Source organism: Candoia aspera, chromosome 1, assembly GCF_035149785.1.
Source record: "Candoia aspera isolate rCanAsp1 chromosome 1, rCanAsp1.hap2, whole genome shotgun sequence".
NCBI lineage: Eukaryota > Metazoa > Chordata > Lepidosauria > Squamata > Boidae > Candoia > Candoia aspera.
This window is the reverse complement of record NC_086153.1, coordinates 208,185,946-208,330,124: the sequence shown is the minus strand read 5'-3', so window position 1 is coordinate 208,330,124 and position 144,179 is coordinate 208,185,946. Positions and strand designations below refer to the sequence as shown.

The window sequence follows — 144,179 nt, the reverse complement described above, 5'->3', positions numbered from 1 at the left end:
AATAGAAACAAATATATTTGCAAGGATAGAAAATAGAGCACCTAGGAATGTGTTACCCTGACACCCTGACTAGGAATCTCTGCATCCAAGAAACTTTCTCATGGCAAGCCCCTCTTTTTAACATTACTATCTCACAAAGAAATGGGTTTCTTAATTCATTCTTAATGCTTTGACTGAAGAAAGACAGATGCTAAAATATTCCAATAATTATTGCAGTCCCTATGGGTGGAGTTTATGTTGACAGATCTCGAAGCTACTCCCACTGAAATCTGTACCCAAACCATCCAATTGGTTTCTGGTTTGCATGTAGTAGAATCTGGAAATGCAAACTGCAGAAAGCCAACCTTTCTTAGAAATTGCCTTTCTGTGCATCAGTGTCCAATGTTCTGGAAGACCTTAAAGACCATCTGATATACTTGACATATGTTGCATGTGTTTTGAGGTTGGTTGTCCAGATTTTCTATCTTGTTTATTTCTTTATTGCATTTTTATTTAGCTGACTGTATTTTTATCTTATTTTCTTTACATTGTGGGCTGTCCAGAGTTGTTTTGGAGTCAGGTGGCGTGGAAACTGAATAAAGTACAGTAAAGTAAATTAAATTAAATTTTTGGCTGAGATCATGACAGTCACAACTTCATTTGAATGACTGGTAGGCAGAGGATATTCTAAACCCATGTTCCCTCTTAGGAATTCTTTTGTGAGCATGTTCCAGAATATTCTTCCTGTTGAGAAGTGGTTGTTCTCTTTTTGCTGCTGGTTTCTCATGGCACAGTATGCCATACTCCCATACTCTCCAGCATCCAATTATAATACTTCCCTTCTCTCTCTATTTCCTCTCAATACCCATTGGTGGTTTTACCTAGGAACCATACCTTTGGCCACGGCTGATACTACTTTCTGACCAACATTCTCTTTTTATATTAATTGGTTTTTCAGTAGTCTGTCTTGTACTGGTTCAGCAGAGCGGAAATATCAACCAGTAAATATGGACTGGCTGCAGAAAAACAGGCTACAGGAGCAATGATTCTGTAATTTGTACAAACTGATTGCACCCTGCAATTATCAAAAAACCTTCACTTGTCATTCAGTAGAAATGCTACTGAGGACAGTCACAATGTCACTCTGACAGAGTAATTTTGTGGGAGAAAGTAGATGTGTATTTTAGCTTAGCAATTCACAATTTCACTGGGCTCTTAGATTCTCTCTCCCTGAAAGGGCAATTTGGGAGAATAGCAGTATTATTCTAAGTTCGGCTTAAATGCTGCTTTATGAAACAGGTAATATGACAACTGATCTCTTAGTGTAGTGAGATCATATCCCCAAATATCAAGCAGCTAATGATAACAAAGGTAATGCATAACTATGACAAGTAAGGTGAGTAACACAACTGGGAAAGATGGAATCTGGAGTTTGGGGCAAAATCAACATACAAGAGGAGCTGGAACAGTCTCAGATCCACCCTTACTGCCCTTGACATAGTTATGGAAGTCTTCATGCATACAATGGTAAAGTAGAAGGTTCTTTGCATACAGATATTGGCACCGTAAAAAGTAAAAGTATATCATCTACATCATCTTGGAAAACAGAGCTGTTTGATATAGCCATAACAACTGTGGTTGCATTGCATCTTTCCATTTTGCTCAAGTAGGGAGGAGTTATAGGGCAATGGGTATCTGGATTTATCGTTGTTTCATTTAAAGGAAAAAACATAGGAAATTCAGAGGCCTTTATAATGTGTTTATTTATAAAACTGCAAGCACAGCATAAAGAGGCAAATGGATACACCTATAGGCCTATAGATCACTTCCCAATGCAAATCTCTAGAAAGAGGTCCCATCACATTTCTAAATGCTGCATCTCTTTCTCTCTCTACCTATTTGAAATGCAAAACTGCTGTTTTTCTCATGCAATCTATCAAGTACTCCTCCTAGATCCTTTCCTGCAAATGAATAGGTCACTCAGAAACTAGACACAGCTATTACATAGCATTAAATTCTTTTGTATTAAATTCCTGACTGCTTTAGGCCAAACCATACTGATAAAGTTGTGCACAGTAATGAAAGAGAAAGAGAAACAGCATTAATTTATGAATTACTATTCATTCATATTTAAAACAAAAGTTGGCAGTCCATAGCTCATCAGCCACATACAGCTTTAGACCTCTTTTTTGCATCTCCCCCAGTTCTGGGGGGGGGGAGTTCTGACTGTAAAAAGAATACCGACCCATCTTTAAGCCATAAATCACAAAACAAATCATATGACAGATTCTGTTGTCTTTTGGCCTGTGGCATGTAATCAATATATCCACTCCAAAATTTAGGATCAACAGCATATCCAGAACCAGTGTTCCCATCCTTTGTAGAGTCCTGAATGAGGAACGTATGCATGCACAGAAGACATTTCCATTGCAGAAAAGCAGCTAAAATGTTTCTTTCACTTGCTAAGATGCTGCACTTTGGGGTCAAAATGGGAAGCTTCAAGAGTGGTCATGGTGATGTATTGTGTACCAGTAAAGGTTGGCACATTTCTATGAACACAGTAGAGCTTCAGCAACAGAGCTGGAGAGGTTGTGAGAGGCTGGCAGTAAACCTGCAGATTGTCGTCTTTTCTTAAACAGACTTTAAGAACCACTGGTGGGCTTCTGGTGGGAATGGCAGACTGAATGGCTGCGCCCGCTGGATCAGCAGGCGAAGTGGACACCACGGTGGATTTTTTCAGGCTCAGGCAGGCTTTCCTGAAGCCCAGAAACATTCTCCAGATTAAGGAGAATACTTGGAATCATCCCATTTGCCCTCAGGATGGTTATTTGCAGCCAGAAAATTGCAACGTTTTGCAGTCGACAGGTAGGAGCAGCCCGGAGGTGGGGATTTTATCACTTTCCAAGCTGCACTGTAGCCTTAAAGGGACACTAAGACCAGCCACCCCATTTCTCAATCACCAATTTGCATTTTTTTTTAAAGTATATGTACCCCAAGAGAGGCTTTTTACAGCAAGGCAAAGCCGGCTCTCTTGGTACTGAATGTTATTTTTGGGACTAAAATTCTTTTAAGTTTTGGATTTCATTTTCCTTCCAAAGGAAATTCCAAAGATTGAGAGTAAACAATTTTCTTCCTGTTATTATTTTTCTGTTAAATTTGAAGACATTAGCATTTTCCTACACATTGTATCAGCTGATTTGAATCCTCAGCTTTCTGTTCACTTTCCCTTGAGAACAGTCAGCTATTCACTCTCACTTTAAGTAAACAACTTTTGAATATCTTTGACTATTGTTGATTAAGCTCTTAGGGGGCGCCATAATCTACTGCATGAGACATGGAGGATTTCAAACAGATACTTTCGGACCTTCACCAGGATCTTAAACAGATTTCTTCCGACTTCTATCAAACTTTTATGCCAGACATCCAGGACATTGTGGAAAATAGGGGAACTAAAATGTGCCATCAGGTTGAGGATGTGGTGGATGAAACTGAGGAATTTAAGAGTGATAAAAAGTTTTTTGTTTTTTTTTAAGACTGAGATTGGGATTTTTATTGAGATGCTGGGTGAAGATTGGATAATGGAGTTGGAGAAATCCAAGGGAGAGAGTGATCTGCAAGATATAAGTATTGATCTCCTGGTAGAACGCCATGAAAAGAACCTGGAATTTTTGAAGGGGGCAGTTGGGCTGTTTTATTTTTTTAATACATTGTGGGGATATGTAACTGCTGTGGTTTATTTTGAAGTGGGATAAGGGTTGAAGAATGTTCATCTGGTTTGCTTTAAGGATTTGACTGATGCTATTTGCCTTTAAACATTTGGATTCACTGTTTTGAATATTGAGATTATTATAAATGTTGTATTATTAAGTATAATTGCAGACAATTTATGTGCTTTTTAATTTGATTCTTATAATAGACAGAAATGCATAGAATAGTGGTAGGAAGGGAATAATTAAATATGTTTTATCTTTTGGAGGGGAGAAAGATGTTCAGGAGGTTTATATAAATTTTCTTTTTTCTTCATTTTAATATAAGGGGGAGGAGTAACTGTACTTAGTGATTTTTATTATGTGTTAAAGTAGAATGACTTATAGAAATGATGTGGTGTTTTGGTTTAATATAGAGTAAGAGATTGATTATGGAATTTTTTTTTCTCTTGTGTTTCTGCACTTTTTAGTTTTTTTTTTCTTTCTTTGTATTTTTTTTTTGTAGTTTTTATTCTTTTGTTGAAATTTAATAAAATTTATTATTAAAGAAAAAAAGCACTGGCTTAGAATATAAACCAAAGGCCTTGATGGGTTGGGATTATGTCTATGCTGCTGGCTCTTCTGCATTCCTGTATACATTTCCTAAATGAATCTTTGACTACACAACCATGGATGCATAAGGAATGGGAAGGCAGTAGGGACTCGGTCCCGCTTTCCACTTAGTAAAGGTAATGTCCAAAGTTGTAATCTCAGCAAATGAAAGCCGGCTGGGTGACCTTGGGCCAGTCTCTCTCTCTAAGCCCAACTTACCTCACAGGGTTGCTGTTGTGGGGAAAAGAGGAGGAGGAAGGAGCATTAGGTATGTTAGCTGCCTTGAGTTATTTATAAAAATAATAAAGGTGAGATAGAAAATTAAATCATCATCATCATCATCATCATCATCACACAATCTTACTTTCTGGGTCTGTTTGCCCTCTTGCTCTTCAGCAACAAGAGAAATAGGGAAAGCCAACCCCACAAGCCGAATTCTCTCCATTTTATATCTTTGGAAAACTTCAAGAAGATATTTTTCCTCCCAGACTTTGGAATTTGCCAAGGCTGCCTGGAGCTTTAGCTCTTTCTTGCATGATTTTTATAGTTTATTTATTTATTTTTCAAATTTTGCCATCTTCCCCCCACCAGAGGAGGGAGTTCCTATTGCAACCCTCCCCAAAGGGTCCTTATGAGGCTTCTTTGAATAAAACAGCATAAAGGATAGAACCCCCTAGCAAGCGGTTGTTTCTGGGCAACCCAGTCCAAATATCACTACAGGCTAGTTTCTTCTCTGGTTTAGTGAGTGTTGCCTGCCAGGTACTGCTTTTCCAGATCAATTGTACAATTCACTTGGGTTTTTGTCAGTAAAATTAAAAGTCACCTTTGCCTGTTAGTCACTGCTTTCATTCTTTTGGATGGGTGGTTCTTACTGCATTGACTGCTGCATTCAAGTTCCATATTGCTACAAATTAGTTGCCGGACAAAACGATTTACCATAGCCTTTAGCAAAGGACCCCCTTGCTTTTCTTTTCAAGTGAGTTGCCTGGATTTCACAAACCAGCTGCCATTTCTGACCCCCACTGCAGATAGATTCAGTGGTTTTATTATACAAAATAGCAGCAGAAGGAGAAAAGCTGCTTCTAGGCCGAACCATTTGAGGCTGCAGGTGGGAGGATGTGACATCAACTTTTCCTGTGACAAATGATTCCTGTGCAAGAAAACTGGAGTGCCAGGGAAAGGCTAATGCCGCTGCAGCTGTTATTTCTAAGAAATGAGCAATGGAGTTTATGCAATATTTATTAAGAAGGTATCCACACTGATTTAAATAAATCTGTTTGAGCTGGTGCCACATTTAGAATTTGAAGAGCATTTTATGAGTACCCACATAAAATGGCTGCATGACAGGCCTGCTATTCACAAAGAGAAGGGAAAACATTTCTCAGGATCCTTTTCCCTGTTGCACCTCAGCTTCTCCTGTTCTATTCCTGGGCAGGTGGACACATTCGCGTGTGATCACTGAGTGGCAAGCCCATTTTTTAAACATTATTTCCTAAGAACGCTTCCAGGGTTGAAGCAAGATCCAGAAGCATTCATGGGGGGGGAAAAAAAAAGATTATGTTTGAAGCTGGTACAGTGCTTCAAAGCATGCCAATTTTTCCTTTCCAAAAACAGGTAAAAGAATATAATGAACAAACAGACCAATATAACCAGCACTGGGCAGGAGGTTGAATGAGATCAGAGGTCCCCAAACCCTTCAGCTGATTGACCCCTTCGTGAAGTTTCAGATTATTCATTGACCCCCAAACATTTACTATATGAAAATAATTTAATGAATACTACTTTAACTAATAGTACTATGAATAATAATAATAATAATAATAATAATAGTGATAATAGCAATATAAACCCTTTGGATAATCCCATCGACCCTTGGGGGTCAATATTGCCCATTTTGGAGAATCCTGAACTAGATGATCATTAAAATACCTTCCAACCCTTCCATTGTGTAATTCTATAATGAGGTGGGGCATTAAACCTGGCAGGTGTCATAGGAGGGTCTTGCTGTCAAACAGATGCTAGCTAACAGCAGCACAATTCTATGCACTTCTACTTGCTAAGGTAGTGGCACACATCTGAAGGGGCCCAGAGTGCATCTTACTGGAAGCATGGAGATGGCTGCAACTTCAGGAAGATTTCCTGTGGCTGCTTTCAGGCTTTTTCCAGGCTGTCTGTGTACATGCAGGCACACCCAGATGACACTTCTGTTGGGGCTTCTGGGGATGTGCATGTGCATGCCTACAGAGACAGTCTGCCAAAGCCTTTGAAGCAGCTGAGCCAAGTGTCATGTTCCCCGTTGCAAGGCATATGTGCATCACAACGGGGAACATGCACATTAGGTAAGAGGAAGGGATAAGCATAATCCCTAAAGCAACCATATCCAGAAGGGAACCCCCAACACAATAGATAAGCCCTTCAGACCAAACTTAGCACCCATAAAGAGGTAAGGGGAACGCCTTCCCATTCCCCCCGGGGATGCATTCACACCTCCCTCAGGCACGCATGTCCACAGAGGGATATCCAACATAATGGGAGCACCCATCAGACAGAAGTTAACACCTATCAGAAGATCGGGGAAACACCTTCAGGGGACGCACCCGGTCCGGACAAAGACAGAGAGACAAAGGAGATCGCCGGGATCGCCCATCAGCTGACGCATCGCGGTCTCAAGCACCCATCCGGTCCTGGCCCGAGGGTAGAGAAGCACAACGTCCGCCAGCAAAGTATAAACAGGGCACCCTGTCACCACATAAGGATTCCCATCTTTCTCTTTGCACGCACACCGTTCAAATAAAACCAGAAATCCTTAGACCTTCTAAGTGAGTCTGAGTCTTATTCTGAGCATGGCTGCCCTGACATAAAGACGGGAATCCAAAAAATTTTTTCGCTAGCACCTTTCCAGACTTGTCTGTGAGGGATCAACGCAGCGATGAAGCGGCACCCGGGAACCGGCGATAGCACCCGCAACCTCGCGGCAAGGACCAGCGGATGCCCAGTGGGGGAGGAACCCAGCCGCAACGTGACCGGGGCGACCACCGGTGAGTCGCAGGCGGAATGGGTCACCCTCGACACAACGGGGGAATCCCTACCTGTGATGGTCGAAGCGGCATGGGAGCAATGGAACGCACCCACAGTGAGAGGCGGAGATTGCCAGCAGAGCGGGCAAGCCGTGGGAGGCGCCACGGAGAACTCATGCTGCGGAGCCACGGAAGCACGCCTGGCACGGAGGCAGCGACCGGGGTGAGCACCAGAAGCTCGTCCCCACCCCCGCTTGACCCCAAAGCATGGCAGCTGCAGCGGCAGGGCCCAGCACAGGAGGAGGGAGCTGACCACGCCGGAGCACACCATACTGGGTTGCCTGGGAGAGGGTTTCCCCCCCTCTTCCGCAGGGCGTCAGCTGGGAAGAGGCTGGAGGCGAGTGGATGCTGAGCTGACACCACCTGGAGCCTGGTTGAGGGAATCCCCACATCGGGATGACAGCTTCCTAACGGAGGAGGGAGGACCACGCGTCCGGAGGTGCCCTGGAGATGGGAGTGAGAGACCTCGCGGCAAGATTCAATGGCGACCCAGCCACGTTGTCGTTCTTCCTCATCAACGCGAGGAACTACATGGCTGAATACGGACCCTGCTTCCGGACAGAACAGGGAAAGATCAACGCCATTGCCAACAGACTCAGGGGGAGGGCGGCTTACTGGTACATCCATCTATGCCAGGCAGACGCCCCAGAGCTCAAGCATGTGGACGCATTCCTGGTTGCTCTGGACTCCCATTTCAGAGACCCCCTCGAGACCGAAATGGCGAAGAGAGCACTACGGCAAATCAGGCAAGGGCAGCGCTCCGTGGCTGCTTACGCAAGCGGGTCCCAAGCGCTTGCGGGCAAAGTGCGGGACTGGTCACAATCCACCCTCATGGAAAAATTCAAGGAGGGGCTTAATTTAAACGTTTTAAATGGGCGGTAAACCAGGATGACCCCGCCACCCTCCGCGAATGGATTTGGCTGGCGGGAAAGGCGGAAAACGCTCAAGAAACCTTTCGGCACGTCCAGAGGTCCCTACAAACCGAAGCAACAGCAAGAGGACCCCGATCCGGCAGTGCTCCAGTGACACCGGCGCCCCGACCCTGGGGGGAGGAACAAGAGCGCAGGTTTGCCCAGGGGCAGTGCTTCAAGTGTGGAGAGGCGAACCACAAGGCGGCGGCTTGCCCCAAAGCAAAGACAAGAGACAGCCAGGGAAAGGTTCCCAACAAACCAGTCCCAACGCCAAAGAAAAGGCCAGCCGCGAAGGGGGAAACCTCAGCAAGGGAATTCCCTGACGTCACCGATGACGAGGAAAGCGGAAGCGACGAACCGGCGGGAAACGCCAGCCACCTGCCTTGAAGAGCGCCAAAAGACAGGTGGACGATAACAAAGGGCGCAACGACTTTAGGGTGAGTGACAACTGTCCTACGCTATATGTGAGAGTCACCCTGGCCCACGGGGGGAAAACAGAGAAGGTTTGGGCGCTGATCGACTCGGGTTGTTCGAAATGCCTCATGCACCCAGACCTGGTGGCCGCGCTTAACCTCCGCTGCTATCCACTTCAGCACCAACTGGTGTTCACGCAGTTGGATGGATCAGCAGCGGGAGGGGGCCCGGTCACCCAATACACAGAGAGAGTTGCGATGAGGCTCGGCAACCACAAGGAAAGCCTCCCCTTCATCGTGGCACCGGTGGGGCAACCTCTACTCATACTAGGGATCCCGTGGCTGGGGCATCACAACCCCCAAATAAATTGGGCGACAAGAGGGATCACCTTTTCAGACGGGCGTTACAAAGTACCCACAGGAGATCGGGTTCCCCGCGCCGCAATGGGGAGGGCAACAACGACCTCAATGCACCTGGAGGCGGAAACCCCGGAGGGCCTGCCTGCCAGATACAAACTCTTTGCCGACGTTTTCGTGGAAAAGGAGGCTGACAAACTCCCCCCCCCCATAGAAAAACAGACTGCACCATTGAACTGATCCCGGGGGCAACCTTACCAAAGCCGAAAATATATGCTATGACTCAAAGGGAGTTGGCGGCATTAAGGGACTTTATTGACAAGAATTTGGCGCGGGGGTTTATCGAACCGGCTAACTTGCCAGTCGGAGCCCCGGTCCTTTTTAGGGAAAAGAAGGACGGGTCCCTCAGGCTCTGTACAGATTACCGCGGGCTCAATGCCGTGTCCATTTCAAATAATATCCCCTCCCCATAATAAAGGACATTCTAGCCCACCTCGCAAAGGGCAAAATATTCACAAAATTAGACCTCAGGAAAGCCTACTTCCGGATTCGAATAAAGGAGGGGGACGAATGGAAAACGGCTTTCAATTGCCCGCTGGGGTCGTTCCAATACCGGGTTCTGCCGTTTGGGTTAGCTGGGGCACCGGGCGTGTTCATGCAGCTAATCAATGAGGTCTTGCACAACCACTTGTTTAAGGGGGTGCTTGTTTACCTTGACGATGTTTTAATTTATTCTGAGAACGAAGCCGAGCACGAACGCCTCGTAAAGTCAGTGCTCATGAAACTCCGCAAGGCAGAGCTATACACAAAGCTCTCCAAGTGTGAATTTCACAAGGAGCAAATTGACTACCTCGGCTACTGGATCTCGGCAAGGGGGATTGAAATGGACCCCAGTAAGGTTCAGGCTATACTAGCGTGGGAACGCCCGCGCACGAGGAGACAACTTCAAAGTTTCCTGGGGTTCACGAATTTCTACAGGGGTTTCATCCAGGGGCTAGCAGAAATTGTGCTGCCGCTGACCAACCTCCTCCGGACAAAGGGCCTGGGAGACACCCGTAAATCATGAAACCCGGAGGCGCTGTTAAACTGGACAGCTGATTGTCAAATGGCTTTCGAACACCTAAAAAGCCTCTTCACGGCAGAGCCAGTATTACAGCATCCCGACCCCGCCAGACCCTTTATCGTACAGGTAGATGCCTCAGACTTTTCTATCGGAGCGCTCCTCCTTCAGCACGATTTTGACAATCAGCTGAAGCCCTGCGCGTACCTCTCCCACAAGTTCTCGGAAACGGAAAGGAGATGGCACGTGTGGGAGAAGGAGGCGTTCGCGGTCAAGGCAGCCCTGGAAACGTGGAGGCACCTCCTAGAAGGGGCCTCCTGCCCTTTCGAGGTCTGGACTGACCACAAAAACCTGGAGGCTTTCAGCACCCCGAAACGCCTCAGTCCAAAGCAAGTACGCTGGGCACAATTCTTCAGCAGATTCAATTTTAAACTTAAGTTCATCCCGGGGAGAAAAAACTTCCTGGCAGATGCCCTTTCCCGACGACCTCAAGATGCTGGCCAAGCACCGGACATTGTGGGGACTGTATGGACAGACACACAGCTGGGCTGCCCTGCTGTCACACACAGCCAGACTAAAACCCGACGCGCCTCTGAGCAACCACCGGCAAACGGGGGAAGGTGCAGGTCAATTTCACAGGACTGGCAACAAAGACTCGCCCAAGCCCTCGAAAAAGATACATGGTTGCAAAACAACCAACACCATGTATCTATTATGAATGGGCTCGCATGGAAACAAAAAGCCCTATACGTACCAGAACCATTGAGAGCAGAGGTGTTAAACCGCTCCCACGATGATAAAACGGCTGGACATTTTGGGTTTGTAAAAACTTTACACTTAATCAGGAGGCAATTCTGGTGGCCCACCCTAAGAAAAGACGTCAAGGACTACGTAACATCCTGCCCCACATGTGCAAGGTCTAAAGGTGGGGAAACCCCAAGGACTGCTGCAGAAAGTAGCAAGCCCCTCCCATCCCTGGGAGGAGATTTCCATGGACTTCATAGTCGACCTGCCACCCAGCCAAAGGAAAACTGTAATCTGGGTGGTAAAAGACTATTTTTCCAAGCAGGCACACTTCATACCCTGTGCATCCATCCCCTCTGCACAGCAGCTGGCACACCTGTTCCTCACCCATATCTACAAAATCCACGGCACCCCCTACCGTTTGGTGACAGAGAGGGGCACACAATTTACCTCCAGGTTCTGGAAAGAGTTCATAAACCTCATTGGCACGAAGCAAGCACTGTCAACGGCTTGGCACCCCCACACAGATGGCTCTACAGAGATCCTCAACTCTACCCTGGAGCAGTTCCTGTGGGCGTTTATTAATTACCAACAGGACAATTGGGTGGACCTGCTTCCTTTTGCAGAGGTGGCCTACAACAACGCAGTACACCAAAGCACAGGTCACACACCCTTCAAGGTGGTTTATGGCAGAGACTTTGTGCCAATCCCGGAACTGCCCCAACCAGACACCCCACCCTGTTCTCCAGATGACTGGGCAGCTCAACTGGGTGCGGTTTGGCCCATCATCCAGCTAGTCCTGGCCGATGCACAAGCTACATACAAGAAGTTTGCAGACAATCACAGGGCGGCGCAACCGAACTACAAAGTGGGAGATAGGGTCTACCTCTCCACTAAGTTCATCAAATCCCCACAGCCCTCCAAGAAACTGGCACCCAAATTTATCGGACCATTCCCCATCACAGAAATTATTAACCCAGTCACTTTCAAACTGGACTTACCCCACAATCTAAGGCGCATACACCCAGTTTTCCACTGTGCCCTCCTGAAACCAGCCACCCCTTCGAAATGGCACACAGAAACCCCCCCGCCCCCACCCATCATGACAGACGGGCAACAACATTTTGAAATCCAAGAAATACTTGACTCCAGAAGGCAAAGGGGCACACTACAATACCTTGTCAAATGGAGGCATTTCCCACACCCAGAGTGGGTCCAAGCCCAACATGTCTCAGCTAAACGGTTGGTAAAGAACTTCCATGAAGCATACCCATCCAAACCAGCACCCTAAGATCTTCTTTGGGGGGCAGCATGTCATGTTCCCCGTTGCAAGGCATATATGCATCACAACAGGGAACATGCACATTAGGTAAGAGGAAGGGATAAGCATAATCCCTAAAGCATCCATATCCAGAAGGGAACCCCCAACACAATAGATAAGCCCTTCAGACCAAACTTAGCACCCATAAAGAGGTAAGGGGAATGCCTTCCCATTCCCCCCGGGGATGCATTCACACCTCCCTCAGGCACGCATGTCCACAGAGGGATATCCAACATAATGGGAGCACCCATCAGACAGAAGTTAACGCCTATCAGAAGATCGGGGAAACACCTTCAGGGGACGCACCCGGTCCGGACGAAGACAGGGAGACAAAGGAGATCGCCGGGATCACCCATCAGCTGACGCATCGCGGTCTCAAGCACCCATCCGGTCCTGGCCTGAGGGTAGAGAAGCACAACGTCCGCCAGCAAAGTATAAACAGGGCACCCTGTCACCACATAAGGATTCCCGTCTTTCTCTTTGCACGCACACCGTTCAAATAAAACCAGAAATCCTTAGACCTTCTAAGTGAGTCTGAGTCTTATTCTGAGCATGGCTGCCCTGACACCAAGCCTTTGGAAAAGCTCAGTCTTCTGGAGGGCTTGGCTGCTCAGGGCTTCAAGGAAGGCAGTTCTGCGCAGGCTGACATCCTTTGTGAGGGATCTCTTTAAATACTTATACCAGCTGAATGAATGTAACTAATATCCAGCCCCCACCATAAAACTGGTACCACTGACCTAGGGTTTGGGATAAGGGATCCTCAGAATTTGGAAGAAGATTCAGTCTGAGTGCTGCCGACTAAATTCCCCAATTATCACAGAATTTTGGTTCACTTACACCTTATTACCCCAGGCAATAATATACATGTGCAGAGAAAAACAGCTTCTGGGTATGTAGTCAAACCTGAGGACATAAAGTGTCTACGGTTTATTAAGGTAAGGGGATGGAGACCAAGGAAGATTGAACAAGGCCAGAGGAAGATAAAGGATTTATTTATCTATACATAGTGTCGGAATATTTTCTTTATATGTTTACAATAAGTTTAAATTAAGGATTGATGAAAGATTATATAGGCAGTAGTAATGCCATTTTATAAAAGGAAAAGGCTGGCTCCTGACATTATAAACAAATGAGCACATCACATAGCAAAACCCATGTAAACGAAGTCATATATTTTATGTATAGAAAAACACATTTATAGGAAAGATAAAGTGCCCATTTAAGGATACATCTGTTTTAACTCTAGATAAGGAAAACATTGTTTGTAATAAGCTAATGCATTCCATTCTATTGATAATGATTGGGTAAATCTTTAAACTAAAAAAACCTATAAAAAGGGAGTTGGAGAAGCAGTCAATCACAGCCACCACCCAATGTTACTTGACAACCTTGGGTTGAATAAGCACATTTTCTTTGACTTCCACTGATTGTCTGGTGTGTTTTATTGGATTCCTGGCTTGGGCATGAACTGTTGGAAAAGAAGGTATCTGATCCTTCTGACATTAAAGAGTTCTAAAGCAACATACTACATTTACAGAAATATTTCATGGCCTCATTTTACCTCCATACAATTGATAGAGAAAACTCAGAAGGGAGGGGGAATCTTGCACTGAGGAAGGATGAAGTATGTTTGAAGAAATGTTTGCAATTAATGCCTGTCAAGGTGAGCAAAGAAAGCCATGTGGCAGGTCCGCTTAGCTCCTTAGAAGGGGAGGGAATACCTTACTCATAAAGTACATTTGAAGCAAAGCATCCTTCTGAAGCTTTGCACAGCCCTAGTTTGTAATTCTGTGGAGAAATGCAAATTTTTAAAAAATCCATATCCGGTATTTCTACTGAAAGGGTTATTTCTGTAAATATAATGGATTCTTAATGGGATGAGAATTTTAGAACAAAACCTTCTTCAAACTTGCCTTATAGAAAAGCCATCATATTACAAACATAAATAACTCCTTTGGGGGGGAGATGGGCAGTGATAAAAGTTTGATAAATAATAAGCAAACAAACAAACAAACTTGCATGCAGGGAGAAAAAGGGAGATAGAAGCACATGTGAAGCATTGTGTGGACCAGCTTTTAGAACTAATCATGTTTTTTTGGTGAACTTCTGCTTCTCTGGCTGATAAAAATTGATATCCATGGTGTCTTAGTGCTTGAGTGAATAAGTGAGGGAAGAATAGATTAATGGAATTAATTAAGGAAAGAAAATTAATATAGCAGCAAATGATTTGTGGAATCTTCCCCAGCTGCTAGAGAACAAATATACATGTGGGTGCAGATTATGAGGGAGGCAGAGGCTTGGCAAAATTAGAGGTGATTCTGTTGTCCCATAAATTGCAAGTGTAACCCAGAAGATTGCAGAGGAGTTGAGAAATAGAGCAAACTGGGATAGATGAGAAGTGAGGAACTGAGAAATGGTGCAATGAGAGGTCACAAAAGATAAATAGATCACAGGAGGAGATAGGCGGGCCTCTGACAGACAGCATGGAGCCTGCAAGGAAATCAGAATTGGGGACCTCTGGAAGGGAGGGGACAGTTGTGCCAAAGAGTTGAGAATGCAGAAAGAAAACTCAAGACTTTGAGAAAAGTATAAAAAAGTAGTGCGAAGGACACCTGACCCAGGCAGACACAAACCCAGGGAGAAAGGAGACAATTAGGTTCACCCTGAAGGCAGAGGTAAGGGGAAAAAAGAGAAAAAGGGGGAAGTAGTTAATTAGTAGTAAAAGGCATGTTCAGGAGATAAAGGGAATGAAAGTCAACACTTACTCTCAAGATAGACAAGGCTGCAGAAGCTTTAGTCCTGGAAGTCCTGTGCCCTACAAAGAGACTCAAATTTTTTTTGGCAAAAAATTCACCAAATTCATTGCTTAAAACTTGGAGTCACCTCTGTCTCCTGAAGGTCTAGCACCATGGCCTTAAGCTCGTTCATTGGAGGAGCAAATCATATCAGAAATTCCTATATCTCTGCACTATGGAGTGGGTGGGTAGTAGCCTGTCAAAGATTTGTCTGCGAAATCTGGATTTATACATAGAACTAGACACCCTGGAAAGAGCCTGACTATCAGGTTAACCCATAAAAATACACCGAGGCAAGATTTTCACCATATCTCTGAATTATTAATAAGCTATTCAGGATTAGTTCTTAGCCCAGGGGAACCACACATAGTTGGGGGTGTGGTGTGGTGGGAAGCAATGTGACAAAGTGGATGGGTCTATGTCACAGAGATTAATAAGGGTGGATGTTCTGCAGGGTGTGGACTTTATTTGGCTTTTTAAATTGTGTTAATCCTATTGTAACTCTTTTAACATTTTATTTGTGAGTATGTATATGTGTTTCCTCAAAGTGACAGGAAACAGTACTAACAATTTTCAGGAACCATGTCCATGAAATTCAGTGGTGTGGATTCCAGGGACTGCCAAAATGAGGTCCAGAATCTGCCTGAGACCCTGAGACTACAGGTCTATCTACCTCATAGGTGTCAGTACCAAGTCATGACAATGTCATATGTCACAACCTCATTGGGTAAATTCAATGATTTGAATTATGTATGTAACACAAACTGTATTATTCATATGATGACATCAAGAAGCACTCAACACAGATTATGTAATTTGAATCATATGCACAATAATGTCATGACACATATTATGTCACTCCCCCCTCCACCCCCCCCCATGGATACTTATGGTCTAACCTTGCCTTATCTGTGCTTCACTTTTCTTTCGTGCATGTGTGTGCCTTCAAGTCAGTTTTTGACTGGACACTACCTGGACTAGTCCCTGCAGTTTTCTTGCCAAGGTTTTTGGAAGTGGTTTGCCCTGGCCTGCTTCCCAGGGCTAAGAGAAAATGACTGGCCCAAGGTCACCTGGCTGGCTTTGTGCCTAAGGCAGGACTAGAACTCTAGGTTTCCTGGTTTCTAGCCTGGTGGGCTAGAAATCACTACCCCAAACTGGCTCTCTTGTCACTTTTCCTAGCTATGGCTTTATCTCATGGCAATGGGGACAGCTTGAGCTAGTGTAATGTGCCATAATGGAGTAACTTCCAGTGTTATAGAAGCTGACCTGCTTGCAGATGTAGTGGGACTGCAGCAAATAGAAAGGGAGGAGGAAGTTACACTGATTCTGCTGGTGGATTCCATTTTATAATGGGTGGACAACATTATTACAGTCCATGGTTTAGGTCTCAACCCAGCTTTCCCTGAGATGTGGAGCAAATCTATTTATTCACAGGGTCTGAATTATCACTTGATTGGACGATTGGGAAAAAATGTTCACCCAAGTCTCGGTTTCCTCCCACTCCTGACTCATCCCTTATGTGACCTCCAAAACTGGAAAACATATTACTCTAATATGCTCTTAACATATTATATTACTCTTCATCTGTTTTTTATTTTTGTTTTGTAACACAGCTTGGCCTATTGTCTTTTCCACTTCATGTTTCTAATAGATATCTCACGTATTATAAACAAAAGTAGAAGAAATGAATATTGTTGATTATTAATATTGTACACTAACTTGCCCAAAAGACCCTTGCCCAAATTATCTGCATTTTGCTATCTAATTATCCAATTTACTTACATTCATATTGTTTCTTCCTGGTGCCTGTTTGAAATGAAAAACCTGGGTCAGATTTAGAGACAGATGTTCCAGGAAAATGCCTGGAGCATAGCTGAGAAAGCAAAGATGGTTATGTAGTCAATTGCCTATTGAACAGTTGAAACAGCACAGTTCTCTTTCACTTTAAAGTTGGGCACATTTGCTTATACATCAACATTGCGCTCGTGTTATTTTCCCCATTTTCTCTCTTAATTCATAAACTTCTTTCCCATTCAACAAATGGTGAGTATGTTAATCACCAATCAGATCCATGCACACATGTAAAATGCCTCTGTATTTTACAAAAATACAAAATGTAAAATGTTCAAGTAAGAATGTTAAGTTTTATTGCTTGTATCATTTTAATTCTCCTTAGTTCTTCCACAGATGGACTACAAAGAGAAAAGTAATGTTTTCCTGCAATTTTCACCAGCAGAGTCACACATTTTTCACTGGCTGTTGAAATTCAGTAGAAACATACATTAATTTGATGTATTTATACCCTACCTTTCTTCCATCAAAGAACTCCTTTGACATACTGATTGGCTTCAAATATCCTTCTAACCTATAATGGTGGTTTCCTTGGTTTTGGCCAGGTTTTGTGAAAATTCAGCATTGTGGTTTGCAGCCTTAATTGTTTATGACAGCAAACCCAGTCAATGATAGTTCAGTCAACAAATTTGTGTGAGAAGAGAAACAGCTTGCTGCAATGGTTCAAGTCCAGCTGTTTTCTTACTGATGCTCGCAAGTTTTATATTACACATTTATTGTCACATAAGCTTATGTGGCAATTATATTCTGTTTCCTCAAATATCATTATCATTATTATTATGGTTTACACATTTCATTTTCCCATGTGACCTTGTACATTGCACCACTGAGAGGGACTGAATCCAGACAAGAATATAGTAAAATATATCTCTTCATAAGAACATTATATCTTAATGGCTACATAGTGTGCCACAAATCACATTGATGGGCTTCATAATAAATACTTGGCCTAAGAGTCTTCACTCTCTGCCAGGAGTGAGATAGATCTCTGACAGAGTACCTTCATTTTCAGAAAAAACTAATACTGCATCTTTCCATCCCTATGTGCACCATGGAGAAAGCCTGAATTCTGCAGTCCTATGTGAGCTACCAAGAGTTGTTATATCTAAAGCTGTATCACACTTTCCTTAAAATACCTGGCTTTGTGGGTATTTTAAAGGAAACCATAAAATTTATAATGGACAGCAATACCACATCTTACCTATCAGCTTAAAAGCACACAGTGGACTTTCCTAGTCTCTTCTTCCATAAGAACCATTCTGGGGACTGACAGGAATACGCCTGCAGCAGCAGTAAGAGCTGAAACAGGCACCCATTCCATTTATAGTCTAGCAGTAATTGAAGTCTTCAACTACTGGTGGAGGATTCTCCCAATGGAATCTGATAGACTACCAAAAATGTGCCTTGAAGAACAGATGGGCACCCTTCAACCCACCACATGGATCAATCAACTTTTCTAAACCATCGCAGACCTCAGCTTTTCAACACAATATTTACTCTCAGCTGGACATCAGGCCAAGGCAATATTTAAACAAAGAGTTTTGGATGTTAATGCCCAAACCGATATTGAGTCACTTGCAAACATTACATAGTTGCAATGGCTGGCCAAGAATAAAAAGTCTTTTCAAATAAGAAAATACTTGACAGTGGGTCTGGCTCAATACCATAGGATAGCTCTTACCAGAGCAAGGTTCGAGTAGCTAGCTTCTATGGTCAAATACGGATGATTCCACCAAGTGCCTTATTTTGAGAGAACATGTGTTTGCGGAGCATCTGAAATAGAAGATATTGCTCATGTCCTATTTAACTGCCAATTATATGCCCCAGCAAGGGTTCAGTACCTTCAGACACTACTTGACAGAACCACATATTGGGACTGTAACAAATGACTATGTTACTTCCTTCAGGGCACAAACACATATGTAGTTAATAGAACTGTTAAGTTTATAGTTAGGGCTGTCCAGCTGAGAACACATTTTATAGAACACATTGGGGGGCCATGTAAAGGTGATGAATTCACCTAAACCATATTGGTTTTGTATTTTATTATTCATCTTATTATAAGCCTTTGCATTATCTTATACTTTTTTATCTTACTCTTTTACCTCTACTGTATTTTATCGTATTTTATCTCACCTTAGTATATTTTAACTTATCTTATTGCATTTTATCTGTCTTATGTTACTATATTTTATTGTGGCTGATGCCCAAGGTTTGATATGGTCAATTGACTAATCAATAAAGTTATATTACTACTATATATTACTTCCCTCATAGGTCAGTTGCTATGTTATCAATGGCATCCTACTTTTCAGAAGAAATTTGCCATCAGCTGGTGAAATTAATACACCAACAAAGTGAAGACTGCATCTGTGGAATAACACCTACATACATGGAACTGGTCAGGGATGACTGGATTCTCTTCTGTTTCATTCTTGTACCTCCATTCTGCTATCTGCCATGGGGAATTTATACAATTTGTTTTAGAAAGAGTTTGCAATTGCTGCAATATTCTGGTTGTGTCTTACACTCACCTAGTATGCTCCATGATGAACAAACACAGATTAAACTATGGAGTGAAACAGGAATCTTAATGTGATCCCATAATAGGTCACATTTCTTTCTCACATTGAGTTTGAGTTAATGGTCATGTAAGTGCACTGGCAATGAATAAACTAAGATAGATACGGGAATCTTGGTCAACAAACTTTTGTATCTATAAGAATTAATTAACTTCTTTCCTAGCCGGATTCTTCATTATTAGAGCTGTACAGAATGTTAGAAATAATTTAGAAAAAAGTGTTTTGAGCATGCAGCAGTGTGAATGTAGCACTTGTCTGCAACTCTTTAAAGATGCAATGTCTTATCCCAGGATTATGAGGCAGTTGCAGAGGACAGCTGCACAATTCTGAGAACAGACTGAGCTGCTTTAAAGAGTTGTAAACAGTTTTTCTGATCATACCCCGGCAAGCTCTGAAACATCTTTTGGGAATTGAATCCAAAAACTGCATTCACATAAGTAGAGGCCTCATATACACAGCTGGTTTGCCGTGCTTTCCTTCCATTCTGGAACTGGGAGAAAATCATGTCTGCATAAATTTACACATATCTAAAATACTCTGCTGCTGTTGGTGTGGTTCTGCATACAACATTGTGAGGGTAATGCCTGATTGAAATTTGAACATTACCAACTGCAGCAAAAGTTGCCATCAATCGACATACAGAATGTGTGCCAGGGTGATGCTTATAAGTTCTGGGAGCTCGGTCCAGTCAATTTTCCCCCCCTATTGTTTTCCCCAAAGGGCTATCAACCTATTGATTTAACAACCGCTAGATGGCAAATACAACATAGTGGTTCCCTGGATTTGTGTAACCCAGATGCAGCTGATGCCTAAGTATTCTTGAACAGCTGGAGTTTAAGAAATCACTTTAGTAATTCTTGTGCCAAATCACAACATGCATACAGCTCTGATTATCCATAGGAGAAAGTATATGGCTATGGGTTAAAGCCATTATCTATATCAGGATATATTGTAAAATTTAGTCAACTTCTTAAAAGAATATTCTGTCAGGAGAGGAAATGGACAGCCAGCCTTCCCCATGAGCAGTGGCTGCTGGGTAGAGAATTACTTGCCATGCAGGCTACAGAAGCACAAGGGCTAAATCCTTTCAATTGTTTATGTTAAGCTGTCAGGCTTTGCACTCTGTATGTCAACCAGTTGACCAAGGTACAGAGAGCAGCCACAGAAGCTGGGTTCGGATTTGTTTGCAGCCAAACAGCACTATAGAACATGCACTAAGTCCAGGAACTGAATGAAAGGGAGTGGTCCCATGAAAGACCTGCTGAGAAAATTGTAGCCAAGCAGACTGCATCACCCTTTACTGCATCACTTCAAGTCTCTTCCTCCATGCATCCTTGATTGTCCAGATGTCCTCAGCAAATGGTAAGTGGGATGTTTTCATGCTGCACTAAGCAGACTGTGTGGATGAGCCTTGAGTTAGTGCATTTGTAATGACTGAACTAAGGCACAAAAAGGAATCCTGATGTGATTATGCTGAGACTTACCTTTGCTTTGTGATTTAATTAAAACACAATTGTGTTAAGCACATCAGAAATCTGAAAATACTCTAAAATTGTATAAATGCACATGGTCTATTTTGCGTTGTTTATTATATATTTGTTTATTTAAAACTGTATTGACTACCTCAGTCTCAAGGAACTCAAGTTGCTGTTCTGCTTGTGTTAGGCTTGAAAGATGCCAGGAAAGGTGCTAACAAATCCAAACAACTGCCCATAAAAGTCTTCCACAATCCCATTATATGTGGATTATAATGCATATGGGTATAACAAGCAGAATAAAGCAATGATAAACTATAAACGGACTCCACCATTAGCCTTTACAAATGAGTTTTCAAAATGTATGTAGGAAAAAGCTCTTCCTGTTCATAATAAAATACCCTCTTCATTTAAATTCAAGAGAAGTGGAACATCCTGCTCTACATGAAAAAAGATTATTAGCTGTTGTGATAGAATGAAATTTACCCACTGGCTTTCTTCAAACCATCCTGTTCCTTTTTCAGGCCTTCTAATATTGAGATTTCTTAATATCGTAACTGTCTATCACAGAGACTGGCTAGAAGGCTGGATTTCCTTCTTTGAAGCTAAAACCCTGAATCATCAACCCAAACTAAAAACACTCTTGCTAGATCAAGAAAGCATTATTTATCAATCATCCTCTACTGCAGCAGCACCAATAACCTTGGTGGATCTTTAAAAAATAAGTAGGGCCAGACCCAATTAATGCTTGGATCAGAAATTACCAGGAGCTCCCAGGGCTGAAGTTTAGATTTTAGAATTTTATAAAAAGCATCACCATCTAGAAGTGGGCAATGCTAAGCCACTTCCTCATGTTGCCAAGAAAACAACATGGATGCACCCATGAAGTCACCATATGCCAGACTGGTCTTGAAGGAGACTCATTTTTAACTCTACTATAGAACTTGCCATCTTGCTTCATCATGTCACAATTCCCAAACAGGAATATATTCCTCTGTGTTCAACTACTTTGCTATACACAGTCTTCAAACAGGGAATTAAGCTTTTTCTTCCTCTCTCCTTAGGTGAGTTCAGTAATAGCTCAGTCACAGATATCAACTAACTCATGTTCTTATTGTGAGATATAGAGCAATATATACATGGGAAGACGCTGACTAAGACTAAGACTACTCTTTCTGTTAGGTCTGCATATCTTTGCACCACATTTTTTTCAACCCTATGACTCTTTGCAGCATTCCTTTTGCTTAAAGGAATGCTGAGAATTCCCTATATTTTCTGTTTGGCAATCATAACAATACAGTACCAACCTCACAGAACCAGGCAGTCATAGAAATATATGAATCAACTCTACAATTCCAAAGACATGCACTTGTCTCCAGGGTCACTACGGCCAACGTGACGGCACCAACTTGTTTTTGTTGTTACTTCTGTAAAGATCTTACAAAGCTTTCTTAAGCTGCTACCTGTTTCCTGGTGATATAATCTGTTGAGCATCCAGGACTTTCCATGTGATATTGGTAAAACATTTAAATAAGCAGCAGCTGTCTTCTTCCTGCTGGGAATGAACTGAAAAGTTTAAGGAAACTATGGGAAATATAAAAAGGTTTTTCCCCTCAAGCATAATGGGGAAAAATGGGCAGAGAAGACTCAAAAATTGACCTTAACTACAATAAACTGCTCACAGCATGACTAGCAATCCATCAATTTGCTCCATTTTTGGCAGAATGCCACACTGGAAAGCTGTAATAATACTCAGAATGTCATAAACCAGAACAAAATAATTACTGGGCTACTGAAGTGACCAAAAAGACAACTTGCTACTTTGTAAGAATGGCAAGATAGCTTTAAACAACTTGTCTTCAGGTTGTAATCTTACCACATTTACTTGGTAATAAGTTCCACTGACTGAATAGGACTTATTTCTGAATCAAAATGCATAGGCATAGATTTAGGCTACTTTTATAAATGGATCTTGGAATCTCCTTAATTCTTCTCTTTCTTCTGCCTGAAAAAGCTGTCCCAGTTTGGTGTCATGTGATTTGACTACCCACATTCCCTAAGTGCCATCACTAGTAAGGTGGAAAAAAAATGCTCATCTTACTGTTGATCTACTGAGCATGGAAAAAAATCCTTTCCAACCCCCAGTAAGACTAGTTATGTTCCTAGGATAAGCCTGATTTTAACAGGCTGGGTAGGTAAGTCACTCTGCTAGCTCAGGCTAAAATGGAAACAAACAACGTATTTAGGAATTTATAATGCAAGTATGTAAGTTGCAGCATTTCTGTGGTGATATCATCATGCACATATTGTCATCACACACACACACACACAAGGCTCTTTATGGAAACCCATAGATCTGGCCTGAAATGCTGGAGGCTAGATTCAGCCCCTGGGCTAGATTGTGTTAAACACACATTATAAAACATGATTGCCTAGATAAATGTGCCCTAATAAAAAGGCTATATGTTAAGAGATAGGGAAACAATCTGTTTTACTATACTTATTAATGTATTGGCCAAACATTAGAGATTCAGCTAATATTTAGAATAAAAAAAAATACGAAGCTGCAAAGCCCTTCTATCAGTAGAATCCACCCCCACCCCCCATTTTGTTCAGATAGATAGACAGACAGACAGACAGACAGATAGATGATAGTGTGGAACTAATCTAGGCTATATAAAAGATCTTGCTATTCCACACAGCTGCATTTAGGGAAGATTTTAATATACTTAAAATAGATTGTACCATAATGTAAGTAAAATGAGGAGAATAGTAACAGTATGTTCAGTAATAGGTTGAGTGACATTTTAAAAATTCTCTTGAGCGTTTAGAGTTGCTGGAGGGAAATACACTTCATAAAGATCACAGGCACTCCCTATGGAGACCTATAACCTTCCTTGAAGCTACTCACCAGCAACCAGTAGTTTTGTGTTCTCTGCAAGAGAGACAATTGCAATTGGCTTAAATATATGCTAGCACAGCCTCAGGGAATACTGATAAAGGGCCCTTTAAAAGATTATTCAAGTATAGTTCAATATTCAGGTATAGTTCAAATAGGGAAGATATCAAAGCACTGTTACCTGTATGTATAAAGTCAAATACTGAAAACTGTTAATCTAGGTTAGTCCCATATGTTTTACTGTATCATTGTTTTTTTCTTTCCCCTCCCTTAGAAATTCCACTTAAAGCATACGTGCATTTACAAACAATTTAATTTTCACCACTGTTATTGGTGCGGAATTTGCCACAAGAAAAAGCTAAGTATCCTGTGAGAAGAATTCAAGACCTCCCCTCTTTTCTGCCATATCGTCTTCCTCAAACTCTGTTTCCTGCTATTGCTTCTCCTCCTTGACCAAGGTAAAAGGTAAAAAGTTGCATAATATAATGGGTACATACAGAGGATGCAAGAGATTTAAAATGTGTCAGGAAGCCTGTTTAGACAAAAGATTCCCTTCAGATTTAATCAGATACCTTTTAAGACAAAATTAGCAATGCCCATCTAGGTAAACATTTTCCCCCAGCCAAACAGATCTCCATAATCAAATCACAAAAGGTTCCTTCCAAGGTGAACATTCCAAGCTACTATTTTTTATTTGTTTATTTTATTTTCTATCCTGCCTTTATTATTTTTATAAATAACTCAAGGCAGTGAACATACCTAATAATCCTTCCTCCTCCTCTTTTCCCCACAACAGCAACCATGTGAGGTGAGTTGGGCTGAGAAATAGTGACTGGCCCAAGGTCACCCAGCCGGCTTTCATGCCTAAGGCAGGACTAGAAGTCTCAGTTGCCTGGTTTCTGGCTCCTTGCCTTCACTACTAGACCAAACAAGCCACAGCCCAGCAGGGAACCCAGACTATCAGAACAGGAAACACAAACAGCAAGGGGCCTGATCACAGAGTGCCTCCTCTCTGAACCCCGGTAAACTGCACTTTCCTAGAATTCCTAGAGAGCACTCCCTGCCAAGAAACCATTTCAGTGTGCCCTCTCAGAAGTTCCTAGAGGGCAGGAACACCTTTGCATAACAACAGCCAAGCTTTCCTATATAAAGACCTTGTGGGGGAGAATACAAGGGTGGCCGCCTCCAACCAGCAGACTCTGTACATGCTCTTGGAAAATAAAATTATCTCTGTTCAAGCAATTGCCTAAGAACTTTCATTCCCTGCTCGGAACGGACCTGGTAAGATTTCCTTCCAATAATTCAAATACTAATATTGGTAAAATTAATTAGCATCAGAATGAGTGAGGCAGTTGTGATGTCTGAAGATGTCGTGTGCTTTCTGTGTTATACAAAAGATCATAATTAAAATGAAAAGGAAGAACTATCAGTGGGGTGGAGAAAATACAAACCAGGAAGTCTAAAATGCTAAATTTGGTTTGAAATGGTATTAAAATTCAGAATGGGCCATCCGGATACTTCAGACAAGTGTCCAGAAATATGAAGGACAACAAATGTAAAGCAACTGAGGCACAATACACAAGAAGTCTCTGTCTGAATGTTTTCCTGCCCATATGTTGGACTAAAACTCTCCTGATTTCTACTTATCAGGTGGGCTGACAATTTTGAGAGTTCTGGTCCAACACCTCTCAAAGGCTGGGGTAATACATTGCATGGCCAACCAGGAACAATACTAACATACATTTTAAAATGAAGAAAATGAAAATGTGCAGCTTAGTCACACACTGGACAGCTGTTATTTGAATTTGATAGAAAATTATGTTTCTGTGTATGTACACAGTATGTGCATTTGTAAAGCAAATGTAAACTAGCAGTGCACAAGTCTGTCAACAGCTGATGAAGTCTCTGCATTTACTAACCTACCCCCCCTCCCCTTATGAGTTCTAGACATTTGTTTGTTCTGTAGCCCAGCTTTTTTTTCACAGCACAAGGTGATGGACAGAGTGCTTCCCTTCCAATTTAATTTCACAACAACCCTGTGAGGCAGATTTAAGTAGAGGTGGAAATTGGGCCAAAGCGATTTTGATTTGAACGGAGTCTCCACGGTCCCTTCCAAGACTCTTTTCATTGTATTTCAAAGGTTTCCAAGAAATCAAAGCTAATAAAACAGTTGTTTAAAAAACCCATACCAGCTTTAATTCAAATTGCAATAACTCAGATCTTCAGCCCAGTTTCTATAATTGCAGCTCAGATATGCAATTGTACAGATTCAGTAGCATTTACCAGCTTTCCTCCTCGTGCAATTACTTGTTTACTCTCTTACACACATGACAGACCAGAACGTCCTCCGCTGGCAAAATGGACTGTACTACTTCAGAAGGTAGGGGTCTGCTTCCCCGATTGCTTCTCTAAATAAAGCTTTATTTACAAGTAGGAAAGCGACAGAGCCAGGGGAGAGGAGAGAGATTGTATCCAAGCCTTTTGCTTCTCGTGCTGGTTTCCTAAATGGAGTTTTTAATGTCGTGGAAAAGAAGTAAATGACACAACTTCGCTGCAGTTTGAAGTGGTACAGTCCATTCTATGACCTCAGAACTCTCTTTTTTTGTCACGTTTGCACTTTTAAACTTGGCATTTTAGATGCAGCCTTGTTGTTTTTCCCGCGTTTTGCAGGCCTGATTTTTTTTACTTATTTATTCCTTGATACCTACCCTCTTTCTTCTTGCTAAGAAGAACTAACTCTTCCTCCTTTTAGGTTGCACTGTAGAACCAGGGACTGATTAGTTGACAAGTTTTGCATTCAAAGCTTTCTGTCTCTGGCTTAATCTCTCCAGACTTCATTCCCAACCCCAAACTGCAATCAAGCGTAAGTACAAGAAACTATAATTCATACTTTTTTATTTCATTTATACCGGAAACTCAAAATAGTGAACACTGTTTTTCCCTTCTAATTTTAATACCAAGATAACCAAATGGTATGAGATATGCTACCTGATAGTGGCTGGGTTGTTATAACATGTTAAAGTATTACATGTTTTGTAAACTATAGCTTGTGGCCTTACATGTCATACGATGCCACTGACCTTGTTTCCACATCATGCAAAACCATGGATTTAGCATATTTATTAAGCACATCACAGTGGCTGGATTCACACTGCGCACTAAATCAGAACATATCAAAGTACTTTATTGCATAGTTCAGTTTGTGAAACTACCTAATGTAGGAATATAGGAACATCTATTTGTGTCAATGAATGATATTCTTGAATATGTGCAAGAGAAGTCACGGACGTATGTATCTCGTTGTGTAAAAATGAGTGGGCAGTTGAGTGAGCATCAGGGGAGTTGGCTCCGTGTTTGTGAAGTGAGATTAGTTGTCTAACTTACGTGAGAGGTTTGTTTGTGGCCTAGCAGGCCTACCTCCAAAGTCCAGATGTAGTAGCAGGTGCATCCTTATTCTGAAAAGCTTGTTTATTCCGATTCTAGTCAGCAGAGAGGGTTGTGGTATTGCTGTAATTTTTAGACAAATGGAAATTAGAAATCCTTACTAATCTACTTCAGATAATCCATATCCCAATCTACTGGCATCTTCACAACCTTTGTTAAATTGATATCCTCCTTCTCCTTATGAAATCTGTGTTTATGTTTATATAACACTATTTACAAAGATTCAGTAAAAGTGAAAGAATTCAATTTAATTTCAACAGGATTGTTTGAGTTGAATTTTACATTACCCAGCTGGGGATTCTTCTAGATGGAGAATTGGTAGGGCTGCCAATCATTGCTCTTTTACTGACAATGAAAAGTCTACCACCCTACCATTTGCTGTAATTTAGAATTATGTGAGCAAAACTGTGAGTGGTTTTTCATACTATGAATTCCCATGGGTGCTTGGATGAAACTACGCTTATTTCCTCTTAGGGATCTCCCTCATGGCCTCATTAATGAATTTTCCTCACATCCCTGAGTTGGTAGAAAAGTATATTGACATAAACTGTGCTGCCCCACATCCTGCCTTTACGATGCCTTAGCACTGTAAACAACAGTGTTGCTCCCCTGAAACCATTTGTGGGGTAGTTTTACAGCAGAAATTGGTAGAATCCCTACTGTCCTTCCCCATCCTGCCCAGTGTCACCTCTTGGCAGGAAAACCAATCACCAGTTGCACTTCTGAATATGTGATGGGGTCAGAAGTTAAAGTTTTACTTTTTATTATTTATTTAGCCTTAATTTTCACCATTTCCTGCATGCTTCTGCATGATAGGACTGTTGATCTTCCAGGAAAATTAGAAGATCGATAAATCTATATCAAACAACCCATAGCTGCAAAGCCTGCCTGAGAGATTGGAGGACCTGATTTGAAATACAAAGCAAAGAAAACTGAACCAGAGATCTCTCAGTATTTTTGTGTCTCTGGATCTTTCTTTCCTGAAGCTAGTTTGCTCCCCAAATTGTTTTTGATCAAGTAAAAACCTTCTTCTCTCTCTTATCCCCAATTTCATATATGTGTCTGTTTGTGTACATGTATGTACTTATGCATTTCCCCTACTTTACAGTCCCCCTAACATTCAAGCACATAGAACAGATATATGCTCCAAATAGAAGGATTTCTGGCTGATAAAGTTATTGGTTCCTGCGAGTTCAATATTCCAGGCTAAAGACAATATGATCCAAGAGTCTGATCTCTATCATAGTGAAAGCCAAAATGCCCATGGATGTTCTGTCCCCAGTGACTGGATGAGGAGGGCCATTGCGGATTGTTATTCCTGACTGCAGTGTCCCCAAGGTACTCTACGTCACCTGCCTGGGAAATTTTATGTTGGGAGAAGAAGGAAAGCACCACTTCCAAAGTGGAACAGCTCAAGGCAATTCTAGGCTGTCTCAGCAGCACGGTCAGGATTTATTTTTATTTATTTATTTACTGAATTTATATAGCCACCCATCTCACTCAATTAAAAGAAACCAGAAACAATCAAAACAAAACCATTAAAAAAAACTAGAACAATTAAAAACTATAAATATAAAACAAAGAACAGAGGATAGCGCATTCAGAATCTTACATACAATACAAAAAATTAAATTGAGATGACATCATGAATATGACTGACCATTTTGGCTGAGTTGAAGTTTCCCTAATTTTAGCTTGTTTCTTGGAGAGAGTGGAAGCTGAAACCTCGGAACAGGCTAGGGGCAAGGGGATGTATCTCTCTCTCTGTCAGGGCAGCCATGCTCTGAATAAGACACAGACTCACTTAGAAGGTCTAAGGATTTCTGGTTTTATTAGAACGGAGTGCGTGCAAAGAGAGAGACGGGAATCCTTATGTGGTGACAGGGTGCCCCGTTTATACTTTGCTGGCGGACATTGAGCTTCTCTACCCTCGGGCCAGGACCGGATGGGTGCTTGGGACTACGATGCGTCAGCTGATGGGCGATCCCGGCGATCTCCTTTGTCTCCCTGTCTTCATCCAGACCGGGTGCGTCCCCTGGGGGGGAATGGGAAGGTGTTTCCCCGACCTTTCGATAGGCGTTAAGTCCTGTCTGATGGGCGCTCCCATTATGTTGGATATTCCTCTGTGGACATGCATGCCTGAGGGAGGTGTGAATGCATCCTCGGGGGGAATGGGAAGGCGTTCCCCCTATCTCTTTATGGGTGCCCATCTGGTCTGAGGGGCTTATCTATTGTGTTGGAGATTCCCTTCTGGATATGGGTGCTTGGGGGATGTATGAGTGATTTAGGGATTATGCTTATCCCTTCCTCTTACCTAATGTGCATGTTCCCTGTTGTGATGCACATATGCCTTGCAACAGGGAACATGACACTCTCTCTTTTTTTAATCCAGTCCTGTCTTACCTATATGGGTTTGTCATCCTCATTGGTGTTCTCCATCCTGTCTTATTTATAGCCCAAGAATGGCAGAAATAGTTCTAATCAAACCCCTTGTCCTTCTGGTCACATGTTTGTCTGGAATATTTAATTTGATGTATAAAGTTACTATACAGTAATCTTACAAATAAGAATAAGGAAAAAGCAGCAGCCCACACATTGATAGCAGTTGGATGAGGCCAGTTGCTTGTCCTCATTGAGTATTAATTGCAAACCTAATTGCAACTAAATGTATTGATTTACTACAGTTGTCAGAAATCTGAGTTTTCATCTGCCCTTGCATCTCCAACTGTTTATCTAGAGTAACTTATTCTAGTTTGTCAAACAAATTGAGATGGGATAGTTATGTGCACTAAATATGCCACTTTTAATGCTATATTTTAATAATAGGTCAGTTAGGGTGCAGAAATTATTCTCAGTAACACATCTGTTTCTCAGTCCAGTGGGCCACAGCCAGTTATTCCTGATGCAGGGACCATATTGCAAATTTTGTTTACTTGCACAACTGCACAACTGACTGCTTGCTGATTAGTTAATGTTGCAATCAATAACCAGTAACCTAAGAATTACCATAAACAATGCTCCTAGGTTGTCTGATCATGCTGTACATCTTTTTAGAAAAAAAACTCTGTTGGAGGGTGGTCAGGATAGGAGCCGATACAGACCCGCACACAGCTGATACAGATTTCCCCACACTTAAATGAGGGGTTTTATTCTGCACGCTAAGATATTTATGCTAATTAAGTAGTGTGATCTAATAATATATACAAGTGAAATTATTATTTACAAAACCCAGTATGTACAGCACAGTATATATAGACATAAGATATAAGAAATAACCTACAGTAATTAATTTTCCTCCCTCTCTAGTCTCTTTCCCTAACTTTCCACTTGTTCTTTACTACAGCTTCTTCATCTTCCTTCCTTATCTCAATTACTGATACTGGAACGTCTGTGAGTTTTCTCCTGGCTGTCTTGATGCCCAACAAAGCTTCAACTCACAAAGTTCCACTGTCCAGTATCTGAATCTCCTTACCTAACACAGCCCATCCTCCTAGACCAGTGTTTCTCAACCTTGGGAACTTTAAGGTTTGTGAACTTCAACTCCCGGAATTCCCATGCTGGCTGAAGAATTCTGGGAGTTGAAGACGACACATCTTAAAGTTCCCAAGGTTGAGAAACACTGTCCTAGACTTTCCACATTTTCACAAGTGCTCCAGGATTTTCTTCCCAGCCTTCTTCCTCATCCTAGGGCCAGAATCCCTGGACTTGACAGGCCCCACTTCACATTACCCAGGTGATATCCTCTCCAGCAGTGTGTCCTGCAGCATCTGCAGTGCACCCCCCCTACACACACACACACACTTTTTTCCTGGCTCTTTTTATATTCATTACAGGTGCAGTCTAGCATTTTCCCCTTTCAGCCTCTGTGCTCTTGGTCTTGAGCTAAGTCATTTGCCTTCCCTTTAAAAAAAAAAAAAATCCTTGACCTTGGCCCAGATCCAACCACTTTCCTTCAGCCAGGCACTTAATCCTGTCACAAACTCACAGAGGATATTTAAATGGAAAGCTAGGAAATGTTAGTTCTGTCTAGATTAGCATCTTACTTCTGAGCAAGTACGTTTAAGAAGCATTCTTCCTTCTTTTCTTAAATATGGGAAAGCACAGCTCTGTGTCTTTAGACAATGGCCTTTCATGAATATGCAGTTCTCACCTGTCTTGGCTGTAGATATTTATTGTAGAACCCATCAAGCCCTTTTTGATATAAAGGTTCATTCTCAAGTGTGATATATGTCATCATCTATTAACCATACTTAAGTAGATACAAATGTCATATCATTACCACTTAATTATTTCATGTTTCTAAAATAGCATTTATATATAGAATGACAGATACTTTGAGAAGATTCTTGCCCTTAAAGGCAGCTTAGAAACATTTAAATATTAATGCCCCCCCTTCTCTCTCACACACACTTATAGAATACATAAAATATTTTGTTTCTTGGCTTGTTTAATTTAGACTGCATCTGTTGTGTTAAAAATGGAGACTGCTGTAAAAATAATATGGAAAGCAAAAGCAAGAAGATGGCAAAAAAAAATAGTATGACATTAAAAAAAAACACAGGGAGACACAGCAGAATGGGGTCACTGGATGGGTGAAAACATTGGTTTCTCCTCCCCAATCCCAAAAGTGAGAAAAAGGCAATTGCTATCTTAAGGATAGACTTTTGTGGTGCTTTGATATAGAAGGAGGATGACTAGCAAATATTCTGGTGGATTCTAGAACCTTTGGAAATGTAGAGGGCAGAGGGAATGGCCTTGAAGGATAGGAGAAACAGCCACTACCAAGGCAATGGTCAGATAAAAGGGGCCTGAATCAAGAATGTAACATGAGTAAACATCTCAGACGAGCCCCCCCTAGTTCATGAAAGTGAAAGGTCCCCTGTGCAAGCCCTGAGTCACGTCTGACCCTTCGTGGGGATGCCGTTTTTGCAATGTTTTCTTGGCAGACTATAGCAGGGTGGTTTGCCATTGCCTTCCCCAGTCATCACCTTCCTCAGCAAGCTGGGTATTCATTTTACCGACCTCAGAAGGATGAACGGCTGAGTCGACCTGAGCCGGCTACCCGAGAACCCAGCTTCTGCTGGGATCAAACTTGGGTTGTGGGGAGAGTTTCGGTTGCAATACTGCCGCCTACCACTCTGCGCCACACGAGGCTCCCTCCCTAGTTTACATGAAGATAAAAGGAGGGAGGGGGAAACACATTTAGACTTGCAAGATTCTGTTACTATTGCTTTACAATAAAAATAGTACTGGCCTACATGGCCTTAGTTTCCTAGTCTGTTCTAACTTGAAGAGGTGACACACAAAAATTACACAACTGAGTAAATAAATAAGGTGATGAAAAGTTGGGGGTGGAAAACCAGAGTACAAACAGTGAAATAACAAACAAGATGTTGCAAGGGGAGAAAAGGATAAACTGGACTTTGATACTAAGGGAGTGAGAGAATGAATCAGAAACAGCAATACTTGCAAGTTGAAGGTAAGAAAAACAGTCTTTCCTTTCTTCTTAGAAATAAGGCTGCAGGGTGCAGAAAAGCAAAAGATAAAAGTTGCAAAGCAAAAATAATATAAAATGCTTTGTTTCCCTGTTCTCCCAGAGAACTCTTACATGAGCAGTGTCAGACTTTCTGAGCTGTGCTTATATGATTAGTGCACTGGCATCTTGGTTTCAGAGGGACACATGCACATAATAGTTTTCAATTAAATTAAGATTACCTAATGAATCAATATTTAGGAAAGATGCTTTGTTTATTTTTATTTATTATTCACATTTCTATCACCTCCCATCTCCCCCTAAAAGGTATATTTGATGTACCTCACAAGAAATTTAAATCAGTGTTGTTAGAGGGTTTATTAATGTGGGGGTGGGAGAGGAGATACTGTAATATCGGTCAGTAAGATTCAAGTCCAAAAGAAAAATAAAAACACATCCAGTTTTACAATCACATGTGTGTTCAAATGTAAAAAAGTTAAGTGGAAATGGAAAAGAGAAAGTAGTAAAAGGAAACGATACTTCCACTAATAATTATTTAATATTCAAATAGTATTTTACTTTTCCCTTTCCCCTTAGTGCCAGTTGCCTAAATCTTGTTTACTTTAATTATTTATCCATATGAACTGTTTATTTTGGGATGTTGCAAGGTGCCGAGTAAAATCTAGAAACCCAATTTATGATGTTTGCATCTTGATTTGAGAGTAGCAGGAAGGTATAAAACTCATTGGACACACTTGGTAATTCTTTAATATAGGCAACGCTAACTTCTTATAATAGTTCATTGTTACCATTCTAGTTAAGCATTTTAAAATATTACTGAATGTAGATAATTAACTATTTTGTTGAAATGAAAGGACTTTAAAGTTCTTTAATACTCTAATTCTTCTTTTGAAAAAAAAATCTTAAAATGTATGTGTTAAAAAATTGGGTTGATCTTTACATTGGATATTTTCCCTTATTTTGTAAGGGTAAATTTTATTCAATAGTTAGCATTTCAGCCCTCATAATTGCAAGATTTGTGCTTTTAACAGTGCATTTATCTCAGAAATTAATATAACTACAAATTTAGATGTAATGAAATTCACTGTTCAGTTGTATAAAATGCAATACTGATAGCAAATGAAGTAAACAGTGAGACTGTGGTTCTGCATAATGACAGTTTTGGGGGAAAAAATCAGTAGTCAATCATTTGTTCCAGAGTTTTTACATATATATCCATCAGGCTGTTCCCTTCTGAAATTAGTAGTGTTATGCAGAATACAGAAAAAATAAGAAACAGTAAGCCCAAGAAATCAAAGGCATGAGATAAAGAAAAGGAAGCATAGCTAAAACAACGTTATACCAATACCATTCAGTATTTCTCTCTGTAATTTTTTATCCTTGCAAACTATTCTCACACCACTTTATACATCGATTTTGGTTGTTTAAACTTCTCTTTCTGAGAATCTCATCAAATCCATCCAACCACAACTGTTTTGGTCTTCCCTTTCCTTTTGACCCATTCTCTCTTCTTTCATGTTTTTGTTTTGCAATTTGTTCTTCTTTCTCTCTGTGTGATCAAACCATCTCAATATATTGCTTTTCTGCTGGTCACTCATTTTTGTATACAAACCATTTTCACTGAGAATCTATTCATTCTTGAATTTAATCTTAAACCCATATTTTCACTCTGCTCCTTGACTTTCCTTACTAGAGCTTGCAGATCATTTGCATTTTCAGCTGAGTAGTGTCATCAGCACTCTGGTGACACATTCTCCTTTTTAACCAAAACTGGTATGTTCCAAACTTTTTTCTTATAGAAGGTTTGTGTGACATTACCAATAATCTCAGCCCCTCTCCTCCAGTTACTAAAGAAATAGTAATTAAACTATTCTCAGAGTCATTGTGTCCCTCAGATTCTTTTGTCTCCTGTGCATCTATTTTTTCTTTTCCTTTTCTGATGTCCTTGACTAGGTTGAGTAATTATCCTTTGATGGCAGGTATTTTTTTCTGAAACATGCTTATCTTCACACCAATCTAAAAAGCAACCAAACAAACTTCTTTGATTGATTCAGTTTGTTCTAGTTATGACCTAGTATCTTCTTTTTTGTTTCTGTATTTGTCAGCAAATAATTGTCTTGACATATTTTGTATGAATAATTTTACTGAGTTGACATTGACTCTGGTTGTCCATGTTTGTTTGTTTATGCAATTTTTGGCTGCCCATCTATCTGAGAAACTCTAGGTGGCGAACAACATAAAAAATGAGAAATTCATTAAAAGAAAAAAATCAACTAAAACTACATTGAGGCTCAATAAAAAGGTGAAACCACTAGATACATCCAGTCCAGAGCTCCCATGCTAACAGCCCATCCCCAGCACCTAGGGGAAAAGCCAGGTCTTCATGGTCTTGCAAAAGGCCAATAGTTTTGCTGGTGGCTAAGACAAATAACTGCTGCTAAATTTGTCTACAGCATTTGACACTCTTGATCATAACATTCAGTTGTTGTCTGAGTCCATTATATATCAATGATAAAGTTTCTCATTGGTTTTAATCTGTATTTCTCATCACACATTTTCAGTTAAGTGTAAGGGTCTCTACTCTCAGCTCTTCCAGTTATTTGGTGGGTTGTTGCTCAGAGTCTGGTATTAGATCTGCTCTTCTTTACTTGTACACACTGTTGTTGAGTTCTTTGATTTATTTCATTTTCAGATCTATGTTGATATTCAGGCTTATTCTGACTTGGTCTTAGATGATGCAGCATGGTCTTCACTCTTTCAAATACCTAACTTGGAATTCAACTTGGATGAGTTTTCACCATTTTAAATTAAGTCTGGAAAAGACTAAGCTTAGAGCTTTTTCATGCTTTTTCATGCTTATTCTCTTTCTCTCTTTTACCTTACTTTATTTCTTTCCTCTTCAGGACTGTCAGTTGTAGGTATTTTGTATGGTATGTACTTTTGGAGTTTTTATTTATGAAAAACTGGCTTTAAAACCTTTCATCTATAAAACTACAGTAACCTGGAAATTTTTGCTTTCTGAATACTTAGAGAATTTGTTCATCTCTTAATTTGGAAACAGCTAAGCAGTTAGTTCTCACCTTGGTGATGTCCCACCTAGGTGGCTGCAGTAGTTTAGCAGGCCTTCCTAATTTTCCTCTCCTCCTCCTGCTCTGTGTCCAAAAGTTGCATCTGGTGTGGTTCTAGAGCTCTCCTAATATATTCCTGTCTCTTCTTTTCTTTGTCATTCGGTACATTGGTTGGGACTTCAGGAGAACTAATCAGTTTAAATTGCTGGTAAATGGCTGACCTTCTGGGTCATACATATAGGGACACCCAGTTATTAGAATAACTTGATTACAGTTCATGTTCCTGTATACTCAGCTTGATAATGCAACCAAGGTCTATTAGTTTTTCTGGAACCAACCCTCTCTTTATGTCTGGAGCTCCTTATAAAACATTTTGCAGGACCATTCTAAGCCCAGACAAACCTTTTCTCTCATACTTCACCACAGATGTATACTAAAAACAAATTATCATGCTGATTTATTGTGGTATTGGTTTTTCTGGTATATATTTTTATTTACTGGTACTGCACAAGCACACACTAAATTAAGCTTCATCTTTTCCTTCTGACATTCTGAACTGTCACTTTCCTCAAATTTTCTCCTTGCTCTTTCATAAGAGAGAAAGGATAATTGTTGAAGCGTGACTTTGGGCATGGATGCTGAATTTGATGGTGCCATTTGTTTGGAAACATTTTTCTCAGGGTTAGAAACCGCTTAACTTGGTTAGTAAACATGGGCCCTATTATTCTTGGAGTTGAGAGCTTTTAGCAATTAATACGTGTAAGCTATAAGCTATCCTTGATGTAATTAATACTCAGTGGTTTGCATGCTGAACTTAAAGAAATGAATTCTTCTGTAAAGTTTATGTTAAATGTCATCAGCTATTCAACAACAACCATGAATAAAAAATTGGTGGATTAGGTGCTTACTACTTCATTATTTGTATATAATAATAATTTAAAAAAATAGAAAGCCATTATGCTTTCACTTTTCTCATTTATTGGGCATTTTGGCAAGATCTCAAATTTGATATCTATCATTGTTGCTATGGTTATAGTTAACAGTAGATTTTCAGATTCATATGTACATTTTGCTTGACTTTTTTATGAGCAGAAAGCATGAGAACTAAGGTACGGAATATGCCATGAAGGCATATTATTTTGCTCCATTTAAATTCCTCCAGTTGCTAGAATTTTGGTTGATCAAGGGCAAAGCGAATCAAAAGATTAGAGAGATAGAGAGGAAATGCAGGAAGTCTTGTCAATGTCCCCAGCCTTGAGAGAGGTTAAATGTTAAAATAGTAAATGAATTGCTAGAAGAACAATTCATGATTGCAATATTTCATACCCAGGAAGTATTATTTATGTATTTGTTATATTTATATTCTGTTTTTCTCCAGGAGCTCAATTCTGCATCCACAGGGATCTCCTCCCTCCTTCTCCTGCCCATAACAGTCTTGGGAGGAAAGCTGAGCTGAGTGTTTGGCCCAAAATCAGTGGTTGAGTTTCTATGGCTTAGGGTAGACTTGAATGTTGGGTTTTACAGTCCTTGTCCAACACTTTTACACAATAGTATCTTTTTTTTTTTGCATTGGGCTGCTGCTTCCTGTCATAGATAGCAAGTACAGTAGTTGAGCAAATGTTAGCTTAATATAGAGCTTTGTGCTGGCTTTGGACCATGCTGAACATATTTTGGAAGATAAGCAGTGAAGTGAGCAGGCCAACAAGACAAAGTGAATAGAGGCATGACACTCAAATAGATGGATACTCTTCCCTCTTGGTTTGGGAGTAATGTTTATGTGTATCTATGTATATGTGTTTCATTGTTTTTTTTAAAAAATACGTTAAGCCTACAGAACAATTTTCAGATGTTTCTTGCCTCACAATGACATGAAACTATCTCAACAATTTTTAGCTGTTGTCAGAGGTATATGGTGGAGGGAAAGCAGGCAATTTTTATTAATGCTAAAGTTGATCCTAGTCAGTTCCATAGATGTTCTTTCCATCATGGAGAAGAAATTTCATAACCCACTGCTTAGGTTCGCCATTGTCCTGTTTTATGAAGGAGCGAGGATGTCTGTTGAGGCCTGTGGTACACCGGATCTGAAAAGCGAAACTTCTCTAAGAGTTGTTTATGGAAGCCTGACATTGCCCATTTCTAGTTATTCCTTCTAGTCTATAAATTTGTGTATTTTTAGTTAGTTTCTGTGAATTAAGATGCCAAGGAGCATAAAGAAGGCTTAGGCTTGAAAACGTCAGTTTAAATGTGGTGATACACCTGCTATTTTCAGGAGCACAGATTGTGGAAGCAATCATACTGCCGGCAGCTTTCAGATTCTTCAAGTGTGAATGACACTATAGAATTTGTTACTGCTGTTGAAGCAGTGGTAGAACAGAGAAGTTGCTGATATAGCTTTATGGGGAAAAGATTATATTTAAAACTAATAGCTTCAGGGCTACAGCAGTCTGCTGCCTTGAAAAATGCTGGAATTGAGATTTCTCACTTTTCTCTCACACTGCCAAGCATTTCATTTTTAAAAGCTTGTAGTTGGCTGCTCATACATAACTACAATCTTCACATCAGACACTAGCCCATATACAGGGCATAGTATCTAAATGGAGATTTTTTTCTCTCTCTCTCTCTCTCCCTCCCCCCCACCCTTTAGAATGAGAAATGAGTTCCTTGAAAATGGATCTGTCCTCTCATGGCTCACCAGCAAGCATTATAGAAACAATTGCTTTACAACTAGCATGCAGTCCAGTAGATAAGAAAGTTGCTCTGCACTTAGATGAAGAAGATGAGCTAAAACACCTTCGTGAATGTTTCCACATTCCCAAATTGACGGATCTGCCTCCAAGTAAGAACTACAATTATACTAAGGTGGCTTTGCATTTTGTTGCATGTGTCTATTGTAAATCTGTGGGAATCGTTGCCACTTAGCAGATAAATGGAGCACTGGCAACCACCTCTCTGAACACAGTGTGTTTCCTGCATTGCTAAATCAGTACCTCAGGTTGAATGCTTTATGTTCTCATTCCTGCCCTGAACAAAACGGCAGAATACAATACAGCACTTACATAGTGCTTATGCTGTCACTCAGCCTCCTTGAACAATATAGTGACTGATTGAAAATTATAGGCAAGGGTATATCTTAATAGGTTTGAGATGCTTGCTTTTAGGTATTTATTGCACCAAAAAATAAATAAAATAAAAGCCTCAAGCATACAGGTTTTGCTTGTTGTTGTTAATTGGTAGAATCCATCAAGATCTTCTATGTAAACAACGTCTGGAATGAGGGCAATCTAAGAGGAATAATTATGCTAGGATAGTTGGTTTTAATGGTTAATTAAATAATTGTACAGTTTGATCAATTAAAACAATGTTCTTGATTAATTTTATGAGACCTCTGCAGCACTTACTGTGTTAGAAGTATATATTCCACCTGTCTATATGAGAATAGGCCGCCCTTTGGAGATGGTGTGCATACTATTTTTATTAACTTATATATTATACATACATATACATACATAGCCCCTTTTTATTGTACAGCTGAGAATGTTTCTTCTGATATGATGTGTCCTATAACTGGTACATATCATCGAAAATTCAGGAGTAATAGTATTAAAGTGCAGAGAGAGAGAGAGAATAAGTTGATTAGTAAAATACTTGATTAAAATCAATCCAACCAACTGAATAAGATTTCTTAAATCAGGTGACAGACCTATTTGTTACTCTCGGGTATTAAACATTTCTAATGGCTTCCATTCCATTCATTTGGAAAATATCTGATATCTGGGATGGAGGCCGGGGAGGGGGTTGGGGGAAGAGGATTCTCAAACAATTTCTCTAGACCAAGCTGAGGCCTAGAAAATGAACTGCCTCTCAATCAATATTCAGTGTAATTGGAGCAATATCATTCCATTACTTGAGAATGCAGGGACATGTCTGAATAGATTCTGATTAGGGGTATGAAGGGTAACCTTAAACGGGTTTATATATTATATAATCTATGAAAATCATATGTGTGTGTGTGTGTTTCATATATTATTTCATTCTATTAGGTTTTTGTGATTCTTTTTTTTAAGGAAAAAACTTTCTGAAAATTCCATGTTTGCTTCCATTTATAACTTTTCCTAATATGCAAAGTATCGTGAACAACACTTACTAAATTATACTTTTAAAACATGTACTACCTTAATAGGCACATTTTACAAACAATCTATGTATAGGAACACAAGACACATACATAGCTAACTTTTCCACATTTTGGGTTACATGTTTCCCAAATAATCCATATGTTGTGGTCAGGGGCAGTCATAGGTAGATTCTCTTCTTTGCAGCCTATGACTCCATGGAAGCTGTTACAATAAGTCATGTCATTTTGTTCCCATGGAAATCTGTACTGGATCTCTTGTACACCCCTAGTTTTGAGCAGGGGATATGCTTTTCCCCCAAGTTTTGTTTGTGTTACTGTAGTCCTCGGGGATAAGATGAGGTGACTCCAGTGCCGTGTTGCAACAGAACACCCGGTCCTGAGAGTGATCCCTCAGGAATCTCTGAGGCAGAGATGGGTGAGGCCTGGTAGACCTTACGGAGAAGAAAACTCTCATGTGGTCCTGGAACACATTTGTGAACGAGGGACGTAAGCCGTTCTTCTATATATAACTTTTATCTTTTGAGAAGGAATCAGGCTCACCTTCTTTAGAGGTAGGCTTTAACAAGTCTGAATTTCTGAGTCTCTCAAAGGAAAATATGACAGTCTCTATTAAAATGTAATGAATGTAACAATGGCAAAAACATTTAAGGTATCTGTTCTTCAGGGCAAAAGCTCCATTTAGGCAATGAGTTTGTCGCTATTGCCCCTTCTCTGTTTTTATACAGTTTTTTAATTTTCCCATTTATGAATTTGCAAATTAACATTTCCTTAGTTGTAATTGCAGGTAAAGATCTTATTTTCATTTTGGCTGTGAAAAATCTTTTGACTAATTCTGAGTAATGATTTTGGCAATCTGTCCGGTTGGGAATGGATAATTGTTCCAAATGTAAATGCATCTATAATATGCAAAGTCACATGGTATTTCTCTGCTACCCTAATTCAAAGTTCATACTTGGTTTTATTTTTTTGTTCTCTCAAATAAACTTCTGTAATCCATTCCTTATAAGCACTTTACCATGTCAATTTCAAAATTAAGCAAGCAGCCTAACTAAGTCAGGAGAGGCACTTTTTCCTCCCCTTGCCTCTCTCAGCAACTTCCATAGTATACTTTACAAAGAGATAATTACTTATTAACAGAATACTGATCATGATAGTAAATGCTGAAGAAGAGAAAGGCAAGAGCAAGCTTAGATGCTTCTGGATTGTATGTGTGGTCCTTCTCTGTGTTCAGCATACAAATAATGCTGTTATGGTGAAGGTTTCGGAGCAAAGGCAATTTTTCCCTATAATTCAGCATTGCCTTCCCATATTTGCACAAGGGAAGGAACATTGCAGAAATTGCTCATATTTACCTGCATGAACACAGTATATGTAACATGGACATAGAACACTTTTAACAATGCTTCCATGGTAAGAAAAAAAGTAAGAATTTTTTTACAAAAAAATGTAGAAATAATGGCATAGTTCTTCTGTGGTTCTTAGATTACTTATACTGGGGTCTCAACAAATTAATTGCAAATGTCATAAGCCTGGTTTATTAGCCTGAGGGCTACAGTACTGAAGCTTTCCATTCATTGATACAAAAGAGTCGAGTGATTAAAAATAAGAGGATCATAGTATGCCATTACGCATAATTGTGAATAATTCTACCTAACACACCTGTATTACTTTCTTCTGCTCCACTGTTTGTGTGCTAAAGGGAGATGCTTTCTGCTTAGTTAATTGACATGGATGACTTCTTCCAAGCATGCCTGCTGCTAATGTCTGCTCTCTTCTCTTTTTCTATGACCTGTCCTTCTGCTCTCTTCCTCTGCTGCTTCCCTTTTTTTAAAAGTGGAATTGAGAAATCAGGGCTTCATTGTTAAAAAGGAGTAGCACCATAGCTGACAATAATACCTAAGCAGGGCTGTTATTACTAAGAGAGATCCCCAGGAAATCTCAAGGACTGTAAACTAGACCGAGAAAAAAAAATCTCCAAAGAAGGCAATGCCAAGCCACTTCTATTATTCTTATATCCTTAAAGTGGTTAAAATGAGGCCATCATTTATAGAAATCAATTCTTCAGCAAGGCTGTTGCTGTTGGTCTAACAGAAATTAAACAATTTGACTGATGGATGTTTTTTATGGTTTTGTGTTGGTTTAATTTTTAGCATTTAACAAAACCCCAGGCTAAGGGTCCCAGTCATTTATTAGCTACGTGAAGCTCAGATTAATATAGGAAAGGACAATATATATTAATGAAAGATAATTAATGAAAGATAATAGATGTATTATCCTGTCCTGTTCAGACTATGAGGCGGCCAGACAGAATTATTATCAAACTCTTTATTTAAAGCAACTATTTACAGTAGTAAAGTCCTGGTGAATAAAAGCAAAGCAATTCCAATCAGGACCACCCAGACAATGACGGATAAACAGGCAAGGCTGCAGGATCAGGCTGCGGCAGAAGAGCAAGGCAGAATTCGGCTAACTCTCTGACTGAAGCTGTCAGGCTTGGTGGAGCTAGGGTACGTGGCAAGGCAGAAGCTGGAGGCAAGGATCTCTGAACTGGCACTCAGATAGGACTGGGCTGAAATGTGGAGGCTAGGCAAGACTGGACTGGCAAGACTGGACTGGAACCTCTGGGCAAGGCTTGGCTCTGGAGGCTAAGCTGGGCTGGACTGGATATTCTAGGCAAGGCTGAGAACTGGAAGCAAGACTGGACTGGACTGGAGAGTAGACAAGGCTGAGGACTAGAAACAAGACTGGCCTGGACTGGAGAGTCTAAGCAATCCTTGAATCTGGGAGCACACCTGGATCATGCTGAAGTTATGCAACGAGGCTTGGAGCTGGACACCAGACTGTGCTCAGCAGGGACAGCAAGGAGAGGCTCGACTGGAGTAGTTTGTGCAGAAAATGGGTCCACAATGGCAGAAGGAGCTGGAGCTGGTTCCACACTGGCTACAGGCAAGGCTTCTGACGCTGGTAAGGACTCTTCCGCAAGTGCTGTAAGCTTGAAGGATCAGTTGTCTCCAGCAGGTTGCTCCTCACGCACCTGCCTTTTAAAGCGATCTCTTCTGCACTTTTTCTCTCCTGCAGCCAATTGAGCTGCCTTCTGATTCACGCATTTCTCTGCTCTCCTGTCTCGAGTGCTGCTTGGAGGATTCAAATACCCCTCCGGAGTTTGTCCAATCCTCATTTGCAATTTCTCCTGCTCTGCTAAGTCACTTCCTGGTTCAGCTTCTCCAAGTCCCTCCTGATGAGTTTTGTTTTCCCCTTTTGACTCCAGATAAGTTTCGTTTTCAGAGTCCGAAGCGGGCTCAAACCTCACATATCCATGGAACTAATTAATAAGGATTAGAAACTTATAGGAATAGTAAATTTAAAATGGGAAGGAAATGATGAAGATTTCTGAGAAGACAGCAGGCTAGAACTTTACATACTTCCCATAGTGTAAACTGATTACCTATTAACATTTGCAAAACAATTTACTTTCTGATTCTCTTCCAAGATTCCATGCCATGAAAAATAGTTTGGAATTTAGATTGAATCAACATACATTCTACAGAGGGTCTGTGTAATGGTTGCCTATCCTAATAGACTCAGACTCACAAGCAGGTACTTAATGATATCTGATTTATTAAAAGAATAGTATGCAAATACAGAGAAAGCTGAGAATGAGTAAAAGCGCGCCAAATACAAACTAAAAACCCTCACCTCAAACGTAATCCCTCCCCTCGCCCTGCCGTTGCAAACTCCCCCCCCCCCCAGGTGCTGGTAACCGTTTCAACTGCTATCCTGGGAAAGTAACCTTGAACACATGAGATAACCCAAACACATTCCAACCCAGCAGCCAACAGATAACAACTCCCCGAGATGGAATCCTCCGCCCTCCCCAGATGAAACACGTATCAGTGAAATGACATGCGAAATGTTACGATGTACCAGCAACATTGGAACGGTGAACATGACAGTCTGGTCTTTTCCATATACAGGTAGTCCTCAACTTACGACCATTTGTTTAGCAACCATTCAAAGTTATGATGGTGCTGAAAAAAGTGACTTATGACTGGTCCTCACACTTACGAACACAGCAGTGTCCCTGTGGTCATGTGATCAAAATTCAGGCACTTGGCAACTGGCATGTATTTACGACAGTTGAGTGTCCTGGGGTCCCGTGATTGCCATTTGCGACCTTCCCAGCCAGCTTCCAACAGGCAAAATCAATGGGGGAAGCCAGATTCGCTTAACGGCTATATGTTTCACTTAACGACTGCAGTGATTTGCTTAATGATCACAGCAAAAAAGGTAGTAAAATTGGGCAAGACTCACTTAATGACCGCCTCTCTTAGTGATGGAAGTTCTGATCCCAATTGAGGTTGTAAGTCGAGGACTATATGTACACAACGTATATGTTTATTTTTCTCCAGTCCCTTCCCATCCATGAAATTTATTTGTAGCAAAAGAAGGGCTTAAGGTAGACAGCAAATCCCATCTGCTCCAACCTCATGCTTTGGCAAGTAGTAGCCAAATACAGTTAAATCTTTGGGGAAATAAATCCCACAAACATCTCTCCTTTTATCTGAAAATAAAGATACAATCCTCCCACAGATTAATTGCCTAAGGAGATTGCTTAATTTTGTCTAATGGCTGGGAAAGGCTGACTTAGAGAAGTAGGAGGCTGTTTGCGATCTTCTGGCTACAAACAGCCGTCTGGAGGACAGATGGGGTGATTCTAGGTCTTTTCCTTTATCCAGAGAACATTTCTGGGCTTCAGGAGAACCTGCCTGAGTCCGAAAAAAGTTACCACATTGTCAGCTCTGCTCGCTAAGCCCGCGGGCACAGCTGCTCAGTCCACCATTCCCCACCAGAAGCCCCAATTGGTGTTTCCAAAGCTTGCAAAACACTAAAGTATATAGCAGGCTTTTCTTTGGAGCAATTTGCTCAGTCAGTGGTGGAGTCATCTCTTTTTCACCATGTGGCTCATGTTGTCTTCTCTGCTTTATATGCTCTTTCATCACCTCAGCAATTTCAATGGAGGGATTGTCCTAATAGTCACTAGTGCTGCCTGAAGATGGTCCACAGCTATTAGGTCTGGTTAGCAATGTCTGTAACAAACCACAAGAATGTCAAAATGATGACACATGTGTCATGATATCATTCTACATCCTGATTATGTAGTAGTGAGTCCTAACCTTTATAATTTATGAATTTCATAATTTGTTTAATCTCCTACAATGATTAAATTTGTGGTCCCTTCTTCAGGATGAATATCAAGAAACCGAGTGGCATTAGGAAAGTGAGAGTCTAATAATGTAGCCTTATTGGAACTTTTGGTACATGTACATGGGATTCCAAGGGTTTGTGGTATGTGTGCATTTACACAAGTTCTTCTCTCATTGCACTAGCTGCAAGAGGTTTTGCATGTAAGTTTGGAAGATACACAATGAAAATTCAAAGGAATTTGTTTAACAGCCTTATCCATGACTGGGAACAGATTAAACTCACTTATAATCTCTTATTTGTACTCTGCCTGTGAACATTTGAAAGAGGTAGACACATGAATACCTGAAAGGATATTACCCAGAATAAGGTCAAAATATCTACTTTATCATTCCAGAGTAGTGAACAAAGAATAATGGTTTTAAGTTAAAAGAAGGCAGATCCAACGCTATATTGGGGAGGGGGGGAACCTTCACAACAGTAAGAACTGTTTGATAGTGGAACCAAGTATTCAGACAGGTGGAGGTTCCTGCTTCAGTGGGTCAGTAGCTAAACAGTTTTTGTTGGAGATGTTTTAATTAGGATTCTCTGTGATCGGGGCAATGAACTCAGTGTCTGCTTCCTACACACTGCTAATCAGAATTGAGTTTAAGCCTTGTCTTGATTAGGGATGATGCTGATAGCAGTAGATCTGTAAGCATGTTCACCCTAATTCTTCTACAACCAAATATCTTGAATTGCACCTGGAAGGTCGCTGGTAACCAATGCAGCTCATGGATCAATGGTGCTAAGTGGGTGAAATGGAAAGCACCCCTAAGTACTTGACAGCTGTATCCTGGACTGGTTGTAGCTTGCAAAGTGTTCTTCAATGGTAGCCCCATGTAGAGCATGTTGGAGTTGTCCAAATGGAAGATGACTAGGATGTGAGTTATGTGAGAAGAGCATTCCAATACAGGTAGGAATGCAATTAACTCACAAGATGGATTTGTGCAAACACTCTCCTGGCCATTGCTGCTAAGTGCTCACTGAGCAGGAGCTGAGAGTCTCTGTATCAGTTGTACCTAGGGCAGTGCCACCCTTTGAGAACTAAAGATGTAAAACACTGTGACCAAGGGGTCCTTGGAACCAAAGTCACTAAGTCTTCCTAGGATTGAGCCTAACCAGATCCTCCCTATCCAGACCCTCACAGCCTCCAGGCACCAGGATAGTACCTCAACAGAGTTACTTTGTTCAGTCAGAGGTCAAGTTATGGAACAGCACCCTGTTAGATTGTAAAGCTAAATATATAAAGGTGTTCTTCCATTAGCCAAAGGTGGAATGCACAAACCAGTAGCCAGAGGTCAGTGCATGCACACACATCCCTTGTGCACTGCATATATGCAAGTAAATGCCTACATTTGAAGAAGACTGAGCAATTCTATCAATTTAATTTCTGCCAGATTTTTGTGTGGCTCTACTATTGGTTAATTTGGCAGAAAGATGCATGCACATTTCAGATATCTCTCAGATACCTGCACTGGGTAGATTCTTTTTAAGATTTACCTTAGGCAATGCATTATTTTTCTTTAATAGATACATTTGTGTTTATATTCTTCCTTAAAATTGGGGGGAGGTTAGACCTCAGTTGTGTGAAGACATGTTTGAAGTTTGGATTTTGACATCTGCAGTACAGGTACTTCTACCTATGAATTTTTTAAAAATACGTAAAAAGCAAGGAGCTGGTTAATTTAAGTGACTCATGGTCTGTGTCAGTGACTGATGTACCATGATGTCTTCTAAGCATCTTTCTTGCAGAGGTACAGAAGACACAAATTAATTAACACCGGAATGGAATGGACATGGACATAGATTATGATGATTGTTCAAGTTTCTAAGAAAAGGGCAATAAGTAGTATTATATGAAGAGACATTGTTCTAAGTTGGGTCTGTCAATTATTTAGTCAGGAGCATAAGAAAGGAAAAATGCATGTTAGGTATTTTATACTGTATATGTTTTAATACTCACCTGGTGTTTTATGCCCTGAGATGGAGCAAATGAGAATCAGCTTTTAACTCATTACCTGCTCTAATGCTTGGCTGAGATTTACAGAGTCCTGATGAAATCTATTGTTCTGAGTCTCAAATAAAAGATTTGCTTCTTCTAATCTCCATAGAGTTCATTATTATCCTCTAAATAACAAAGGACGTGGACATAACCAATTTATAAGTGTGAATAATATTTACCCCTATTTTTCATTTTTATAAAGATGTTGATTAAAAAAAAACAGAAAAAAAGCTGGTATTGTAGATTAGATTGAAATGGTTGTTGTGTTTTTAAGTTTTTTAAAGCCTTTAAAGCTTTAATTAAGAAGTTAGTTGTCTCTTACTTGTGGCAAATGCATTAGCAGTTGAGTTAAAAGCAGTATCACAAAAACCCACTTTGAAAAGCTTTGTAATTATTTAATCTGTTTTCCTACAGCCCTAAAATGAAATTGCTTTAGGATTCCATCGTATTTATATAATAAGGTTTTAATGTAAATTTTAATAGATTTGTTCAAGCTGTCTACTTCTACACATTCTGGTACAAGCTATCAGTGGCTGATACATGCAAAAACATGCACTTCTAATAAATGGAGCACTGTCCCTTATGACCCATATATAGAAAATAGCAGGGTAAGGAATGAAACAAGATGGAACAGGCTAATTGCCTCTTCTCATGTTTAATTAAGGGACATGACGTCATGGCTCCATCCCTTCCTTCTCATAACAGAACAGACTCAGCCAGCAGACTGCATTTTTCCTTCCTCACAGCCTCTCAACGAATCTATTCCTGAGAAACATTCGGAAGAGATTCGAAAGGTGCATACTAAGAGGAAGAGAGAGTAGAAACATGTATGCATGGAAGTCTGCTTAGCTAACATGGGATTCCAACCCTTATTTTGTGCTCTCGTTCTTTTTTTTTTCTCCTATTGAGTGGAAATTCTTCACAACCTGTCTCCTTACTCATATAGTATCATGGCAAGATGAGGAAAGTATTCAGAAATATATTTCATTTCAATATATTTTTGTCAGTGGAGTCCTAATATTTTCTAGTATCCATCAAATAATTGTACAAAATGTATTAGTTACATTTATGGAAGACTGAAAATACATTCTAGAGAGGAATCTTATCTGAGTATTTTTTAATTTGCTTCTTAGATTATATTTCTGCTTAACATAACCAAAATACGTGGCTGCTCATAGCTTCCTTCAAGAGTAAAGACTGGGGCTGACCTTTTATTGTTGGTAGGATAGCCGACTTAGATATCCGTATTTGGGGGTGGGGGCATGTTGATGGGAAGGTACTACTGGCTGAACATGGAGCATCATGTAACTTTTTCTTGTTTTCTTGTGTTTTTTTTTTATGTCGTAAATATTATTAAATTGTATTTTTTACAATACAGTGATATTTGTACAGTATTGACTGAAGATTATTAACAATCTAATGCTTAGATAACAGACTGTTCAGGATAAAAAGAAAATCATGTAACTTGTAAGCTCTCCATTCCTAAATGATAGCATTGATTCCCTGCAAATATATATTCAAATATACTTAAAATTGGGGAGGGAAAAAGAAACTTCAATAAATAAAACTAACTTTAATAAATAAAACTTTTATTTTAGTTTACTGAAAGCAGTAAACATGCTTTCAAAATCAATTAGCATGCTGGATGCTCCTCTGATAAATAAAATGCATAAAATAATATGAACATACATTCTGTGTTAATAAATATATTGTTACAGCTTCGTATACACAATATCTGACCCTATTGGCCTTCAGGAAATCTCTTAAAACATGGTTTTTCCAGCAGGCTTGGGGATCCCATGGAAATAGGGAGCTTGCAAGATGGTTACACTGTGTGTAGGACACTAGTCCATTCTCCCACAGTCTTATTCATATTTGTGTTTAATTGTTTTTAATTGCTGTTTTGGACTTTTTAAAAACTTTTATTGTATGCCGCCCAGAGCCATGTTTGTGAGATGGGTGGCTATATAATTTATATATATATATATATATATACACATACATACATACACACACATACATACATACACACACACACACACACACACACACACACACATATGGATATTTGAGTTACATTCCATTTTATCTGAACCCACTTCTGTCACAATCGTTTAGTATCTAAAATGCTATGAGGATATTTCTCTATGTGTCCATATAGCAGAATAGATATCAAGCCCCATTATACAAAAATTATTTTCTTCTACAGATAAAGAGACCAGGACAGGAATACATTCTCTGAACAATGATTTCCTCTTATTCATTGCAGAAGTACCAGAAATACCTCTAAAATTTATTAACCCTTGAGCAAGTTAGCTACATTAATGGAGGTGCTTGACATTCTCCGAAGGGCAGTAGCATCTGATGCATTCTAATGATGCTTAGTAATGTCTATACATCAATTTAAAAATGGATTCTTTGAATTGAAGTAGCATATTGCTTATAACACAGACTATCTCACTGAGAATCTGAAGTAAGTATAAAGAGGTCTAATTCCTAAACAGATTTGAATATAAAATTTACCAAATTGGGCATTTAATAATCAGTCATAGATAACTAATACAAAGTGATTCATGAGCAGTTCTCTCTGATAATAAATAGCATGTTTTGTATAGTTTGATGTTCAAATTTAGGGACCTTATCTTCTATGTTGTTCACATTCTGAACATTCAATTCAATTCAATTTATTACGATCGTAGAGCAGTACAAGCAAAGTGCTCAGTGAATATATGTAAATCTATCTTAATAGATAATAAACAAAATAAAATCCAAGACAAAGTTAAAATACATTTATAAAACAACCTAATTAATATCTATGAGTGAGGTCCAGGGTGCAGTCTATATTTAAATTATAAAATAGACACTAAAATTATATAAAGTATAATGACATCTAAAATCACAATCTAAAATTACAAAAAAAGTGATAATACAGTATCTAAAATTTAAATGAATTACAGTTACACAGAATGTGTTTGGCTAGTGGAAAATTGGCCCATTATAGACTGGCAGTTCTTCCATGCTGCTGCACAAAGCCTAGCCACATGCGCTATAACAAAAGGCAGTTCATCTGTAAGCAGCATCTGAGCATAGGCTGAGTCTGAGCAACCAGGATATCTACTAATCAGAGGTAGGATGAATCTGGTTCGAATGTCTCCATAAAAGCGGCAACGAAGAAGAACATGTTCTGGAGTTTCCACCTCTCCAGGATCACGGGGCAAAGGCTTTCAGCCAATGGCACTTTTTTATATTTACCATCCAATACTGCAGAGGGGAGTGCATGGCAAGAGAGAAAGCTTTCTGATGTCTGGGTGTTTCTAGCTGTGTAAGGTGGCTGGCAGCAATGACAATGTATGTGTTGTGTACTGGTGACAGGAAGGCCAAGGCCTTCCCTAGATCTGCTTTCTGCTCTGTATCCTTTATCCTTTGCTTCAGCGTTTGTTTCGCCTGATCATATTTCATCATAAGAACCGAGGAGGGACAGTAGCCTACATCTGAAAGTTTAGATTCTACAGCCTTGATCCATGTGGATTGGAAATTGTCCTGGAGAATTAATGGTGCCAGGCCTTGAGGATAAAAGTTAAGCTTTAACCAAAGCTTTATAGAAGCTAGGCACACTCTTGACTCAACTTTTATGATACCTGTCTCCAGTCGTAAATGCGTGTTAGAGGCACAGTGAGGTACCTGGAGAGGTGCTCTGATGAATTTAGATTGTACTCTCTCCAAGGAGGTGAAACAAGAAGCTGGGGAGTCAACTGAAGTCCCATAAAGGAGCCGGGCTAGTGGCTTCGCCTGAAAGAGCTTAAGTGAGGATGAACATAATATCCTCCCTTGGAGTGGAAAACTTTGAGGATGGCATTGGCAGATTTGTTCAGTAGCAGCAGCATATTCACAGTGGGCTCTCCTTGAGCCAGTGGCATGCGTGACCACTCCTGAATACTTAAAACAAGTCACTTGTTCTATTCTATGGCCGTTAATGCTCCGTGAACAGAGCTTCAGCCTTTTTGGCAGATGCTATAATCCTGGGTTTATCTCCAGGTGATCGTTGTTGCAGTATCGGACCAGAGTTCTCAGAGCACTTTCAAGGCCTGTTGGTGTTCTGGAAGAGCTATAGTGTCATCTGCATAAAGCAGCAGGGCAATATTCTGAAAATGATTTGGAAGAAAAAGAGACACTGTTTTCATTATTCAATTCATTATAGCAGTGGAATCTTTTTTGAAGCCTGAAAAAACACAGATATACTTAAACAAATATTGGACTGGAGTTGTTCTTCTGCAATCTCCAAAGCACTTCTTACAAATAATTTTTGAAGCAGGCACAACACTCTAATGCATCTAGTATACTGTAGATGCAGATGAAAATTCTTGCATAATGATTACTATTAGTAACAGAAGGAATCTGTTTCACAAAAGGAACTCCTTCATAGAATTAGGGAGTTGGAAAGGACCTCAGGAGTCATTCAGTTCAATACTCTTCCCCCAGAGTGAGGCAAGCCCCCACTCCCTCGGCTTTCTGGAAAGGAGTGAAGACCTGGCTGTGCCATCTCGTGGGGCGTGAAGAGGGGTAACCAATCCTGGGGGTGGTTAGCACCCTGAAGACGCTCCTTGGAAATTAAATTAAGATTTCTTTACCATCCACCTCTTGGAATATATTATTAATTAAGAAGATTGTTTTTATTGTATTGTTTTATTGTATTTTAACTAATATTTTATTCCTGTTTTATGTAAACTGCCCAGAGTTGCTTGCTGAGTGACATGGGCAGTAGCTAAATTTGACATATAAATAAATAAATAAATAAATAATATCCTACTCAGTGTGGAATCTGCTAATAAAGTGGAACGTAACACTTCATGAGATAACCTACATCCACATCAAGAAATTCTAATATATACCTTGAATCTACTTCCCCATAGTATGAGTTCACTGATTCTGGGCCTACCTTGTGGGGCTACAGGGAACAACTCTGCTCCCTCCTCTGTATGAAATCGCTTTAGATATCTGAAGACTGCTATCGTATCCCTCCTCAGTCGTCTTGTCTGTCAGCTAAATATATCCCATTCCTTCGACTGTTCTTCATAAGCCTTGGTTTCCAGTCCCCTCATCTTTTTGGTAGGCTCTGATCCTTGGTAACTCTCTGTGAGTAGGTATCAGCCTTTCTGATCGAATGCTACTTTCCCTATAGTCATATCCTCCACAGAATTGGAACTACAGCTCTAGCATTCTCATCTATCTTTTTTATGGAGTGTTATGATCCAACACATCTAGAATGAGGCCAAGGTTATGAATACCTTACTTAATTATCCATGCAGTTTACCTCCTTTTGTGTTGAAAGAGAAGTGGATTAACATGTTTTTGCTAAACTTTGACACAAGTAGCATGGTTTTTAATATTTGTACAGCATGATATTGTACCATGGTTCATTTTAAAAATATATTTCTTTAGTAAACAAATATCATAGAACTGATTCCATGGAGGACATCTTTGTGTCTTTTAATGAAGAGACTTCTGTAAATTTCACAAATGCTTTTTGCTCTGTGTACCAGAGGCTCATAAGAGAAGAATAATCTTTTGGTAGACATGTGTTAATGTCTTCAGTTATAAATGAATCTGTCATTTTTCATGTTTGTTTCAAGCAGATAAGAATAGTGGCAGTCTTTTAATGGCTTTCTTGGATTGTTTCCCCTTCAGCCAATCCAGCTTTAGTGAAGGAGAATGAAAACTGCATCTACCTCGCTGGGCACTCTCTTGGTCTTCAGCCAAAGAAAATTAAAACTTACTTGGATGAAGAACTTGACAAATGGGCTAAAATGTGAGTAGTTCTCTGTGGTATAGTGAACTAAATACGTCTTTTTGAGAGCAATATATTGAAGATAAATTAGATAATATTCTATTAAAAACCCTGTTCCTAGGAAGAGTAATACTATCACAGTGTTGTTCCAGTAGAATACTACTTCTTTAAAAGATCTGGGTTATTATATAAGAAAATGAAACAGCTGCAGTAATTTTTGCCTAGCTTCCATTTGCTTAGATAATCTGAGAAGCACAATCATCATTTTAGTTATTGATGATTAAATAATGCAGTCCTATATATGCCTACCCACCAGTAGTTCCCACTGCATTCAACAGGAATTACTTTTATGTAAGTGAGTATAAGACTGCAATATAACTACTGTATCCTCATTCAGTTTTAACCTGTTTTGTTACAGAAGTTAGGACTGTGTGGGCTGTTATCCTGGATGTGTGATTCAGATCCTCATTTATGTATTTTAGGCTATTAAGAAAACCTATTTGTCATAGGTTTTCTTAAAATACAGTTTTCTCCTTTAAAGAACAATCCATATAAATTGTATGTTGTTTGTTTCTGGACTGTGTATCTTGGTATTTGCTTTCTTAATCCTAGAGCAATAACAGTGGGGCAAGATCTTTGCAGCTGTAGGCTTTTGGAGGCATGTAACTTTCTGATTCTGAAATTTTAAAATGTAAGCTTTACAACATGAACCAGACTAGAGCTGAAACTCGTAACTCATTCAGAATTTAGTAGAAGATCAACATTTGAAATTGTGATTTTTAGTATCTGAAATGTTGCTATGATTGGTAAGATCTCTTTTCTGTCTCTTATTGCCAAACTCCATTTGCTTATCCTGTTTTTAAGAAACATCCAAAAAACTAATTATTTTGCTATATCATCATGCCTTATATCATTACATTTTTCAGTGTGCTGAAAGTTACTTTTCTTGGCTGCTTAAATTATAAGAAAGTTTTCACATCACAATAACATTACCAGAATATTAAAATATCTTTAACGTTAAAATAAAAATAACCTCAAGTTGAAGATAGTAATTTAAAAATCATATATGTGTTGGTCCTCAGGAATCTAAGTTTATAAAAGTGTTATATAAAAGCATAGTAATTCAAAATGAAACTTGGACCCCCCCAAAAAGAGATGAGGATTATTTTTGTTTGGTTTGGTTTTTATTACAATTTTACAAAATTCACACATCTGGAATTAATATATGAAAATACTCTTCAGTTTTTACACATTTCTAAATTTGAGGATGGACTTCTCTGTTAAAAAAATGCACATAAAAATCTATACATTATGGAAATAACAAAGTAAAGGCATATTTTAGGGAAAAGTTCTTGCAAAAATGAATATATTCAGAAAAAAATGCCTAAAGAAATAAGCACACATTTTTGTGCATTTCAAAAGACATAATTTCTGTCCATATTTTTTTTAAAAAAGAAACAAGACATTATGCGCATACCAGATGGAGCAAAATTAGGGCTGAAAAACACAAATGTTACAGCAAAAAAAGATGTATCTGTCCACTGCTACCAAAATGTGCTATTTAACATTGTTCTTAGTTAATATCATGCTGTCCTAAGTAAAGGTAAAGGTTTCCCTTGACATTAAGTCCAGTCGTGTCCGACTCTAGGGGGCGGTGCTCATCTCCATTTCAAAGCCGAAGAGCCGGCATTTGTCTGTAGACACCTCCGTGGTCATGTGGCCGGCATGACTACACGGAACGCCGTTACCTGCCCGCCGAAGCGGTACCTATTGATCTACTCACATTTGCATGTTTTCGAACTGCTAGGTGAGCAGGAGCTGGGACTAGCAACGGGAGCTCACCCCGTCACGTGGATTCAATCATCACAATTCCAGAGCCTCTGTGTCTTTTGTTTTGAATGTAGCAACTTTGTAAGCATGGTTTTTTGTCCATAAATCAGGATCTTAATTATGCAAATTGTATTGAGGCTACTATCCTGTATACACAGGAAAATAATTCTTCTTGAACTCAATGGAACTCAACTGTTGGATAGTACTATAAATTTGCTGGTCAATGCCTGAAATAAAAGGATGACTGAATACTGTAACTCTGAAAAATAATGCTTATGCAATTTTTCCTTAAAACAGAAAATCAAAGTTAATAAAAATGTCATGACTACTTTTTAGATCATTGTGAGGCAAAGAATGAAGCAAAACATTTTAACTTTGAGTCATATTCTTCTCTGTGTTCCTGTAGCATGGCTCTGCAGTTTGCCAGCCACTTCAAAATGCATCCTTGTCTATTTTTCTGTGATTATCATAGCAGATCAAAGCAATTGCTGACTTCATTCAAGAGATAAAAGTCAAACAGCTCTTTCCTCCTTTCATATGAGATCTGGAGAAGTACTATTTAATCTTCCATAACTTGTTTTTTCATTAGTTCATTTTTCCATGCATGAGTTGGTGACAACAAAGGAATTTCAGGATGAAGATAAACATCTCAAACATTTGTTGAAGATAGGCATTTTAAAGCAGTTGTCCAAACATGGTTCACTACACTACAGGGAGCATTTGGGAGCAATGAGGTATGTGGAAACCATTACCTATGGCTCAGAACTTTGTAGAATATCCTATGAACGTAGAGGACTGTTGTGTAACCATACAACTCTACCTATGGGAAAGGTGTTAATTAAAAAAGTTCAAACCAAATAATCAAATCTAGCAGGTGGTGCTTACCATTATCATGATTCATATGACATGCCCGGGTGCCTTTATTGGACCCCAACATTAAATTTTATTGCCAAATCTCATAGGTTTTCAAGTACTTCTCTGAAATCTTGTGAGATTTTGAATAAGAATGCCAAAATCTGGCAAGATATAGAATGGAGTATATTTGGAAAATCAGGGAAATAGGAAGAATTGATGGAAAGAGCAGTATCATTCACATGGAATTCCAAATAAAAACACTCAGCGTAGGCTAATATATCAGATGTTGTCAGGAGGATCCAGAGTGAAAGCAAAGGCATATATTTTTAGGCATTAGATGAAACCCAGCCTTTTAATGGATACTAGTTATTTTTTCCACGATAATAACTTGATACCTGCATTTCAGGTAGCAGTGGATTAATAAGAAAAAATAACAACAACAACTTGCTAATGCCTAAATTTGCAGGGTTTCTTGGGCACATTACTGAGCTAAGTCAGGATTATGAGTTTCTTCCTGGAACTTCCTTTCGCATCCACTCCATACCATATCCCTTCCTCGTGGAAACCGTGTTACAAGTTACAGTCTACATTTCTTGACCATGGCCATCCATCAACATCATTGGAGTGGATGTGCAAGTAGTTCAGTCTCTGTCATTCCTTGTTCCATATCCCTTTAGTCAATCACCACAATTCCGGAGTCTCTACATTTGCCTTTTGTTGCTTTGAATATAGCAACATTACTGTGCTGTTTGCTGTCATCAGACAAAGCGGCCATTCAGAATGGAGGAGGGTAGGAAAAACAAATAACTTTTCTTCAAAATTATGAAGATCGTTAAACACAAATTCCTCTACACTTTAAAAATGTCACTCTGTATGAGACCTGCACAGCATACTGCTCACGGGCTGTATGTGGCCTGCCAAGCAGCCTTGTGTGGCCCATCAGTGTTTTTTAAAAAACAGTAAATTTACAGCCACTGTGCTACCACCACTGCCCCAAAAGACATGCTGCCAAACATCTCAAAGCCTCGCCACCAGCTCTAATGCTTCCTCTACTCTGCCAGCCGCAGAACAGCTGATCAGCGCTCCAGGTATTTCCTTGCAGCCCATGAGGATTTTTAATTTATCGATGTCCCCCCCCCCCGCCAACAAGCTGTGCAGGCTTGCTCTATACATTTTTACAGTTATCTGAAAAAAAAATAACATGGAAAACTGTGTCCTTTTTAAATCTCAAACTGGAAATACAAACAGTTCTCTCAGAGAGATCTCCTGTCCTACAGGTTTTATCTTACTCTTTCAGGAATGTAAAAGTTATTTGCAATACCCAGAATTATTGCCAACTGATTTCTCTTTAAGAAACCATTGCACCCTTGGTTATAAAAACTTGTGCATCTGTTTGTCTAAAATTTGGTACTACTTTTCACTGAGAAAAATGGATCCAATAGAAAAGTTGCCATTTGATAATTTTCAGTTAGCCTGAGGGAGATAGAAGATTCAGACTCCAGCTGGGCCGCCAAATCATTTGGAGGTGATGGACTGTTTTCTGAATGGTGGAATCAACTTCAAAGTTTATACAAATCCCTAATTTGCACCCATAGATCCTATAGCAGATAAACATTAATTAAGGTCATCTAAGCAAAACTCAGTTTCAAACACATCTTGACAAAAATACAAATTCAGATAGAAAACCTTACGTGAAAATACCAGGAATGTGCCAGTTAGTATTATTTTAGAGAGCCTAAAGAAAAGTAAATGTCAAAATCAGGCCAAACCAAAGGAGGACATTTAGAGAAGAGCAAGTTATATTTAGAAATGTCAGTACACAAATCCAGCACAAATCCAAAAAGTGGAAACCTAAAGGCTTGAGAAAAATGTATTGGGAATACTTTGCTTCTGATTTAAGAAACTGTAAGAGAAATATGAGAATGACCATTCTCATCTACTTTTGGACAAATTATGCTTTGTCATTTTACAGTTTGAAGGCAGAAAAGATTGGTGTTGTGCAGATAAACAACAGAAGCAAGTGAATGTTGATCACATTTTGGATATCTTTATAAATTGGATCTAGCTTTAATGAATGTTTTATGAAATCGTTTATTTCATTTACAAATAGCCGGCTCAGGTCAACTCACCCTTCCATCCTTCCGAGGTTGGTAAAATGAGTACCCAGCTTGCGACGACTGGGGAAGGCAATGGCAAACCAACCCGCTATAGTCTGCCAAGAAAATGTTGTGAAAGCGGCATCCCCCCAAAGGGTCAGACATGACTCAGTGCTTGCACAGGGGACCTTTCACGTTCACCTTATTTCATTTACTTCATTTTTTTTATGCTGGGGATGTTATGAAGAATTCTATAAATATTCTATAAATTCTATAAATAGAATAATAGAGTTGGAAGGGACCTTAGGAGATCAGTTCAGGATCCACTAAAGTATCCCTGACAGATGACCATCCAGCCTCTGCTTGAACACCTTTAACAAAAGAGAACTCACCACTTCATGTGATAGCCTATTCTACTGGCTGGCAGCTTGTACAGTCAGGAAATCCCTCCTGATGTCTAGACTGAACTTACTTCCTTGTAGTTTTAACACATTGGCTCTGGTCATGCCCTGTGGGCAATGGAAAGTAACTCTATTCCCTTTTCCCTTTCCCTTTGGATAGATTACTAGCATATCTCCCTTCAGTTGTTCTTTCTGTAGGTTAAATATAGTCAGATCCTTTAACCTTTCCTCATAGGACTTGGCTTCTAGACCTTTCAGCATCTTAGAAGCTCCACCCTCAGTATGCTCCAATCTGATAATCTGACCAAAGACATTGCCCAGTGTAGACATCAAGCGGATAGATTGGTATTTTCATGGGATCTCCTTCTTCCCCTTTTTGAAGATGGGAACATTTGCTCTTCTCCCGTCTTCTGAGATCTTGCCAGTACTTTTGAGGGTTCTTTGCTTTCCACGCACTGGATACACCACAGTGTTGCAAATCTGTACACAGTGCTTTATTGCAGCACACCCTTTCCCCAACAATAGGCTTTTACTATGGGTCAACTCCACCCTTCCAGGACTTGCAAGTTGTTGTTGCCACATAAATACATCTTTAATACTCAGTCCTTTATACTCAGTCTTTTAAAACTCAGTTCAAACAGAAGTCTCAAATTCTATAAGGTAGCACACAACCTTTGCCTTTTTCCAAAAGTTCTTGCACTAGTTGGGTTGAGGTGCTGTCTTAGTGTGTTTGCTCCTCTTCAAGTTGCTACTGAGCTCTCTGCAAAGCTCCAAACTCCAGGCAGAGCTCCTAGCTTCAGGCAGGAATCCCACCAGGGTATGCCACTCACCATAACTTGTGGTCTTGGCAGTTGAATGACAGTCCTCTTGTTTGCTTGTAATAGCTGCCAATCTTCAGACGTCGCCTCTGCTTCCCTGTCTGTATGCCACCTTTTCTACACTCACCCCTCCCCACTCTGTCTTAGCATTTGTTTTTATAATGTAATGTAATTTTTGTAATCTAAGACCCTGGGTGGGGTGAGGCTGCCTTTGAACATCAACACATCCTTAAAAATGCTAGGATGTGGCTTAATTATCACAGGCAGCTGGAACACTGGTTTGGATGCTTGTGAGTAACATTGTGGGTTAATGAATAAGTGTATGAGAGAAATGGGTTGAGAAGTGTTTCTGCCTGGCTATAGCTACCTTTCCCAACTTCACTCCATCACAGTCCTCCAGAAGTTCTCAAGGCTTACCAAGAGTGATTTTGCAATTATGTCCACTAAATCCATCAGTGCCCTGGCTTGTATGACCCTGGAGACTTGAATACATTTAAATTAGCTCAATTCTCTCTTAGTATTTCCTTATCTATCCTAAGCTGCAGGCCTCATTCCCCTAGACGGGAATGGCCAGCTACACTAGCTAGGGCTATACTTCCACTCCAAGAAAAGACAGACTGAGTTACTACACTAGACCTACACTCTCTTTGGCTTTCCTTCCATTTGAAATACATTCCCCAAAACTTTATTGTTGATTTTGGCATCTCTTGCAAGACTTAGCTCATTCTGAATGTAGCCTAGCTCTCAGCTATATTTGGGGAGCATTGGGTGGGTGGGGACTAACCCTAATCAGTACATGTGATGCTGGCATAGACTGGATTTAGATTTTATGTATTTATTTGGTGAATTTATGTAATCTCTCATCTCACATACATGACTCTGGCTAGTGTACAAGATAAAAACCAAAAACAAAACAGCAGCAGCAGCAGCAGAATTCATTAAAAACATTAAAAACAATAAAAATCTGTACTTGAGATTCAGGAACAAATGATGATTTGGATTTTGAATCTGAGTGGTTTGGATGACTTGTGCATAAAAATGGAGATACTTTCACTTTTGTGACTGAATTTATTTTCAATACAGTGATTCACATAGTCTATCCTTACTACAGTTTCTTTTCGGTTCTTTGTGTGTGTTTGTGTGTGTGTACTATTTTCCCCCTATATTCTGTTACTAATAAAAATATATCCTTGAGTTGAGTTTAACTCCTGTTCATTAGATGGACAATTCCATGTAGTTTTCTTGGCAACAATACAGATATAGTCTACCATTGCCTTCTGGGAGATCTCACTGTAGTCTACTACCCTGGAATGTCCTGGTTGTCTCCTATAAAAGTTCTAACTAAATCTGACTGCTTAGGCTGACCATGATCAGACAAGATCAGCTAGGTGCTAGTTCAAACAGGCTACTGGTATAATAATAAACAGTATGAAATATCTGTAGTTATTTGTATCAATTTTACATAAAACATTTTAAATGTGAGACAATCCATTCTACTGTATGATAAGGAGCAAAGGGGAACATTTTTATAATGTATCTTATAAAATGAAAGAACAAACTGACACTCTTTCTTGCCCTTCTACATGGGAACACATAATATTGCCAAGAGCAACTACAAATCTAACATCTTGGACTTTATTCATCAATCTGATATTTATCCATGGAAAAGGACTGGAAAGAGAAAGAATATTGAAAGTTAATGACTAGCTATTGAAATGGTATCCAGCAGAGAAATTTGGTGTCTGGGATCACATTCCGCAAAATCTCAGGGATGGATGGATGACACAAGATGGACTACAGTTTACAAAGACTGGGTGTTTCTGGCTGAAACATGCCATCTTGACCAGAAGGGTTTTAAACTGAATCCTGGATGGATGGATGGATGGATGGATAATTTTTTATTAAGAATTTTGATTATAATAGTAAAATCGTAATACAAACTAGACTTAAAGAAAGAAAAGAGAATAGAGAGAAACAGTAAAAAGTGCAAGGAAAAAGAAAGAAAAAGAAGAAAGAGAAAAGTAAGGATATAATAAAGAGAAAAGAAATCTATAAAGAAGTGGCTTCCAACCTTCATCACAACTATGAATTAATGTAGTAACTTCGCCCTCTCTAAAGTTAGTCATTAATCTCTTCATCCCATATCCCATCTCTTATCTATAAACAAATCATAAAAGATTATCTTTTCAGTATCGGTGTCAGCAGAAAGTCCATAAAAGGTTGCCAGAAGTTTCAACGTATCTTACTTTAACCGGGACCAAATAACCAACTTTATATTCCTTCCTTTTACTTCTAACAGTCTTAATATTTAGTTCATTCAAATATTATTGTATGATTTGATGTTTCTTTATTTCTTCTTTGTCCCATTGCACAGATTTCTTCAAGACTTTAACAATCTTCTTTTTCAAACCCAGTAGGAAAAAATTATTCAGGTCATTCTCTTGGTTTGTCATTTGTATTTCCCTTTTAAATTTGAAAACCTCAGCCAGTTTCTTCTCAGCCAGTGAAACATCCTTTTCTAAATCATTATCTTGGCCTGTCAGTTATAAATCCATTTTCAATACTATCTCTGTCTTGTCAGATAAGATTTGTTCCACATCTGCCATTTCTTCAATAACATCTTTTGGACATAGTCTGTCCATAGAAGCAGACATCATTACTGACATTGTTGATGTTGTTGCTACTATTTTCTGATTCCGTTCTTCAAAAGTCTCCTTCGGTATTTTTATTGTCTTAATGTTTTGCACCATCTTACAGTCCTGTATATCTTTTCTCTACCTAAAATCTTTATCTCCTCTAGTGTCCAGTTTTTGAAATCATGAAATTATTTATCTATTTTATATCTTGTAAAAACAAAAACAGAATCTATTTCCCATGAGAAGCTATTTGTATTTAATAATTAATTCCAAAATCTTATTGTAAAAGTTTCAATATTCCAATTTTATCTGGACCCTTACTCTGTTTATAACTTTATAAGATCAAAATCTTACTTAGCTTTTTGCTGTTTATTTCAGTTGCTTTAAATTCTTAAGCTTATGATTAAAATAGTCTTCCGTTCAGGATTGAAGGCAGATTCACCCAGCATTTTCAAACTTGTCAAACTTGTCATTCTGAAGGTCTCTAATAGCTTAGAAATAGTTAATGACCAATTTCCAAAAGTGATTAGAAAGTGAGATTTGCAAACTTAGTGTCCTTTAAAAGTCTCCACCGTGGTTGCAAGCAAGGTGGCTAGCCCCATTGTCTCTTGGCACTCAAACCTGTGGAGAACCCTGTCCTGCAGTCCCCTCACAGGGAGCAGCTGTCCAGAGCACATGTAGGGGATCTCCTGTCCTCTCCTTATCCAGAGAGATTCTGAGGAACTGGTCTGCTCACCGGTTCTTTGATCTTTGCCGCAGTCATCGGCTACATTTTCTCAAAGCCGTCTTTAGTTCGCCATACCTCCCTCGGAAGCCTAAACTGAATCCTGTTGGGTTTGAAGATGGAAACCCAACTCCAATTAAAATTACACTGGAAACTATTACATCACTCACTGAAAAAAATGGAAAACCATTGATACTTAAAGTTCATGTTCTCTGTTGTCTTTATGTTGTCTGAGGTTGAGAATATGGCAATTAAAACTAATTAGTTAATCTTTGTTATGGGAAAGCAGATAATATGATTTAATAGATATAACTCAGGCTATCAGATGATGCTCATAGTTTAGATGCAGTAACTGAAGGATGCAACTTGATCAAATGAACAGAAGCATTAGAAAGCAAGGAGGACAAGTACAAATAGAAGTATTCACCCCTCCTCAGAAACTGAAGTGAATGAACTTGGCAATAGTGGTAAAAGCACCTGTGTTAAAATAAGAAGAAGGAATTAAAACAGCACTGTAGTCGGTGTTTACTAGTGACCAACCAACAAATGAGAGGATGGGCTTGATATTTTCCAAAACAAATTACAGATATTTCAAAATGACATGGAATAGAAGAATTAAACTATATACCAGCTGTTTAGTGAAGAAAGCAACAGGGAAGAGATAGATTACCTTAACTCCTATTTTGGTTCAGTCTTTTCCTAAAGGAGGGTATGAGTTCTATCAGCCAAATACGATGAATTGGTTGAAGAATCAGGGTTTCAGCTCAAGGTTGAATACATAAGGAACACTAACTGACCCTGAATAAGTTTAAATCTCCAGATAGGTTTTATTTTAGGTACTGAAGGATTATAGATGGATAATCTTTATAGATGGATTATATCTTAGGTGCTGAAGGAATTTGCTGATGGTCTGGCTGAACTTGTATGTATTATCTTAGAGAAATCTGGAGAACTGGTAAAATATGAAATGACTGGAGGAGATCAAATGTTGTCCCCATCAAAAAAGAGGAAGAACTACAGACTCTGATAACAGTACCTGGGAAGATTCTAGAATAGATCACAAATCAATCATTTTGCCTTCATATTCTTACCCATGCTAATCAGAAAATCATGAAATACTTTCTCAAAGGCTATGAATCCACAGCATCCCCATTATCTACTAAGGAAATTATCCAATATTAAAAAAATGAAAGAAGAGTAGTTTGACAATACTAGGTCTTGACAAATCCAATCTAACTTAACTAGGTAGCATGTTTATAAATTGGATCCACAGCTGGCTTGAAACCTGTAAAAGCACTCCTCAGTGATTTCTCAGTGAACTAGAGTGACGCATTAAATGGAATGTCACAGCATTCAGACCTTGGTTCTCTACTCTTCAATATTTTCTTTAATTACAGCTGGAAGAAATAATTACCAAATTTGCAGTTGATATAAAACATTTGGGATAGCTAATACTCTAGAAGACAGAAACAAAATTCAGAATGATTATTTTGTAGTTTAGTGAAAGGGGCTGAATATAACAGAATTAAATTACCAGAAAAAAATACGGAGTTCATCACATAGAGGAAAGAAACTAAATGGATAGAGTGGGGAATACTTGTTTTAGTAACAGTATGTGTGAAAAGCATATTGGGATTGTATTTGAGTCAGCAGTGTAATGTGGCTGCTAGTAAGGCAAATGCAATTTAGGCAGCATCAATACAAATATAATTTCTAAGATCTGGGAAGTAATATTTCCATTATATTCTGCATTGGTCGGTCCTTACCTAAAGATCTGCTTCAGTTCTGAACACAATGCTTTAACAAAGATTCAGAGAAATTGAAATAAGTGGAGAGAAGGACAGTGAGGATGATCAGTGAATCAGAAACTAAGTCTTTCAAGGGAAGTTTGAGATATGTCAGGGAGAGTTGTGGTATGTTAAAAGTTGTTTAAAAAAGTACTTGAATAGTTATTATATAGATATGGACCAATATATGTGCTTTACTGTCTCAGAGTGCAGGACATGGAATGGTCTGAAGTTATGGAAAGGCTGCTGGCTGCTTCTCTTCCTGAAAAAAGAATCTGACTGTCAAACCGTTTTACCAAGAGAGTTTGGGAGTTCAGGCAAAGGCAGGACAGCCACCTATTGGGGATGCTTTAATTTGGATGGTTACACTGGATAGGAGTTGGACTTAATGGTCTAAATGGCTGTATAATTTTATGAAATTCCTGGAATCTTGATGTTACGTGTTCAAACACAGCGGCCAGAGAAGGTGGTATAGACAGAACGTATGATCATTAGCAGGAATAACATGATTCCCTCCATTGAACTGGAATTTCAGTAGGGAAATGGAAAAGGCCTGGAGTAAACAGGAATGCACTCATATTTTTGTATTGAAGGACACAGTCAGTTCACAACCATTTTGAAACTCAAAATACATTCCTGGATCCAGTAATTCTAAGTGTGTGTTTTTTACAATGGGCTCCAGTTGGTAGATTTCAAGACATAAAATAAATCCCACAGGTTTAAAGTCTGCTTACTTCAGAGCTAAGGGTATGGTTCTTAGTCAGGGTATAAGCCTAATGAATGTTTCCGTGTTGCTAGCAGTTGGATGAACCAAGGAACGATCTAGCAGGCACCATCTCGAATAAGATGCTTTTATGCTTTGCCTTCAAGACTGATCAGCTCTTAGGACTCAGACTGTTTTATTCCTTTTTTACAAACAATAATAAAGCCCGCAAAGTAATTCCACTGGATTCATTGTCTTTATTGAGACATTTTGCTAACATGAAATGAGAGCACCTGTGTGAATTCTTATCTAAACTGGTTAACTATGGCTGAAGATGAAAAACCCAGAAAATACTGTGTTTTTTTCCCCACTGAATTAGTTGCCAGGTATTATTACTGAAGTGACCTTTATGCCCTTTCCTGTTTCTTGGATTGCTGTCGCTGGTGCTGTCACAGCATTCTGTGCTAGCTTAGAAGAAAGCTAACGACCATGAAACCATTTATTTGAGGCAGACGTGGCACAGCTTATTTCCATCACTGGCCCCTCGCTGCATGACATATTGTTAGCTTTGCCCAGCCAGGAGAAGAAGAAATGACTGAATTAGCAAGCAAGAGGCAGGTGGGCAGAGATAATACTGATTCATGCTACGCTTGTCTGAGAACTGCATTAAAGGAACTCTCACAATTCTCTGCATCACATTTTTTATAGCCTGTCTTCAGCCAAGCAGGAGCCAAGCATTAGAAACGCTTTTTGGTGGGTTGTGTCCCTGGGATGTTGAATACTAGGATGGGTTTGGTTTTCCTTAGCAGATTAAACTATAATTGGAACATGTCTTCTAAAAAAGTATAGTGTAGGATAAACACCATATTACAATCTAATATATAAATAGAAATATATTTAATAAAACCAAAAAACTGAATTGTCCTTTTGCAGTGGCAGCCATCATGTTGGCCCAGTGCCCACTCAGCTTTTTTGTTAGATACCTTGACTGCCCCATAAAGGAAATCAAGGGCCTAAGGCAGTGGCAAATCGGCTTTGTACTGCTGCCAAGAAAAGATGTGTGCGTGTAGCTACTAGGATCCCAACTCAATTCAGGGAAGCTTTTACTTGTACTTTACAGGTGAGAGAATAAGCATTAAAAATGGAAAGCGGTTAAGTAGAAAGTGTGAGAGCAGTAACATTTCCCATCTCAGGGGACCAAATGAAGTAAAAAAAAAAATGCCATGAGTTGAAGCCTGAAAGTTATGCCAGAAAATGAGGCTGCCTTGGTAACAATGATACTCCTGAATAAATATGAATGCTAGACTTATGAGAGCCAGTATTGAGCTATGGGACCAATGGCATGACTCAATATAAGTCGTATGGGTATGCTTTAAAAATATCAATCTGATGTGTGACCACAAAGGCCTAATGATCTACAGTGGGGATAAGGAATCTTTGGTACTTCATATTGATGCTCAACACCTCCCAGCATCTCCATCCAGCATGGCCGATGGAGTGGGAAGCTTGGAGTTATAGTTCAACAATATTTGGAGGACCAGAAGTTCTTTACTCCTCACTGAAACAACTGTATTAACTCTAGTTAATGTACCTTGGTGCTACTGATACTAATTTAATGGTTCACTCTTATAATTAAATCAGAATAATTGTAATAATCACATCAGAAGATTGTATATTATTTTCTGAAATTCTAAGAGTAGAATGTCAAGAACAAAATTACCCTTAGAAATTATTGCTACCAGTGCTTATTAGACTTAGGAGTAAGGGGACATAGTGTGTGGAGATATAAATTATCTTATGCAAAAACCTTTTTTTAGCTTTTATAGTCTAAATGTAAAATGCATTGTGCTACCAGCAAAAGCCATGGGCTGGCATGTGATTCAATAAAAGATTCCAAGATTGTGCCTTAAATATCATGTTAGTTTTTATTCTCTCTCTCTCTCTCTCTTTCCTTTCTCTTTCTCTCTCTCACACACACACCTGTAGATTGCATCATTTAAATATATATAAAGATAATTAATACTTTCTTTTCATTTTATGTTATGCTTTGAACATTCATATTTTGTTCTTTCAAAAATAAAATATTCTGCTGTCCTTGGTTCATACCACATTTTCATAATAACTTGAAAAAATAGTTTTAAAATTGTGGAGTATAACTTCACATGGCTGGAGGTGGATTTCACCGTCTACATTCAAAGCAAATACAAAAAGGAGGAAAAAAATGCAGAATAGCCTTTAGCTGCCATTTCATTCCACTATCTTTAACCCATAAATTCTCTTACAATGTTTGAAGCATTTGGTATAGAGAAATTCCTTAAATTTCTTTTCAGTTATCTGCATCTACTTGAGGGATAATTATACAAGCAAACAAGAAAACAAAGTATTTAACATAAAAAGTTATTCTGAAGATTTAGTTCCCCCAGTCTTTTAAATTATTCTCACTAATGTCATGCTGGATGTAGAATGGGGCCTTAATAGATCTCAATTCCCCTGTTTTGCGGCCTTCAAAGCCACATCTGCCTGTGTTTGCTAAATATTTCCAGCATACAGTTTCCTGCCATTAGATGTTGAAAAGACATGTAAAGTGTGATTTCATGCATCCACAAAATGTTTATGTGGCCCTTGTCTACCCAGAATCTGCCCACTCCTGATGGAGATGCTTTTCTTGACCTTCTTCCTGTGCCATAACCATAATATTTTGAATTCCAAGTCTATGATTTACCACTATCAGGATAAAGAACCAGTGCAACTGTTCTGACACCTTGTGAATTTTTAGATGTTAGAAACAGTGATGTAAATTTGGGAGAAAATTACTACAAAGCAACATGGAGGAGTGTCTCCTGCACTGTACAGAAGGGTCTGTCATTATAGCCAGCTTATTTTGTTCTTTTTTAAGTCTCCAGAGTACTGACTGAAATTCCACTGAACTCAGTAACATTGATTTTTGCAGGCATAGATGATATTTGAATCTGGCCTCTGAAAAGAACCTAACAAAGCCGATGCTTTTTCAGGTTCTAGAAACAAATAAGTTGATAACTCAGACTTCCTTCCCTTTGATTACTCATCTTTAGATTGGTTTCTATTACAGTGAAGTTATAACTTTATACACGGGTTTGAAAAGGTGTTTTAAAATGATCTCCCTCCCCTCCCAGCCATTTCGATGCAGGATGATCATCTAGAGAACAAATCAGGCACTGCTAAGTATAAGTTCAATGTTCAGAGGGTTTTTTTTTTAATAGTTTGAATTTTGGGGAATGGTGTTGGAAGGGGCACTGAAACTAAGGAGGGGGCATTTTGTTTTGTTGGGAAGACAAGAAAATATGGGGAAAGTTTACTGGTGGGTGGAGAGTAGTGGGTATTTTTCTGAAGTAAAAGGGAGGACTAGAATTAGCTAAAAGAACAATTGTACACATAGTAAGTGCTAACTGCTTTCTTAGAATGTTGCTTTTCCTATAAAATTTTATTTCTGCACTTAAAGTCTGGCTCAATTTAACTCTCAACTCACATCAACAACTTTTCTGTGTGAACAAATTGAGAAAATCATTCCAAGTGCTCTTTTAAGCACAGAAAAATTCTGTCTTCTTTTTGGAGGAGCATTTTCCCATGATTTTCTTTTTTCTTTTCTTTACTACTGTGACGATTGGCCTGTGGGTTCTTAAAAGATCTGACAGAAATTCAGTGCAAGACAGCGCTTCAGTTTTTTCCCCCATTATATTAAAAAGCATTAGTGAAAAGCTGGAGTATTTCATGAATAACAAGTTAATGAATTACATTCTACTCCACTGTGAATTCTACCCTATGGATATGCTTAGATGCAGCAAAGTAATTCATTAGATATAGCAGCACATCGTATGTTTAGAGAGGTCAGTCGTGGGATGGATTGTATGAGGCAATCAGGTGGAACTACAAAAACAATGGTGTATTGAGAGAACAAAGACAGTATTCTGTGAGTATGCTTTCTTGCTAGAAAATTACATTTATGGATTTATCTTACATTGGCCTTGCTCACCTCCTAGTAATTTCTCCCAGCTTTTTCAACATTCCTTGGCTTTCTAATTTTTTTTATGACTGAGCTGACAGGGTTTATTGTTTCTCAAGTCCCTGAGAAGGTAGTAAGGGAGGGGGATGTTTTGTCTGTCCTAACTAATGGCACATTTTCCTCAGCAAAAGCATAGGCCTTTCAGATTGCAAGTTGCAAACATTTTTCTTCTGTACTCAGTGTATCAACTCTAGGCATAACATTTGCAGGTAACAATTTAAGCTTAATTTGTGTATGCACAGTTCTATATCTAACCCTACTTACTTTCCAATTTTGAAATTAAAGAACAACTAAAGGACGTTGTTAGCATTTTCTTCTCAGTCAGGCTAGCAGCTAACTTTTCTCTGACTGGTAAAACACCTGATTGTCTATCTTCAGCTCCATGTTGCGTAGACACATCCTTAAGGTGCCTTCTCCCCTTTGGTCTTCAGCATGTTTTTCTGGATCATGCCCAACAACGCTCTTCAGCAAACCTCTCTGTTATTGCCCTCCAACCATCATCTCTTCAGCAATGCAAACATTTCCCGATCGAACCCACATTTATCAATCAGCCTTGTTCTTTATTAAAACCATAGATCTTCAGTCGCCTACTCCATTTTAGTTGCTAGTCATTGCTTCCATTCCAGGTCTCCTTCCATCCTCTTCCAAGAGTCTTCTCTAAAGATTTTCTTTTTCCCTAGTCGATACCTTTAAAACCAACCATCTTCTGCCCCCACATTCTCTGCTTTGAAAACTAAACTATCTCTTCTCTCTGTTCACCTTACCAGCTCTACTGTATGTCTGTTCTCCTTACCAGCAAAGCTAGCACAAACTAGCATGACACTTTAGTTTGAGTCTCTGCATGGATGACTACATTAATACACAATGAGCCATCAAAAAGCCATGGAAATTGCAATTGTGTCATAACCACTATATTAGCAGCAATGGTAGAAACCAGGCAGCAACCATTATCTTTCTTTCTTTGAAGTAACTTATAGGGCAATGGGCGGGGCAGGGCGGGGGGGTGCTCACAGAAAAACTCTCTTTTTCCAGAACTTAATTCTGGTCATTTCCTGGAAAAAAAATGGTAGCTAAAGCATTGATCACCCATGTTGACCAGAATATTTTGGAATGAACCTATGCCCAGGATTTCCAAAAGGAGAAATGGGAACTATTAACAGATGGTTAAGATATATTTGTTTCAACTACTTGCCCACCTTTGGGGGAAGAATTCTGATATTTTTCCAGATATAAATTTGTAAAATTATTTAGAACTCTGCTTATTTTTGTTACATGTGTGAGAAGGCAGGGTTCTTGCATATTTCTTTTTCTGGAAGATACTTCACATGTTCAAGAACAAAAAACAACCCAGAAAATAAAACTCCAGGGCCTTTTGTCCAGTTGATGCTTTTCTTCCAGTTCTCCCTGGAACAATTATTTGGCCATGTATAGATTTATGGAAAAGCTTAATATGACCATATTTCAGGGAAAAGGTAATTGCTAACATCTTTTTAACAATATTACCCACTCCCAATTAAACATTATTTAGACATTCAGTTATACATACATAGAGCTAAATGGAGTCCTTGGTGGTCTCTGGGCCTTGTTTTCTTGCAGACGTTTCATTGCCAGAATAGGCAACATCTTCAGTGCAAACTGAACATAGAGCTAAATGCATGCATTCACATCTTGTCCCCAGTGTCTCTTTGTGAATGGCACTTTGCAAAATTCTTGTGTTTATTGCAGAGATTTGAAAGGCAGTTGTAAAGGTGTCTGCACTAGAAGAAACCAGGATTCATCATTCTGTCTTTATACTAAATTTTGAAAAAAAATTGTAACTAACTGTGTATGTAGAGAGATTGGGCAGCATGTATGCTCATGTCTCCCAAACCTGTTTACTCCTTTCCATATTCAGGCAAATGTTTATACAGTCTTCAGTCTCCTGCTACATTAGCATTTTATTTTAAAGTTTTCCCACTTATTTGCGGTAAGAGAACAGCATTTCCCATTGTGACCATTTATTTAGAATTCTATCATTTTTATTTTCTGTTTTGTTTTGTTTTTTCAGTTTCTAGCCTTTTGTGTTCTCCCAACTGACCAAGCTGTTTTCATGCTAGTTTCTCTTGATGGTCCTTCTATACTTACCCATTTGGCCAGGTACAGCCTAACATTTCAGACACCAAGGGTATTTCATAGTGTTCTGAAAGATGCTGTTCTAACTATTGATAATACTACTGTTTAACCTTATGCAGAGTTACACATGGCTGAACTTATTGATTTCAGTGGATTTAGACATCTTAACAGAGATTGGTCTCCCTTTCTGAAGTCTAGGTTGATTTAATTATGATGTTCTTCATGTGAAATAGCTGTAGCTAATTCTATTGCTGAACATAGCTTAAAATTGCATATTGTATTGTGTGATTTGGCTGTCAATCTCCTCCACTGATATTTCACAGAAAGTATGTCATCCATGCATCTTTCTGGCATTGAGACCATCAGCTTTGATTTAAAAAAAAATCAGTGTAAAAGTTGGGGAAATATGTCTGTCTGAGATTTCTAGTAACTATTATTACTGTCTGTTTTAAAGTCTGAATTCTTTAGGGCTCAGTGGACCTTAATAAAAGATAACCTCTGTTTGTTCTTCCCTCACTCTTGTCAGAGTGCTGCCTAAGGAAAAAAAAATCCAATTCCTCTGTGTTTTATAAATAATATCTGGATTCTGCTAATAGAGATTGAGGCTTTGCAATGCTTTGTACAAAATTAGTGCTCTGAATTCAAGGCTGTGGAGCAGAGGGGCAAACCCGAGGCCCCACAGTTGCCTTGGGCATGACCTCCACAGATCTCCAAAAGACCGAAGGATTCAAATATTATATACAAGAATGGAAGGCAGTGATGGTAACTATGTTTATTTTCAATTAAATTAAATGTAATGGAGATGAAATCATACTCAGTTTTGTCCTGATTTTTTTTTCTTTTCCTTCCTAGCGTTTTTCCTACAGTCTGCTTTTTGGATCAACCAAATGTTGATCCATTGTTTGTGACAGAAATTGACTGACTGTCTTGTTGCCCAGGCCTGATGTTGTGGGGTGAGAAAGAGTGACTGGCCCAAAGTCACTCAGCAGCTTTCATGCCTAAGGCAGAACTCAGTGTTGTGGTTTCCAGCCCGATGCCTTAACCACTACCCTAAACTGGCTCTCCCAGTTTTGTCCTGATGCATCACGCTATTTTTTTAATGCAGCTTACTTCTTGAAAAACAAAATACTACTCTCAGACCAGAAAAAGTGGTTCTTGAGTCTAGATTGTATATAGTATCACACCAAAAGTAAAAGATCCATTAGATTCACTTCTGCAAATTTTATCTGAATAAACATGGCCCTATTTGTGCTGTAAGTCTTTATTACCTAGATCTCAATTTATATCCCCAGATTCTAAAGTCCATAGTGCTAAGTATTATGGATTTCAATTTTTGAAACCATTCACTATCTCTGATTCTGAGTATTTCTATAGGAGGCAAGGGCTGTTCCGATACCTTGTTTGCTACCTAAAAAGCTTTTGACTATCCTGAGGGTCAAGAAAGTATGGCTTCTGGAATTCTTTCCAGTTGCCTTACCAGCGGTAGTCCTAGGAGGCACCTGTATTTTCTTCTGTTTCATCAAGAAATGTGTTGCATCTGTGCCTGTATACATTTATCTTGTCTGTGTGTGTTTGTATGTGTATTGGTGTGTGCTCTGTAGGTGCTTGCATGTGTGAGAGAGAAAGAGTGTAATCAGATGGGTGAATATGTTTTGTGACTGTGTGTGTGTGTTTCTGCTCTCATGTTGCATCTGTGTGTGTTTGTTTGTCTGTATCCTGGAAAGCATGAGCAATCAGCACATGTTCTTCTCTGGGTCACATGATTGGCAAGGAGGAGGAAGAGAGGATTTAAAATGGAGCAGTCGGCAACATTCTGAGTGGTGGTCCAAGTGGCTTTCCCATTGGCTTGTTTTCAAACTCAGTCTTTTTTTGGGTGGGGGGGGGAGAGCTGCTACTGCCAAACCAAATTTGGTCTTTGCTTTGGGAGAGCTATCCTGCTGATAGACAGAGGCCCAAGCCCCTTTACATGTTTCATTTCTAACATGTCATTGGGTTGGAGAGAATAAATGATGCTACATTTATTACCTGGGCACAAAGTGTTAATACACCTTGTAATGTGGGCAGCTGGTAATTTTGCAGACAAAACTTTGGCTTATTCTTTTCCATTCATGCCTTATGTAAGCCAGTGTGATTGAGATAAAGAGAGAAATAAGAATGCCTAGAAAATGAGATTTCCCTTCCCTTCCCATAGCTCAGTGGCTATTTCTGCTCTTGCTTCTTCATTGCTGCAATTACTTTGACTCCTTCTGTAATACAGAAAGGTGACTGGTTATAAACAATCCATACACAATACAAAATTCCATTAGACAACGTAGATAAATTATTTTTCACTGTTGCATTTCAAACAATAATAATAGCAGTGGTAGTAATAGTAGTAATGGTCTTTCCATGTGTACAACATGTGTTATATTCTCCTAGCTAACACTGTGCTTAAAGAATGTGTATATATTTTCATTTGTTCTTTTCTTTCAGAGGTGTCCATGGTCATTTCAATGGTAAACGTCCTTGGGCTTTGGGAGATGAATGCATTGTCGAGCTTATGGCTGAGATTGTGGGTAAGGAAAGACCATTTTCAAATGTTTTTTCTCCAACTTTATATCATGGAACTTTTCTTCTTAAATGTTTCTGGCCTTTTTTCTGCTCTGATTGCTTCTCACTAAGTATGTGAAGTAACACTATTTAAAATGGTGAAGTGCAAAGATTTAATCCAGACAACACTATATGAGCAAATGTATGTCACTAAACTAATTGGAGTGTGGGTTCTGGGATCGCTATAAACTACTGGTTCTAAAGGAAACTTGACACCCCTACAAATGTATTTTCATGTCACAGTGAATTAGTTATCATTCCTTTTGTTTACAAAGTATTGGTTGTCTGTTACATGATAATGTCTTTAATTGCTTCAAGAAAACCAAATGCTTATAAGGAATTCATAAGGCAGAATATGATGAAAATTAAGGTTAGTATGATCAATAAAATGATTCAGAGATCATTTACAGGCAAAGAAAGATTTGGGGAGTATAAACTGTTTCCTGCAGAAGTCAGTACTTCTGTAAGAGCTGCACATCCAGTTTCTAAAACTAGTCACGAAACTGAACAGTTCCAGGCACAAATTATTGTGCTGTAAGTTACATGAAAATGCATTATCCCTATAAAATCATAATTCTAGTCATGTAGATAATAGTTATATTGATTATAAAGTCTGTCACTTTGTCAATTAAATTCTGTATGAGAATGTTTGTGGTCTTTCTAATCTAAGTTTAGGGAAATGATGTCCTTTCAAGATATGCTGGAATGTTTCTCAGTACAGCCTTGCTCTGTCTTAGCCATATATGTCTGTTTTTCTGAGTTAAGCACTGAACTTCCAGAACTCATCTTCCTTTCGGGCTTTATGGGAAAGCCCTGATTAAATGATGGATAGGCTGAAGGGTGCATTGTTTTCCAAAATAAGAGCTGAATGTTTTTCAATACTTTTCCATAAGTATGCTTTTATACACATTATAAGATGGACATACCTGAACAAAAAGAAAAAGATGTGGTTCTGTTTTGTTTCAAGTCTGCCCAGTTAAACCGTAAGCAGTACCATCACTGTTGGTTTGGCTATAATTTACATGTTTGCTCTAAAATACTATCTCACAGAATTGTTCAGCGGTGTTGGAAAAAAAAATACCTATAACAAAGAAAAGAGTGCCATGTTTTTTTTCTTCGTTATAGATTTTTATTTTTTTCTTGGTAGTCATTTGGAAGTCACTGGCTGTCAGATATAGCAATAATTTAGAGGCTTGAAAAAAACAGAAGAAGAAAGTATGTATTTCCAAGTGCATCATGGAAGAGTTTGATAGAGTTTGGTTGCTTACCACATTTCTTCAAATCTGTGTTCAATATGCACATGTTAATGGTAGTCTTCCTGAAAGGAAGTGTATTTTGGTGCTTATTATTTATCAATAGATTCATACATATTATAATTGCTGTAGAATTCACTCATCCAGACCCTTTCCTAAAGAGCAGGAAATGTCTGTAACGGTTGGATGTATTTATTTTGTGTATTCATATATAACTGTAATTTACATGGGCTTTGGGCTGGTTACATAGAGAAATGCACAAAAATATAGCAACAAAAATAAAATATTAAAAGATGAATAATAATAATAATAAATGCAAAAAAAAAGTGCAAAGTAGCAGCCACTTTTCAATCCCTGAATGTCCTCTGGAACAAAGTTGTTTGCCAAGTTCTGCAAAATCACTAATGGGCATGTTAACTGGACCCAAGAAGGGGTCTGTTCCAAAGTATATGGGCTGCAACTAAGAAGCTTTGCTTGTGAGCCCCTGCTCCATCGACCTCATGTAACTAGGGGACTACCAGAAAATGTAGGTAGGTATCACATGCTGGGTGGATCAGATTGGTCACTTCTACATATAGAAGGCAATCCTGTAAGTACCTAGGTACCAAGCCATATTGGTCTCTTTATGTTAAAACTAGCATTTTTAATTGCACCCAGAAACTTGTTAGCACCAATGGATATACCACAGAACAGGTATTATATGTTTGTGGCAGCCCTCATTCTTCATCACATGAACTGTTACACTTTGCAGTTTCTGATTTGTCTTGAAAGACAGTCCCAGGTAGAGCACACTGATATGATGATCAGTGCACAAGCAGTGTTGCCGGGGTCACCCTCTTCAGGTCCACCAGACAGATTTGGGCAGACGCCCCCTTAGCCAAGGCCTTTACCTGTCTATCTAGTAGTAGCTGGACTGTGCCTGCACATAGAATGCCACTCCATGCAGAGTTAGATATTATATACTGTTTATTATAGATAATAAACAGTCAAGGAGAGAGAAGTGAACACACAAGCAGCCTGATTTCTCTTGCCCCACTGCTACTAGATGGAACTGCCCGCTCAAGAAGCAGTGGAATCACTGAAGCACAGTGTCCCAATTCCCATCTTTGCAGGAAGTACAAGAGGATACCATGGTCAATAGTATCAAATACCAATGAGATATCTGTTGGGCCCAGGAGGGATTTATTCCCCCATCCAGGCCCCAATGAAAGTCATCATCCTGAGCAACCAATGCCATATACATCCCATGCTCATGCCTGAGTCGTGACTGAAAGTGGTCTACTTCAAGGCTATCTACAGATGGGTTTCCACCACCATCTCAACAACCTTTCCTAAAATGGCAATAGTTCAGAACCACCAGGTCCAAGGAAGGCTTCTTGGGAACAGGCAGTACCACTGTCTGCTTTAAACGGTGGTGCAACCCTCCTTCTCTCACAGAAGTGTTGACCATCTCCCAGGTCCAGTCCATCCCATTTCCCCTACCAGCCCAAAGGCACAGAAGAGTTACTCATCAATCCTACAGGTGAAAGAGTTCATACTGTAGTGCACCCTCTCCACTCCATTGGAGACCCCAGCCTGAAAAGAAGACATTGCTTCAAGCACCTTATCAGCTGCTTGCTCTGAGTCTTACTAGGGAATCAGAGCTGCTCCATCTCTCTGGAAGTATGTGCCTCCCACAGTTCACTGCTGCAGAACAACCAATTCTGGTTTCAACAGTGTCTTCAGAAAGGTTTTGTTTCCACTGTCCATTTTACAAATAAGGACAAATGGAGGTCCAGAAAATGGCAGTGCTGCCTGGGAGGAAATCAGAGCGCAGAGAGCAGCATAGCAACGAACAAAGCAATTACTGGCTGTGAATGTAACACGAGAAAATGTAATGTAAAATCTGCTAGACAGCCAATAAATCTGTTTTTTACACATTGCTTGTTCCTTTGGTCAGGAAAAAAAAGAACCTAGTTGTTTTTTTATCTGAGTTCTGCAGCATAACATAATGTCACTTCTCAAGCAAAAAGAGTAAAAAAAGTTTATTCACTCTATACTAGAAATAGCTTTCATATATTTTTCCAGTGCACACTTCTTTGAATATGAGTGGATTTTTATTATTTGGAATGATGTGTGTATTATTATTGTTGTAATATTGTATTATTTTATCATCATCAATGATAGTTTTATTATTTTTATTTATTGTGTTTGTTTCCTAAAACAGCACTGGAATCCATTTCCTGCCTCAGCACAGGCTGTGGATTGCATAGTGTCCTTTCACCCATTTGTAATCTCTTGGTTTGAGAATCATATTTTAACTTACCCTTATGTTTGGGGCAGTATTTCTTAACTCTGTTGCAGACACAAGGCCATTAAAATTTGCTGACCTGTTAGTGCAGCCGTGATCTTTTCCCCTCTTGTACTGGTGGTTTTCCATCCCCCCAGTGGCTGCACAACTAAATTCCAAAGAGTAGCTTGGCACTCAGACTCCAAGTCTTTTATTGTGGCAAATTTCACTTTACTGATTTTACAACAGCTTAATAAACTCTCTCTCGTTTTCCCCCATTTTCACAACGGGAACAAATTACCTTTCCAAGAATTCTGAATTGTGATGCCATTATAGCAACCATCTCAACTGGATAATTACCAAATATTTTGCCTTTAGGTTAAAAAAAAATTCAAGTACAAGATAAAACCTGATTAAAATATTCTCAGCTCAGTGTTGTATTTTCAGTAAATGTTCATTTTTCTCCAATAATATGCAGTGCATATACATGAGAGGAAAGAAAGATACTTGGTTTCTTTGATATGCTTGTCATTTAAAAATAAAGTGATTTGGGTAGTTTTGTTGTTAATGCTTAACATTTTACAAAGGAGGAGGAACTGCTGGTGCTGGTTCTGCAAAACAAAAAGTGAATATTGTCTCATGGGATTTATTCAGGAATAGAATAAAGGCAGTAAATAGCGTTTCTTGTTACCATTTAAAGGTTTATGGCTCTATAACATCTTACTTATTAAATGAATACACATTTTCTTTTAAATGAAGGCTGCAGTAGTAAATGCATTGTGAAATACAAACTCAAGGTCATTGAAGACTTGGACCCTCTCAGCCTACTTTCCACCCCCAGTTAATATGCTGAGCAATGTAAGGAGGACATAATATTTTTGTGGGTTTTTCTCCTTTTTCTTTTTTGTATTTTATTAATATACCATAACCTTGGCAGTATTATCCTCTGATGGGATGAAATTATCCTTTTGCTCATTTTATACACTTGTATGCACCCAGTATAATGAATACTTTCCAAAGTCACAGTGGAAGTAATGACCAAAGCCTAGTTGGGGGGGGGGGTGTATTTTCCTTCACAAAGAAGATTTATAGGAAGGACATCTGGGTATTTATGCTGTCCAGGATTTGTGGTGCTGAATAATGAGACTAAGGAAACAAACTATATTTTGTCTACTGGACACTTGTCATTTAATATTGTAATAGCTTAATTGGATCATAGAAACATTATTTCCAAACTATAGCACAGATCATGAAGCATAACAACTTTCCTAAGGCATACATAAACTTTGCTTTGTTGTCACTGAAATCTGATAAAAAAAGCTTTTAATAAATATATCATTGAAAAGAGACCCACATGAAAAATGTGATGTCATATTCAATGTAGGATATTGGCATACTTCTAAAGGTGAACTTCAGATTAACCATTTATTTCTCTGCTGTGCTTTATACTGTAAGTGAAAGAAAAGTAGTTCTACTTATTTTTCAGATACGCTTTGAAAGAAAATCAGTCAGGTTATAAAAGGACCAGGGCTAGGGGGCAAACTGGATTCATAAAGTTATAGCAGAATATATCAAGATTTTTCACTTTCATAGGCAGAATATACTTGCATGACCCTTGACAAGAAAATGAAGCAAAAAAAGGAAGATAGCATTTGTTACCACAGTGACTGGGGATATTACTTACTGCAGGATCTTTTTTGCAGGACTTACAGAATGCTGTGCTGTTTGGTGTACATCAGTACTAATTTTGTAAAAAGCCCTAAAGACCCATTTATTTACTTATGATTTCTGTGGACTAAGTTTTTTTTTCTTTCTTTTTCTTTTTTGCTTTGTGTGGGCTCCGTTTAGAACCCAGGTTAATTCTATTATTTTGAAGGTGCTTGAGGAAGATTGTGTAATCATTTTAACTTAGGTTCTTAAAATGTTTTGCTATACCTTCTTGTATGTGATTTTTGTTTTGTAAGCAGCCTAAGGAGAAATTATGATGTTGATAGAGCAGGTATCTTGAAACTAGTTCTCTGCATTCATTGAATTGGAATATGCCCTTCTAGAACACAAATGAAGAAGAACAATTAGTTGAGCTGTGTTAGGGGAACAACAAATATATTGCCAGAGCAAGCTGTTTTCTGGCCCGGAAACTAGCACATTTACCCACAGGAGTTCAACAGCTAGGTAATAGAGTGCCTTTGAAAACTATTTAGGAAGGAACAAAAGGGAAATCAAAGGAGTTTTTTTCCCCTTCTAAGAGCTGTTTCATTGAGACAATATAATGCAGTATGTAGTTCTGAAACTATACTAGGCCTCTTAAGTTCAGTTTGGCTGAATAAGGATGCTCAGGAGTCATATGGTGGTTACTTTTACTTTTGGAAATAGAAGGGAGAGATAATTGCCGTGGGATCCAAATTGCAAGCATAGCGTCCCAGAGCAACAGTAGGTATATATGTGGCATAATATCACTCATTCATTGTAATCTGATTGAAATACAGGTTTACAGGTTTGCTTCAGACAGTAAAATGCCGGGGTCAGCCTTGCATAATGGTTTCACACACCTCGAGTGCAGAATAAAATGGTGCCATTCTTATCTCTTAACAGGCCTCATTTGGGGGAGCTATGTGGAAACTCCACTGCTGGACAGCAGAGAAGCTGTAGTATTGTTTAAATTCTCCACTTTGCTTTTTTGCTTTAAAATCATCTGCAGTTTCTTCTCTTTCCACATCCCACCTTTATCATCTACCCTCGGGTTTTCCTGCTATTTTCTCCCTTGAGAGATACACCTCAAAAATGTGCTTAACAAAACAGATTAAAAGGAGAAGGTTCTTAAAAGGCTTTTCTGATTAGCATGTACATTTTCATCTAGATTATGAGTGATAATTTTTCTTTGTCTGCATCCTTCCCTTTTTGATATGAATTTACTTGTCCTTTCCTGTTACCATATCAACTAATAGAAATTGGAGTGGATGTTGTTGTTGACAGTGTGTTGGAAAAATCCATTAATAGTGGCTGTGATACCCATTAAACTATGTTTTTAATAACCTCAGAATTCTGGATCCATGCCTGAGGACCATTTATAAATCAGTGTTGTATTTGCTGTAATAAACTTTTGTGTAATTTTTAAGCAAAGTCTTCATTTTTATTAGGAAGCATTTTGCAATGGTCACTTTATCAAAGGATTATTGCTTCTAGCACAATTATGGGTAGTACTTGACTTACGATGGCAATTGGGACTGGAATTTCCATTGCTAAGTGATGTGGTCATCAAGTGTGACCACATCACTTAGCGACAGTTAGGCAAGGGAACTTCCTGCTAGCTTCCCTCAACCAAAGTCAGTGGGGAAGTTGGCAGGCGGGTAAGTGGCTGCTGCTATGTGGGGGAGGGAGTGAGGGGTTGTGCAGGGGTGCGGGGGAGGGTCGGCGTGGGTATGTGAGGATGCGAAGGTGTGCATAGGTCAGGGAGGGTATGAGGGGGTGGGCAAGAGGCACAGGTCAGGGAGTGTGTACCAGGGTGTGAGGGGGAATGTAAGAGGCATGACATGGGGAAGGCGCATGAGAGGCATGGTGCAGGTCAGGGAAGGTGCGCGTGGGGTGTGTGAGCAGCCAGCATGGCGTGAACTCAGAGGGGCTGGGGGATGGTGTGCGGGTGGGGGACACTTACCCCAGCAACTTGCAACCTTCCCTGCCGGCTTCCCTATTGACTTTCTGGGGCAGCCGGCAGGGAAGGTTGCAAATGGTGCTCACATGATTGCAGGGCTCTGCAACTGGTCATAAGTGAGAGCCGGTTGTAAAGTTCCCAGATTGTGATCATATGACCACAGTGGTGCTAGGGTGGCCGGAACTCGAGGACCAGTCATAACCAGCATTTCTTCAGAGCCGTTGTAACTTCGAACAGTCGCTGAATGAATGGTCATAGGTCGAGGACTACCTACAAGTCTTTTTATGGAAAAGATATTTTCTGACAAAAGCACATTCCTACTGAATTTTAACAAGGTGTTCATGATGAAAGCTAATCAACAGATGGATTTCAAGGAAGGAAATGTTGCTGCCTCATTATCTACCTCATTTGCCACACTAGACTGGTAAAAAATAAATATTTTCCTGTTAAAGTAGCGTATTGCTCCAGTCAGGGAAACATTTTCATTTCATTGGTCCATTGTGACACATCAAACACATATTTACCTTTCAGTCATTAGAGAGACATTGACAGCAAGCCAATATCATGGGGGTTTGTACATCATTGGAACAGATCTTGCATAGGACAAAAGGAAAAAAGGAAACATCTGTGTAATTGCTTTTCAGGGGCTCGTAAAGAAGAGGTAGCGTTAATGAATGGTTTGACAGTTAATCTACATCTCCTAATGGTAAGTCATAATAACCTACATAGTGTCTAGCTAGATCAAACTGCAATATCTAGTCCAGAATTTGTTTGTGCATCTGTTGAGACACCAATACAACGTGGTACCTCCAGCTGGATTAAATTTGTCCCCTGGTATTTGGTTTAGCAATTCTGAGTAGTGTAGTTAAATAACCACCCTGGGTCTCCAAACAAAACCAAACAAAGCAGAAATGGTGAGGATTCGTAATTCTAAGGTGAGGATTGACATGAGTGATAGTGGTGATGGAATGGAGTGAAGGGACAGATTGCTTGCCTTCAAATTAGAGTAACAATATATTGGGCTGTCTAATGACAGTGCTTTGACATGGGGCCAATAAACACTTTGCTTGCAAATGTTATGGAAACTGTCCTAAAACAAGAGATGCAAGCAAAGTACTTAAAAAGAAAAAATAGAGGGTAGCTACCTAACTCCTACATATATCCTCCTCTTATTTGGTAAGTTTCTTATCACAGGACATCAAAACACTGTCTGAGGGCTTGATAAGATATTGGCTATCACATAATAGAGGAGATTAGTAAGCTTTCCTCTCATATAAGTCTATAATAGGATAGGCTTGATCTTTGCAGAAAGAACAAGTATGCCTTAAATGTCATGTTACTCTGCCCAAAATAAGTTATATGCATCTTAATTTTTGAAAACCTAGCCCAAACTCACTGAACCTATTTCTCTGCAATTCATGGCCCTCAGCAGTTTTTTTTTTTCCTGTTCTGTTATTTTCTGTTTTATATTTTAGCATGTCTGCTTCTCATACTAGAAGCTTTAGTTTCTAGAACCATCTTCTGATTCTGGTCCAAAGTGCAATGGGCAGCCTTTGAAATGATTGAAGTTAAATCTGGCTGTATACACAGCACCAAATCAGGACCAAATGGAAATTTCTGGTTAGTGATCAATCAATCGATTGACTGACTGATTGATTGATTGATTGATAGTGCATGTGTTTACTTTTTAAAAGTATAAAATAGAAAAGGTTGGTTTATAAATAACATCCACAGACTCTTGTCAGACACTGAAAGGCAGAGTTTAAAATCATACACAGCTCTTGCTTCCATGTGCCTCTCCAAAATGACATTTTGATTGTTACCCTGACATTCCTCAGAAGCTATTACAATTCACAGAGATTTGTTTGCCAAGAAACTATGGAGCTATTTCTTTTAAATTTCCAGAAATGAAAGGGACACAAAATCTTTTAGGGAGATACAGAGGAGAACTACCTTATTTGCACCTTCTGAGGAACACCATGCATGCCATTTCTGTATAGACATAGATCACAACAGAATATTATACTGACATTTCTATCTAGCACTTCATCTTTTCATAAAAGCTTTTTGAAAAAATTTATGCACGCTATATTTATAAAAAGCTTGGAATAGCTTGTTCTAATCTATTCGCCAAATAACGCTCTGTAATATGATATATTTTATTCCATCCTATATGTTGTAAGAGGTTTTTCTTTTTCTTTTCTACAATTCTTTTACTAGACAGATATATGCAGGCAATATATAAGCAGATGTGGTTATACTACAATACCCATAAACCCTCTTCTTTGTTAATGCTAGTTACAGTAGATGAGGGTTGGAATTCCGTAATAGGCCACCAATTGCCTATTCCCATTTTAGGACAGAATTTACAAATTGAAAACAGAGTAAGCAAATTGAGAGGAATGTTATTTTGCATTTGAATTCCTATAACAGCTTAAAGTCATTTGGTTCCTACTGCAGTAAAAAAAAATCTGTGGAGAAAGATGCTAATTATCTTTAACGCCTATATGAAAATATGTAGAACATCTGGAGATCTGATTGCCAGATTGTGTGACATAAAGAGAAGCTTCTATACATCAATTGTTTTATCTTTTCAGTCAGTTAATAAATGTTTCATTTTAGGTAACATAAATCTTCTATTTTGTTTTTACAGTTAACATTTTTTAAGCCTACTTCATATCGCCATAAAATCCTTTTGGAAGCCAAAGCATTTCCTTCTGATTATGTAAGCAATTAGTATTTCATCGTATTTAGGCTATACAATTTTGTATGTTTTAAAATACCTCAGTAATTTTACCTGATTATTTATTATTTGTTTTTATTTTAAAAAATAAACATTAAAAATCCCAAATGGGTTACAATACTTTTGGGATTGACATATTTTTACTGATTGGCCTTTTTTGTTGTTGCTGTTCAAATAAAAACTGTATGGAAGGAAAAGATTGAATTGCCACATTGATTGATTAGTCTTTTAAAGATACTGAGCAAGCTATTGACCTAAATCAACAACAGGTTGTAAATGTTTTATTAATTCTTGTTGCTGTTTTACTTTATGAAACCAAATCAATACAAAGCTCACACCATTAACAGTTTTATATCCCCAGACAGATAGAGCAATTCATGTCAACGGTGCTTTAGATTACCAAGTCAAACATCATTTGTGTGCTACAAAGTAGGACAATAGTCTATGCATCACAGATTTAAACTCATTAATCTTCAGGTTTGTGGCTCACCGCTACTTTCTCAAACTTAGCAAACGCTTAGAAATTGTTGAGAAATTTGTTCAATGAAACATTTTAACATTCCCTCCAATAGAATTCTCATATGGTGTAGTATAGACCAGTTGGAAAATCTTTTTTTTTTTACAACTAATACTTAATTGCCATTAATAAGTTGCATATAATACAACTTTCATTTTTCAAGGTAATATTATGTTTGGGGAAAATATTATCACATATACTCAGCATTCAAACAGTGACACAGCCATTAAATTTACAATACTGTGTGGAATGCAGTTGTAAAGCTGCAAAAAAAAAAGTTGCTTATGATAACATGGGATACCAACCACAAGCATCCAATCCTAATGCTTTCTTGTAACTCCGTCTGCAAAAGGAAGTCATAAAAGTGCTAAAACTGATGATTATTTATTTATATACCACTGTTCTTCCCAAAGTAGGAAGGAATCATAAGAAAAAAAGAGACCTTCCTATCCAGCCTTTTCTCTGCTATGACCCTGCATAGCTAGTGGCTCTTTGGGAATGAAGCAGATATGTGGGCAAGGTAGATTATATCTCATGTAATTGACCTTCCTTAGCCCAATCCTCCTGGGAGGGAAGTTAGCAAACCAGTTGATTGTGCAATGCTGTCATTGACAAGCTGTTCCTCATCTGCCATTTTTGATATCTCCTAAACTTTAAATATTGTCCATAACATTGCTACGCTTGCAGCTATGATAAATTAACATTTTTTTATCTTAAAACTATTCACCCCACCATCACCACTGCCCAGTTTTGCAGACTAAATTTTTCCCTTTTATGTGCTGGAGCATCATTCTCTAGACTTTAAAAGGGAGATAATATAGCAGCATGTCTGCCCCTCCATTCGTTACAAGTAGAATAGAATAGAATTTTTATTATGGTCATAGAGCAGAAATACAGATAGAAGTACATTAAAAAATAAAAGTAGCAAAACAAAACAGGATAATAAAATATTACAGTTGGTGGTGGGTTCATCAATGAGCAATCAAAGTCTAATTTTGCAAGCAGTACAGGTAGTTCTCTCTTAACAACCCTAATTGGGACCAGAACTTCTGTCACTAAGTGAAGCGGTCATTAGGTGAAACATCACGTGTTTGCTTAGTGACAGCAATTCCAGTAGTTCCAGTTATGGTCGTTAGGTGAAGACCATGTCATTAGGCATGCTTCTCCTGCCCTGCCATGCTTATTTCTACTTCAGCTTCCCCCACCTGCGTGTCTCCCTCCCATCTCTGCCCTTTTGGCCACCCTGCAGTCCACCACTGCTATCTACCCCTACTGCTCCCTGCCACCCCCAGCTGACCTCCATCTTCTTCCTCCCACTGTTGCAAAGCTGCCTCGGCCGGGTGTGCTTCATAAGCGGGGGAGGAAGAAGGTGGTGACAGTCAGCTGGGAGCGGTGTGGGGTGGCAGGGGTAGACAGCAGTGGTGGAGTGCAGGGTGGCCGAAAGGGCAGAGATGGGGGAGATAGGTGGGTAGGGGGAGTCGAAGCACACACTGCAGTTGTACTCAGTGTTCTGGCCAGCTACGCCCCTTCCTGGATCGGGAGTCCCTCCAAACAGTCACTCATGCCCTGTTCATCTCCTTCATAGACTACTGCAATGTACTCTATATGGGGCTACCCTTGAAGAGTATTCGGAAGCTACAGCTGGTGCAAAATTCAGCCACGCGAGCAGTTTTAGGAGCGTCTAGAAGGGCATGTATAACACCATTGCTGCGTGAGCTGCCTTAGGTGCTGATTTGCTTCCCAGTCCAATTCCAGGTGTTGGTTATCACCTTTAAAGCCCTACATGGCATGGATCCAGGTTACCTGAGGGACAACCTCACCCCAGTTACATAGACCCATCCAACCCAGTCAGGCAGAGAGGGCATGTTACGGATCCCGTCCATGAAGGATTGCCAATTGGCAGGGTCCAGGAAGAGGGCCTTCTCTGCCATAGCACCCTCCCTTTGGAACAAGTTACTCCCGGAGGTAAGACAGGCCCCCACTCTCCTGGCCTTTCAGAAGGGAGTAAAAACATGGCTATGCCACCTGGCCTGGGATGGGAGGGGGGACAGTTATTTATGGGGGTGGTTGGCCCCGTGAGGGTGCCTAGATTAAGAGCTTCCCATCTTGAATGTTATGTTTTATATGCTGTGTTTTATATTTTAAACTTTGTATTTTTTATATATTTATATTGAATTATTTTTTAGTGATTTGCTATTTTTTGTATTTGTAAGCCCCCCAGAGTCATCATGTGAGAGATAGGCAGCAGAGAAATTTGATAAATAAATAAACAAACAAACAAACCTTTTAACTGTGAATGCCAGTCATTTAATCTACTTTAAAACTCTTGCATACAGACTGTTGCATACCCTGAGCCTAACTGATTAATTCATTCTGTTGTTTATAACATAATTATTTTTTTTCTGTTGTTACATCTGCTCAATTTTTAAAATGTATTTCTTCACAGTATGCTGTTGAGTCTCAGCTCCAGTTTCATGGCCTTGATATGGAGAAGAGCATGCTTATACTTCAACCACAAAAGGTTTGTGAAACATGATTTGCATCATGCTAGAAAACTCATGGCCTGCAGGCTGCATATAGCCCCCAGCACCCAACTTACAGCTCCCAGCATCCAAAATGGTGCCACTGAATTTTGGCAGCAAAATGGTGGACAAGAAGGTGAACATTAGTCCACACAATCACAGGAAGATGAAGCCTGGCTTGGGGACTGGTAGTTATTTTACAAATATATAGATGAGGTTTTGGTCAAAAACAAAGATGGCAAGGACCTAACAGAAGAAGAAGAGATCAAGAAAAGGAGGCAAGAATATACGGAAGACTTGTATAGGAAGGATAACAATACCAGGATAGCTTTGATGGTGTGGACAGTGAGCTAGAGCCAGACATCCTGAAGAGTGAGGTTGAATGGGCCTTAAGAAGCATTGCTAACAACAAGGCAGCAGGAGACAATGGTATCCCAGCTGAACTGTTCAAAATCTTGCGAGATGATGCTGTCAAGGTAATGCATGTTATATGCCAGCAAATTTGGAAAACACAAGAATGGCCATCAGATTGGAAAAAATCAACTTATATCCCCATACCAAAAAAGGGAAACACTAAAGAATGTTCAAACTATCGAACAGTGGCACTCATTTCACATGCCAGTAAGGTAATGCTCAAGATCCTGCAAGGTAGACTCCAAAAATCCATGGAGCGAGAATTGCCAGATGTACAAGCTGGGTGTAGAAAAGGCAGAGGAACTAGGGAACAAATTGCCAATATCCGCTGGATAATGGAAAAAGCCAGGGAGTTTCAGAAAAACATCTATTTCTGTTTTATTGACTATTCTAAAGCCTTTGACTGTGTGGACCATAACAAATTGTGGCAAGTTCTTAGTGGTATGGGGATACCAACTTGTCTGCCTCCTGAGGAATCTGTATAACGACCAAGTAGCAACAGTAAGAACAGACCACAGAACAATGGACTGGTTTAAGATTGGGAAAGGAGTACGACAGGGTTGTATACTCTCACCCTACCTATTCAACTTGTATGCAGAACACATCATGCGACATGCTGGGCTTGAGGAATCCAAGGCTGGGGTTTAAATTGCTGGAAGAAACATTAACAATCTCAGATGTGCAGATGATACCACTTTGATGGCTGAAAGTGAAGAGGAACTGAGGAGCCTTATGAAAGGTGAAAGAAGAAAGTGCAAAAGCTGGCTTGCAGCTAAACCTCAAAAAAACCAAGATTATGGCAACCAGCTTGATTGATAACTGGCAAATAGAGGGAGAAAACGTAGAGGCAGTGAAAGACTTTGTATTTCTAGGTGCAAAGATTACTTCAGATGTTGACTGCAGTCAGGAAATCAGAAGATGCTTAATCCTTGGAAGAAGAGCAATGACAAATCTCAATAAAATAGTTAAGAGCAGAGACATCACACTGACAACAAAGGTCTGCATTGTTAAAGCAATGGTATTCCCAGTAGTAATGTATGGCTGTGAGAGCTGGACCATAAGGAAGGCTGAGAGAAGGAAGATAGATGCTTTTGAACTGTGGTGTTGGAGGAAAATTCTGAGAGTGCCTTGGACTGCCAGAAGATCAAACCAGTCCATCCTCCAGGAAATAAAGCCAGACTGCTCACTTGAGGGAATGATATTAAAGGCAAAACTGAAATACTTTGGCCACATAATGAGAAGACAGGACAGCCTGGAGAAGATGGTGATGCTAGGGAGAGTGGAAGGCAAAAGGAAGAGGGACCGACCAAGGGCAAGATGGATAGATGATATCCTAGAGGTGATGGACTCGTCCCTGGGGGAGCTGGGGGTGTTGACGACCAACAGGAAGCTCTGGCATGGGCTGGTCCATGAAGTCATGAAGAGTCGGAAGCGACTAAACGAATAAACAACATAGATGAGGTTTATTTTTATGTGTAAACATGTTTTAATAAAGTCTGCATGTTCTCTAGGTCAGAACATAGCACAACTCTAAACAGTAAAATAGTGAATAGTCACAATCCTTACTTCCCTACCTCCCTATAACCATATACTACAGTCCTGCAGAAAAGCCTGGGCCTACATTAAATATTATCTCAAAAAAGTGTTAAGACTGAAACATAGTTGTCCCATTATTACAGTAGCAAAAGTAAAGTTCCTGGTTGGGGAAGAAGTGTTTTCCAAATTTATAAAAGATTGTGTTCCAATTCTTTGACATGAAGAACTTTTGTTACTTTTTAGTAGAACTGCTGATGACCTTTTGATTCCAGGGGAAAAAAAAAGTTTTTCAGAGAAGAAACTACTCTCAAGTTCTTGATAGATGTTCAAAGATCATTAAGATAATAGCAGTTACTTTCAAACCAGTAAATTTTACCCCAGCTTTTTGCAGTGATCTATTTAATTTGTAGTTTTGACTGCTTAATTGATCCCTAAGTGATAATATTGTTTTACATCATCCCTTACAATGAGGAAGTAGGGGTAGGATGGAATGATCCTGGCTTTAAAGCATCAAAAGGTGTTGTTGTTTTTCTTCATTGAATATTTTCTCTTAGTTAATGACTTCAGAGTTTTTTCATCTTTAGATTATTTGAACCTTATTGTTCTAAAATACAAATACCATTGAGTAAAACACTTAAGAGCTTTGTATGGGATATGGTTTATGTCTGAAAGTATGAAGAGGAATGTATGAGTTAGCTTCTGTCTTGGGAGGAGCATACCATTATAACGAATATAACCATTTATTCTTGTTGCCTACATGCTGGATTTGGCAAAATGTTTTAATCCCTAAGGTTACCGAATAAAATCTTTGACTGAAAAACGTAAGACGTGTTCATTCATTCCATTTTAAGTACTCCTTGCTTCTTTCATTAGCTGTTTCACCGTTTCTTCTTTTCAATCCCCTAACAATAGTAGTTTTTCTGCAAATTCCTGTTTCACCAGTAATCACAATGATTTATGATCATATATAGGTAAAAGAACTTCTGGTATCTTTATAGCACTCTTTAATAGTATTTTACATGAATTCTTGGAAGTCCTTATAAAAAGATAAAAATATGCTTTGGGCACGTATAACTTTACTACTAGGTCCATTTCTGAGCATCATGCAACAATTAACAATTCAGAGAAACTGGAAAAATATTAAGAGAAGGTTCAGAAGAGCAGAGAATAATCTTCATAAAGGAAGTTGAAGGAGCTGGACCTTGAGAAGAGAGAACTCAGGAGGGGTGTGATAGCGCACTTCAATACCTGAGAGAATTTCTCACAGAAGAAAGTCAAAAGCTGTTCTTTAACACTCCGAAGGGCAGGACATAGAGGAATGGATTTCAAGTATAGGAAGGTAGACTTCAATTGAACATTACAAGAACCTTCCAACAAGTAAGATCACTTTGTCAGTAGAACCAGTCCCCTGGATGGATGGTGGGGTCTTATTCCCTAGATATGTTCAGACAAGGCAAGACAACCATCTGCCTGTGATGCTTTAATTTAGATTCCTACATTGAGCAGGGGGCTGAACTTGAATGTCAGGCTTTTCCCCAGCAAGCTAAGTTGAAAACTAATTAAACAGGCACACAGAAATCCAGGAACTCCTGTTAAGTAACTTATTAGAGAAAAGAGAAGCCTATCAAAATAATTCCAGCAACTGCAGTGTATCAGAAGCAAAACCTATATGTAAGGTTGAAAGGTATGAAAGTTTGTATATTTCTTCTCTTTATCCTATTCAGGCTGCCCTCTCTTTTGGGCAGGAAGTCTGGTTTCCGTCTATCTCTTCTTTTGGCAGTGAACAGTTATGATATCAAGTTGACCCTGGGAGAACTTTCTCCCACCCTAATGGCATAAATGGCTTCTTCCAATCCCAAGAGTGTATGGTTCTATGAATGCTATTATAGGTAGTCCTTGCTTAACAACAATTGGGACTGGAATTTTGGTGGTTAAGTGAAGCAATCATTAAGCAAATCTGACCTGATTTTATGACCTTTTTTGTGGCAGTGGTTAAGCAAATCTCATGGTCACTAAGTGAATCATGTTACCCATTGATTTCACTTGCCAGAAGCCAGCTGCGAAGGTCAAAAATGGTGATCATGTGTCCACGGGACGCTGTGACAGTCATAAATGGGAACTGGTTGCCAAGCACCCAAATCATGATCACATGACCATGGGGATGCTGCAATGACCATAAGTGTGAGGACCAGTCATAAGTCAGTTTTTCCAGCACTGTCCTAAGTCCAAACCATCACTAAATGAATTGTTGTTAAGCAAGGATTGCCTGTATCTCCATAACTGCAGATTTATTACCCAGAGTTGGGTAAAATGATCGTATTCTGTGGCTAGTGAGTTGATGGGTGGGTGGGTTTGTGAGTTGATTGATTGAGTGATTGATTTTCCTTCCTTCCTTCCTTCCTTCCTTCCTTCCTTCCTTCCTTCCTTCCTTCCTTCCTCCCTCAGAGCTTATTTTTTCAGGTACTATGGTGCATCAGTTTTCAAAGAATATTTCTTTAGGCACACACCCGTACAAAGCCATAAAGGCATATATAATCTCAAAAAATAAGAACTCTGTTGGATCATAACAAAGGTCCATATAGTCCTGTAACTCTCAGTGCACTCCAATGTGCTCACCATAGAGACTTAAAGGTCTAGTCCTCTTCTTTTCGTATTCCTCCAGTGGTGTATCTGACTGAATGCAGAAATTCCTTGTAATTATGAATAATTCTCACTGATAAAACCCATTCACTAAAAGTTTTAGGAGCTATAGGCTTGTCCACCTCTTTCCACTGGATTATTTTTTTATTCCAACTGATTAAGTCCATCTTGAAGTATTCAGGCAAGCAAAGTATATAAGGAAGCAAAGTGAACAGTAATTTTTTAAAAGCTTAAAGTAATGATTATTCACCTATTTAAAAGCTACTCTGGGTCTCCTAGTTTTGTATATCATTGCAATTTTAAGGATTTGTTTTTGATCGCTTCCTGCAGTCAGCAAGTCAAATCATAAAAAAAAAATACATTATGAAATAAGAATGACAGTTCCATTACGGCCAGGGCTGATATAAAATATGTTCTAACTTTATTTCAGGGAGAGGAAACCTTGAGAACCGAAGATATCCTTGATATAATTGAGAAGGAAGGAGATTCAATTGCTGTAATTCTTTTCAGTGGGGTGCAGTACTACACAGGACAGCTGTTTGACATACCAAGGATAACAAAGGCCGGTCAAAACAAGGTATAGTTACTGCAGTGTTCCTTAGATCAGTCTTCCCAAGCTTGAAAACTTGTAGATGACTTAGAAGTGCCAGTCCCACAGTTTGAGTCAGCTTGGACTGGGAATTGAAGTTCTACGGTAGGCTTCTTTTTGTGAGTAGGAGTTGAGGAAAAATGTCACTCAATGTGGTGACAGTAGAAATCAAATAATGTATTGCTAATGTTGATTGGCCAGTCCTACTCAAATTTTGACATACTGAATATTGACATTTTTTGGAAAGCATTTTAAAATGCCACTTCTCAGACCTGACAATTCAAGGCATAGAATTTTTTTGATTAAACAAAAAAGTCTACTGATGTTAAGCTAGAGAGTCAAACAATTACCATGAATATGTTGTACAACAGAGTCTCAGACAAATCTGAGCTGTAGTTTTTGTTTGCTTAAAACTACTCACTCAACTGTGGATTAGCTGTGCTTTCTACTGATTGGCTCTTTTAACGCAGAGACAATTTGTGTATTATATATTATATTACATGATCCTCAGAATGTCTGTTTTCATTTGTGATAAAGCTAAAATACGTTTATTCTATCTAGGATAGGTACTATAATATAAACTATAAGATTAATATGGTTACAGTATTTTCATGTGAATAATGGAAATATTGCAAATAAACAATAAAAGTATCAGTATTCTTATATTGTGCAGGTGCGGGAGGCAAAGTAGTATTGGAAAGTTCTTGGTCTCTGTGTTACTCTTTTATTGTATTCCAATTCTTATCTGTGGTCTTTAAGTTACTATAAGTGTTCATTTACAAGCAGGTAAAAGTCAGAATATGTGTCATGGCTCCAGTTCTAAACCCAACGAATCAGTACTCTTAACACAAACCGCTTAGGAATATGAAAGAGTCTTTATTGGGCAAGTGACTCAAAGCACATCAAAGATTCGAGTAACTTAGTGATTCACAAGTGACAGTATAAGTACATTCGTCCCCCCTCCCACCAAAGTCTCTGGCACCCTGCTTCCTTCCCCATCTTGCACCTCTCCATGCTAATTCCCTGACAGTGCGATCGTGCGCTTTTGCCTGTCCAGGTTGCTGGATTAACATGTCTGAGTGTTGATGAATCCACAAAGGCTGGTCTGCCGCATTTCTCATGTCTGCCCGTTCCTGTCGCTGATTTCTATTGATGGGCTGATGAGTGCTTCTCTTTTGGCGCTATGCTGTGGTGGCCCAGCGGCGGGCACTTTATGGCAGGATGGCACCATGCGGTCTGCCGCGTTTCACGTGCCTGCTTCTTCCTGCTGTTGATTTCCGTCAGTGGGTCGACAGGTGCTTTTGTTTCAGCGCTGTGCTGGGGCAGCCTGGCAGTGGGCAGTTTATGGCAGGATGGCACCCTTCTGACAGTATATGTTACTGTGCAACCACAATTTAATTTTTTTTTATATACTCTGTTATTTTGATCTACTATCGAAATTTTCAGTTTAAAATTTATGGATAAACTTTTTCCCTATCCTCTGAAAAGAATAAGTTACAAACTCAAACATTGCAGTAGGAATAGAAAGGAATTGAGATGAGAAATGAAAACGTCATGGAGCCTTAGGTAATGGTAGAGCATAGTTCCCTAATATGTCTTTTAATTCAGTTGTGTAGTTCATAGCTAAAAATTACTTACCCGATACAGGACCAGCTCTTGTACTTTGAAGAAGTTATTTTCCCAACTCCAGCATAAACCTTCAGAAACAGTTTTGAAAATAGACTGCATTTCTCTTGAATACTGAACCATGCCTAACTAGTGGTTTTGATCCTTTCAAGAAATACATAAGTGATCACATGCTCCAAATATATATTTCTGTTTTTTTGTGCACAATTACTCCTTCTGTGATGTCACACCATTGGCTAGTCTCAGGGCTGTCTTCCAGGCAACAGCCTTTCACATCCCTTCCTGGAAGTACTAGGGAAAGAACTTGGAAAGTTATGCATATAAAAAGTGCATCAAAAGTACCATTCTATGTGGTATATAGGGATGTCAGATATATTGGTTTCTTTCCTTTGAGGCAGAAATATATCTAGGATCAGAGAAGGGAATCCAATAACATGGTTCTTCTGCCACCCCACTTCAACCTCAACCATCACTCCTACAAAAGGATAGATTCCTAGTACTCTGATTGATTGATTTATATATATATATATATAATTAAATTTCCTCCAAATAAGCCTTCTTTTACATTAATTTGTACGATTTTTGTTATTACTTACCCAGTTTCCTTTCTGTAAGTTCTTTGTTTTTAAGCTCTCTGTGAAATGATTGGAAACATGTATTCCTTTTAGACTCAGCTTTCAGGGTGAATGAGTTTTTTTGAATTTTTCAGTGGAGCTTACAGACGCTAGCAGTAACCATTAGCTTTTGGTGACGATGTCACAACAAATCTTTTTTCTGTTGTTGAGTACGGTATTTCACATGAAAACTAATCTGTCACTTTTTAAAAATAATTGTAGTGACCATGTACATACCAGAGCAACCACTGTACATACTCGTGCAAAACTTCTTCAGCATAATCTAAACCACCGACGTTATGCATTCATTTTAATACTTCAGAAATTGTCACCCATGTCTGCACTTTAGCTGTGTCCCTGTAGGAAAAGACCCATGATATATTTCATCGGCAAGTGGCTCAGTAGCTGCTTTTTCCTCAGCTCAATCACCTCTTCTATTGCTGTATTTTTTCTTCAACCAGACTGCTATGTGAACTCCTGGTGATGCTGACACCATCCATATTCAGCTTAGCAATTGAACAGGAAACAGGTAGATTACTGACTATATCACCTCCATGAGGTAACTCATTTTCAGTGACCCAGCCTTGGGGAATTTACTAAAAAGACAAGCTCTCTGGACATATTTCTGGGATTTGTTTTAACCTCAGGGATCAGAAAGAACAACAGTTAATTAAGTTTTCTTATCAAGAGGTCAACAGAATTTCAGAAGGTATTGGGTATACCTGTTTCATCTATCTAAATACGCTTTTTAAAAAATCAAGTGGAGAAAGGAAAGGATGCATTCTAAGTGCAATAACAAAACTAAATATCATTGCATTGATTAGGAAAATTTACACTTAGATGGTTGCTCTTTTTTTTTTATAAAAAAGCACTTTAAAAATTATATTAAATTTAATCATAAACCAAATGCATATCTTCCTCAGTCATTAAGCCTTTGATTTTCTCAAGGCCCTGTAATAGTGAATTAATAACATGTTCACTCCCATCTATGAGATTTCCAAACATTTTGCTAAGTTCTTTGGCTATGTTGTATTGTGGAATCACTGATAGCAACACAGAGTGGTATGTCTGGTTTGTGTACTTTCATAAAAGTGTGGGAAGATGGCTACAAAGTTTTCATACACCATTGTTCTTCTTTCATAATTTGTCCTCTCTCGGCTAGATCATTGAGGGTTTTTATTTATTTATTTATTATCTAGTTTCTGTATTGGATTTGTGTTTAAGAAGGTGTATTTTATTTTATTTTATTTTATTTTATTTTATTTTATTTTATTTTAGTCATTCAGAAGTACTTTAGTTTTGTGAATGTATTGTGTTCTATCACTGATGACTGTACTTCTGTCTTTGCCTGCTGGAAGGATGATGTTTTGTTCCTTCTGTAATGTTTTTAAGGCCTTTTTTTTCTGCTTTAAGGTGGTTCTGATTTTGCTTACCTAGTTTATGTATCCTAAACACAAACCATTACAGTGCCTTGAGAAAAATCAAAGGTTTGGACTTCTGGGGAAGAAATGGTAGACTGAAGACGGCTCCACAAAAAAAGGAGCTGACAACCATGGCAGAATGAAGAGCCTGCAAGTAGACCAGCTCTTCGATAATTCCTCTCCAGACAAGGAGAGGACTTGAGATCACCCAGACAACTGTTCCTCGTGAGGAGACTGCAAGACAGCGGTCTCTGGTGGGTTTAGAGCTCTGAGAGACAGGGAAGAACCATCATGCTCAAACTGCAGTTGGTGCCTTTGAAAGGACACTACATTCTCTTACTTCACTTTCAGAAATTGCTTATTAACTGCTTTTCAGCTGTTAGGAGTCTTTGGATCGATACGTTTTATAGCACTGGGTGAGTTTTCTTCAATCCTTAGCAAAAGAAGTTTTAACTACAAGTTTAAGAACTTTTTTTTAAAATAAACATTAAATGGGTGATTAAACTAAAACTTTGATTTTAGAAAGTTACAAACAGACTAAGGAACCAGATAAATTTCAAATAAGATTTTGGAATTAATTATAAAGAATTCTTCCCATGGGAAAATGCTTTTGTTTTGAAACATAATAAGAGTTTAAAAATTAGACACTAGAAGGAACTAGAGGGAACTACAGATTACAATTAAAAGAGAAAATCTCTTAACTTGACTTCCAATTACAGAATGAAGCAAAATATTTTAACATTGGACATATTGAAGGATACTTTTGAACAATTGACCCAGAAGTTAATTTTAAAAGTGTCTGCCTCTCTAGATAGTCTGTGTCTGAATGACATGGGAAAAGATGCTACCCTGGATATACAAAAAAACCCAGCCTGATGTCTTAATAATTAAAAGGGTTGTACAAACAACAAACCAAGAGAGTGAACTGGATAAATTTCCTATACTGTATTGGATTTACAAAGAAGCTTGTTAAAGTTTTGAAGAATTTTGTGAGAAGGGACAAAGAAACAACAAAAAGAAATAAAGTTCAACATTATTTGAAGGAACTAAAGATTAAGAATGTTAGAAGTAAAAAGGTTATCACTTTCTTTCTATTTGATGTCAAAGAAATAAACAAAACATAAATGCTTTACTGAAATCTCATACTGTGGATAAAGAAACATCACAGATCAAATTGGTTTGGAAGAAGCTCTTTAATTCTTGTTAACATTTCAAATTAATATCTTCTGGAAATAATGATAGATTGGTCTCTGCTTTTTCAATTCAGGGGTTCCTCTATGTGGCCCTAACATTTATTGGATTAAAATCTTATAACATCTATAAGCTTGGTTAATAATGAGCTGGATATCCAACACATGTCTATTCTTGAGTAATTCTTAAGTAAATTTTGCTGCCTGGTTCTGCTATGCTTCATGTCATTCAGACAAACCATTTGGCTATTGTGCTCCATCTCCCCAAGTGGAATGCTCCATCTCCCCAGTATTGGTCACTGCCTTCTGCTTTTTTTTTCCTTAAACAAATTTGCCAGAGAACTGAAAGGCCGATTGGGGTTTTAACTGTTTGTTTTTGTTTTTTGATATGTGTAATTATAAAAGACTGTTTTTATTTGTTTGTTTGTTTCATTTCCCCCTGCTTCTCTTTACAACTTATCTGATGGAATGGTGAAAGGAAGTTGATAAAACTTCTGCCAGCTCCTTCCATCATTCCTTCCCTCCCTCCCCAACAAGGAGAAGGTGTCCCAGAGGAAAGTCAACGGAAGAAGGATCATGCAAATAAAAAAAGAAAAGAAAAGCCATCAATAGAAATCACATATCCTCAATGACACATCCACAGAAACGAAAGCAACTGGTGCTTGCTCTCCTGGTGGGAGGGATAAGAAGCTGAGGAATCCATCCATTGGGAACTCTGTACGTACAGACTGAACAGAACATGAGACCATCACCATGACCAAAGAGGTGAAAGTGGCTGAAATCTGGAAAGAGATTTTTTTTAACCCAGTTTCATTTCCAGCTGGTTTACAAACAGTGGTCAGGCAGCTTAAGGCAGCAGTGTGCAAAAGGTCTTGGTTAAACAAATGATAATTGGAAAGTAAGCTCATTGCTTTTTCTGATTTTTTTTCCTATAGGGAAGTAGGAGTTCATAGGCTGTAAACTTGTCATTTTATGTTACGTATGTGCAATGCTTTCTTTTTTCTGGGAAATGCAGAAGTGCGTACTGCATGTGCATTACAGATAGTGTGGTTGTGATGTTGAGCTTTCAGGCTGCCAAATGCAAAAACTATGTTGCTTTGTTTTACTTATTGTGCTTTGCAGACAGATCACCAGATGAAAGAATGATGTGCTCTCTATGTGAATTAAAAAACAGTCTTAAGTAGTAGCCAGAAAAAAATATGCTTTTTACTGTTTATATTTTTTATGAGCTGAATTTAAATAGATTCATGTTTGTTGTTTCTTTGTTGGGCTCAGTTCTATGGCCACTTTTGAAAGCATTTGCTGAAAAAGTATATTTAATTATTATTTCCATTGTTCAGTATGGAGATTTTTTTTTTTTAAAAAAAATCATCTTCTTGGCTACCTTTTCAACAAAAGAAGTAAAAGAAATTAGATTGAAATTTGAAAACAGCAATAAGAGAAAGTATTTGTGCTGTATGAGAATATATTAGAAGATAATTTGCTCTTTCAATGGAATGAATGGAAAGTAGATGCAAAGCAAGAGGATATGGAAGCTGCTTGGAACAGATGAAAAGTCTTATGTTCCACAGTGCAGTAGAAGGATGTGGAGTTAATGCGAATAGGAAATAATAATAAAAAAGGTGCTTGGACAAAATGCACATAAAATGCAAAAGGGAGGGTAAGAGAGATATTGCATAACGTGTATAGGAGAGAAAAAGATAGTGGCAAAGAATAAGTCAAAGAGAGTAAGGAATGGTTAAGATTAAAAGGCATAGAAAAGTGAGAGTGATTTTGGTGGAAACTAAAAAAATACATTTTAAAAGTGGATAAAGAGGTCTAATCAAGGAGCCTCCCGTTGAGTGAATGGAACTAAAAATAAAAATGATATAACATATTGGACTGGAAGGAATACCATAGAGATTTGTATGAGAATAATAATGATATATCAAAAAGTGGAATTGAAACAAATACTATAAATGTTAGTGCAGAAGAAAAAATAATGAAAAGGGTATCATAAATGTGAAAATATTAAAAGACTAAGTTGGAGATATGTACTTGGGGAATTGTTAAATCATTTATTACAGCCAAAAGGCTAGAATTATTATTAAAATATGGAAGTGGTCTGCTTATTGAATGGTTGTATGACTTGTTCTAAGGTTTGTGTGAAGATCTGTGCTTGACACTTAGAAGAATGTGATTATTGTTTTTCTGTGCAAAGGGAAAAGTAACAAGTGTGAATGCCAAGACTGCAGAGGAATTATTTTTTTTAAGTTTGTTAAGAAGAATTCCAATTTGTTGATTTAGAGAAAATATGTGATCAATTGAATGAGGAATGAATGAGGATTAAGTCTCAAAACCAATATATGAAGGAAGAATGAATGAGTGAAGAGTAGGGGAAAACCAAGGAAGTTGTGGTTGAATCACATGGATATGATCTCCCAAAAAAGAGAAATGGTAAGTTTAAAAAGCAAAAGGTAATGTATGAAACAATGTCGTAGAAGGATGGTTTGCAAAGATAGTAGGGCATGGAGAGGAGTGAACAGTGATGTCATAAACTAGATTCAGCTTGTTTCCTTTTCTACTATCTATCTCATGGTAGCAATCTCTTCGGTTTATTATTTCTCATTTGTTTTCTGTGCTTTACATAATATTACTTATCTGAAAAGGGGATAGAAGGATAGGTATGCATGTATTTTGAGTCAGAACACAACCAACTCAAAATGTTCCAACAGAATGTTCTGGCTAAGGCTGTTCTATCCTTTGCTTGGAACACAGAGTTTTGTTTATTCTTCCTTTGCTTTATGCATAACTTTATGCATTATATATTCTAGAGGCATGTAGTATTATAAAAACAAAGTGGCCAACCTCGAGGAAGTAAATGTCCCTCATATATATCTCTAAGTGAGAGCTGGAATATACAAAAGTTATTTCCTTGTACATTATCCCTGATTGCTGAACCTGTCCAGGAATAAGAGAGGAGGAGGAGGAGGAGGACTCCTCTTATAAACTTGTCAACATGTGAGTATATGGTACAGAAGCCCCAGACCCTACTGAGTCTTACACCGAAGGATTTAAGGAATATCAAGGAAACTCATTAGCAGATATTTGTTAATTAAGCTACTTACTTTCTTTTTTATTTTTTCAAATCAATTTCTTGAGTTTCTTTCCAGTGCAGCAGAGCCTACACATAGATAGCTTCTCTGTTAAATATTAAATGAACTAAATAAGCTTGAAAAATCATCTCAAACTATTTCTCCATCTTTACTGTATAACTCAGAAGTATATACTTTCTGGTCAGATCTCATTCACTAGGCATGGCATGGCATGAATTTATTATGCAACTGGTTTGGTTTCAAATATAACATGTAAACACAACCCATCACCGTCCAATTGTCCTGCTTTTGTTGTGCACTCTGTTTTCCCTGATGAGTAAGTTGTGTAGGGTTGCTTTACAGGAAGTCATGCTATAGGTTCAGAAATCAAGGCAATGTTTTCTTCTTGTTGATTTATCCCATCTTATTCTTCATCGCCATTTATCTTCCTTCCTTCCTTCCTTCCTTCCTTCCTTCCTTCCTTCCTTCCTTCCTTCCTTCCTTCCTTCCTTCCTTCCTTCCTCTCATATCTCTCAGGAATATTTTCTCAGTAAATTGTAAACAATTTATAGATATAGAGATGAACAACTAGTTTATTTACTTTGCCAAATAGGTTTATTAGAGTAGAAATTGTGATGTTCTTCTTTCCCCAAAATATTTAACAAATAGCCCTGCTCAATTTAATCCAGACATGGACTATATTAAATTTATTATGGATTTCTTTTCCTAGTGATTGTCGTATGTGTTCTACATGAGCTATTATTCTTTTTTTGCCTCTTCTCTGTTGCCAAATAATATTGTTAATCTTGAGGTTTCCCCCATTGTTAAAAATTCTTATGATACATTCTGAATGCTTTCATTTTAATGCAAGGTCAACATTAGGAAGTGCCTCTTACTAGTTATGACTCTAATTAATACCAAGCCAAATTTAAGGATAGAACCACACAGAAGTTCACCTGTAGCCACCAAAGCAGCCCAAAATTGCACTGCTGAGGATTTAAGGCCAAATTTTAGCAGCAAGGTTTTTTGTTAAAAAATGCAAAAATAAGGATGAGAATGGGAACATATGAAGCATTTGTGTCAGCCTTCCCAGATAGACCAGACAGGAAACAGGACCGCATGAGCTAATTCTACTTTATTGTAAGGCTACATTAACAGAATCTTGTAATTCTGATGGTACAACTCTCCCGCCATCTCTTTTTATAGTGTGATAAGTTGGGGAAGTTCCTTTCTGCATTTCTTTTTCTGTCTATCATGCAGCTGCAGGGACCCCCTCCCCCTCATCTGATCATTCCCTAGGCAGCATCTCTTCCCCCCATCTCCCAAGGTCATTCCCACATACCATTACAACTTGGGACATTCAGCATTCAGTGTTCCCTACCCTAATATCCACAAAGCCCCTCCCCCAAAAGAAAAGGAAAAAGGGGCCGAAAATCACTGCAAGACCTCTGTGAGACACCTCTAACTTGGAAACAATTGCCATTCCATTGATGACAAAGAATCCTGGCTAAAAATCTATTAGTAGCACAGCACTGTCTTAATTTTTTCTGTATGTCTGTGTGTGTGTGTGTGTGCGCGCGCACATGTGTATATATATAGACAGACAGACAGACAGATCTATTCTATCATTTTCAGCCTTATTTTGAAACTTAACAGTCTGCAAGTTTGTCCTTTCACCCTGAAAGGGCTTTATATGCTGGCAGCCTCATTAGTGGCTTCATTAGAATTAGTATGTTGCACTTATAAATGCAATTATTTTCAGAGAGTTAGATATAGCCAAGTAGAGTTAATGTATTGAAATACTGCTTTAATAATTTAGATGGAGAAAAACACAAGCCAAAGTTTCCTAAGTCTTTGTGTTCATATTGGATAAAAGATGTGAGAATTTATGCCCTTGCTGTTCATCCTCCCACCATACTTATAAAGGCTTTTAAAAATATGTAAAATATTCTTCAGTGTGCAGTCCATACAAAAAAATGTACTGTATTTTGCAGTACTTTATTTTTCTGCTACCATTTTATATTTAAACATACTGCCATCAAGTGGTAATTTGTATATATAAACCATAGCTTGTGTCTTACGTGGACTTTCAGTTTCACAATTAAAATATCTATAGAGTTCTGTAGAAAAAGATATACCAATCTAATTTTTTTAGTACTTTTTTAAAACACATCTCTTCATTTACTTCCAATTTTGGATGGAAATGTTTTCACAATATAGAAATACAGGAATTATTTCAGAAATAGAGAGAAACACAGGTTCTTAGGATCCATTAAAATCGGGCACACACAAAGATAAGTAACCTGTATTGTTTTGCAAACAACCTGATTTTTATCTTGAAAAGTAATTTTTCTCAACAGCCCCCCAAATTCCACATATTTTGTTCAGATAAGCCAAATCTTTTACAAATTATTGAGGATTTCTGATTTTAATTGGCCTAAAATCACCATTTTTGAGCTTTTCTGTCAGTCATTTTACTCTTAATAAATACACAGTTGTGTCTTCTTGGAGTATCAAATGTCATTCCCATAGCTACTCTTTTTGTTCTGGAGAAAAACCGTGCCCTAGTGATGTGTGGATTTTAAGGTACGTATTTGAATGGAACTCACCGATATGGAGGAGGACTTAGCAGGAGCTCTACTTTTTATTCTTTGCTTTCATTCTCGGCATGAAAAGCAGAGAGGAATAAGGTGTAACGTTTGGCAGGTGACTTTATCTTGGTTATGCGGATGGATAGTTCTCATAAAGACTATGCCAAAATTTCTGTTGATTGTATTGCTAGGAAAGATGTAATTTTCTCTTCATCTAATTGTTTTGTTATGGTTTCATTATACAATTGGGCAAGGAATATGAGCAGCTACTAATGCCTACAATCTCATTTCTAATCTCAAGGGCTGTCCCTTGTTGTTTCTGCCTGCATCCGCATGCACAGCCACTGTCCTGATGGTCCTGTGGGAGGGTGGTCTCTCCATAGACATGCATGCTCAGACAACCAGGGATGCCTTCAAAGCAACTGCATGAGCTTTCCAGCAGACACAGCATCTTTAAAGCTTCAACAAGGAATGCTTCGCTGGTGCTAATGTACTTTGTGGGAGTGCCTCTTTCAAATGCTATGCACAGCCTCACTTCTAGTGACTAATGTAACTTTCTCCTTGGCTGCTTTTATGTGATTTTCCATGCATTTTCTTTACTATTTAAATTATTTCACTAAAGTGTAAGAATCACTCCCAATACCCCATAGAGATCTCTTCATCTTTATCTAAAGGAGAGGTCACCAAACTCTTCAGCAAATCAACCCCTGTCCTAACAAGCAGGAACCACACCGAGACGAGGAATAGGTCTCTAGTGTTTTATTACTGCTACATTAGTCAGAAAATCCTAACAAACTGAAGAAGCGTGAGAAAACCCATACAGATAAACCCCCAAAAGTCAAGGCGGGTCTGTTCTGTGTCTCTTTGAATGACAGCTCAAATTCTCGCTACTATGCATGCGTTTTCCCCCCTGGATAGGGGCCCCCTCCTGCTCACCATCAGTGCTCATGACAACCCCTTCATGAAGTTTCAGATTGTTCATCGACCCCCAAACATTTATTTTATGAAAATAATTTAATAAATACCAATTTAACTAATAGTACTACAAATAGTAATAAGAACAACAAGAACAAGGACTAGCCCCATGGACCCTTGGGGGGGGTTGATAGTGACCACTTTGGGGAGCCCTGATCTAAAGCAAAGGCATAGAGAGAGTGTTTCTTTATCAACCAAAGTCAGAGGGAGTTCTACTGACCTCCAAAATTAGTTCTACTGACAGACTCCTGCCTGTCTCTCCTCTTCTTGCCCACAAAGAGCCTGCTTCTGCCACAGAACTGGAAATTGTTTTAGTTTGAATTATTGTTTGAAACGTTCTTACAACCTGACCCATTACCTCTTCTGTTTCTAAGTTCAAGGCATCCAGGTGAATATGTCTGTTTTTAAATAGTTTTGTCCTTAACAGTTGTGTAAAAGGTGTAAAGTATGTTTATAAAAATATTCATTAAAAAAATGAAAAGAAACATGATACTATTTATTTATCCGAAAGGGTTGCTTTGTTGGATTTGACCTGGCCCATGCTGTTGGCAACGTAGAATTACATTTGCATGAGTGGGGAGTTGACTTCGCTTGCTGGTGTTCTTACAAGGTGAGCATATATTTATCACTCCAAAGAATGAGTAATAATTAATTTCAGCTGCTCTTGCACAGCCTCAGAGCCAACATGGATCAGTTGGTTAAATGTCGAAGAGGACAGCCCATTATTTATTCCACACTGCTCTCAGTGTATTTTACATTTTAAGTAGGATTTAAAATGAATTTAGGTAAAATGATTATTACCAGTAAAAATGGATAAGAAAAATAGCAGTAATATTCCAAGAAAAGACTGAGAATGTTCTATAAATTAATATGAAACAAAAATTCTAATTTACACAGCTGCAACTAAAGGAACAATTGTAAATGCTCTTTCTCAAAGTAAGAAAAAGCTAGACATTTAAGTGATGGCTATGTTTTTAAGGGCCCTCTGTCTTGTAGATTCATAGTTACTTGTGTTACCTGTACATCATAGTCTGACTGTACTTTCCAAAAGAGAGAAAATGTTGCCTTGCTTTCTCTGCCTAATGAAATCAAGAGGATATTTAAATGAGGAATTCCATCTTACAGTACCTGAATTCTGGAGCTGGGGGTCTAGCTGGTGCTTATATTCATGAGAAACATTCCAAGTCTATGAAACCAGCGTAAGTATACTCCTAGACAATATATTTTAATCTTAATATTTGCTGAACTCGTCTGGTCTCTACTTATGATAATGTTGATAAATATAAATCACAGATTTGCATGGGTTATGATTGCAAATAAAACAAGGGCTATTTTCCAGAAACCATTGATGCTCTGAAGGAGGCATATTTTTCTTCCTCTTTCATGAAGAGTGGAAGAATTACTTTAGGGTTAGAGTTAGGGTTAGTAACCCTAACCCTAAAAATAAAAATAAATAAATAAATAAATATTCACAGTAGTAAAAGACTGTCTTTCCACAAGTTTAAAACAGCAGCATTTCCTGAAATAGTCAAGTGATTACAAAACATTACACAATCACAATATTGCTCTAAGTTCCACAGAGCAGAAAGATATGAGTGAAGATCTAGGCTTCTTCCTTGCAAGATCATTGTACTTGCAGGGAGTAAACTTTGAATGATCTGGCAGGAAGGGAAGTCTGACTGAAACCAGTTCTTCATAAACTATCTTCCTTATTTGTAGGACTTTTTGGAATGATCCTATGACAATGTAATATGATGTGATGCTCAAGCATTCAAATAAGTTCTGATCACTTTTAAGTTGCAGGAAGATCATACCATTTTGAACATGTGTGAGCTATTTTAACATAAAGAGAGAGACACCAGTAGCCCCATGTGCTTAATATAAGTTCAACCTCTTCTCCTCTGCACATTTCTTTTATATCCCTTTGTTGTTGTTGTTGTTTATTCATTTAGTCGCTTCTAACTCTTTGTGACTTCACGGACCAGCCCATGCCAGAGCTTCCTGTCAGTCGTCAACACCCCCAGCTCCCGCAGGGGGGGGGGGTCCGTCACCTCTAGAATATCATCCATCCACCTTGCCCTTGGTCGGCCCCTCTTCCTTTTGCCCTCCACTCTCCCTAGCATCAGCATCTTCTCCAGGGTGTCCTGTTTTCTCATTATGTGGCCAAAGTATTTCAGTTTTGCCTTTAATATCATTCCCTCAAGTGAGCAGTCTGGCTTTATATCCTTGGAGGATGGACTGGTTGGATCTTCTTGCAGTCCAAGGCACTCTCAGAATTTTCCTCCAACACCACAGTTCAAAAGCATCAATCTTCCTTCTCTCAGCCTTCCTTATGGTCCAGCTCTCGCAGCCATATGTTACTACGGGGAACACGATTGCTTTAACTATGCGGACCTTTGTTGTCAGTGTGATGTCTCTGCTCTTAACTATTTGATCGAGATTTGTCATTGCTCTTCTCCCAAGGATTAAGCGTCTTCTGATTTCCTGACTGCAGTCAGCATCTGCAGTAATCTTTGCACCTAGAAATACAAAGTCTTTCACTGCCTCTACATTTTCTCCCTCTATTTGCCAGTTATCAATCAAGCTGGTTGCCATAATCTTGGTTTTTTTGAGGTTTAGCTGCAAGCCAGCTTTTGCACTTTCTTCTTTCACCTTCATCATAAGGCTCCTCAGTTCCTCTTTGCTTTCAGCCATCAAAGTGGTATCATCTGCATATCTGAGATTGTTAATGTTTCTTCCAGCAATTTTAACTCCAGCCTTGGATTCCTCAAGCCCAGCATGTCGCATGATGTGTTCTGCATACAAGTTGAATAGGTAGGGTGAGAGTATACAGTCCTGCCGTACTCCTTTCCCAATCTTAAACCAGTCCGTTGTTCCGTGGTCTGTTCTTACTGTTGCTACTTGGTCGTTATACAGATTCTTCAGGAGGCAGACAAGATGACTTGGTATCCCCATACCACTAAGAACTTGCCACAATTTGTTATGGTCCACACAGTCAAAGGCTTTAGAATAGTCAATAAAACAGAAATAGATGTTTTTCTGAAACTCCCTGGCTTTTTCCATTATCCATCAGATATTGGCAATTTGGTCCCTAGTTCCTCTGCCTTTTCTAAACCCAGCTTGTACATCTGGCAATTCTCGCTCCATGAATTGCTGAAGTCTACCTTGCAGGATCTTGATCATTACCTTAGTGGCATGTGAAATGAGTGCCACCATTCGATAGTTTGAACATTCTTTAGTGTTTCCCTTTTTTGGTATGGGGATATAAGTTGATTTTTTCCAATCTGATGGCCATTCTTGTGTTTTCCAAATTTGCTGGCATATAGCATGTATTACCTTGACAGCATCATCTTGCAAGATTTCGAACAGTTCAGCTGGGATGCCGTCGTCTCCTGCTGCCTTGTTATTAGCAATGCTTCTTAAGGCCCATTCAACCTCACTCTTCAGGATGTCTGGCTCTAGCTCACTGACCACACCATCATCCCCGATATTGTTATCCTTCCTATACAGGTCTTCTGTATATTCTTGCCACCTTTTCTTGATCTCTTCTTCTTCTGTTAGGTCCTTGCCATCTTTGTTTTTGATCATACCCATTTTTGCCTGGAATTTACCTCCGATGTTTCTAATTTTCTGGAAGAGGTCTCTTGTCCTTCCTATTCTATTGTCTTCTTCCACTTCCGTGCCTTGCTTGTTTAAAAATAATTCCTTATCTCTTCTGGCTAACCTCTGGAATTTTGCATTTAATTGGGCATATCTTCCCCTATCACTGTTGCCTTTTGCTTTCCTTCTTTCTTGGGCTACTTCTAGTGTCTCAGCAGACAGCCACTTTGCCTTCTTGGTTTTCTCTTTCTTTGGGATGTATTTTCTTGCCGCCTCTTGAACAATGTTGCGGACTTCTGTCCATAGTTCTTCCGGGACCCTATCTACTATGTCCAGTCCCTTAAATCGATTGTTCACCTCCATTGCATATTCCTTAGGAATATTAGTGAGCTCATATCTAGCTGATCTGTGGGTCTTCCCTAATCTCTTTAGTCTGATCCTAAATTGTGCAAGAAGAAGTTCGTGATCTGAACTACAGTCAGCTCCAGGTCTTGTTTTTACAGACTGTATAGATGTCCGCCACCTTTGGCTGCAAAGGATGTAGTCAATCTGATTTCGGTGTTGTCCATCTGGGGAAGTCCATGTATAAAGCCGTCTGTTAGGTTGCTGGAAGAGAGTGTTTGTTATGCACATTGAGTTGTCTTGGCAAAATTCTATCAGCCTATGTCCTGCTTCGTTTTGTTCTCCCAGCCCATGCTTACCTGTAATTCCAGGTGTCATTTGACTGCCCACCTTAGCATTCCAGTCTCCCGTGATGAAAATAACATCTCTTTTAGGCGTGTCATCCAGTAGGTGCTGCAGATCCTCATAGAACTGCTCTACTTCAGCTTCTTCAGCATCTGTGGTTGGGGCGTATATTTGGATCACTGTGATGTTAGATGGCTTGCCCTGAATTCGAATTGAGATCATTCTATCGTTTTTTGGATTGTATCCAAGCACTGCTTTAGCCACTTTACTATTAATTATGAAGGCTACTCCATTTCTTCTATGGTCCTCTTGTCCACAGTAGTAGATCTGGTGGTCATTTGATGTGAAGTGGCCCATTCCAGTTCATTTCAGTTCACTGACGCCCAGAATGTCTATCTTTAATCTTGACATCTCACTAATAACCACATCCAATTTGCCCTGGCTCATAGATCTTACATTCCAGGTTCCAATGGTGTGTTGATCCTTAGAACATGGGATTCGCCGTTCACCACCAGCACCGTCGGCTGCTAGCCATCCTTTCGGCTTTGAGCTAGCTGCGTCATCACGTCTGGGGCTAGTTGAACTCATCCTCTGTTCCTCCCCAGTAGCATTTTGACCATCTTCCGACCTGGAGGTCTCATCTTCCGATGGCACACCGACATATCTCTGGTTGTACTGATCCATTTAGTTTTGACGGCAAGAATACTGGGGTGGGTTGCCATTACCTTCCGCAGGGATCACATTTAGTCTGACCTCTCTGTCATGACCTTCCCGTATTGGGTGGCCCTTCACGGTTTAGCTCATGGCATCATTGAGGTGCTCAAGCTCCAGCACCACGACAAGGTAACGATCCTTTGCTGAAGTTTATATCCCTTATTCTACATAAATAGCAGAAACAGGACTAGGACCAGGGAAATCCAGATTCAATTCCCCCCTTGATCATGGAGTTCTTTGATTTTGGTGAATTGCTCTCAGCCCAGACCACTTCATAGGTTAATCACCATCACCATAATCTTTGAATATAGTCTATGTACAGAGGAGTACAGATTCATAATTTTTATAAAAGTCTATTTTAATTAATTCAATACCAACTATCCCCACACTTTCTAGGGAAGAATCACCACTGAGCACAGTGTGGCTTATTGCTGAGTAAGTTTACAGAGAAATGTGTATAAGCAAGCCATTGTTGTTTGTATTAAATCTTGTTGGTTAAGACATCATTTGGTTGTGCATGGTGCTATGCATATGAAATGTAAGAATGCAATCCTGTATATTTGTCTGTAGTTTTGTGGGTACCTTGAAACAAACAACAACAAAATAGCAAAGATCATATGGCATCCTTGCACGGTTACATGTTTTCTGTGCTTAAGTAGATTTTATTGTGCTTTCTTTCATGGAAGGAAATGTCATCCTATTTACATACAAGTAAAATATGGAAGGTCCAGGAAATAAGAACAGTATAACAGCCCTCTATATTCCTCTGCATCTAGGGCTTTTCTCTATTATCAGCCTGTTGGCAGATAGTCTACAATCGGGACCAGGATTGCCATCGCTAAGCGATGCAGTCGTAAAGTGCAATGTTACGTGACCATATCACTTAGCAACAGCAATCCAGGCAATCCCAGTTGCCTTCAGAACCCCAAGATGCATGGGTCATTAAGTGGGAAGTGGTGGGAGTCCCAGGTATGGAGTGTTGGTGCTGCAGGGGGTGAGAAGGCCCTGGGAGGCTTGACACAGGCTGCACGTGAGTTGAAGAGGGGTGCTGCAGTGCAGCGCAAGCACAGGAAGGCCAAGGGAAGGAGGGGGTGGGTGCATATGAGCGCAGGGAGGCCAAGTGAAGGAGGGCACGGGTGGGCCAAAGCACATGGAGGCCAAGGGAAGGAGGGTGCGGGTGCGTGTGAACGCAGGAGGCTGAGGGAAGGTTGCAAATGGCGATCATGTGACCACCAAACACTGCAACTGTTGTTAAGTGTGAGCTGGTTGCCAAGTGCCCGAATCACAATTACATAGGGGCACTGCGATGGCCTGTCAAGGACTAGTCATAAGTACCTCTACTTCAGTGCTGTCACAACTTTGAACAGTTGCTGAATGAATTGTCAGTAAGTGAGGACTGCCTGCATACAGTACAGTGCTAAACAGATGTTTTCCTACTGGATCCTTAAGGATTAGCTTGATATTCAGCTGGCTTGAGTGAAAGGGCAGTAGCTTCCAATACCTGATCAAGAGGACCTCTTTCCCTATCCTCCTATATAGACTTTTTTTTTGGGGGGGGGCATTAGTCCAAACAGGAGGTAAGATAGCCTATCCCCAGTACTTGCCTTCCACTGTTCCTTAAATATTCCTTCTTGTTTTAATGGGACCTGATTTGTTAAGATTACAACTCTGATAACAACCATGCAGTGTAACAATAACTAACCTTTTTCTCATCATGATGGTGTTCCTAAAAGTCAGTGTTAGAAGCACAACTTTCTCAAATATGTATGATATAACTGTGATATCATGTTCATATTTTAAATTACAAGGGTAAAATGGGTATGGGAAGAAAAGGCATTGATAGTACAGTTTGGGCAAGCAACAGAAATAATTCTTTGTTTTGTAGAACAAAAGGGATAAAGCCAGTCTGCTGGCTTGAGGTTGTTGTGGTCTAGTGTGATGGAATTTAAGAAGTCACCCACCTGACGTGATAAATCTGCACACAACCAGGCACCAATGGTTATGGTGAGAGACACACTAGCATCTACATTTCCTCTAAACCCTTGTTCAGGAGTAACATTTCCTATTATTGTCCTTCACTCCCAGTGTCTGTGTGAATGTGAAACATACAGAGAGTGAAAAGGGTAGCAAAGTCACAGGCAGTGAGGCAGAGTTAAACATCAGAATGACAGAAAGAGTGGGATTCTAGTTGCTTTTCACTCTGCCCCCAACTGCTATAGCTTCAGGAACCACCCATCGGTAGACATAATTTTTGAATGACTTTTCCCATAAGGCATCAGTTTATCATAGAGTCTCCATTCCAGCTGTTAAACATCGTGCTAGATGTATGTTCCAGTCCAGATAAGCACAAATGTAGAACCTTCACAAATTTAAACATGGAAGAAGAAAAAGCCTTAATAGTGACAGAATGGTGAGATTTGGCTATGGAATAATCTTATTTTCTACTATTTACTACATTGGAGTCATACAGCGTAGAGGATAACAGGGACAGCACTGTGCTTTCAAAAGTGTTTAAGCAGAAAATGTAAAATAAAAGTGAATGTTCATAAATATAGTGAGGAGATAGAGATGTGAATTTTCATGTCTTTTGATAGAATAAATCCAGTATTAAGTTACAAGACGAATTCTTCTATTCAGAAATCCCATGAATGTGCTGTATTTGTAAAAATAAAAATAAAAATATAAATATATATTTATAAATAGTAGATTTATAAAAACAAACATTTTATTTTCACATAAAGAAGACCGTATATCTCTATTGATAGGAAGATAGAACACTCTCTTCTGAAGGTCAAACTTGAGGGAAGAAAGGAAGATTTGTGTAAGAATAAGGAACAGATGCACATTTCTTTCTTCAAGACAAAGATTTTGAAGAAAGACCATCCCAAATTTTCAGCTTTGCTTAGAAGATTTCAGATTCTGTTGAACTTTGGGGATTCTGCTTTCTCCTACATACCTTTTTAAAATTTATACTTTTGGACAGCATCTATAGATGTGTCTAGTAAGTGAACGCAGTCAGAGAGAACTCTTTGGCTAATTGCTTTGTAAAATTAGGATGTTTTCATTTCAGTGATATTCAGGATCAGAGCTTGGAACCATCAGACAAAGATCCATATCATTAAAGAATTTATAATCCTTGAAAATGAAATGTGATTTGATGGGAGTTTGCTGCATAAAACTCCTTTTAGTACAATTACGTACATTGAGAGTTGATACATGATTCCATAATTAAAGTATGTTAATACTTGTAAATATTTAATAACAGTATATTAAGGAATTTCTAGCAGTCATGTTAATATTACTGGAATAGAAAGATCTGAGACAGTTTTTGGAAAAATAGTATTATGATACAAGATGTATTGTGTTAGATATACTGTAATTCCCTTGCTGTCTGGATGGATAATATTACTCACAATGGTCTAGACACAGTTCTGATTTTGATTTTCCTTTTAATTCTTCCTTTTTTTTTCTTTGCCAATTCATGTCACTTGGTTGCCATGATTATATTCCATAAAGTTAACTTTTTTTTTTTAATCCATTCAATCGTGTCCAGTTCTCAGAGACTGCCTGGACAAATCCCTGCAGTTTTCTTGGCAAGGTTTTTCATAAGTGGTTTGCCTTTGCCTCCTTCCTAGGGCTGAGAGAGAGTGGCTGGCCCAAGGTCAGTTTGTGCCCAAGGCAGGACTAGAACTCACCGCCTTTTGGTTTCTAGCCTGGTGCCTTCACCACTATGCCAAACTGGCTCTCTGAGTTACATTACATTACCTCTGAGCTTATATACAGATTTATATACTACATTATAGAATACACTGCGATTGTATTTCTGCAGAAATACACAAATAGCATTTAGTGCCCCATTATACCCAACACTTGAATTAAAGAAATAATAATAAGGGGAGAAGTAACACAGGCTAACTGGCTTCTTGTAGAATGCCAGCAATGTCAGTTAAATGGTCATTGCCTTACAATATGCACAACAATAGCCACTACTGTTCTTTAGCGTTATGTATAATTTGGTAATGCATATAAAAGTACTCTGGCAGGGTAACATCTCAGATTTTCTTTCGGAGGAAGAAGACAACAATCAGATTAAAAAAAACCTATTTTTCACACATGATTAATAGCAAAAATGCTGCCAATTTTTTTGAGTTTGATGTTCTTAGATTCTTTTTAATTGTTATTATGAATTACATGAGGATATGAGTTTAGAATTTGTTGCTTTGATATGCATCCAAGGACAGTGAAGAATAATTAAGTGTGCCCATTTCTGAATGCAGTCTTCCTGCTGAAGAGCAACAGTTTGCACCCATGAGAATTACCTTCTCCTGCTGGTAGGTCCCAGCAATAGTGTAGCCTTTCAGTATGCTGATGACATGCAGTAATGTTACTGTTTGCAAGATCTCAGTAAAGGAGGTCTTATAAAATGCTGACAGTTATTGATAACTGCACATTTCAGTAATGGATAAGGCTGCAATGTGCTCCCTTTTTTCCAGAAATCCCTAAGCCATATGAACTTAATTTCCCTCACCCAAATTTTTGCTCAGTTCCTAATGGCTCCGGATCAGCCTTCCACAATAATCGATCCTTTAAATAGACAAGTATGCAAGAAAGGAAAGAAGTCTTTGCTTATTCCGAATTCATATTGTCAATTTGTAAAACTTGTATGTGTTATTTATCCATGTGTGGGTCTAACGTACAAACACAGAAATATTTCCTTTGATCATGTTGACTGTGTATTATCATTGTGGTTTAACGCTGTGATATAAAGACCAAGAGGATAATAAGGGGAAGATTCTGCTCCATCCTGGCTCTATCACAATAGATGGAGTGAAATGTGTAATCCAAGCCATGACTTAGAGTGTTCAAGAATTAGTCAGTGATTTTCTTCAGTTTATTAGCCAGGATATGCTCGTATCTGAAATATAATCCCCTGAAATAAATAAAAAAATTAGGAGAGAATTCCCTGTGCTCTACTAACCTGTGATGTTGGATTGTAGTATTTACATGGTAGTCTAAACATTCATGACATGAATTGTATGAAACATAATTTCTAGGATAGCCTCTGAAATTTGCTCATGCCACCTCCCAGTGAAGTCTCCAGATACACTGTATTTTGCATGACACATTCTTATAGCTTAATATAAGAGCAGCTTTTCAGTCCTGCTCTTGTGATACTTACAATACTCCATGGAGAATATGTTGTAAGGTAGCCCTTCTGACTGTATAATCCTGAGAGAATTTGGCAGATGAAGTAAAAGTTTGTCACTATATACAGCTTCCAACCAGAGAAACAAGGAATTTTTCTCATGTTTTCTAAAAGTACAATAATACCATTCACAGAATTGTACATACTGCACGTGCATTCTTTAAAAAACAAAAACTGGGTCATATAAACATAAAACCATAATGAAATACAAAGGGCTGAATCCAGATTTCGGTGGCGCTGCGGGTTAAACCGCTGAGCTGTCGATCGGAAGGTCGGCGGTTCGAAACCGCGCGGCGGGGTGAGCTCCCGTTGCTCGTCCCAGCTTCTGCACACCAAGCAGTTCGAAAACATGCAAATGTGAGTAGATTAATTGGTACCGCTTCGGCGGGAAGGTAACGGCGTTCCGAGTCGTCATGCTGGCCACATGACCCGGAAGTGTCTATGACAACGCCGGCTCCAAGGCTTTGAAACGGAGATGAGCACCGTCCCCTAGAGTCGGACACGACTGGACTTTACGTCAAGGGAAACCTTTACCTTTACCTTAGAGTTCTGTGGGTAATAGAGGAAGAAGTGTGACCATCTTTTTTGCAGGTTCCAGCTTCCTTATGCTGTTTAATAGCAAATTGAGGGAATGCTTTGGAACAATGTGAGAGATGATCTTGGGATTTACAACATTAACAAAAATCATCACTGTTCCATTCTTCCAGTGCAAGGCCTTTTTTGTTTTTTTGGTTCTGGGTTTGTGAAGGGGAACAACCTTCCATTCATAGATATGTCAGAATTCAACCCGTAAAGTACAATTGTTCACATAAAGAGCAATGTTATAGTCCCATCAAAGTTATATAACCTGCATTATGCAGTCTCAATATATCAGAGAGCTTACTGCAAAAAAAAAAAAAAGTCAAGTATAAAAAAAAACGGAGTTAAAATGGTTTATAGTTGGGAATGTGCAATCTTCCATATTAGCCTATGTAGTGTTTATTTAGGACTAGAAGATCAGTCTTCAGATTTGTCATATTAGTTCCTAGCAATCAGATCCTTGTCACCTGTTTCTTTTTGTTTTCCACCCACATCATCAGGTCACTCGATAAAGCACTGAGACAAAACTGAATATGTCTGTGTCACAGTATTCCGTTTTGTAGCCGATTTAAATGCAGAACATTTTGCACTATGCCATACAAACAAATAGAGTAGAATTTAACTGCTATAGAAGTTGCCAATGATATGCTGTGTCTGGAAAGCCTTTAATCATCATTTGAATCAAGGATGACACCCAGTGGCCAGACAGGTTCATTCCAATGTATCAACTGGGAACATGATTTCATTTCTTTTCCTTTTCGTGATCTCTTAAAGGAATAATTAAATTCATACCCTTGTGATCTTTCTATTGTCATTTAAATTATTTAATCAGTTGTTTTCACCCTGTGCCCAATATGTGGGTAACATTTCCCCTTGCCCATATAGATTTTTAGAAAATTCCTCTTTCATATTGATATTTAAGGAAAGTAATTCATCTGAAATGTATTAAATTACAACATTTGCTATCAAGGTATCAATATGAATCCCTATTCTTCTCACAAATAAAAGGTGCTAAAGCTTACTAAGTCTTATCAGGATAAATTGGGATGCAATCTTTGTCTCTAATATCATTTGTCCTGCTTTTTAAAATAGTCACATTAGCTTTACATCATTCCAAAGGTACAGGCCATACATGTTCTCAATATTCATATATTTAAATCCTTGATTTTGTTTTACAACTCTTAGGATCACTTGTGAGAAAATGGGGGATGCCACTAATAATTTTTACTCTAACCTTAAAACAGACTCTTGGGTTGCATTTGGAGAAATCAGGCCCTTTCAGTCAGTTAGGAAACTCATTTTGGAAATTAAGGCCAGTTCAAACCTTCTGAGATTGTTTTGTGAGCACTGTGGGATGGTAGAAAACCATATATGCCAATATTAATTTTCCAGGACAGTTATTCAAAAATAATAATAAAATGCCTCTGATATGGAATGAATAACTGCAGAATGTTGAACCATATTCATCAATAGGTAACTTTCTTCAGTAGAATAATAGGATACCAAGGTCACCACAGAAATTCAACACCTATGGAATTATATGTATTTATTGGATTTGTATCCTACTTTTATTCAGAAGCTCAAGGCAGTGTAAATGGCATTCTCTCCCCATAAGAACAGGATCCCTGTGAGGAACATTGGGTTGAGAGAGAGTGACTGGCTCAAAGTCACCCAGGAAGCTTCCATGGCTGAGGATGGATATGAACCTGGCATTGAACCAATCATAATCCAACACTGTAACCATTATACTGCACTGGCTCTCTGATTTAGAAATTTATTTATTTATTATTCAAATTTAATTACCACCCATCTCCCCCAAAAGAGGGACTCTGGGCGGTTATGAAATGCTGATGGGGATACACTCTTAAGTTCCAGGTGCTAGATAGAAAACTAAAATATTTATTTTGATATAGGAAGAACCAGTGAATCACATCTGGTGAGATTAATTCTGAACCTGGAGGGCTTAGGGAAACATAATTACAGAAAGAGTTTAGAAATGGGACAATGTTTGGGGCAAATATGATAAGGGAAGAATGAATTTCAGCTGAATTCAAATGAAACAAGGTTGATAGTAATTAAGGCTATAGGTGCAAATGCTCAAAGTTTAAAGAAGACCAGGTTCTCCAAATTTAGTTTGATAGGAATGTTAACCGCAATGATTCAAATATATTTTTATCCTTAAAAAAACAAAAACAGAAGAAGCATCAGGGCCCATAATGGCTACAATCCATACACAAAAAAATGTGTTTTCCTCATAGGAAGGAAACAACTCTTTCAGTATAAAGAAAAGATATATGATGCACATGGCAAGACATTAATTCTGCTTCTAAAAAGGGGTATTTGTTTAGTGGTCATTTGGAAGGATCCATAACTAATGCTTTTTCTCTTTTTTCTTTTCTGTTCACCTAATATAGTAATAAGAGTTTGAAATCCATTAAAAATAAGAATTCTGCCAGAGCTAAATACTCTTTATTAAAGATACTGAGGTAATTATGTATCATGTGTGTGTGTGTGTGTATATATATTATATTTGTATATTGCTTATCCTCGAAAGCTCTGAATAGCTAACAATGGGAAACATTTTTAAAAACCTCAATAAAATATATTTTTTTAAAATAATAATGAAACTCTCAATAGCAAAAAGGATTTTTTTTAAAAAAAATCCTGAGCTAGATGGAAAAGTCAGGTCTTAACTGCTCTTCTGAAACTCAGGAGGAAAGAGGTGCACCAGATCTCCTTAAGGAAGTTCTGAAATAGGGGCATAGTGATTGAAAATGCCCATTTCCTAGGTCCTGTCAGATGGCATTCTTGGATAGAAGGGGCCTTAAGGGAGTTACCCTGTTCGATCTGATCAGACAGGCAGATGAATATGGGAGAAGGCAGTTTTACAGATAACCAGTGTTGGAGCAATGTAAGGGAAAGAATTGTTATATATTGAGAAGTTTACAAGAAAGTCTTTAGGATAAATCAACCAAACAGGAGTAAACTGTTTAACAACAACCATCGGTGACAAGTAGTAATGGGAAAGATTTCAGTGTCATGGCTCTCAATTGCTCCAATCTCTATTCAGCCAGTTGCTTGTTTCCATGCTCTGATTTGATTTGATTTGATTTGATTTGATTTATATAGCTGCCCATCTCAACAGCAACTCTGGGTGAAAGACAATAATAAAATTAAAAACAGATACCTATAAAAAAATTAAAATACACAGCAGTTGAGCAAACCAACAATCATCCACATAACCTCACACACTCGGGACCCCAGGCCCAGAGCCAGGTCTTTAGGGCCTTTTGAAAAGCCTGCAGGTTGGGGCCAACCTCATCTCCAGAGGGTTGCTAAATGGGGCAGTTGCTGTTGTGTTCTGAATATGAATCAACTAGGAGGAGGTATTTTAATGTTTTATTTGCAAGATTTATAACTATTTACACCAGTTAAAACATTATTCAAGTGGCAAGAGTATTTTTCATCCATCATTTCCACCCTGGCAAGAAGGTAGAACAGATCTTGACTGTAGAGTTCTGGAGCCTCGATGGGTAGAGTTCTGTTGTAGCACGCAGAAACTGGACAAGGCTAGGTTCAGCTGCAGAACGCGGCAAGGCGATGAGGCGAGACTCTGGTATAGATCGCGACAAGGCGGCAAGGCAAGGCTCGGCTGCAGAATATGGCAAGGTGGCAGGACAGTATTCGGCTGAGGAACACAGTGAAGTGGCAGGACAAGACTTGGCTGAAGAATACAGCAAGGCGACAGGACAAGACATGACTGAAGAACGCAGTGAAGCGGCAGAACAAGACTCAGCTGGAGAATGCAGCAAGGCAAGAGGACAAGACTCAACTGAAGAATGCAGTGAAGCGGCAGAGCAAGACTTGGCTGAGGAATGCAGCGAAGTGGCAGACGAGGCTCGGCTGAGGAATGCAGCAAGGCAGTGCAGAGTACATTGTCCGGTGTAGGAAGGGCTCAGCAACAGGCTCTAAGTCTTCGGTGGTATGGACTGGCTCAGTTTGTGGTCTTGTCGGTTGAAGGCGCTGATGCAGGAGCAGACTGGAGGTCGACGGATGCAGGTTTCAACAGAGATTCTAACGAACGGTTGTCTCTGGCAACGCGTTCCTTGCACTGGCACCCTTTTATTCTATTTCCTTCCTGCCATTTCTCATCAGAGACCAATCGGGCTTCTCTCTGCTTGGCACACTTTTCAGCTCTCCTTTCTCTTGCACTCATAGGCAGTGGCGAATCTGCCTCCTGGCTCTCGCCAATCCGCAGCTCTGGACTTTCCCGCCTTGCTGAATCATGCTTCACTTCAAATTTCCCACCGTTATTATTACCAACATTCAACTCCAACTACCCCTCCTCCAAGTCAAAGTCAGACTCCATTCTGACAGTCACTAAACGAGGATTACCTGTAGTCCAAAACTGCTCAAAATTCAAATTTAATCGAAAAAGTTTAAAAAGTGATATTTACAATATTGAACTATCAATGTTCCTCAGTCTAATGCATTTATTGTGGTCTGAACTGTAGTGTACTAGAGTCTTTTTCATTAGGAGTATGAACTTCAGTTGGTAGGTATAAATAGGGTGGGACAAAACAAAGGCCATGAGATAGGAAATTTAGGAGATAGAGCAGTCTGACATCAATATTGTTTTCACCATTCTAATGTAACACACCAGACACATTCTACAGTTCATTCTATAGACTATTGAAATAATTGTGGTGTAAGGTGGGACTTAGCAATTTTTCAGTCCCCTGATCACCATCATGAAATCTCAAAGCCTGGATGGCAAAGCACATCCATCCAACACACACACACATCCATAAACATACTTGTGTAAGTTCTTGGAAGATTTCGACAATATTATGATTCTTTGGTTTTGTCCTCTGGGGTTTGCCTCTGTTTAGGTGACTGACAGACTGGCATGAGTACAGTCCACAGAACTGGGTATATGGAATGTTATATGTATACTCATGGTTGGAGAAGGAAATGAGGGCAGAATAATGAAAATACAGGTCAAAGGGAAATGTAGTATAGGAGTTGTAGAGAAAGCATCAAACTTATGACAACAGTTTGCAACCCAATGGCAAGATCCTTAAAGAGGTTTCTTCAACCACATTGTTTAAAGAGAAAGGTAGCATAATGTTTTATACATCTCGACAACTAAATGTGTTCACTTTTAGGACTTCATTAATCTCTGAGTTCTCTAAGGTAGAGCTTTTTTTCATTCTCTTGGTAACCACCCTTTGATGATCAGGAGAGGTAGCTAATCGTTTACCAGATAAGGGAGAAACCTCCAGATGATCTGAGTTTGGAATATTTTTTAACACCCCCTTCTCTTTCCCAAGCTCAGAGAAAACCATAACAGAGATCTTGCTACACATCCCTGTCAGGAGTCAAACCCTGTCAGAGCACCTGGAACAAAATGCCAAATCATAAGGATTGCTTATGCATGGTGGTATAATGTGTGGTACCTAGAACATGTAGTTATGTGGAGCAGCTACTTATCATGATGTATCAAAGCTAAATTCAGTCCATCATAGGACAGGGCTAGCTCAAAACAGGCTGAAAGTCAACATAGGGAAGACATCTCCCTGAAGCTACGATGCCCTGTATTGGTTCGAATAATGAACAATTATATGGTAAATGTAAATTATACTGGAAAATGAAGTTGATCTCATGGTAGTCTTCAAGTGGCCTGGAATACATAGATGGATGACTTGAAATGTGAAGAGTATGATAATTCATATGTGAATGCTTGGATAGTTGGATTAATTTTTCTGAACCCTAATGTTCTAAAATCTAGGCATGGCTGGCTTATACAGTACTGTTCTACATCTCTTAAGAATATGATGGCTACCTATGACAGGGTATTCTACAGCAGGCTTTGCAAACTTGGTGTCCTCCAGATGAGCTAGACAACAGCTCTTACAGTTTTTCAACCATGTTTTTTGACCCATGGATGCTGGGAATATGGTGCTTTAGTCCATCTGCCTCTTACCCTACCCCTTTTTTAATCAGCTGAGCTAAAAGAAGTAAGTTTCCATAAGCCGAATTCTTTCAAAGAGTTGTTGTTGTTGTTGTTATTTATTAAATTTATATGCCGACCAACTCCCAGCGACTCTGGGAAGTTTACAATTGTTAAAACATTTAAAAAACAATAATACAGAAAACATAAAAACAGCACAAGACAAAGGGACAACAGTGGCAGAAGGGAACAGAAAGGAAGGATGAGGGAATCAATTTTCTCCAAAGGCCTGGGCAAAGAGCCAGGTCTTTAAGGCCCTTCAGAGTCCCAGTAGGGTAGGAGCTGTTGGAAATTCAGAGGGAACCTCATGAGGGCAGGTGCAGCTACAGAGGGCAGGTGCAGCTACAGAGAAGGTGCATTTTGGGGGTCCTGAATACAATTTTAAATGAAGGGGTTATGAATATACGTAAAGCCACCAAAAGAATAACAGAACTGTTTTGGTAGAGATTAAAAACAAAATAATACCCTAGAATTTAACATGAAATGTTTTATTACAGAAACGTTGCACTGGCTTATCAAGAAAGGGTATACACAAGACAACATTTGTTATAATATTGTGTGGGGTGGCCTTAAATAAGAGGCCTTTGCAAAGCAGTCCTGATTTGATTTGAGTTTGAAATTCAAGACCAACCTGATTTAATTCAAGCTACTTCGAGAAAGGAGTTTCAGTTAAAAAAAAGAAGAATTGTCCATAGGCTATAATGTAAAAACATCAAGAGGCCTGCAGCTGCTTCAATTTTTGGCAGAGTGGGATAGTAAGCTGTTTTAGAGAACATTAACCCTGCTAAGTTTCAGCTGGTTAATTCTCACTGCAGTACATTTAAATATATATATATATATATTCCCCCTGTACCTCTCTTAAGGCAGAAATGAGGAAAAGACAGCACAGATGTGCTAAACTAGGTGGTGGTACTCCAACTTAAAAATAAACCTTTCACAAACAGTTTTAAAAGTAAGTCCTAAGTTTGCTACTTCCTCTTCCGGCAGCCAGGCTTAGCGTGGCAATGAAGAATGATCATTCACTTGCCCTTGGGGACATGTAGCTTTGTTGCCTTGGATCACTTGATTTAATAGGCTACCAAGGGCACTGGCAAAGCTATTCGGCAAATGTGGCTCTTCCCAAGAAAGACCATTCCTCCCTCCTCTGAATAGGATGCCAGGCCAGGCAGAGCACATTGGAAAAGGTTGGCCGCCTCTAGGCAGACTTGGAGGAGCACCATTGACTTTCCCTTGAGGGATAGTGTAGCTCTGCTGCATCTGAATCACTTGTGGGGCTCCAGGAAGATTGGCAAGCTTGAGCATTTCTGGGAAGGAGCTATTCGTAAGCAACTTTGGTGGAATGTCAATCTGGGGAGGGCATATTAGTAAAGTTTAGCTCTTTTGAGCATGGATTTGTTGTGTTAGGGTGGTGGCTTACTAGCAATTGACTGAGTGAGTTAGCAGAAGCAGGCTGGTATGGTGGAATGCAATGCCACAGAGATAAGCTGACGGAGAAAGAGGGTAGCACAGAGAAAGTGGCATTTGTAGCTTTGCCACACAACTATTGTTAAAATCAGTAAGCCGAACATCTATTCACCCATTTTTCAGGAGGCTTCTACTTGTCATAATCATGCAGAGTTCAAAAGTAAGCTTTGACCCAAGACTGCATACTGGATTGGTCAGCCTTGTGTCCATATTTGATGTGCTGAGAGCTGAACTCCCAGTTGTATGGGCAGGATCCACCCATTCCATGAGGATAAGAGAGAGAACAGCCATGGAAAATTGTTTCAATATATGATTACTGTGGTGAGATTACTATATGGACAGAGATGGAAAGACTACCAACTATGGAGGAATGGTTGGTAAAGTTGACAGGTTTTGCTGAAATGAATAAATTGGCTTTTCTGATTAGCGAAAAGGGTACTGTCTACATTTATTGATGACTGGAAGCCTCTTATGGACTTTTCGTGTAAAAATGAAAAAAAATGAACTTGGGATTTATGGTTTTGATGATTAGACAGGATAGATTACAGAAAGAATAGTAATATAATGTACTGTTAGAGAAAGAGGTTAAAATATATTGTACTTAAAACTGCTATGAAGAATATCAGAAGGGACTTCTTTATATCTTTTTTTCTTTCCTATTTTTCTTCACCTTTTTTTTCTTGCACTTTCTTTGATTTCTTTTTCCTTTTTCTTTCTTACATTAGTTTGTGTTAATTTTTATCTTGTTTAAAAGCTTTAATAAAAATTATATATATTTAAAAAAAGGATAAGAGAGAGAACAAAAGGCTTGTGGCTGACCACAGTGAAGAAGTTAATGTGGGAAAGTGAAGCCCAAAGCAACTCTCATAAGAGTTCTGATAAGTGGGGAATTTAATGAGCTGATAAAACTCCAGTAGTTTTACAAGTTGCTGATTACCTTTTGAGGCCCAGGCGTCTTCATTATTTGTTGGGCTAGCTATCTAATTTTAGATCACTTGTCATCAATTAAGTACAAACTGTATAATGTAAAGAAGAAAAAACATACAGTAAATACCTGGGCTGCTTTGAACATTTGGAAATTGGATAATAGCTGGTCAGGGATAAAACAATAAGTACTTCTATAGAAAACTGGAAACCTCTCACGGACTTTTTGCTGAAAATTTATTTATTTATTTCTCACATTTCTGTACTGCCCATCTCGCAAGCAGTACAGAAATTGAAAAAGTGAATTGGTGATTTATGGATTGCTGATTAAAAAGTGTTGAATATGGAAAGGAGGGAACCATGTAATGTAATCTTAAAGAGGAAGGAGGGATAATAAATTTGTAACTGCTATAATGAAGATCCGAAATCACTTCTTTATATATCTTCCTCTTCTTTTTCTATCTGCACTTTTATCTTTTTTCTATTTCCTAATTTTTCTTTAAATATTTTCATGTTTATGTTTTACCTATGTTAAAATTTCTAATAATAATAAATATTATCATTTGTAATAAATATTATATATAATTATATAATTATATAATTATAATAAATATTATATATATATATATATATATATATATATATATACACATACAAACACACACACTGTATATAGACAGAAAATTAGACAATAGCATCAAGAATATAGGCTTTTGACAGCCTTCTGTTGGTACTTCTACCCTTGAATTTTTTCCCACGTGAATAAAACAACTACCAGTACTTCCACCAGCCTGTGTTCCCAGGGGCTTTCCAGTTTGCTCTTGACCACCTGGAGGAAGCTGTCACACCAGAGGAAAAGTTGGAGGAAGATCTTATTTGTAGACCCCATTCCTCAGTATGATGGATGGGAAGGCAGGTTGTGCACATATTCATGCATACATACATATCTGGCTTTGGTCCAACACTCAGTACATCATGTGATCCTTGGGGCTGAAGAAATGGTGATTTTAAGAAGATGCCAGCATCAGAACATTTGAAATATTTTTCTCAACCCCAGTTACTCTACTTTAAGTAGAGTATGATTTTTCTATTTAGAGGATCCAGTCTCACATTTCTCTTCCCCTCCCCCCTCTTTTTTTTTAATGTTCACCTATATATCTTTAAAATCTGCCAGATTTCCATGAATATTTGATGAGAAAACTGTAATGGAGATCCCTTATCAGAGCAGTTACAGATGTTCTCCTTGCCAAGTCCAAGTCCAGCACAACTGTCCTTTTCCATGTAGCCAGTGTAGTGTTGTGGTTAAGGTACAGAATTGGACGCCAGAGACCCAGGAAACTCACTATATGACAGTTGCTTTCTATCAGCCCAGCTCACCACATAGGGGTGGTGTTATAGGGATAAATTGAAGTGAGATCCCTTGAAGCCCCTTTGATCACACAAAGTAAAGGCAGGATATAAATCAAATAAATCTACAGCATCCTCTTGCATATAGAGGTAGCTGGGCCTTGAAACAGAATTTGTGTCTGGCCCATGTGTTTATTTCATGGGACTAAGCCACAGGAGAGTTTACCAACACAATTGTGAATTAAATACAATATTTTCCCCCACATACTCATGACAAAAACCACTAAAGTGCATCATTGCAACCTATTAATGAAAATTGAAGTAGGCTTTGATTCGGGATAGATGAGCTGACTTTTCTATGGATTAGGGAGCATATCCCTAAAACTGTTTTTCATAAATACAATAATTTCTCTTTCTTGCATACACATAGACATGCCAGAGCTGAAATGCTATTGAAATACTATTTCAAAATAATAAGAGAGTTTGTATGTAACATCCATGAAGTATACAAAACAAGATGAAAAGTTTTGTTACAGAGTGTACAGCAACATAACTTTCTCAGATTTCTTAGTGTTAGTAAACAGCAATTATTGCTTTAAAAAGGGGTACGTATAAAACCAGCAAAGAGACAACTGAATTCTAACCACATTTATGAACTCAGCTAACAAAAAGCAGAGCTTAGTTAAATGGTTCAGAGTGCAGCTATAGTAAGAATTGCGTAAAGAAAGCAAATTAGTCTGCCGATTGGCTGTCCATTTCTTATGTGTTGTGGTAAAATAGTGTTGAAATGCTCATCAATTTTTTTCACATTTTTACACCAGCTTCTTAAAGCACCCTTGACTACACTCCAGAATAAGCTAATTTTTACTGCCAAATAAAGAAGGGAAAGCATTTTAAGTGCCTCTAGCTCATTTGAAAACCAAAAGTTAAAACTTCCCCTGAGAAGAGGCAGTTTAGGAATAAACCCTTTGGCTAATTAGGTTTAATGGGACATTGTCTTGGGAGATGTGATTTATTAGGCCAGTCTAGGCACACAATAGGCCTGCAGGGTTCAGTTTGTGGATTCTCTAACTGAATGGCAAATATCCAAGCAGTTTTTAAAATATATCATTAAGGATCATTAAGAGAATGAAGGACAAACTACATGTTACACTCACATTTCTATAAAAGTTTGTAGAAGAAAAGCAGCCTCAAGAGGCTAAAATATTGAGTGAAGACATGGGGAGAAAAGAATACCATAAACCCTTTTGTTCCACTAAAAACATAAAGACATTAGTTTTGTGTTTCAAGCCATCAAGTCTTCATCATTATATTCCTTTGCATATAACATGTACTTCCTTTATGCAGCTGACCCTCTTCCTTTTTTCAGATACTCCACTGTAGTTTGGCTAACCAGATTTCTAAAAGTTTGTCACACTAATAAAGAGGTGAGGTATAGTGGGCCCTTATATTTCATACCACATCAAAGACTATTTAAAGATAAAAAGTTGGCACATGGGATGTATATAGCTTTGGGATTTTTCTGAGAGATCTGAATAGTTCTGTTATAGAAAATAGGTATAACATACTGTACAAAGTAGACTCAGAATATTGGTATACTCTTCTCATCTCAACTTCACGTGGAAAGGAAGTATGTCAGGACATTGATTCCTTGTTGAGGTCTTTTTCCTCATTGTCATCTTCTGTTCCTGCATTCAGGCCCACAACTAGGGTCTGTGTCACCCGGGGCAAACATGGATTCTGCACCCATTTTGCCCCCCCCCCAGCGCTTATTTTGGCACCCCCCCCCCCAGCGCAGCACCTGGGTCACATGCCCCGCTTGCCCCCCCCCCCAGTTGCGGCCCTGCCTGCATTCCTTGGGGAAAGTTGAGAAAGCGCACACAGAGATCCCTTTGAGTACTTTAGAGTTTTGATTGTCAGCTTACTTGTCAAAGTGGGCTCACTAAATAGTCGAAGAAGGCGTGTGGGCCCTTTCTTAATTACCTATCTGCTTTCCTCTAAGGTTAACAGAGGAAGTTTAATCATGCAATGAGTCATCAGACAAATTGTTTTCATGCTGGAGATTATGAACCACTAATAGAAGTGAATAAACCCATTATGTCCTCAACATGTAAATTTTCCATCAGCTTCTACTGCATCTATCCACTGAGCAACAGCTCCTCTTTTTATTAAATGCATAGGCAATAACTTTGATAGTGCATAACCATTCTGAGAGCTGCTTGTGAAGATGTTACAGAATATGTAAGAATGTATGGCAGGAAAAGTGCATAAAGGAAGCAGCAAATTATCAAGAGAATTGAATAAGTTAGTGTAATGCACATTAAAGCAGGAAGGCAATATTGTTTTAAAACATCTATTTTTAAAATGGTGTGGTCTTTTTTATGATAGTTTACAAAAGTATGGCTAGTTGTGATTACATATCAAAGAGAACATGAGGGTAAATTTACATATTCAGCCCACAATGGCTGTAATAGCCAAACTGTTAATAAGCAATTAATGGCTTACTGCTGCATCACTGTGCACAAATTATGAGATTTGCATACCGAATATTAGTATTAGAGCCTTTTCCAGTTGCACCTAACCATGCCACAAACATGCCCCATGCAACATTTTTCTGTTGTGTCCAATGACACTGCAGTTATCAAGCTTCAATTATCCTCCACTAAAGCTGTGTTAAAGTCATATTTCCTCCTCATTTCAACGCCATCCAAGGACAGTACTGTATTTAAAATCTGTTAGGCTTGTCACCTGTTACCTTGGAGGGAAATAAGGTGACTGGTAGTGACTGGCAATAGAGGCAGGAGCGTTTCATGTTGTTCGGGTTTCACATTGAGATCATTTTCTGCTGACTCAAAGATGGATAGAAAGCATTATAACTCAGCTGGGTGGAAAGGCTCTTAGATTTGTTCCTATTTGACTTGTAAATGGTGTTGTGAATAATTTCTTAAACTTGTAAGTTTCATGAACTTTGTGAAACCAGTAAGCCTGAGATCAAGTGATGTTTATAGCCCAAAGCATAATTTTCAAAGTAGTTTGTAATAAAGAAATAAATTGCACCATATATTATTCTTGGAGGTCACAGCTAATTATCTCTTCTAACCATAAACCACTTGGGTTGGTCCCAACAGGCAACTGTGCTTTTCATAATAAATAAAAAGTAGTCTGATGTTTTCAGAAAAGTGGCCAAGTTTTGTGCTGTAACAGTACTGTACAATGAGGAGTTGTTGGATCTGCACAAAATCCAGTTACGCCTAGTTTCTGTTATGAAAGGGGATTTTATGTTGGATGTTTTGTATTTCAATTGTGAGTGGCATATGTGTTTATTTATTTATTCATGACCTCACAATACATACATAAATGAATAATGGCTTGCACCATAAATAATTATATTTTGAGTTAGTGTGCTTTCCACATTTCCAGACTGAGAGGAAACTTTCAAATGATATTAGAAACCATTTTAATAGTGCTATGAGCACTTTGGATTCAAAGACAAAAAGGTGCTTTGGAGCATATGGGATTGGAACGTAGTACCTGCATCCATGTCTTTTCTTTGGATTATGCTGCCACAGCTTACAAACTTGCAGGCAGGTGCTATCTCTACAACCCATGCACATCTCTTTGCCTTCCAATCTGAAATGCTGTACAGCTCTAAATTTTTGATAAATGCATAGGTTGTTTGAAAGTGTATTTATGTAGAGCATTTGTAGCAAAAAGAGAAGTTTAGGGCAATTTACAAATATTACTAGTACGATACTCATAGAAAAAGAAACTGAGGGACAAAACAAGTATAGACATACATTCTAATTTTATCTTATTTCTTATAATAATCAGGTAGGGCAAATAAACTCTGCTTGTTTTCTCTTCTTCCTCACCTAATGGTAAAGCTGCCACTATGTAAACTGATGGAGGGCCAGAAACATTCTGTTTTGCATATGGAAGTAATATTGCAGTATTTCCCCCTGACGTACTTTTTTAGCAATGGAAAATAGTTTGAATACTGAATATGATCTGGAGACTTTTTTTGTTGCTTCCTGTTATATGTGCATGGATGTTTTTCTAAGAGTTACTCAGCTCTAGACTTAAAGATGATACTTGTAAGAAAGTAAACCAGTTGGTCTTGTTCTTTGAAATCTCTGTCTATTTTAGCTGATACCTGATAGAAAGGTGTATTGGTTTCTACATTCAACAGTGGAAGGTTATTTAGCATTATTCACCAGGTCTCTGCCAAAAGACATACTTATTCAACACATGAAGGAAGATAAACTGATGACATGTTAATATCTGCTTAAAGGCAGAAGCTATATCCCAGAAAGAGTATTAAGAGCACAAGCATTGTCTTTAACCCATCTGAACACTTCTCAGAGTTTAAACATATTCTCTCCCCCCCGCTCCCACCCCAGTGGCAAGACATTGTGTTACTATTTTTCACCATAATGGCTCTCCAACTATGTTTAAAATAATAAATGTGAATGTTATTACCCAAATATGTATACACTGGCTCCCAGCTGGAGGTTAAATTTCTCCAAGAAAATAGAAATATGGAACTGTTATTTACTCTTACTAGTAGGATACTCATGGAAAAAGAATACAGTATTTTTGGCTGTATTCTTCTTTTCTCCCTACTCAAACAGAACTGAATCTCACTGATTCAGCTGATAGAAATAATATATGGGTCCTCCACAATGATAGAGAATCATAAGTTGATTTAACAGCCTTAATTCAACTTCATTAGCCTTGGGGGAGGGGTTTTAGTAAGAGCTCTTCTTCAGATTTAATTTAGACTTCAGCTCTTTTTGTGGGTAGCTCATGCTTTTCCTCTGCCTGTTCTCTGTGAATGAAATTACTTCACTCATCACAGCTGCCAGAGGCTTCCAAGAATTCAACAAGCCCTGATTGGATTCTCAGCATAATGGCCATCTCTCTATCATATACTCTGAGCACAAAGAAACTTGTATCTTGTTATAATAGTGAACTTAATCTCCTTTTGTTTTGACCTGGAGGGATAATACAGAGGTACATGTTCAGAGATTGGTGAGTTCCCAACTGAACTGAATCTAAAAGACTAACAAGGAAAAAAAAATATCAATCTTTAAAGAGGACATGTGCATACTCCCTGTCTTCAGACCTCTGTCAGTGGTAAATCACCTTGGATTTGGCTGGCTAAATGGCTCATTTTTGTTCTCTTGCTTTTTGTTTCATAAATAAAATGAATGTGAGTTACCAAAACTTTTCAATTAACTGAGCACGAACAAGAAGTAATATGCAAATAAAGGCTGGAACGGAAAAAAAAAAACTACTCAAAATTGTGATGTTTTCATGTAACACAGCCAAGGTAGCTTAGTTATGCTTGTGATTACATTGTAACAAGAGTTTTAGGGTTTCTCTCTGTGTGTATCCCTCCCTCCCTCCTTAAATTTTGCTCCTTGCTTAAAGGTCACTTTTAGAGATGACAGGTGCAAAATGAAAGAGCCCACAAGAGAAAGTGCTAACTTCACCAACTATAGAAATACAAAGTTCAAGAGAATAATAATAAAAAAAAAGTCTATAGAAGGTCTCTATTTGCATTTCCATTATTTTGAACTTTTTGACAAAAGTTGACAAGTATAACCATGGAACTTTTCATAGGAGTATAGGATATGTACTAAGGTAACAATCTGCTAGCAATTATACTCATAAACCAAATAGGATTGATAATTAGACAACATTTGCACTTAGTTGAAAAGGCCAAGGAAAGAACAGTGTGGTTGAAAAGACTTGTGCCATAGCAATAAGAAACAAAATGAAACTTGACATTTAAATTTCTTATAAACACATGACTAATCATTAGCTAAGAGATGCCTAACAGTGTCTTAACATTTTTAATGCTAAATACCCCATTCATAGGGTATGTATAAGATTGATATTTTCACAAGTTCTTTTTTCTCCTTTTATTGTTAGAATAGGTCTGTGATGTGGATTAAAATTAGGAAACAGTTTGTGTTGAAAGGGAGAAGAGAAAAATATTTCGGAATTTATTATAACTATAACTGGAATAGAGAGATGGTGAGAAATGGCCAGCCAGTTAAAAACTTGGTGGTACCCTTTACTGAAGATTTGTCCTGACTTGGAAAATACAACACAAATCCCCATTTCTTTCACTTTTCTTTAAAAAGAGAGAAAAAAGTACTCAGTGTGGAAGGGATGTGTGTTCTTCCCTCTGTAGAACACAAATGAACCCCATGATTTTTCAGGTTATAAATTATAAATGAGCAGTGTGCTCATCTGTTATTCAGAAGCCTGGGCCAAAGGATGCAGGGGGAGGGGGGCTCTTCTCCTTTCTGTTCTTTAAACCAGATCTCCTTTGATGTCTATACCACATATCCCCCCAATCATTACATCCCACGCTCCAGCATCATTAATGCAACTACAAATGAAACAAGTCAAGTTTTGAATACCCAATGTTTTATTCTAATCATACAGATGTGAATGGAAAACTGAACTAAGTAAAAATAAAAATACTTATGGATGGGATTGCTCCCTAGTGTAACTATGCTTGAAAGCAAAGGGAGACAGATATCACCCTTATGGGCATGAGCTTCATTCTTCAAAATCTTCCATTTTCTCATCTCTTGATTTGCAAAGGAAGCATATTCTGAAGATAAAAACTAGGCCTCTGAAATATGCTTTACAATTTCTGTGTCTATGTCTTCTCTGCCTTGAAGTTGGATAAGGAACTGTGTAACTATCCTCAGGGGTTACCTATAATCATTGCATACTATTCATTTTTTTTATTATTTATATCCTACCTTTCTGGCAAAGGCATAGGATTTTTTTCCTTTTATATTAATCGCCCTTAACACCCACTCTTTGCAGATTACCAGGGCAGTTCCCTAAAAGTTGAAATTACAGTAAACCAGATTAAAACTAAAATATTTAAATTGCCTAGAATAAAAGAGCAATATAAAATTGTTCTGCATAAATAAAGCAAACATAAAGCCACATCAAAGTAATTGTACAGAGGATTGAGAATCTGAAGAAATATTGTTGGCCTGAAGCTCAAGTTAGATGCTAGGTGAGCCTTGCAGGAAGAGCACTGCATTGTCAGTGCAGGATGTTACCACCAAGTAGGCCTGTTGCCCTAGGCCATTTCCTGCACTTCAGGTAGTGGGGACATGCAAAGGAGGACTTCTATTAAGTATATTGCTGTAATACTGTGAAGAAGAGTATGAGTGATCCTAAACCATGGAGGGCTAAAAAGTCAAAACTAGATCAGTTTCAGCATGGAAAGAATAGGGAGCTAATGTAGCTGGAGAAACACAGTCATTGTGTGCTCATAATACCCAGTTCCATATCGATGACACCACATTTTAAATGTGTCCTTCAGGAGGACCTCACTTGACATATTAAAAGCATGGGGAACAAGACAGACTTCTGTGGAGCCACATAGCATAAATACCAGGAAGCTGGGTGATTTTGGGCCAGTCTCTCTCTCTCAGCCCAACTCACCTCACAGGGTGGTTGTGGGGAAAATAGGGGAAGGAAGGAGTATTAGATATGTTCCCCGCCTTGAGTTATTTATATAAAAAATAATAATAAAGGCAGGATAAAAAAAAAAAATCTAAATCTAAGCCTCTGCCCCATCTTCTGGAACTGGCTGGCCAAGCAGGAACAGGACCAACTTTTCATTATCTCTAATCTAGGTATCTAATCTACAAAGATTCACATTTTATGATAAATCTTAGACCTCTCATTGGCTTATCATAGAATATGAAATTCTTTGTGATTTCAATACAAGGTTGTACTCCCCAGACATTCTCTACTGGTATAAACAATAAGGCAGTTTCAGTAGCAAAACAACGAACAACTAAGTTTAAAGAGACCCAACAAGTCAATCTGATCCACATGTACCTGGAATTATTAGCAACTGCTTATTTGAGCACAATGCCTGGTAAGATAATGTTAGCAAGTGACCAATATTAAGATCTGGATCCAAGGAAACATTCTGATGCTAGGAGCTTGATGTTTTGATCCATAGAAAAGATCTGGTGTACTGCCTATATACCTTGTTCATAGGTTATCTATCAGTCTTAAACTACCCAGCATCTGAAAATCTGCAAAATCCTTACTGTCATTATTATTTATGTCAGAGTTATATTCCATTTTAATGAAAAAAAAATCATAACAGAAATTGTAAACTTAATTCATTGTTAATATGCATCATCCTTTAGATGCTGAGTTGGGGATATCTAATCAAAAGTATCTTTTTTACTGTATATATAGACATGCATATAGATATAGATATGTAGACATATCCAATATAGATATAACACAAACATGCACACTTATGTGTATTCTCCAGCCAGAACTGTGTGCCCTCACAACTGGAAGTAATAAAGAATATTCTCTTGGTGTTACTAAACTTCAAGACAGGAGAGATACTTCACTCACATTTCAGGGGAAAGGAAGAGTTAATTCATCAGTCAGCAATTATGGCTATTATAAATGCTGGCAAAGTTTGTAAACTTATGCTTGGAAATGCAAACCCGACTCAAAGGAAAGCTCAACTTTACAACCTTGAGCCAGAAAAGAAGTCCCGGCTCATCACTGCAGACCCAAAATTCCTTTCTGTCATTCCGAATGTATGTTTCTGCGTGTGATGATAGCAGAAGTAGATACACAGAGAAAAGATGGAGAGTACCTTTCTTCTTACCCCTTTTTCCCTATCCTGGTGCATTAGTTTTATTTGGTACTTGCAGGTACTGAATGCATAATGCAGTTTACTAGCTATAAGGCACCAAATGTTGTCACCGGCATGAAAGGGTGTTATGAATATGCAGACCTTTCTAAATCAGGAGTGGAAAATGGTCTGGTGTCCAGGAGCACTCAGGTCAAATCCTCCCATTCAAGCTGATACTCAACTCTCACCGCTCCAGTTGTGTGCAATTGCTCATTCTGTATGCAGACTATGTGCTCTCCAGTAAACTTTACTATAGCATCGTCCTGTGCAATTTTAATGTTTATTGTTTCAAAATATACATTTATAAAACCTTATAGCAAGGCCTTAACACCCCAGCTATTTTGAATCTTAACAAGCCGGCGTTTGTCAGAAGTAGTATCAAGCCTAATTTTATGTTTCCCTTACCCCTTGCAAAACCAGTACTTGTTTAGAGTTCAAATTTTGCAGCCCCTTCCTAAGTCATCAATATTTATATAGGCCATTAGGATGGAGGTAAACTAGGCCCAAATGAACAACTTAGGCTATAACATCTTGAGTTATGTCTAAGAAGTTCAAATACAGCACTTTCCATATTTAGACCGAATTAGGGGCAAAATTACCATGAAGGACAATAAGGGTTGCCATTAAAATATAACTCCTCAGACTTGCTGTTTATATTTTAGTCTTCAAGTTTCCCAAAGACTTTTACTGGATTCTTTTTGAGAAGACTGTTGCAAAGATTACAAAATGAATTTATGTCCTGCCGTCTTCCTGAAAGAAAGTGTGGAACCAATCAGCTATTACTTTCCTTTTTCCCTCTTGGCCAGGGAAGAAGGTAGAAAGTGCAGTGTGCAGCCTCACTGCAAACCTGATCCCTCCCTATCTCGTCCAGCTGCTGGCTGCCAGCCAACAAGGTAGCAAGCTGGATGCCTGCCTCAGTCCAGAGATACGCAAGCTCAGGCAGAACTTTTAGAGGAAAGGAGTCCCTTTGACCAATATCTTAAAATGGCAACTGTAAGCGTAGTCACTGGCTTGATACAGGTCAAGACCAGGAATCTAATAAACAGGCAACAAATCCAAGGGAGAAGACAAGAGACATGGTGAGGTGGAATCCAAGTTCTAAGCGTGGCACAGCAAGATAAAATTGCACCAATGCCTGCATTGGTGACAACAAAAGCCTTCAGTGTGGAACTGGTTAAGGTCTGGTCAATTTCATGCAGTGGCTGCAAGGGGGGGGGAGGGTTCTAATCAACCCATTAAGGTCACAGAGCTGAGCTTGTTAACTTGTGGCTAGCACTTTTTTGGGATGAACTGCGCTGTGGAGAAAAGAGCTCAGGAAGAGATAGCTTGTTTAAGCAATCTCTCTGCCCTGCAAGGGGGCAAAAAAAGGGGGAAAAAAACAGGTCAGACACGGGACACTGTATGAGTATCTGAATGTGATGGCAGCAGCCAGCAGTCTCTCTCTCTCTCTCTCAGTCACGTGGTTCACTTAATAACCATTTCACTGGAACCAATTGCAGTCACTAAACAAGGACTACCTGTATTAGCTTTTCTCTTACACTTGCAGAGCCCATATGTACAGAACTGCCTTCACATATAATTTTTGAAAATTTTGCAAGGGTAAATGCAGAAATCATAGCATTTTATATTTTGACCAAAGAAAAGTCTCTCTTCACTGACTGTCACATTTGAGGCTAAACCCACAGAACTCACTGGGGCTTTTTTCCCTAGCTTCTTAAGCTTCTTGTGGGATTCTTCTGTTCTTGATTGCCTCTGGTCAACGGTTTGGTCCTTAGCTTGGAAAGCTTCCCATGGATTTAGGAAGCTATCATTTGAATGTCTGGCTGGATGACTATCTTTCGGTAGGAAAGATCTGCATCACAAGAGTTCAGGCAACATTATTCATTGGTTACTATGGGCATAGTGTCAGGGCCTATGAGTCTCCCAAGAGTCTACAAAAAGTCCTAACAACTCCTCTCAATCTATATTTTATAGATTTGTGATTATTTTATGAGACCTGTAAATTCTATATAGTGCAAATATTTATTAACAATTCTATCATCTTGGACATCTACTTACAAGAATGCCCAAGACCATGAAGACCCTCATTGACACTATTCATACATTCTTCATGCATCTTGCCAGAAAATGTCTGTGAAAGAAATATTTTAACTGTGTCACTAATCCTTGTATTTTCTTTTTCCCTGGTCCTTTAAACACCCCCCCCCCCAGTCTAACAGGATGGTGGGGTCATGACTACAAAACCAGGTTTCTCATGGAAAACAGTATGTATATTTCCCCTTCTGATTTAAATTAAGGATTTACTTATAGCTTATCTGAAGGTATATAAACTGCATCAAAAGTAATAAAGTTGCTGCAAAACAGTAACACAGATCCTTTCAGTATACAGTAGGGAAATGTTTCTGTTCCAACCTGAGAATAAAGAATTATTTTAAAATTCAAGTTCCAAAGAGTCAAAAGACTAAAAGTCCAAATTTATACAGATTTGGAAAGGCCTCATTTGGGGCCACCTTTTCTTCTCTTGCTCTAATAACTGCAACAAGAGATAGAGAAGGTAGGGAGAGAGAGAGGGTGTTAAAGAACATTATTTGGGAATTTCAAAAGCAAATATCAACATGTTAAAGAAAAAAATCAACATTTTTATTACAAGGATAAAATAAATTAGTGGCTTTTACAGTTTTGGCTTCAACAGGAAGGCAAAATTGGTTGTACTGTGGAAATTCCAAATTTTGAGGTTATTTATTTGGCATTTTTATATGCATTTCATTTAGCAGCCTACTTTTGTTTAATTTTGATAAGCTGACAGTTTATGCTCTTTTTATGCATTTAAATGTACTTGGAGAATGGAATTGGTTTGAGTCAGTAAACTAGCTGGTATTACTACTAATGCTTTCTTGCTTTTTATAAGTAATCCCATTTAAAAGCATTGTAACTGTTCTGCCAGCCAAATAATTTGGAAAAAAAAATCTTTAAAAATTTAAAGTTACTTATTGTTAAAACTGACAATTTCTTCAGATATTAGCCTCAGAGTTAAAAAAACAACAAAGGCCTGTTTGCTTCTTTCATTAAAATATGGGTGTGTGAGTGTATGTGTAATTTTAATAGACTTTAATCAAATTTGTGGGGATTCTTTGATATTATATTGAAAAGGTCAAACAAATTTAAAGCTAAATTTCTACTTTTTTCATTAAAAATATTTAAAATGGTTGGTACCCAGTTGTTTTGATTAGCTGATAGGAAAAGGTAAAGGTTTCCCTTGACATTAAGTCCAGTCATGTCCGACTCTAGGGGGCGCAAGAAAGGACATTCATATAATATTGAATGCAACCTAATATTTCTCCAACCATACCCAGCCAGGTTTATTACAAAGCTTATTCTTCTTACAGAATTGCAACTCACTCCCGGAATCAATGGATTTCGTTTATCAAATCCTTCCATTTTATTGGTCTGTGCTCTTCATGCTAGCTTAGAGGTAAGTAATTATTTTCTCCTAAGGGATGAAATTCAAACAAAGGAAAACTTTTGTTTTATTAAGCAATATTACCTTCCATATGGCGGTAAAATGAAAAATCTGCACAAAGACAAATGCTATGAATATCCTCTTACTTTCACATCTCTCTGTGTGTGTCATTGCACTCTTTCCTTTGCCCACCTCCTTAGTTCCATTGCAGTGCCAGGTTTCCCTTTGAGCAGGGACATGAATGGCTCCACAGCTAGGTGCTTGAATTGAGAAAATGCTGCTGTGCTTCATCAGACAGACGACAGGGAGTCCTTGGGGCTGGGAGCATGCAGTACATTAATGAACAAAATGAATAAATTATATAACTGAAATATCAACATTGTTCTTGTAGGTTTATGTTTTTGGTGCAAAAATCAAGGAGGCAGTAAGACCAAATAGGTACCGTGTTACTTCAAGCTGAGTCAACAGGTGTGCAGGAATCTTTTCTTTGGAAAATATGGATGGTTGGCTTTCTGGAGAAGAGAGAAATGTATTTCTAGAAGTTGGGAGGAAAGGGACTTACTAAGAAAAATTGTGGCAACAGCTTTATTCAACATTGCTTTGCCATGACTGGAATCACAAAAGAGATGCTGTATAGGAAGAGACTAGGTCAAGAAGAAGGGGGAGACTGAGAAAGACATGGTTGGATGGAGTTCACAAGATCTTCAGGCAGAGAGACCTGGGAAGTTTAAGAAGAAAAGGCAAGGGATGAAGCCCTATATGGATACAGGAGAAGCAAAGATGGTTTGCAAAGATAAAAAGGTGTGGAGAAGCACAATGAATGGTGTTGGTGCAAATTAGATTTAGCTTTGTTTCCTTCTCCTTTTCTTCTCTTATGCCTTAGATTATTTGGCCATTTCTTTCTTTTTTTCTGTGCACTTCATAACATTACTTACTCCAAAAAGGAACTGAATCATGGATATGTATGTATGTATACAAGTCACCATTTTTTCCACAATTTTGTCCCTATAATACTTCATCATGATATAGAGTTGTTCTAAGGAACATGATTACCAATAGGAACACTTTCTATATTTATAATGGTGGTAAACCTGGCTCTTCTGTAGGGTGGGTTCAGAGCCCATGTAGGTTGTTTCTTGTTGGTATGTATGCTTTTTCTCATCTGGACATCCATGATCTCTTTCTTACTTTTTATTATGACTTGCTTTTAAAGTGAAAGCCTCCTAGAGTCAATAGGAGCCAGGGGGCTCTAAATTAAATAAAAGAAGTAAATACTGTAAGTAAACAAATCCCAATATATACTTGCAAATTTTGATTTATTTTTTTAATTTATCAATTGATGCTTGGGAAAACTAAATGTGTGTCATCAGAAGGCCTAATAGTTATAAAGTTGTTATTAGTCAGTCCGATGGGTTGCCACACAGAATGCTGAAGCAAGTATATTCATCACATTGAGGAACCAGAGTTTAACTCCAAGCAAAATCCCCAAATTGCAGAGAAATGTTGGGAAGCAAGAGAATGATAATGTATCTTGGAATATTGTTCACTTCTTATATGTGAGTTACTAAGACAAAAATCAGTGAATTATTTTTTTAGAAAAGAATAATGCAGAATTTAGTATATCAAGTCTATGAACAGAAGATCTAATGTACTTCGCAAACGTCTTCACTTAGTTTCTTTGTAGAAAACAATTAGCAATCTTTAGGGAAACTTAGTATAATGGATGTTGATTCGTAATTTGCTACTTACATACTGATTTCTATCAGAAGTTAATGTAGTGTGTATATCTTTGAATGAAAATTGCTATTTGACAACCGTCCATATCCTTTGATATTCACACATACTTTTATTCATCTCAGGCTGCAGAAGTCTTGCTTGGGGACATTTTGGAAGTGGAAACCAGGCTATTTTTTTCCTAAATTGCATTGCCAGTAAAACAAAACAAAACAAAACAAAACCAGTCACAGAATTACTAATAACCTGGAGAGTTTTATTTGAAAACATCAAGATTTAAAATTCTGTATTAAGAAATGCCAAGGGAGTATGGCAGTATATAGTGTACGTGAGTGAATGAGTGAGAGTGTGCATTTATTTATTTATTCATTTATTCATTCATTTTGTTTAGCAATTAATTTGGTTTACCCTTAAACATCTTTTGTATTTTGTAAACTTTATATGACCTTAGAGATGGTACTCTGCTCTGACCCAGATGGTGCTTACAAATGAGGGGGGGATCTATCATTTAGCCCACTGCAGGGGGTCAAAGGCAGGAAGAGCTCATCAGTTTCTGTGGACTTGCCTTTTTGTGCTTGCATTACACTTTTGGCACAGTCCGGATTCCCTTGTGCTAATTGCTGTAGTTCAGTGAAACAGACAGAGTCTGGCAAAAGATGACACTTACAAAATTGTCTGCCATCTTGCACAGGGATACATTAAGCAGAAGGTACAGTTTCTAAAGAAACAGCTGGACAAGGCAAGTGTTAATGCACAGCAAAGGCAGTATCCCTCCTTTTACAGGGAAAGAACATTTGCGATGGAGACATTTTTCCTCATCCATATATTTCCTCTGCAAAGTCTTAAGCAAACTGGCCTTATAAGGGCTACTTCAGCTGGAAAGGGTCTAAAACAACTCATTTCCCAAACTTTCTGCAATAGTAGATGACTTCTGTTGCCTTCCACATGCTGACAAGCAGCGTTTTATCCCTTTCTAACCCCAAGTCCCAGCACCATTAAAGTTGTGAATATTTCTTCTTAGTGCCATCATCCTAACAAAGGGGGCCTAATGTTTCCGGTCCACATGTTTCCTACAAGGCCTATTGTCCCTGTGTAGCAGTTGTGGCTTTATGCCATTCCTTTCTTGGAAAGTGTCTGATCTTCCTTGAAACACAACTTACAGAAGCAGAGAAGAACAGTACTTAGAAGATAATGTGCATGATAATTAAGCTAGCAAGAGATAATTTTCAAGCGTTATTTGCTATAGTATGCTGTGTAGGTGGTGCATGGAAGGGATATAGGGGAACTGAATGCTTGAATCCGTCTGAAATGTCACTACGATATGGGGGTGCTGTATACGAGAAATAGGCTAGCTCTAACTTTGGGAAATTTCAGGTTTTGTTTTTCATACTAACATGACATTACTAGTCAGACATTAAGTCAAAAATAGGGTATTGTATAGTTGAAATAGTTGATGTTACACTGTCTTTGTAGGGAAAGGAATGTTCTTTCATGCAGCAATGATTTGTTTGTTTATTTGTTTTAATTAGATCTTTGCTCAAGCTACAATGAAGTGCCTGAGAAGAAAATCTATTCTTCTTACTGGTTACTTGGAATATTTGATAAGGCACTATTATGACAAAGATAAAAATGACGCTGAGAAGCCCCTTGTAAAAATAATCACACCATCCCACACTGAAAAAAGAGGAAACCAGCTCACATTACTTTTCTCTATTCCAATCAGTAGAGTTTTTAAAGAACTGGAAAAAAGAGGAGTTGCTGTAAGTAATCTATGCTTTATGGCGGAAATTTCTGCATGCTTTACTTTATGGAAATAGCATGTTAATTTTGGGATTGCTTTTGTTTTATAATATGCAGGGTAGAACAATCAAAACAAAGTTTAAAATACTAAGATGGTATTTCAGATCTCATAAATGTTGAGGTAATGTGGCTTTACCATATGGTTTCAGGGAACAAAAGTAGAATATGTGAGGTGCAGTAGCATTTTTGGGGTCACTGCAATGGAAGGCATCACTTGAGTATTTTCATAGTTAAGTCATAAACTAATAACCAAGGCTGAGCTAAACATCCCTGTAATAAATGTGCAGCTATTTTTGGAAAATTGGATCTGGGTAGCCTAAAGTTGGAGTTGGGGGTGCTGCTTTGGATATACAGTAGCATGAAGTAGTCTAAAGGCTGGCTGGCTGGCTGGTTTCCTTCCTTTCTCTTAAAAATTCATAGTTTTTTAGTCATATTCAACAGTTCCTTCAAAATACTATCCAAACAAAATGTCCCCTGAAAATTATGCTGTATAATTTTATAGTACAGTTTTTATGAACCTTGTATGAAAGGTAAAATGTGCTCTGCTGGATTTTGGATCCTTCCATAAACAGAAAGACAAGTCTGGTTCTAACACATAAGACTGATTAGATTATTACATTTCCAGTTTTGTAACCAAAGGAGAAGATGACAGGTTCATTGGGATTAACATTTCATTCAAGGACCAACTAATGATTGGAAAGAGACCTGAAAATCAGTATACTAAAGGCTTCTTGAAGTTGAAGGGGGCTTCAACTTCATATCACGGCAAATCATGTAATTCTCTTGAAAACAATATGGAAATTATTTGTCATTTATTTACTTATTTATTAAATTTATACACCACCCATCTCACTATAAAAGCAACTCTGGGTGGCTTACAAATAGAGAGTTATAAAAACCATTACAATAATACAATAAATACAAGAAGGTAAAGGAGAAAAACTAAAAGGCAGAGAGAGCATCTTCAAACCACCAACCATCCCCAGGGCTGCCTACCACTCTTGGATCCCAAGGTAGTTGGCAGAGCCTGGTCTTAATGCTCTTACTGAAGGCCAGAAGAGTGGGGGCCAACCTCACCTCAGGGGGCAAGATGTTCCACAGGGTGGGGACAACAGCAGAAAAGGTTCTCCTTGACCCTGCCAGTCAAAATTCTTTAGCCAATGGGGTCCATAAAATGCCCTTCCTTCTGGATTGGGAGGGACAGGTGGATGTATTTGAGATGAGACAGTTCCTCAGGTAACCTGGGCCCATTCCATGAGAGCTTTAAAGGTGATAACCAACACCTTGAAATGGACACAGGATCACACCAGTACCCAATGCAGCTCGCGCAGCAGAGATGATACATGCACAGCCCTAGAGGCACCCGTAATTTGTCATTGCATTCTTTCAGATTACAGGGCTGAACATTTGTAGGAAAGTATGGTTGTTGACCAGTATTGTAACAGAAATTCATGAATGCTTCGCATATGATTTTCTGTGTTTTCATTTTGATAAACCAACACAGAGGTATTCAATTTATTGAACATTTATCTGGTGTTTTCCAGTGTGACATGCGGGAACCTGATGCTCTCCGTGTTGCCCCAGTTCCTCTCTACAATACTTTCTGTGATGTGCATACCTTTATTGAAATCCTACGATCTGCAATTTCAGCTGCAAAGCAAACAGCAGACTCAATGCCACCTTCCTGATCTTACTGATGATACAGCTGTATCTTTATCCTCTGTTTCTGACCAAATGCATTGGGGCTTTTGAGCATGTTTGGGGGTGCGGGTGGAATTTCTTCTAAACTGGACCATATTCTACCATTTTATTTCCAAAGATTCATTCACTTTGATATTGGATTGTAATGTATCTTTTATTAAAACTCGTGCTTTCACCCACTGGGAGTTTTGTGATACATCATTAGGCAGAATAGGACTTCTGATCATTCCTGTTTAGGTGATGCCTTTCTGTGTAAACCTCAGTCCACATCAAGTGGCAAGCAGCCACTTTTCTATCTGAGTTGCCTCTCTACAGTGGGACCCTTTGCCTGCACGTAAAGGGTGGAACCTTCATGACGCTTTGTGCTGTCCCCATGAATGGCTAGCAATTCATAAACTTCATATGGTAACTTGAAGAGGAGAGGGGCTGTAACCCTTTTTCAGGTACTGAGATCTATTCTTAAAGGTATTGTCCAAATAGTGCTACTGAACCTTTTAATTATGATGTACTTTACATTTGATTTGTGATGTAAATTAAAGAAAATATTGTCAGAGTAAATTAATATCTTAAACATGTCATAGTCCATATTCCTCAACATATATGAAGAATATAAGAATTTACAAAGGACTTGTAGAATCATAGAATGTATGAGTTGGAAGTGTCTATTCCTTCAGTGTAAGAATGCACCAAAACATCCCTGAGTGATGGTATCTAGTCCCCAGTTGAAAACCTCCAAAGGGGAGAGTCCGTCACTGTTCTGGAGAGATTGTTTAACTGCTTAAAAGCTCCTATCATAGAAAATTCATCATAATATTCAGTCTGGTTATCCTTTCTTTTAAGTTCAACTCACTGGTCCTTGTCTACACAGACTTTGCATTGAATTGTTCCACACATTTCTGATCATTTAAGAGACATTATTAATGGATGGAGTTTCTAGACAAGTTTTCTGGGACTTCGCTCCTGGCTCCCCTTTAGAAGCCAGGCATTGAACTTGGCTTCTAAAGCAGATGTTTCACCCTTTTCCTATAGCTTTCATTTCTGCTTGATCTGTTTTCAAAAAAATGCCAGGTGTCATATGGAATGTGGTGATAGCACTTTGCAATGTGCTTTGCTCCCATGCTTTGCAATGAGCTTTCGTCTTCTCAAGATGTGAGCTGTCAGAGACTGCTGTGACAATAGCACAGAGGTAAAGGCAGGCGCAACAACAGAGAGGGGAGCAGGGAGGTAAAGGATCACTCTGTGGTTTTTCTCCTTTCCAGCAAGTGCAGAGTCTTGTTGGTGAGAAGACCAGGCTACTTGCTAGAGAGGGGTCAAACCTAGAGGGACAAGGAGATAGCAGCAGAGATTGCTGGTAAGAATAGCAACCTTGTGGAATACCAGAGCCTAGAAAAGAAGACAAAAGAAAAGATGCCTGGGCATTGGTTGCCCAGGAAGTTCTGTAGTTGGGTGGGATGGGACAGTTTTGCGGCAGGGCAATTAGAGCCTTGCAGCCTACTGACCTTTCTCAAGTTCCTCTGTACAAACAAAAATACTTGCATAGAAAGACGAATTAGGTTCTCTGATGGAAAATGCAACTTTGCTGCCAGATCACCAAGATAAAACCATTTTCCAACAGTGGGGCATAAGGAAATGTAACTGAGTTCTTGGGAATGCAAAGCATACTCTTATCAATGAACAGTGACTGACACATACATGAAACAAGCATCCTACTTATTCTAGTGTTATAGTCTCCTGGCTTGCTTAGCTATTGCTAGCTCTGAGAAGATGTTATTACAAAATAGTATCCTATTTTAATTAATTTCCTTGACGCTACAATATTAGTAATGGTCTGTTCTTGGTATTTCCTATTGGTTGTAGCATAATAATTTTATTCTCAACTTGTTTTACAGAATGCATCTCATGATAATACTCAAACTTAACATTAGGTGTCAGCATTTTACATATTATTTCATGAGAATCAAAACTACCAGAAAGCTGCAGCAAGAAAATGAAACTTCCAAACTTTCATTTCTACAGCTGTCAATTAACATCTCTGAAATAAAAATAAAACACACCATGTTTCTCAAGTGCTTAGCTCCGTTCGTATGAAACACAACATCAACATTTTAAATAAAGATCCGTATTGTACTTAATTTTGTAATGTTTTTGAAGAATCCTTTTCTTGCTAACAACACATGAAAGCCTCTAAGGAGCAGAAAGGAGAAAAGCAACAGAAAGATATGTAAAACAAGCCTTCTGTGTGTTCCAGAAATAGAAAAAGAAGAAAAGTATGGAGGAAGACCAGGATGCATTGCTTGGCCTCATCCATTCCATCCTTTGTGTGAGGCTCTGTTTTCACTGAATGTGGCTGCCCTCTTCACAGAGCTGGGAGTCATTCCCAGTTGGAGGTGTGGGTCATGCCAACAGTTGTAGGAGTATTCAGCTTTACACAGTTACAATCTACATTAGACATACAATCTGCACGTCCCCATTTCAGAGCTCAGTATTTTTCCAGGAAAAAGAACATAGGGTTGGAGGTCCTGTCTAACACAATCCAGCAAAAGCCATTCATAACTAGCTTCTACTGAAATCAGTTTAGAGTTTTACCAGTCGTCTTATCATTGCCAACATGGTCAAAGTGGAATCTAAATAGGGCATACTCTATTTAGTAAATAACGCAATGCATCCCCATCTATAAAAAAGGTAACCAGAGTCTTCTACATATTCCCCATCCCATCAGTCTCCATAATGTCAGCCAAATGTATGCTAAGCACTTCCTGTTAAGCCCCTGGATTGGATGGATTCAGAGAATATACTGGCGGAGAAACAAATTGGATTCAGACCTGGCCTTTCCATCTTTGATCATACTCTAAGCCTATAACATCTGGCAGGAAAGTACACTTCTAAGCCACCAGCTTTGCTTTATGCAGCCTTCCTAGACTTAGAGCTACTTTAAATGGACACAATCTGTGGCATAAATTATGCAATTCTTCTATAGATAGGAGGTTGCTACTGCTTATTTATAAAAGTTATGATAACTCTACCATCATGGTTAGATGCAGCTCCCAAGGACATTATATTAATGAGATCCCTATCAAGAGAGGTGTC

At 38.8% G+C, this 144,179-nt stretch overlaps 1 protein-coding gene across 2 annotated transcripts; it reads left to right on the top strand.

Annotated features, from left to right (window-relative positions):
- Positions 1 to 32,616: 32,616 nt before the first annotated feature.
- Positions 32,617 to 141,667, top strand: KYNU (kynureninase). Of its 2 annotated transcripts, XM_063318399.1 has the most exons (14): positions 32,617 to 32,685; positions 38,413 to 38,604; positions 52,835 to 52,955; positions 73,408 to 73,490; positions 81,340 to 81,401; positions 83,349 to 83,420; positions 86,402 to 86,476; positions 91,498 to 91,644; positions 103,659 to 103,757; positions 104,273 to 104,346; positions 134,609 to 134,661; positions 135,784 to 135,869; positions 139,121 to 139,351; positions 140,936 to 141,667. In XM_063318399.1, the coding sequence occupies exons 2-14, from the start codon at positions 38,421 to 38,423 to the stop codon at positions 141,077 to 141,079; spliced, it is 1,431 nt and encodes a 476-aa protein (XP_063174469.1). In that variant the 5' UTR covers positions 32,617 to 32,685; positions 38,413 to 38,420; the 3' UTR covers positions 141,080 to 141,667. The 2 variants fall into 2 exon arrangements, 1 of the variants encoding a protein (XP_063174469.1); XR_010068931.1 differs by lacking the exons at positions 139,121 to 139,351; positions 140,936 to 141,667 and adding an exon at positions 110,034 to 110,152 and having other exon boundaries at positions 135,784 to 135,808.
- The last annotated feature ends 2,512 nt before the right edge of the window (positions 141,668 to 144,179 follow it).

Coding starts and splice junctions, on each gene's coding strand:
- KYNU (XM_063318399.1), top strand. CDS start 38,421: ATGAGTTCCTTGAAAATGGATCTGTCCTCTCATGGCTCACCAGCAAGC. Junction 52,956..73,407: donor CTTGACAAATGGGCTAAAAT/GTGAGTAGTTCT, acceptor CTTTTCTTTCAG/AGGTGTCCATGGTCATTTCA. Junction 135,870..139,120: donor CTCTTCATGCTAGCTTAGAG/GTAAGTAATTAT, acceptor TGTTTTAATTAG/ATCTTTGCTCAAGCTACAAT.